Source organism: Lycorma delicatula, chromosome 3 (assembly GCF_047948215.1).
Source record: "Lycorma delicatula isolate Av1 chromosome 3, ASM4794821v1, whole genome shotgun sequence".
In the NCBI taxonomy this organism is placed as follows: Eukaryota; Metazoa; Arthropoda; class Insecta; order Hemiptera; family Fulgoridae; genus Lycorma; species Lycorma delicatula.
In genome coordinates, this window is record NC_134457.1 from 37,315,944 (window position 1) to 37,445,389 (window position 129,446).

At 30.4% G+C, this 129,446-nt stretch overlaps 4 protein-coding genes across 11 annotated transcripts; 2 read left to right on the forward strand and 2 right to left on the reverse strand.

Moving 5' to 3' along the window:
- The first annotated feature begins 38,542 nt into the window (after nucleotides 1-38,542).
- On the forward strand, nucleotides 38,543-93,126 carry amx (TM2 domain-containing protein 3 almondex). Of its 4 annotated transcripts, none has more exons than XM_075359664.1 (6): nucleotides 38,543-38,667; nucleotides 73,279-73,364; nucleotides 79,077-79,211; nucleotides 88,236-88,357; nucleotides 88,602-88,745; nucleotides 92,991-93,126. In XM_075359664.1, exons 1-6 carry the CDS (start codon nucleotides 38,565-38,567, stop codon nucleotides 93,124-93,126), a joined length of 726 nt encoding a protein of 241 aa, XP_075215779.1. In that variant the 5' UTR covers nucleotides 38,543-38,564. The 4 variants fall into 4 exon arrangements, with proteins under 4 accessions (XP_075215779.1, XP_075215780.1, XP_075215777.1 ...); XM_075359665.1 differs by having other exon boundaries at nucleotides 79,080-79,211; XM_075359662.1 differs by lacking the exon at nucleotides 38,543-38,667 and adding an exon at nucleotides 66,349-66,472.
- On the reverse strand, nucleotides 43,498-65,989 carry Mesh1 (Metazoan SpoT homolog-1). Of its 2 annotated transcripts, none has more exons than XM_075359666.1 (4): nucleotides 65,855-65,989; nucleotides 57,970-58,122; nucleotides 55,272-55,471; nucleotides 43,498-43,826 (listed from the first exon to the last, which is right to left on the reverse strand). In XM_075359666.1, the coding sequence occupies exons 2-4, from the start codon at nucleotides 58,118-58,120 to the stop codon at nucleotides 43,599-43,601; spliced, it is 579 nt and encodes a 192-aa protein (XP_075215781.1). In that variant the 5' UTR covers nucleotides 58,121-58,122; nucleotides 65,855-65,989; the 3' UTR covers nucleotides 43,498-43,598. The 2 variants fall into 2 exon arrangements, with proteins under 2 accessions (XP_075215781.1, XP_075215782.1); XM_075359667.1 differs by lacking the exon at nucleotides 65,855-65,989 and adding an exon at nucleotides 64,468-64,542.
- On the reverse strand, nucleotides 92,817-110,043 carry LOC142321514 (uncharacterized). Of its 3 annotated transcripts, none has more exons than XM_075359659.1 (4): nucleotides 109,637-110,043; nucleotides 103,725-105,318; nucleotides 94,862-94,982; nucleotides 92,817-93,246 (listed from the first exon to the last, which is right to left on the reverse strand). In XM_075359659.1, exons 2-4 carry the CDS (start codon nucleotides 105,269-105,271, stop codon nucleotides 93,157-93,159), a joined length of 1,758 nt encoding a protein of 585 aa, XP_075215774.1. In that variant the 5' UTR covers nucleotides 105,272-105,318; nucleotides 109,637-110,043; the 3' UTR covers nucleotides 92,817-93,156. The 3 variants fall into 3 exon arrangements, with proteins under 3 accessions (XP_075215774.1, XP_075215775.1, XP_075215776.1); XM_075359660.1 differs by lacking the exon at nucleotides 109,637-110,043 and adding an exon at nucleotides 109,108-109,263; XM_075359661.1 differs by lacking the exon at nucleotides 94,862-94,982.
- Nucleotides 109,356-117,749, forward strand: LOC142321518 (nuclear receptor 2C2-associated protein). 2 transcript variants are annotated; one of them, XM_075359669.1, is made up of 3 exons: nucleotides 109,356-109,513; nucleotides 112,899-112,989; nucleotides 117,342-117,749. In XM_075359669.1, exons 1-3 carry the CDS (start codon nucleotides 109,491-109,493, stop codon nucleotides 117,633-117,635), a joined length of 408 nt encoding a protein of 135 aa, XP_075215784.1. In that variant the 5' UTR covers nucleotides 109,356-109,490; the 3' UTR covers nucleotides 117,636-117,749. The 2 variants fall into 2 exon arrangements, with proteins under 2 accessions (XP_075215784.1, XP_075215785.1); XM_075359670.1 differs by lacking the exon at nucleotides 109,356-109,513 and adding an exon at nucleotides 110,118-110,238.
- The last annotated feature ends 11,697 nt before the right edge of the window (nucleotides 117,750-129,446 follow it).

Genomic DNA, 129,446 nt, shown 5'->3' on the forward strand with positions numbered 1-129,446 from the left:
AAATATTTCAGAAGAATATAAAATAAAACCAACAAAAAAACAATCATTTTGATATATTTTAGTTAAAAATATACATTTCAAACTCCACAAACCATAAACAGCTTTTGTCATAATGCATTTCATTTCATAACACAATACAATAAATATTACATGTCAATTAGTTCTGTTTTATCAATTTATCCAACCATCCCCAAGGTACCTACACTGTATCAATGATCAACTGCCATGATATAAATCCGTAGTTAAAATAAACATAACAATTACTTATATATTTTGTACATTAAAATAGAAAATTATAAGAAAGTTTTATCATATTCACTCTATGTGTTATTATAGTAACTTAAAGAAAAAAATTATCCAAATATACCTGTTCAGTATTATCAAAAGATGTCTAAGTAATTGTAACCAGTTAAAGCAATGTCAATATAAAAACACCATTACATATATATATATATATACTTTTTTTTTAAATGGAACATTAATAAGTCAACAAAAAAAATCTGTATGACACCATAATTATTAAAATCATACTACATACAAAATAATTATATAAATGTGACAGAATAAATTATGAGGCATAAACTAATAGTTAAATCAAATTTAAAGTTTATGATCATAAAAATGTAGTATGTAAAAGAAATAAACAAAAAAGATCTGTAATTTACCATGAATTTATTTAAAAGATGTATTTATTATAGCAAAGTAATAGAAGAATATTAAGTATGTTGACAATGAATCTTTGCAGATTATCTCCTACTAAAAATATCAATTGTCAGTTTACAGAAAAACTTTGTAAATAAAATAGAAATTTTTATATAAATAGGTAATACGAGTAAGGTGATTAGCAACAGACTGTTCTTGTTAACCCGGACCCAGACACCCAGAAAAAAAGGAAAAACATTAAAGAATCATTTTTAAGTTAGGTTTGAACAGCCACAGAAAAACAAATAAAAACAAACATGGGAAAGAATTACAGCAAAAAAGAAAGTAAAGGAATCAACACTTTTAAATCAACATATTATTTTATAAACAAAAAACAAAGAAACAATTATTTGTTATTATAAAAAGAAATAAGTAATTATAGTAAAAAGAGCAGTAAAGGAATCTTAATAACATTTTAAACCAAATAACATCACTTGATATAAAATATACAACATGATAAAAAAAATGCATAATTAAAGCTGAAGTATTAATAGTATTTTTAAATAAAAGTTAATAACTATTATGTATAGTATAAAATAATGACCAATCGTAAATAAAATTTAAAAAAGACTAAACAACTATACCAGTGTAAAGTGAATAGAAAATGAGCTCATTATGAAAATAAAAATAAAATTTAATGCTATTATAAAAATTATTTTATCTCCTCTTAGCAGGTAGTGGTGCTTGAGTATGATGCATACAGCCTTCTACATTTTCTGGGCTACCACAGACATTTTCATTTGGGTTAAACACAATATTTGATAGGCATGGCATATATGATATTTTCTTTCACCTTCACAGTAAAAGTGGAGATGTCACTAATTCCAAAAAAACTTAAAAAATTTTCCCTTGAAAATTAAACAGACTGTTTCCCTCTTTGGTGGATAAATTACCCGCCAGGATACATTTCATTTCTTACACTCTTACAAGTAACCTATAAGACTTGAAGTAATCCAAACTTTTCTATTGATCTTCAAGACAAATTATTTTTGATACAATGTAATTTAATTAAATTCATAAGTCTTGATATAGAGCTAACCATTTAAATATTATAATTAAATAAATATTTGTAGAATCAAGAAACAATGAGTTAATCCCAAGTTTTTCTAATCCTTTTAAATGTTTTCTCTGAAGTGAAAAGAAACCTATGGAATTTTTTTTTAATTTAGAGCCTTTCTAATCTTTACTTACTCTTCCCCTCCCTAAGAGCTGCTGGACACTTAAATGTATGTTGATGTTACCACTTTTCTACATTAATTTTTTAATGGTTTTTACTAATTGTATTGCAATTTTATATATTGTAATAATTAAATTAAAAACTCACCGATTACCGTTTCCTCCCCAATCTAATTTGATGAAATTGAAGATCCTATTTATGAATAAATTCTAGGATATTAGTCCTCCTTCTGACATTGCTGAAAAAGAAAACTTACCAGTTTAGTTATTATCAAATTATTACAAATAAGACTATAATTTGTATTAGTCTAATTTTTTGTTTAATGATATACAGTTCACTCATAATTCAATCCACAAATAAAATCTATCTTTATGCTTTTCGTTATGAAGAAATTTGTTGTGCTTTTAATATAATAATTTGCCTGGGAAATAAGCCTCATAAGCAGACAGATATCACTCTATTAAGGGGCTATTAAGAAAATAGCTATTGCCTCAGCCTAAGAGATTAAATCCAGAATTTTATCAGACAAAACTCAAAGATGTAACCAATATTCGTGGAATCTATTTGAGGAATAAGGGATTCCAATTGACTCAAAAAGTCTAGTTTACAGTAATAATGATAATTAATATTTTTGTCTCTGAAGGATTCATAATTCAACAGATAACCTGACATGACACATATCTATTCCAAAAAACGCTGAGCCAATCTTAATAAAAAGTGAACATCACGAGCTAGGGTTACCAAGGAAAATGCGCATTTTAAGTGTTTTTCTGATGCTTTTTACACAAAAATTATTGCACATCAGCATGTAAAACCGACCAAAGATTACCTGATATTTAGCCCTGAAATTGATTCCTTTACTCTGTTCATCACATTGACGTGTTATTTAGTGTCAACGTAAATTTAAAGAAATCAACTTTATATGGTATCACTTACATCTTGCATAACTTATATAGCACAGAAGTCACATATCAGGAATTTATTGTCTTCTCTCACATTCATTCACTTTTCATTCTGTTTAGTGCTGGTAAAGGAGAAATTGACGAAAGACATGATGCCAACTGTGAGATGTGTTTTGTAATTCATTTTTTGTGAGTAAGCATACAGTGAATCTGAATTCTGTAGATGATAATCTCATATTTATACTAATATTATAAATGACATGGTTATGATGCCAGAAAATGAGAGAGAAGCGAGCCAAACAAATATAAATGGTATTATTGAACTGAAAAATGATTTTCGGAAGGGTTTTTGGAACAAAAGAATTTACTAGCAGAATCTGTGAAACTTGGGATTGCAGTGATATCAGAATCTTATAAATTGAACAAGGTTAGGAAAATCAAACGGTGCAGGCAGCTCTTGATGGCTATTATTCTTCTGAATGAAAATGCATAACCTTACGCTATAAGCCATTCAAATGCTTTAGTTGTAGGTTCAAGTTGGGTAATTGGTTCAAGGTGGAAGTTGTTATTGTTACTCCTATAATATGGACTCAGCTTGAATATATTCTCTTTATAAAGATCTGTCTGTTAATCAGTAAATTGAAACTAACAAGGGGTTCATAGATGGATACCCTGTTGGTAGATTTCTTAAATCATTTCTACAAAAGTTGGTATTTGGTGCAACAAGTGGAAAAGGACTTCATATAGAGCTATGGGATGTAATATGTCTTTGAAAATACATTTCCTCCACTTACATCTGGATTTTTTCTGGGACAACTCGGAGACGTAAGTGAACACGATGAATGTTTCCACCAAGACACTTAGGTGATGGAAGGCCACTATAAAGGGAAATGGAACACTAATGTGTTAGCCGATTACTGTTGGACACTAATTCAGGATGTGCCTCAGCCTATTTATAAAAGAAAAGCATCAGCGAAATCATTTTAACACAGGTATGGGCATGCAAAATTATATATTTTAACTATATCTTCCCTTCATTTTTTTGAAGCATCAGCTGTTCTTTGAGATAGCCGTATGTTTGTGTTATATCGAATAATGTTCCGTTCTGTTTTATAAATGCGGTTGAGTTTTGGAAGTTAATTATCATTAAGTTTTATTATTTTTTCTTTTCTTTCCAATTATAATCTTGGAGGATCATTTCGTTCCATCGCTCAGTTGCTAAGGAATGTTCATTGTTTGTTTACTTTTTTGCTTACTTCTTTGTTCACTTTTTATGGTTTTATTTATGCTTATGTACGCTTAGTTCTTGCATGATATGGATCAGCTGCCTTCGGCAGATATGGTAGATGAGGGGTCATCTGATATTGTAGGTTGTCATGTACCGTCCAGGAAACTTGGTCCGTTACCGTCATTGGGTAGGGGCCTGAGGAGGACTGCGCGCGGGAACCTTATTATAGACGACTTGCGAACAATCTGTCAGGTGCGTCGAGGGTTAATGAGAATGTAACCATGGAATCCCAGCCTACTACTAGTCAGTGGAGGACGATACCTGTACCAAGGAGGAAAGCAGTGAATCGTAGTCCTAGCAATGGCGATCTACCACTATCGAACAGGTTTAGTGGCCTTCCACTAGAGGAAACGGAAGTTGTGAACCAACCTGAGCCAATCAAGCCTCCTACGATTGTGATTTATGGAATAAACGACATGCTGAAGTTGTACGAGCTGCTGGAAGCGGCCGTGTGCAAGAGTGATTACAGCATTCAACTGGTTGGAGGTAAGCAGCTGAGAATAATTTGTAAAGACACCGAGGCGTACAAGAAGATTATACATGTTGTTCGAGAGCACCATCTGATAGGTCACAAGGAAGAATCAACGAGCCTTTCGTGTTGTAAACAGAAACCTGCACCACTCTATTCCACTGAAGATGATAAAAGACGAAATCGAAGGCCACGGTCATCGGGTAAAGGACTTGATAAATGTACGCCACAGGATAACTAAGGAGCCCACATCGACTTTTTTCGTGAACCTGGAGCCACAGTAAAACAGTAAGACTATTTTTGAATTGGTGTACATTGCCAATTGCAGAGTGTCATTCGAGACGCCACGGAAGCCTACAGGTTTCGTGCAATGCATGAGGTGTCAGCAATATGGACACAGTAAGAACAATTGTATGAGGCCTTTCCGCTGCGCGAAATGTGGGGAGGGCCATCGGACAGCTGACTGTTCCAGAAAGGGCAGGAGCACTCCTGCAACCTGCGCCTTGTGTCAGCCCGACCATCCGGCAAATTACCGAGGCTGCAGAGTATATCAACAGATATTGGAGAGGAAGCGTAGGCGGAAGGCAAATTGGAACTCGCAACTTTCTCCGAGGATCGAACACGCTAGCCGCAAGGTGGCTAGCCCCGAGTTCGATGATAAGAACTTCCCTTTTTTGAATCATGGGGTGCCGAGGACAGTCAACGCGGAGCCTGAACCTCTCTATAAAACGTATGCTGCGGCAGCTGGGCGTGCTAGTGAGGGTATTGTGGACAAGCTGGACAGGCTTTCAACAAATATAATTTCCTGGTTGAACAGATTAGGAGTCTGATAGCCTTGCTCACCCAGGTGCTCTCCAAAATCTGTTGATGTCCAGATTTCTACGAATCGCTGCATGGAACACTAACGGCCTACTTTCTAGGCGTGAGGAGCTAGGGGTTATGGGAGTTTCCAATTCCCTGGACGTCATTTTGATATCGGAGACGCAATTTACTAACCGGAACTACCTCAGATTTCAAGGTTATTCAGTATATGTGACGAATCACCCAGATAGAAGTCCCTTGGGGGAACCCCGATACTGATTCAGAGTTATCTTCGGCATCATCAACTTCCTGGCTTCTGCACTGACCAGATTCAGGCAACCACGGTTGAAATTACAGACTGGTTGGGGCCTACTAGGCTGTCCGCTGGGTATTGTCCTCCGCGGCATGCTGTAACTGATGATTTTTTCTGATTTCTTTGCGACTCTGGGTCCAAGATTTATTGGCGGAGGAGACAGGAACGCAAAAGACCTATTATGGGGTTCCTGGTTGATTACCAGCAGGGGTACATCGCTGAGGAGGTGTGTTCAAAATCTGCACCTGGACGTGGTATCAGGATTCCAGCGACCTACGGACCTGACAAAGATCCCGGATGTGCTTGACTTTTTTGTTACCTCGGGTATATCATTTGCATACTCTCTGGTGGAAAACAACTATGATTCATCGTTGGACAAGTCGCCCATTCTACTTACATTGAGCACGACGGTACTAAGGAGGAAAGAGAGGCCTATTCTTCAAACGAGACGAACGGATTGGGTTTCTTACCAGGAGTGGATCGAAGAGAAACTGACTGATCCGTTTCCACTCGATACCCCTGGGAATATTGTTAACGTATGTACGTTTTGACGTCGGTCATGCATGAGGGAGCATGGTGGTCTACACCTGATGATTTACACCCAGCCAGAGACAATATCTATCAGAGGGAAGTGACAGAACTAACGGTCTCGAAGCGGCGTCTTCGGCGGAATTGGCAGCGTTTCAGAAGGCCAGAAGGTAAGGCTTCGTTACTGTCTATTTTCATCTTATATCTTAAGACTTCTTCCTTTAGATAAAATAATTCCCCTAAGAAATGTGTTTATTAATTTTAATGTATAGACGGCACAAATTCCTAATCACACACACACACACACACACGCGCGCGCGCAGAGAGAGAGAGAGGGGGGGGGGAGAGAGAGGATGAGAGAGAATAACACTTAAGTTATAGATAACTTCTTTGAAAGAACTATGTCAAATTTCCCCAAAAAATTAAGTACTTAGTTTTTTAGGGAATATTATGAGAAATATAAATAATAAGAAAGCTGTATTTTGCTCATAGAATAGTGAAAAACATTATACACCACATAACTGCACACGAACTCTTCTGTTTCGTTGTTGTTCCATAATCGATGTCCGCTCACTGCTTCTTTCAATAACCCAAACAAACACTAATTTTAGGAAGATCTTGATCTTACGGGCGATGTTTTAAGGTTCCTCAGTAAATTTCGTCCAGCTTATCCTGATTGCTAACGCTATATGAATTCGGCGTTGTCGTGATGAAGAATCACATTTCTGATCGATCGGCTGACGGTGCTTTTGTTTCTGTAGGTGGCTTACAGAAACCCGAGAGCCGGAACTAGTACGTACCATTTATAGTGCAACGGTTGTGGAAAACATGACGTGCAATAGGCCTTCTGGTCCGAAAATATAATCATGAGGAATTTAAGTTAACGAATGCGTTTTCGCCTTTACGACGCAAGGCTCTCCATTCCTATGAAACTATACGAGCCGATTTCGACTCGGGAGTGTAATAATTACCCATATCTCACCATTTGAAATCTTGAAACCTACCTGTCACAGACTTTGTGGAAATCTAGGTGCTTTATGTTAATGGAATGGGCACTTTTATTTCCGACTTGACCTTGAACGCCTATTGCGTTTCATTTTCTAGAGCTGCTTGCTCTTCTTTAAATTTGCTGATTCAGTTGTAGAATTCGATATATGACGTCATATCCCCAAACTACGCAAGAAGGTTAGTAAAAATTTCATAGATTTGAGCCCTCAATCTTGAGATAATTCTCGGTAATAACAATTTGCTCTGACAAGCCGCTGCTGATCAGCAATACGGAAGCTGAGGCTGCTGGAATCTTCAGTCTTTTCTTACATCTCCCTTTGTGCCAGCTCCCTCATGCTCATATACAAGCCTTGAAGACAAAGTTCGTGTTCTATTTGAGGGGGATATATTCGGCTTATATTTGACTCTCGTACATACTGTTTAAAATGATATTTATTTACATAAAGCCTAGTGCAATCGCTAGGCTTTACCTATACAAGCATAGGTATCTTTCATAATAGTTCTTAAGCTATTCAAGTGCGTCATATTTGATCAGTTCTGTAAATTTAAAAAAAATTCCTAGTACTATAGGTATTTGTAGAGTGCGCTAAACGAAAATATAAGCTTAGCTGTGAGAGCTGCTTGTAATATACATTATTCGTAAATGTATTCTACATCAACCACGTATTTTTCATGAGTAATTGTTTATAGTAATAAATAGAACTATTTGAATAAATGGAAATAATTTTTTATGTTCAGTTTTTTATTGTATCTAGTGAATAAGAAATAATTTTACCTATAATTTACTTAGTAATTTTACTATAGATTTATTTCATTTATATATTTTCACATATTTTTTTTTTAATAATAGTAATGAAAAGCACTTATTCTAAAAGTTATCGTTGTAAATGCAATTAATACATTAGTGCAAACTTATTATTTTCTTTGAAAATGTTGTGTTTTTTGTTTTCGTTTCTCGAAACAAAACATAAATTAATATTATTGTGAGGGAACGTCCACTCCTTCCTGCTAATACACACTTGATATCTACGTCATTTGACAGGCAAGCCCCTACGTGTGAATTCCTACTTGTGTGTTAGTGCATTCTATCACGTAAGTGTAACTTTTGTTCGATACTCGCCCGTCTCGCGACCCTGTGTTGGTGTACACTGTGGAAATGTGAATGAAAATGGCATGTGTCATTGACCTATTCTTACCTAATCAGATAGGGTGGTTCCCCACGATGGGGGCCTCGGCCCCCATCGATCTTGTGAACAAGCCGAATTTTTCTTCTGTAACCTAGGTGACCCTCCCCTGGGGAGATACCCTTCCCGGTCCTAACGTACGTTTAAGTTGAGGGGATGCATGCGCTTCTCCTCAACTTCGCCTAACTTGTTTGTGTTGTGTTTTTGGCATAATAACAGGATCGGAGCGGAGGTACCCTCTGTAAAATTTACTTAAAATTCATTCTAGTGACAAAGGCAGTTGTACGTGTATAATCTGTAACTCCTTTTAGAGAAATGAGAATTTATTAACAACGTTTCTCTGGAAACAAAATTAATCTATTTTTATTTGATTTTTTTTATTGTTGAGAAATTATTTAATAATTTTAATAATTCTGCGACTATAAATTCCGTAATTTCTTCCCCTATTCAAATTATTTTGATATTTGACTTCCATCAAAACTTTTAAGCCGTGCAGTCCTATAGTGGAAAAGATCCGTATACTTTAATATTAAATAACAAAATTATACTTCTTATTTCTTTCATTTTATTTTATGTTTTATATTTTTTTTTTTCTCAAAAAATTATCTATATATATATAAATGGATGTTTGTCTGTCTGTATGTCTCTTATGCCTTCCTAAACCGTTCATCCGATAGCTATGAAACTTTGAGGAATGGTTGGACGCATGCCAGGGAAGGTTTCTGAGTTAGTAAAATACGGAGTTTTCCGAAATTTCCCGAGCTTTTCCAAATAACTCCTACAATTACTATGCTTAGATTATGATAAAATGAGATATTTTAAAAAATAATATTGTACTTTAAAAAACTGGAGTTCATATATAGGTGCCAGACTTAGAATTGTAAGATAAAGGTGATTTGATTTTTTTTTTTAAATGATAGGGTACTTAATTTAAATCTGTTATTTTCAAAATTAAAATATAAAATTTTCTATAGTTGTGAACATTACATTCCGACATTTTAATTTTCAACCGATTTCAGTGCAGGTATGCCTCCCAAAAAAACGAGCGATCGGTCGTTCTACGTCTCAAGCACGAGCAACAGAAACAAACGATCAACGAGAAGCGAGATTGGAATCCAATCGAGAACGTAATGTCGAGTCCGTTCATCATCATCTATATATATAAAAATGAATGTTCGTTTGTCCCGTATGCGTTCCTATACCATTCATCCTATTGCGATGAAACTTTGGTAAGTTGTTTTGCACACGCCCGCAAAGGTTTCTGAATTAGTTGGGTTCCGCTAGGTGGCGCAGGAGTCGAAATATTTTGAAAAATTGTATTTATGATCCGATTTGGCTCATAATCCTATACATTAGGTACGTGAAAAGAAATATTTTTGCACAAAATGGACCTGCAAGGTGGCACTGGGGTTGAGATATTTAGAAAAATTGTATTTATGAACCGATTTGACAAATATTCAGAATATATATTTGTTACCTGAAAAGAAAATTTTTTGCAAAAATTAAATCCGCTAGGTGACGCCGTTGTCGAGATATTTACGAAACAAATATACAAACAGACTTTCTTTTTTACACATATAAAAGACAATGTTCGTATGTGTGTCCGCTATAGACCAAAAAACTACTGGACTGATTTATACGCGGGAAAAGGGAGAACGGAAATAAGGGAAATAGGGAAAAGGGTAAATGGGTAATAGGGAAGATGGGATGAAGGGAAAAGTGAAACGTTAAATTTTGTGAAGTTTCGTAATTTCAGTTTTTTAATGTTTTATCAAACTTTCAATTGTGTTAATTTAATCTATACATAAATACGCTTAAATCTAGCAATAGCGAAGCTGTGCGGGTCTGCTAGTACAAAATAAAATAAACAAAAGTCATTCTTCATGGGCTGAATTTTGGAAAATGTTATTTAATTGTATCTAAATCTCTAAAACAATTCCATTAGTTTTTCGGAACAATTCAGAATAGTTTCGGTATTTTTACTTTTAAACAATATGCGTACATGCTTAATTAAGAAAAAATAAATAAATTATATATACACTGTATTATGAGAAGTAGACGCGTATGATGACATCATATCAGACATCTGTTGTTGCCTACTACAGAGCTTAAAATCTTATTCAGTCTAGCTACAATTGTCTGTACTGTTTATTTTCATAAATGCTATATAATACAGAAGAAATTTTTTTCTCATTTTTATTTGCTACATGGCCTCTGCAAAAGTTTTGTGGATGTTCAAATCATCTAGACGATTATTGTTACATCAGAGGTAAATTTACACATAAATCTCAAAGAAAGACTTATTTATAAATCAATAAAAACTGCTTATAAATTTTATTTTGATTGTGCTTTGGGATTAAGATAAAATCTGGGAGACTCATGTTAAATCGTAATCAGTTAAGACTTTATGATTAACTATTAGTTAATTAAATAACATACTAAAACAATGTATTAAATACAAACACATTCACATGTCATAAACACTCTCAGTTGTTTCTGCAACCATCTTGTACTGTTGTTATCAGCCTTGCATTTATTAGTATTATTGCTTTGGTTTTTTGAGTTAGGCGGATTCACAATGAGAATGTAATTGAAATGGGTGTTTTACCTAAATAATTTTTATTCAGAAAGTACATTACGGTTATATGTTTAATTAATTATGTTCAACTATGATAAGTAATATTCTATACTTATACAAAAAAAAGGACTAATCACATTTGAACAGGCTTGAACAAAAAAATTGTACTTTTTTTTTAAAAACAAAATTTATAAAATCTAATCCATTTGACCATTTGTCATGTAAAACATATAATTAAAAATGTTACTAACTGTTCAACTGAATACTGTTACAGCTCATCCGAAGATGAAGGTTTTCATAAGTCAGATTGGTCTTCAGAGTTTTCAAGACGCAATTTATTATGGTGTACCAGTACTTGATGTACCGATGTTTGGTGACCAAGATTTCAATGCTAATAATTTGTTGAATGTTGGTGCTGGATTAAAAGTTGAATTTCAGGATACAAAATATGAAGTTATGTATGAAAACCTAAAGCAACTTCTCACAAATCCAAAGTCTCTTAGGTTGATAACAATACAGTAATTATTATTACAGGCTTTTAGACCTGTCACAGTAATTTCTTAAAACAGGACTGTATCTAATTGTGAGAATGAGGACAGTCAGAGAGAACTATATAAGATGGTTTGTATGTAGGTGTTGGATGAAAGTAGTTAGTATGGCTGTACTCAATTTGCCTTTAAGCCCAATAATGGATATTTTATAGATGCCAAATAAGAAACAATGTCCATGGATAGATCAGTAGGAAAAGCTGATTCCCCCCACAAAAGTAGATAAATGCTAAGAATATGTAGCTCAAAGTTTGGTTTCTACAGTTTTACTCCACCTCATATCCAATGGGCTTTTCACTAAATACAAACAGAAAGAAAAGAATTAAGAATTCAGAAAAGATGATGAATATGAAAAAACAACTGAACAGGCAATTGTAAAAGAAAAGTAAATCTTCAACAACAAAAAAAAAAAATTGTTAAAATTGACTGATGAGATTGTTCTCATCAGAAATAAGTTAGAAAAGATTACAAATGCATGGATTTATTGCTAAAAAAGAAATTCAACTTGAAAATAAACTTAGACAAAGGTTATGAACTGTGGCATAACAAAGGTTATGAAAATTAAATAATTAGATCAAGCAACATAATATATCAGAAGATGTAGAATTTATCTAATATCTTTGTCTTTTTAATCATTAAAAACATTTTTCTTAAGTAATTTTTTCTTATCTATTTATTCATTCAATAAAGTTGTCGATTCAAAAATGATACCTTACAACTAATATCTATATATATATACATACAATACTATACATACAATATCTATATATATCTATACATACAAATACACAAAAATAATGTATAATTTTTCTTTTACTTTTTTTTAAATTAGTTTAATTTTTGTTTCATGTTGAATTAAATATTTTGTTAATAGAAACTCAGTTAAAGTAACCGTTTTAAAATGCTTATCTTAAAACTTCTTTGGTCACTGATATACTCCAAACCCATCAGTAATTTTTTTTTGTTAAAGAGTTGGAGAAACCCCACGAAAGCAGTGTCGGACTTGCTAACAGGTTCTTCAAGACTATATTAGGTGCGTATTGTATTTCTGCACTCTACCAACTAAACCTCCACCCCTGGCTACTCCCTTCCTCATACAGTTGGTGTGCATTTCATCAGGAAGGGGGTGAAACTCCCACACACACAATCAAACACCACTCTTAGATAAAGAACTTATCAGTATTTGGACTACTTAATTAATTACTGATATTTCATAAAGACATCTGTTGCAGCTATTCATTTTTGTTATTAGTGTGATACAAAATCTCATTTGGGAAAGTAGCATTATGTTACTTTTGTAAACTTATGATACTTTCTTGAGACTTCAAAATGTAGACAATTTGTATTTAGTAGACATTTTAATTGAATACCAGAAAACCCAAATTAACATGAAATATGCCACATTGGTTTTATTTGAATTGCCTTTTACTTCAATTTTTGTACCAATCCTTAAATTTTTGATCATGTAGTGTGTCTTTACTCACTTCTAGAATTTTGTCTTAATATAGTTGTTTATGTTTGCTCTAGTGGAAGTGCAGAATATAATAGATCTTTTCCTTCAAACATTTGATTTTAAACTTTTATATTTTAATTGTAATTCTACCTACATTCTTAACTAGCCTGCAGCATAGTTAAATGACATAAATTTTTATGTTTTATACCATAACTGCATTCTACCTGTAACATATGTGTATATATATATATATATATATATATATATATATATATATTATTTCAAATATAAGATTTTATATATTTATATTTCAATTGCAATTCTGCCTACATTCTTTCCCACCATGCAAGATAGCGCTACAACAAAGTGTCAAACGTCATAGATTTTCTACTTTATACAGTAATTGCTTGCTTCTGTCTGTAATATATATATATATATATATATATATATATATTTTGATTTTCCTGTATTTTTTTTTTATTTTTATTTATCTCTGGACCACCATTAGGTATCGCTTCAGAGGATGAAATTATGACTATGTAGCATATGAAAATGCCATGCCTTACCGGGATTCAAACCCAGGACTTCCGTATGAAAGACCTACATGTGTTACAACTCGCGCCATGAAGGCCGGCAAATGATTTTCCTGTATTACACTGTCTTAAATACACTGTACATCGTGATTGCCTAACAAGATGAGGATATCTGTTAAATAATTAATATTTGAATCACACTGGTTACATAAATAGTGATAAATTTACACATTACCTTATTTACTATAAATAAATTATTGATTTTATTCAGATTAGTAATATTCACTATTTTTGCCTTCTAGAAAGAAAATGTATTGAATTTTAGAAGCAAGGTGGACAATTTTTATTTTTGTATCGCTATTACATACAAAGAAAAAGCTGTGAAATAGAAATTAGCCGATTTTCCTTATAAGAATTTATTTTTTCCTAATTCTGTTTCTTAATCCTTCATTTAAACATATACATTAAATTTTTGCTGCACTCTCAAGATCTTTCATAAATTTTCTTAACAGTATATTTTTTTAATTTTGTGGGCCTAAAATAGGTATTTCATTATTAAATTAAATAAAAAATAAATCTCTGTGTATAAATAATTTAATTTAAAAAATGTAAAACTTAAAAATAACTGAAACGTTCTAAACTAGCAAAATTGAAAATTTCACATAGTACAATATAAATTTTGGTTATATAGTTTTGAATATAATATTCAGTAGAACTATTTACAAAATTATAACGCAAAATTTCAGTTCATATAAAACTATAATGTACCTTTTCATGAGAAAAGTAAACTCTGCAATGAATGTGTAATATTATCTAGGTGAAAAAAACAAACTGCAAAACTTACCAATTGTGATTCTCAGGGAATAGGACCTGAAAACTAAAATGGTATAAAGTCACACTTAAATTGTAAAATCTAAGACCATTTGCTATTTAATAAACCAGTTCTCGTAGATAAGGTAAAATGTAGATGTTTGAAAGTTGGAATATCCCTTTGAAAAGGATAATACATGTTCCTATCAATTAATGTCTATTGTTGATGATAGTTGACTCGGTTTAAAATCAGAAATAGTATCTGATAATGGAATTATTAAATAATAAAATATTATTTGATAAAAATCTTCAACTTATTTTTAAAATCAAAGCTTAATTAATATATGTAATTTCTTGACTAAAGTATATCTGTCATCAGCTTCTTGACATACTATACTTTTGCAAAGAATTGAATATTAACTAATAAATAAATTATTAGTAAACAATTTAAATCACAATTTTATAACAAGCCGCAGTTTTTATAACAATGTTGTCAAATAAGTATTTATAGACATTTGATGTATTTTAAAATATATTTTTTGTTTAATGAGGTTGTTTAGTATATCTATATACTTTATTTATCTGTAATAAAATATCTCGAGTTTTAATTCTTTGATGGTTCAAATTTGCACCGAGATGACCTTTAAGGGTTAATAAGATTAAAAATAAAAATGAAATTTAGAAATCTTGCACAAAGTTCTTACATTTTGACGGTAATCTGAAAAATTATTAATTATTATCAGTATTATAATTGTAATCGTAATTATGAATTCGTTAAATAAAAATTCATAATTAATTAAAATGAAACTTTTAGCGGAAAGAGTGCGTTCAATTTGGCTTTTTTTACAAGCAGAATTCGAAGATGAACTTCAACTATGTGAGAACACGTACAAAGAAAGCGAGTGGGCATATTTTCCCAGATTGTTACTTGTAGCTAGTCAGTCTCAACTGGAGAGGTTCCAGCAGACCTTTCCGTCTCCTCACGCCGTTATTGAAAATGAAAATGAAGAAAGTGCGACCTGATTAAATGGTCTATTTTTTGGCAGACTATGTGGTTACTTACACAATCCCACAATTGAAATACCCCACAATTCCATTATCATTATTAAAGACCAATAATTATCAGGTTCATGTAGTGTCAAGCAGAATAACTAATGAAGCCGAGGCCTAAATATGAATTCACAACAAGGTAGTCCCATTAAAATAAGCAACTCGGTAAAATTGTATTATGTAAGTAGGAAATATTGTAATAAAGAAAAATTAAGAAGAAATAGGTCGAATTTATTGGGCCCAATTATCAAAGTAATTGTTAAAATCCCACACACTTCAACAGCATAGTCCAGTTTTAATTTTTAATGTACGAGTACACTACTATCACTGTTGTTCACTGTGTCTACAAATTTATTTTCTATATTTCTTCGATTATGTACTCGCATCATCTATTTTCAAAATTGTTCAATGGTTGCTGCAAAACAGATTTTATAATCTGTCTGACGGGGGTTTTGCAGCATTGCCTCGAGACTGGCGCGCCTCAAGTGGGGGTTGGTCTTTGTATGGATTTGGGAGGATGGTACCCCTCTAGTTTGTTTTTCAGAGCATTGGGAACCCAGGTGCTCCCCAACCATGCGAATTTATAAATATTCACAAATCATGATATAGTATTACATTGATTTTTATAAGTTATAATGTTGTGTATATTTTAAAACACAATTTATACAGAATGTTTTTGGGACATAAACATGTACATTTTAAATTCACTTGCATTAAATTGATCTTTGTAAATATTTTCATTTTAATTAAAATAGCTTACATAATGCAGATATTTCTGTCTTGTGGGTTTGGTTTCAATACATTTATTATCCCCAATCAATTTTTTTTAATATTACAGAATAAAAAAACACATTAGGGCCTGTAAAGGTTGAACTACAGGTATAATCTATATGAACCTGGCTTTCTCATTATATTTGTTACAGTAATTATTGATAAATGATTAGAAAATTGGTAATTATCAGTAACACTTTTAGTAAAAGCTATTTTAACTAATATCCCTCTATGGTGAAAGGGCTTGACTGCTCAGCGATACAGAATAGCTGGACCGAAGGTGCAACTGTATCGAAGAGGCATCTGTTGAGAGCCAGAGTAAGGAATGATACCTGAAAGAGGGCAGCAGCTCTTTCAGTAGTTGTTACGGGCGAAGGTAAAGAGGACATAAACGTGATCGTCATCACTCAATCTTCAGAGTACTGCGCAGTTGAAAGCAATGGAAAACTACAGCTGCTTTTTTTCCAAAAATGTAAGTCTCTGCAATTTCATAACAAAGATGGAGGTGCCTGCCTTGGTAAAATATTCCCCCGTTCATATCTCTGCTTGGGGACTACTAAGGAAGGGGTCACCAGAAAATTAAAAAAAATAACATTCTACGAGTTAGAACATGGAATGTTAGAAAGCTAAAAAAGGGTAGGTAGGTCACGAAATTTAAAGAGGGAAATGGATAGGTTAAATGTAGATGTAGTAGGAATTAGTGAGGCTCATGAGGTTAATGATGATGACGTAGATATTTATACAAGAAATTGATGAAGCAATTAAACACATAAAAGGTGATGAAAATTTAATAATCGTTGGAGATTGGAATAAAAGCACTGGAAAAAGCAAGGAAGGAAATATTGTGGGTGAATATGGGTTGGGCAAAAGGAATGAAAGAGGGAACCAAGTTTTGTATGAAGTATAATTTAGTAATTGCCAACACACAGTTTAAAAATCAAAATAAAAGAATATATACATGGAAAAAACCAGGTGATACTGCAATGTATCAGATAGAATATATCATGGTTAAGCAATGTTTTAGAAATAAACTCGTCGACTGCAAAACCAACCCTGAAGCAGACACATTGATAGCGATCATAATTTAGTGATAATGAAATATAGATTGGGATATAAAAACTAGAAGAAAAAATTAACAGATGAATCAGTGGAATTTAGAGAAGTTTGAGGAAGAGGAGGTAAAGAACATCTTTGAGGAGGACTTCGCAAGACGGGTTGAGTAAAAAGGTAGAAAATGTATAAGAAGAATGGGGAATGTTAAAAAGGAAATTCTTAAATCAGCAAAAGCAAACTTAGGCGGAACAAAAAGAACTGGTAGAACACCTTGGATGTCAGAGGATATATTGCAGGTGATGGATGAATGTAGAAAATATAAGAATGCTACTGATGAAGAAAGTAAAATGAACTATCGACAATTAAGAAATACTATTAACAGGAAGTACAATCTAGTGAAAGAAGAGTGGATTAAAAAAAGTGTTCAGCTGTAGAAAGAGAAATGATCATTGGTAAAATAGACAGAGCATACAGGAAAGTTAAGGAAAATTTTGTGTTACATGAATTAAAATCTAATGTATTAAACAAAGATGGTACACTGATTTATAATACGAAAGGAAAGGTCAATAAATGGGTGGAATATATAGAAGAGTTATACGGAGGAAATGAATAAGAAAATGGTGTTATAGAGGAAGAAGAGGAAGTTGAGGAGTATGAAGGGAGAGAAACACTACTGAGAGCTGAATTTAATAGAGTATTAAAAGATTTGAATGGATAGACGGGATACCACCAGAATTACTGCGCAGTGCAGGTGAGGAAGCAATAGATAGGTTATACAAACTGGTGTGTAATATTTACGAAAAAGGGGAAATTACATCAGACTTCAATCAGACTTTGTTATCATGATACCAAAGAAAGCAGGGGCAGATAAATGTGAAGAATACAGAACAATTAGTTTAATTAGTCATGCATCAAAAATCTTAACTAGAATTCTATACAGAAGAATTGAGAGGAGAGTGGAAGAAGTGTTAGGAGAAGACCAATTTGGTTTCAGGAAAAGTATAGGGACAAGGGAAGCAATTTTAGGCCTCAGATTAATAGTAGAAGGAAGATTAAAGAAAAACAAACCAACGTACTTGGCGTTTATAGACCTAGAAAAGGCATTCGATAACGTAGACTGGAATAAAATGTTCAGCATTTTAAAAAAATTAGGGTTCAAATACAGAGATAGAAGAACAATTGCTAACATGTACAGGAACCAAACAGCAACAGTAATAATTGAAGAACATAAGAAAGAAGCCATAATATAAAAGGGAGTACAACAAGGATGTTCCCTATCCCCGTTACTTTTTAATCTTTACATAGAACTAGCAGAACAATTTAGATCCGGAGTAACAGTAGAAGGTGAAAAGATAAGGATGCTACAATTTACTGATGATACAGTAATTCTAGCAGACATTAAAAAAAAAATTAGAAGAAACAAGGAATGGCATGGATGAACTCGTATGCAAGAAAATAAACAAGAAAAAACGAAAGTAATGAAATTTAGTAGAAATAAAGTAGTAGGACCGCTGAATATAAAAATAGGAAGAGAAAAGATCATGGAGATAGAAGAAGTTTGTTATTTGTGAAATAGAATTACTAAATATGGACGAAGCAGGAGTAAAATAAAATGCGATCAGAAAAGAAAAGTTTAGAAGCTTTTGAAATGCGGTGCTATAGGAGAATGTTAGAAATTAGATGGGTGGATAAAGTGACAAATGAAAACAAGTTGTGGCAAATTGATGAAGAATTTGGAAAAATATAGTTAAAAGAAGAGACAGACTTTTAGGCCACATATTAAGCATTCTAGAATAGTCGCTTTAATAGTGGAGGGACAGGAAGAAGGGAAAAGTTGTGCAGGCAGGAAACATTTGGAATATTTAAAACAAATTATTAAAGATGCAGGATGTAGGGGGTATACCAAAATGAAACGACTGGCACTAGATAGATAATCTTGGAGAGCTGCATCAAACCAATCAAATGAAGATTGGTTTGATGTAGACAAAAAAAATTTTAATTAAAACAACACGGTCATTAATCTTTCATGCAATTGTCCTGTACTGTTAAGTGCAATGGCAATGTCGAAAACAAATTTGTTTGATGTTCTCACAACAGTATTGAAATGATGAAAGCTCTGTCCCCCCATTTACTTTTAGATGTAGTATGCAATGAGGATAAGATTTAAATATTTGCGCTATATTATATTTTATTTGAGTACCTACTCAAATAGGAAAATGGCAAATAAATAAAGGTGTACAAGGTGAAGATAAATAAATAGACTTAAATAATTACCTGTACATTTTTATAGCATGTTCATTATTATTATTATTAAATATTTTCAAACAAATTTGTGTTGCAATGAAACAAATATTGTTTGATATTCTGATTAAATTATACTATGAATACAAAAAAATTTAAGCATAAACCATGGAAGCAAAATGAACTGTTCTGGCATTTGCCTTACAACCAAGGGAAACCATGGTAAAACCTTGGTCGGAACATCAAAAATATTTTAAAACATTCAGCTTTACAGAAAAAAAAAGCATTACAATCAGAAATAATTATAAGTTCTTCCAATTACACTGCATTCTGAAATGAAATCAGTTAAAGAAAAATGTCATATTTTTTTTAACATATTCTTGTCAGGAAAGAGTTCTACATTAGTTAACATCAAACATTTACAATTGTCATTACACATTCACGATTATAAATATGAATAAGAACAAATCCTTGTTTTGATATACAAGAAATTAAGTTTCATTACCTTAACATATTATTTGTTGGGCAACATGAAAGTTTTTCTTCATAATATTTGTAATAAACACTTTAAATATTTTTTGTTTTTCTTTTGTAAAAGAAATAACAATTAATGTAATTACATAAATAAATTGTATAAAAATTAATAAAAGTTTTTCAGTAATAAAGTATTTCTTAATATAAATTTAACACACAACAGAATCAGAAAGAAAGTAACCAAATAAATATAAAAAAGTATTGTTCCTGCAATAATAATTAACAATATTACTTTCAATGGAGAAAGAAAGATTAATTTTACATAATATAAAACTAAGTATTATAATCTTAATGAAAGATATCTCCACAATATTTCCAAATAAGGATTTATAACATTACAATACATTTAATAATGAAACAAAACATAAATTAAGATATTTTTTCTTTTTACTAGAAACACTGACTTTCTGTATTAATTTTAATAATTATTTACCAATAATTTTATATTTAAATATTTTCCTAATGTTTTTGTATACAATTATGTTAGGTCAAGTAATTTTCAATACATCAACAAAAGTATTCAAAAGAATCAATATTTTCAAATATTAATAATATTACTATATTATGACTCGCTCGAATTTACACAGTATTCTTAAATTAATGCATCTTCTTAAGTTAATTAATTTGTAAATGGTTTTTACATTAAATACCTTGTAAACAGCATTTTAGTTAATCATTACGATCTTTGATATTTACAGACCGATAAAAGTAACAAAAATAATCATAATTTGATGAAGTTTACTACTATGATAGGAAACAACTAAACAGATATTATTCGACGATTTGGCTCCTGAATATCTGAACCAGATGATCATATGATGAGATCTTAAATTATAAGTGCTGTACTCCCTCTGTCATGATGATCCTACATTTGATGAAATCTGCAAAGATATATAAATAGGTATTTAAATACCTGCGTTACAAAAAAAAAAAACCTAATGCATAATGTATCCATCATTTCCCTAAGAAATGGAGCGGTCGTGGAGGTTCATATTCCTGGCCACCAAGGTCACCTCATCTAAAACCTTTTAGATCTTTTTACGTCTGCAGACGGGTGAAAAATATTGTACAAAAAATAAAAATACATTCTCATGAGGAATTAATTGTTCGCATTATGGATGCTGCTGACATACTTAAGGATAACCCTGAAGAACTATAAAGAGCTACAAGAGCAATACAGAAGCAAGCCAAGAAATGTTTTGAAACAGGCGGGTTTTATTTAATATTTTTTATAAACTGGAAGGTAAAATCTACTGTACTGTTTCTAAATAAAATTCTAATTTTTCTAAACTTTTTTCGTTTTATTCGATTTATCTTGCACCATTTTCTTCAGAATTAAATTCTCTACGGGTTTTATTTAAAGGCTTTAGGTGTTTTTTTTTCCCATTTAACAGAGTTATTGTACATCAAACATAAAAACAAGTTTTTTACCTTAATTCATTGATTTTAATCACAGATTACTTAAAAACTACTGCAGATACAGTTTTGGTAGGTATTGTATTCAATTTTTAATGTAAAAATCCATGGCAATCACTAATTCTGCCCCCTAATAACGCCCAAAAAATTTCAGAATGACCTCTTTCACAGAGGTTGCTAAAATCTGACATTAGCCGTTACTCACAAACAAAGCATTTTAGTATGCTTTGTTTAGTAATAAACAAAGTATGTTTATTTGAACTTTTTCCATTAATTTCACGTGTGGAATATGTTACGAAAATCCCGGTAGAACTTTGTTATACACTCGATAACGGATACCGTTATCCGGTTATAAGGTAACTAGATAACGGTAACCAGATACCGCTATCTGGTTACCGTTGATACCGGTATCCAGATAAAGGTAAATCTGGATACCGTATCAACGTTATCCAGATTTGAATACCGTTTTTCTAGTATTCAAATCTGTGTTAAAGTAACTGCCATTACTAGGATTTGAATGTTGGAAAACTCGCGGCTTGGAAATCAGCTGATTTGTGATGACGCGCGTTTGCCACTAGGCCAACACAGTGGGTGTAATATCAATTTTAAAAAAATAATAAAAATAGATGTATTTAAAGTTCTATTACTTTTTAAATTAAATATTTCAAAATATTTAAATTTTATAAACAATAGCGATTCTACTAAAATAATAAACCCCAAATAAATAAATATCTTAGACAAGTTGTCTATACTTTAAAACGTAAAAACTGCTGGTCAGAATACGTGTGTAGGAGCAACCGTTCTTTTTCTACTAGAGCTAAAGATCATAATAATAGTATAAAGAAAGGCTGTTTCAATAAATCCAATTATGCTAATCACATTTTATGAAATGAAAATAATTACACCTAATTATTATAAAAATAATTACAAATAATTTTATTAAAATATTAGATTTTTCCACCGATTATTATGAAACAAGCAATTCCAAAAATTTTATATATATTGTAATAATAATAAATTAATAAAGCAACATATCAGATTTGAAGAAGATTTTCTATTTAAATTAATAATTATCAAGTTGCCTAACTTATTTCCTTTATTGTCAGAACAATGACAACCTGTTCTTAGGTTACTAATAGTTAATAATTTTTTATTTAGGTTTTTAATTTTATTGTTTTAAATTACAAAAATATATCTTTCCTGAGGATTTTCAAATGACCCAAAGCCCTAGGGATATAATATAAATTGTTGGTAAGGTTGATTTTTTTTTAATATTTTAACAAATTAGTTAACCTAACTCGCTGCTTGATAAATAAATGGTTTTTCTGATCGGAAAAAATTATAAAATTTGAAAAAAAATTATAGTTGTATTTCAAGTTAATATTAATTATTTAATCAGACACATGAAATGATATTAATGTAAATACATTAATAATAAAATATTAGTACAAAATAATTAACAGTTAAGAAATTGTTACTGAAAATCATTTTGAACATATATACTTATATCTGTACATGAAGTGCTTGCAGGTAAATCAGATGTTTGTCCGTTTTTAATTCATCAACAGAACAATATATTTTCTGTAAAACTAAATCTTTTTAATTGTAAAATAAGCCGTTTGGTAACTGATTATACAGTGTCCCTTTTCATAAAGTATGCCTCTGTATTGATCTGAAAGCACTTCCTTTATCCTAAAAGGTTACGTTTTTAAAAAGCCCACAAATTGGAGTTTACACATTATATAAAAAAAAATATTTAGGCATAAAAGTAATCGATAATGATTGCAAGCTTTGTGTTTTATAAAGATGCTTCAGAGTAAAACTGTTCACTCCATTTTGGTAAACAAAATATAAGTTTTATCATCCCACAAGAATTTATCAAATAAAAAACCCAGAGGTTATCCTTTGTGGACAACAAAGATACTATCAATATCATTAATGGGATTTTTGGTCACACAATCTGCAATATTATGTCTACCCGAGAAGCGCAATGCTTTATCCATATTTTAAGTTACATTGTTACAGTCCATCCGGTGAAAATGTTTTAAAACTGCAATTGTGAAAGTTTCAATCCATTTTTATTTATTATCCTTAGAAATAGATACAGTTGTGTTGTCTGTGAAAAGAGTAGTTATGAATGGCTCAAGATTTTGAGGCAGATCATTAATAAGCATAAGAAAGCAAAAAGGTTTTCCTGAGGTCCTCCTCATTGTACATCTTGAAGCGAGGACCTAAATTTACAGGTGTGTTCTTGTCAAATGATAAAATTTCTACTACTTGTTCATAATTTGTAAGGTATAACTTGAAAAGTTTCTTTTCAGATACTGTACCACTACTGTTTTATCTGTATAAATAAATAAATGTTTTACAAATATTTCAGAAAATTGAAAATGAAATTTTTTTATCTTAAAGAATTTAAAATATTTTTCAAAAACTGTTTAATGGCTACGTCTTGGTAGACGTGTTTGCTAATGGAAATATAAAAATTAGATTACCTTATCAATATTATAGTGCACTTGCTGTTAAGCTGTCTCATCAGTAGACTGCACAATAATATCTATAAGAATAAACATAGCAATGTAAGTATTAACTTTCTTTTAGTTATCATGCATTTGAGTATGATATTTTAAGTACGTTATAATACACATCTTACTCTGATCAAGTAGCATTTGGATAGGTAATGCAGAACAAACTTTAAGAATCGATTCAGTGTATGAAAAGCTGAATAAAAGTACATTTATTGCCATCAAAAGCCCTATCTATCTATATTATCTGTCCCATTTTTGTTTGTTTTTTTTTTTTAAATCTATTTCTCAGAAAGTTTTGAGGTATCTTGATAATATTTGAAATACTTATTACATTTTCCGATAAACTAGTAATTGTGTGACATAAAGCTTCCACATCACTGTTTTTTTTGTGTTTGTTATCTTTTTGTTCACAAAAGTTATTTGAAGGTAAAATGAAAAATAATAATAATTTGTAAAGTGAACAATTTAAAATACTACTAAGAACAAAGTATTGCTACTTAATTACAGAATGAGAGTTGAGATGCTACTCTTATCCCAAAAAACTTCAAAAAAATTTCCCTTGAAAATTTAGCAGAACGTTTCTCTCTTTGGTAGATACATTAAAACCCTCCAGGATATCTTTCTTCTCTTATTCAAAGATTTGAAGTTAACCTAGAACTTTCTATGTTATCCAAATTAATCGCTTCATTACTAATACTGTTTTGATCTTCAAGACAAATTATTTTTCATATAATGTAATTTAATTACATTCATAAGCTATAATATAGAGCTAAGCCTTTAAATATTATAAACAAAGATTTATAGAATCAAGAAGCGATGAGCTAATCCCAAGTTTTCCTAATCATTTTTTCTCTTAACTTAAAAAAAACCTACGGAATTTTTTTTACTTAGATCCCTTCTAATCTTTTGTTACAATATCTTCCCCTCCCTAAGAGCTGCTGGCCATAGTACATTGATGTTACCACTTCTCTGCATTAAGTTTTTTAATGGTTTTTACTTATTGTATTGCACATTTTATGTATTGTAATAATTAAACTGAAAACTCACAGATTACAGTTTCCTCTCCAATCTAATTTGATGAAAATGAAGATTCTATTCACGATTAAATTCTGGAATAAAAGTGCTCCATCTGACATTGCTGAAAAAGAAAACCAGTTTAGTTAGTATTAAATTATTAAAAATAAATGACAAGCAAAGTTATATTAGTATAATTTTTTGTTTAATGATAAACAGTTCACACATAATTCAATCCACAAATAAATTACAAAATTTATTTTATGCTTTTTGTTATGAAGAAATTTGGTGGATTAAATTATAAGAAGTGAAATTAATACATCAAGACATCTAAATCTAGTATGTTGTGCTTTTAATATAATAATTTGCCTGGGAAATAAGTCTCATAAGCAAACAGATATGAGTCATAACTCAACAGATAGCCTGACATAACACATATCTATTCCCAAAAAAACGCTGAGCCAGTCTTAATAAAGACTCAACATCACAAGTTATGCTTGCTGAGGAAAATTGATATTAATTGTTTTTCTGATGCCTTTGCCTCAAAAATTATTGCATACCGCATGAAGCTGACTAAACTATAGCTGATATTCAGCCCTGAAATTGGTCCTTTTACTCTGTTCATCACATTGAATGGTTGCATCGTGTCATAATAAATGTAAAGAAATCAACTTTATATGGTATAGATAAGATATCACTTATATATCTTGCGTGACTTGTATAACAGAAGTCACAGATCAGGAGTTTATAATGTAATCACTTGTTCAAACACTTCTTCATTCTGTTTAGTGCTCGTAAAGGAGCAATTGATGAAAGACATGTTGATATCGCTCTTTCCAACTTGTAATTCTGTGTTTTGTAATTCATTTTTTGTGAGCAAGCATATAATGAAACTAAAATCTGTAGATGATAATCTCATGATTATACTAATATTATGAGCGACATAACCATGATGCCAGAAAATCATAGAGAAGTGAGCCATACAGATTCAGATCATAATTGAATTGAAAAATGATTGTCACAACATTTTGGGAACAGAAGATTCTACTAGCAGAATAGATGAAGCTTGAGACTGCAGCGATATCAGAGTCTTATTATGAATTGAAGGATGTTAAACAAATCAAACTGTGCAGCCTGCTCTCAATGGCTGTTATTCTTCTGAATGAAAATGCATAACCTTACCCTATCGGCCACTCAAAGACTTTTTAGTTGTTGGTTCAAGTTGGAGATTTTTATTGTTTTGACACTACTTTAATACCTTCTCTTTATTAAGATAAAGATTTGTCTGTTAATTGGTATAATGAACTAACAAGGGGCTCAGAAATGGATGGGTGGTGGATTTCAAAAATCATTTCTACAAAAGTTGGTGTTGTGGTGCAACAAGTACCTGAGAGTGGAAAGCGACTAGACGAAAGTCTAGTGCAGATATGTTTGTAAGATAAGAGTGATCCAAATAACGAAATATTTAGACACTGTTTTTTTTTTTATATTACCAGAATTCATGTCCATGCTATATTTGTCTATACATTGTGGAGGAATTTTCACGATAGCTTTAGATTTTTACTAAAGTAAATCTTGCCAGTTTTTATCCATTTGTCCTAACATTGCATAAGAAGAGCTGCACAATTTTTTGTAATTAAGAATTACATTAAACCTGATCGAAGTTTAGATATTTATTTTAAAACATGATAAAAGATTTATTTTAAACATGCGAGATAAAAGTCCCACAAAACGGCATTGCCATTCTCAAGAAAAAAGGTATTTCATGCCGGGCATAATAAGAAAAGCGAGGGCTGAAGCGACTACCCATTGTCTTCTACCCAGAGTTGGCCAAGCCCACTAAAACACAGGAATTCTCTGTACAAACGACACCTTCACTCTATTCAACACTGGGACTGGTCGTGTATGTAAATTAATATTCTTAATGAAAGTGAAAGTCTTGCATCTGTTGTGCTTTATATGCATCACTGCATTATGATTGTGACAGATTATGTAATTAAACAACTTAAGATACAACTTCTGCTAGGTCCCAGAGAATGAATCGCAAAACGTACCTCACAGTTGGGAACAGTAACATCATGTGTTGCATCGACTACTCTTTTACCAGCATTAAATTGAATGAAATGAATAAACATGTGATTAAAGTACAGATAGCTGATTGGTGACAGCACATTATCCACTTTGCTTCTACTTAATAAAACTGTAATTAATTCTTTTAAACATATTGTCAGATATTGAAAAAACACTAAACAAAAAAATTTGTATCTAACATGTTGCATGACTGTCCTCACTGTAATTTGGGTGCTGATCTCAAATATGCTATTGAAATTGATCAGTGCAAGTGATCAATTGATCAAATCATACAAGTGAAAACATTTGTCAACATATTTTTAAAATTCAGTTCCAGTGATTTAAATGTTTAAAAACTGTATTGAATATATTTCAATTCATCTGTATTTGAATAAACAAAAATTTAGCTGATTTAAACAAATTATAAATGAATACACACAAATAACTTTTTTGAAATATTGTTATCACACTGATTATGCATTTATTGGTAAATAAATGATATGTATCTAAAAATGGGATGTATTACACAAAATTTTATAAGTTTTGAATTCAGCACCCAAATTTGCTGAATATTGTACCATGTACAATTCTAGATATACATATTTTTTTTTATGGTATGCTGCGTTTAAAAAATTCTATTAAGACATTTACGGTACTTACTTTTTGTTCAATCCAGATTTGAAACTATGGTTGATAGTCACTTCAATTAAAATTTTCCGTATCTTCCATAATCATTTTCCACTTTCAATATTACATTTAGAATCGGTAACCATTTTGTTTGTCACAGCTTCCATGAATTTAAAAAAATACTCCCAATACAGCACCTATAACTCAAAATCACTTGGCAGAAAGATTAGTAATGTACATAATATGAACTGTTCATTTTTTTTTTTTTTTTTTTTTTTTTTTTGTTTTGCGTAGGAGGAGGAAAAAGCTGTAACAGCCACCATCTGTGCCCGCAACAGATGGTAGTGTCGGGCTCTCACCGACTAAAAAACCTCCCCCTTTATGACATAGGAACTGGACCTAACAATAAGGCATTAACATGGTTCCCATGCGACACAAAAACATTGAAAAAATCATATCCTATCAATGGGGAAACCTACTGGGACCCTATTAGGGATTGGGATCCTGGACACGACTTAACTAAGTAATAAAAAAATAATATCTATGTTGAACCTGAAAAAACATACATAGCATATACAAAACTTTATATCTACTTTGATAAAATTTATTCTACACTGCTTATGTAACTAATTTTAATGTAAAATTTATGTTGAACCTGAAACAGAAACATACACAAAAGTACACAAAAAATCCCTACAGGAAAGTTCCTATCAGTGGGCCCTACTGGGACTTGGGACCTACCGCGATTTTATCTTAATATTATACTATTAACTTAAAAACTACACAACTTAAATGTAACATGCAAATTTATAATATTAAACAAAAATAACAAAATGTAAAATTTATGTTGAACCTGAAACAGAAACATACACAAAAGTACACAAAAAAATCCCTACAGGAAAGTTCCTATCAGTGGGCCCTACTGGGACTTGGGACCTACCGCGATTTTATCTTAATATTATACTATTAACTTAAAAACTACACAACTTAATTGTAACATGCAAATTTATAATATTAAACAATAATAACAAAATGTAAAATTTATGTTGAACCTGAAACAGAAACATACACAAAAGTACACAAAAAAATCCCTACAGGAAAGTTCCTATCAGTGGGCCCTACTGGGACTTGGGACCTACCGCGATTTTATCTTAATATTATACTATTAACTTAAAAACTACACAACTTAATTGTAACATGCAAATTTATAATATTAAACAATAATAACAAAATGTAAAATTTATGTTGAACCTGAAACAGAAACATACACAAAAGTATACAAAAAAATCCCTACAGGAAAGTTCCTATCAGTGGGTCCTACTGGGACTTGGGACCTACCGCTATTTTATCTGAATATTATACTATCAACTTAAAAACTACACAACTTATTTTTAACATGCAAATTTATAATATTGAGCAATAATAACAAAAGTAAGTACCTTTAGTAGAAAATTATCCTACAGTAAACGGGAGTACTACAATGTAAGGAGGGCCACTTACATGGCAGCTCTCCCTTAGAATATTAAATGAACCGTTGAGTTACCTGAAACAAAAGAAAATAAGACAAATTCAATTAGCGGTTGTGAAATTAGTTTTGTTTCAGTTATTAAATTCAGTTCATTTATGATAGCACTGACCTTTTACTAACAAAAATATTTATTAGGAATGATTAGGTGGTCCATTTTTTCTCCTTAAATATTTAGCCTGAGATAGAAATATTTAATAAGACATTTTTTACAGAAAGAGAATTGCTAGCTAGGTAGGTACATAAGAAAAGCTATACCCTCCTCCAGACAAGATAGATACCAAGAACACGGAATTTTTTACATCCCCCCACATCGTTAGATATCCAGTGAGAAATCATTGAAAAACACCATTTTAATAGATCAAGGTGGAACAAAATAAAGGAAAGAAGTGGAGGTTAGAAAGGAGTAATCCACAGAAGATTGCTAAACAAGGCAACTCGCTCGAAGAATTCTAATTCCCTTTTAAGGCAGCATGGATTACTCTCGTACAAGATCAGAGAGCTTTTACCAAGAATAGAAGCAAAAAAATTATTCTGAATTAAGGTTTACTTATATAGTTGGTAACAGATCTATATCGCATCCAGGAATATGTGTTATATGAACCTATTTGGCCGAGCTAAAATTTTCAGCTAAGAATAATGTTGAATGGTAACAAAAATCAATACAGGATATCGGTTCGATACACCACCTGATCCATTTACTAATTTTTATATTATTTTTTTTTTTAAATCTTACTTAATATTTTTATAGAATGAACTGCTGTTTCATTTATTTTTTTATTATTTTTACAATTTTATATAGGTTTCCACTTGCTTTGATCGCTCTGGTATTTAAAATTCATGAAATATTTATGTACCATCTACTTTGTTAAGTATATTCTACAAGTTTTGACAAAGAGGTGCGAGCATGGTTTCATTAAATTTTCAAACCGCTGTCAGGCAAGAGATTCATCACCAAAGCAAGCAAAACAACAGAATTTCCATGTCAAAAAAGAAAAAACCTGTGAAACCACAGTATATCTTCTATTAAAATAATATGTTAAATGAAGATGTCGCTTTGTTTCATCTATCAAAACCAGTTCTCTATCTGTAAATGTAAATAAAATTCATTTTTATTATAATTAAAAGTTTGGGGGTATAAGTGAAAAGATGACTGTCACGACAATAATTTGATTCTCATTTCATTTATTTTACACACGATGAAATCTCACAAAATCAGTTGCTTTTCATGGCTATTCTTTATATTATAAACAAATAATTGTTGTCTATAAAAAGAATAATTTAGATAAATTATATATTGCATTTCAGTTTCATTAACAATGATGAAAAATCAAATGATGTACTATTAACTGATAAATACTCAAAATATTATTAGAAAGGTTTAAAATATGAATAACAGTCTTCTTGAAATACCACAAGCCAAGAAATGTACATAATAAGCTTATTAAGTTCCATTGCTGTAACTAACAAAATTCATAAAAATTTGTGTGTGTGTGTGTGTGTGTATATATATATATATACTGTGTTTAGGTGTTATATTTCATATAATGTTAAATTTTATATATATAACACCTAAACACAGTAATTGGATTAGTTATACTTACCTTATTTATTTCCAATAACTGATTTTTGCAGTATTTTGCACCTTCAGTTTGCATTAAATTATAACTTATTCTTTTTAATTGATTTGTATTTTTTTTCATTATAAAATTTTCACAACTACATTTATGTTCATAATATCATTTAAAATTTCACAATAGATAACATTATAATTTGTGTTAAAAAAGAGAATTCGTTAAAAAGAAGAAATACGTTTTAATGTAATAAAAATAGAATTTAATTTTTAATTTAAAAAAACAGTCAGTGGAAATTAATATGGCAAGTTTAACTTATCTAATTACTCTGTTTTGGTGGTTTATGTTTCAAATAAAATATTTATGAGAGACAAATTAGGCATTGACCAGATACTGGCATTTCTTGATATGTAATGCTACTAAGTTTTTTCTCTTTATTATACTGATGTTTGCTTTCCTTTATTACATTTATATTGCAATTTGCCACACAAAATTTCTGTCTCACATGACATTTTATGTCAGATCTACTTAAAATTTAAAAAAAGTTAGATATAAAAGCAACTGGAGTATCAAAAGAGAAAGTTACCTATCGATGATGTAAACTGGGGTCTAAACTAATAGCCTGACCCTCTCTTTTTCTGTTTAGCCTCTGGAACCACCAATTCTCAGAGGATGATATCTATGAATGCAAATTAAGTGTAGTTTTGTTCAGTCTCATGTTAACCATTCCTGAAATGTGTGGTTAATTGAAACCCTACCATGAAAGAACACTTGATAACCACAATCTAGTTTCAAATACATTTAAAAGTCTTTACTAGGATATGAACCTTAGAACTCTTAACTTTGAAATCATTTGATTTGCGACGACTAGTTAACCACTAGACTTGCCAGGGAGGTCTAATGCCTTGACCCTGGTACAAGGGAAGAGATAATGGCTGATTGAAGCCACAGAGTGAGTGGCTCAATTACTTGGTCCCTGAAGCTAAACATTGCATAAATGGATGGAGTCTTTTAATAAATACTAGTATTATTGTGAAATATATATGATGTAGTAAAGAATTAGTAGTACCTTAATATTTTACCATTTGGCTACACAGCTTTACATTCATCACCACGGCTAATCCAAGGATCAAATCCATCGAGCAGCTGAAAGAATCGATCGATCTGGTACTCTGTAGATATAGGACACAGGATCAAGTGAAAAGTTGATGAAATGTTGAATATAACCTGGTAATCTGTATTATTTCAAGTCTCATTTTTATTTATAGTTTGTAAATTTTTGTAGTGAGGAAGATAATGTTAATTTCACACTTTGATCTTGATCGCACTTCAGTTTCACACTTTATTTACACCAATCACTTATTTCCCCCACAATTTCAAAAAATGTGAAAGATAAAATAAGTACTCACTAAAAACCAGGATCAGTTCATGCCTTTTTAATATGCAAGGCAGATATATTACATATAAAAATTATTAAATTTTGAAATAATTTGGATTACTGTTATGCTAGATGAATTTTTTCAAATAATCATTCTACTTGGAATTTTACCACAAAAAAATGTTAAATTTTGCAAGTTAATTTTTTTAATAAAAAAAAAGCAAATAAAATGAAATAATTTATTATGGCACCTCTAAAATCAGCTGACCCTGGTTTGAAAAAATTAAACTAACATGCAAGCATGCATCTTCTTTGAAGCAGGTGGCTGAACGATGATTGGAGAAAGCAAAGGGGTACTCAAAATTTAAAATATTTCAAATAAAATAAAAAAATAAAGAATTCTTAAAACTGTAATTAGATATAAATATGTTCTAACCTTCAATTTGATTAACACCTACCAAAAAAATTTAAGAAAAAGCTTATGTAATATAATAAATATAAAAAAAAATATATATATATATATATTATATCCTACGTGAACCAGATTTAAAAGCTACCGTTAATTACGAAATTGCCTCTATATCTTTACTTATTTTTTTAATTTCTTGAACTTATTTAAATGATTAATTTTATCAATGAAATGAATAAAATTAAATAATTTATAAAAAAGGTAATTTTAAAAACCTACTCATTAATATTTCAAATAAAATTTTATAAAGCAATTTAAACTACAAAAGGAATTTTTACGTAATGTTATAAAAAAAAATTGTTAATTGATTTATAAGGAGGATTTCAGCCACTGGTAGTGAAGTGATGAGCTGAAAAGACAAAGAAACAACAAACATAGAATAACTATAAATATTATGAATAAACTATTTCTAACATAAACATATTTATATATCACCCCCCAATATATAGACACATTTATATACACACCCCCCCCAACCGAACGACATCGGGATGATGAAATACGGTCGCGACGCGGTTGACGCGGTACGAATGCTTTATGATGTACCCTGCACTCGCCAGAACTATTCATTGCATACAACATAGATATTTAAAATGTCAATATGTAATCAAGAATAATAAAAAATAATTATGTATCATATTTGATACCTGATAAGCTAAGATGTGAATAATACACCCGGAACTGTGCAAGAGCACATTGAATCTCCTACCCGTTAAGGAAAAAGTTGAAATAATATACCCTGAACTGTCACAGAATATAAGATTTGCTTCATGTAAAGCAAGAATCTAAAATAATACACCCTGAACTGTGCCAAAGTATATCTGCAAATTTGGTATCTGTATAATACTCTAATATGTGTATTTTTACAATTACATAATTTGAAACGTTATTTCTAAATTATTATTTCTATTAGTTTCAATATTAAAAATAGAAGATTATTCAAAGAAATTAATTACTTAGAGAGTTTTTAATCATAATGAATTTACTTGTATTTTCCATATTTCTTCTTTTCCCTTTTGCACTTGTGCAGATGTATGCATTACCATCCAGACCTCTTAATTACCCCTTTTAAGATTCTCTTAAGAGTGCATGTTCACAGCATAATATGACCAATCCCAGTTGGAATTAAAAAAGACAAAAGCATATAATTTATATTATTGAAAAAAAAGGTAAAGTTACTAATGAATAGCAAATGGAATCAAATTGTGATTGATGACAATCAAAGTGAGAAGGGGGTATTAAATAATGGAAATACTAAATGTAATATTGAAGTTACATCTGTAGGATTATAGAAAAAAATTAAATCTTATTATTCAGTAATCCATAAGGAGGTCTTTTTTCATCAACAACATGAAATATAATTACAATTTAATTCTATATGTCAACAGTGGGAGGTGCAAAATGTTTAATAGCAGGTGACAGGTACAGATAGATTAAATCATAAATTCTAATCTCGTATAAGAAAAGAGAATGTGCTAGATTTCAGTTTTATATGGTTTTGGAAAATGGTTTATAAAAAATATACATTTATATAAATGTATATTATTTCAGTGGATAACCACCAGGCAAGATATACTCTAGAAGACTAAAACCAGGGGGTTTAGGTATATTGTTTGCTCATACGAAAGGTTTAATGTAGTTTGGTTTTAGGTTTAACATTCCTGTAAAAATTATCAACGGTACTAGTGATGGGCCTTTTAAATAGAAATAAAATGATTCCTGACGGATATACTGTAATAGTTCCTTGATGGTTCCCTGCAGAAGACCAGTATACTTTCAAATACTGTTTGATGGTGTCAAAAATAGATTTATGTAACATTAGATGGTTAGGGTGAGATAGAAGATATTTTTAAATGAAAGCTAAAAAATCTTATGATGTGTTATATTCATAAATTTGTTTATATGTAGATAATCAAAGGGACATTTTAGAATTAATTTTGTTGTTAAATATGGTTATTTATTTAAGAAATTACTTAGTGTAATTATAAAATAAAAGCAAATCCACAAAGAAAATAAGATGCGAGGCTGTTTTACATAAACAGATCAAATACGATTGAAAAAAGCCAATACTATGAATTAACAAATCACAAAATTCTGCTTATTTAAAAAAAAGTATAGTAAAAATAATAAATTTACAGAAAACTGCAGAAATTGTATAAACAGCTTGTCAAGTGGTTTATGTAATATCCTCTTCCTTAGAATCAATTATAATTTAACCTCTTTGAAGACAGTTCTAATTTAATACTAGAAAATCGATTTATATTACATTTAAATTTAGATATTCAACTCATATACAGCAGAATGAATGATATACATAAAATACCCATTAACTAAACTTAAATTAGTATAATTAATGTTAGTCAATGTTAGTAAAACAATTTTTTACAATAAAACAGTTATATTTCTAAGCTACATAAAAAGAACATGCAATTACAAGCTACATAAAAATGCATGAAATTACTAGCTACATAAGAAGTACATGCTACAAGCTACCTAATTATTTTATGTATTATTAAAATTACTGTATATGAGCCAACAAAACCATGTAAACATAATTGTATATGAAATATACATAGCAAAAACATTTCTCTCTCCAAAGAGGTTAAAGTTAAATATTTAATTAAAAGGTTAGGAAAGTAATGCTTATTAATGTTTTTGAAAAAATCTATTATTTACATTACATTAAAAAACCGAGAATTCACATAAAGAACAAAATTACAACGTACTACTTGTTATTATGAAAATAAATGGAACCTTTACAGTATATGGTCATTTGACTACTTGCTTAAAGGCATGAATATAAACTGGGATTGTATTTTTCTTCCTGTATGAAGTTTTGCTAATGGCTATACATAATTCAATAAATTCTGTAAAATAATTGTAACTGAAAAGCAAAAACAGAGTAAAAAATTTTAAATGATTTCAATGAAGAAATTATTTGAAACAATCGGCTAACTTATTGATATGAATGAAGTGACAAGGGAGGTATAAGAAATCAGTAATTTAACCACCAAAGTACCTAGCCTAACAAAGTTAAGAATTACATAAAAAATATATTAAAGCATAGACTAAAATTCATTTAGAAGAAAAATGAGTAATTAAAACAATTATGCCCTTATAATTTCTTTCCATCTAGTCACCTGTAAAATCAGAGATAAAGAAAAAATTGTCACTTTCTTGAAAATAATTAAAAAATAATGATTAAACTTTTTTGATTGTATTACAGTATTCAGAAATTTGTGTGCCGGTTGTTAATTCGCAAAACGTGGTAATGGATCAAATGGATTAGAACAAGTTTTATTTGGATTTGAATATTCTGTTAGTGAACTGAACAACAATGAAATAAATTTAGACAAAATATCTGAAACAAGATCAGTTGATTACGCAATAAAACAGCTTTACACAGGATTTCTTTTTCAGGTTACAATCAAGAGACCCAGAAATGAATGCAGTTAACTACAACTGACATCCAGGAAAAATTTAGAAATGTAGGAAACAAAAATAAATTTTAAATTATCTTTTATTCACATAAAAGCTAATTTCTTATTATTATAAACTCTTGAGAAATAAATGAAGACTATATCTGCAATAATGGAAAATATTAGTACAAGTGATAATTGGCTTTTATTTGAAGAATTTTCTACAGAATTGCAGAAAAAATAAATTGAATAATGAGATGTGAAAATGTGTGGATGTCCGATAAGATGTGGTTCAATGATTTGGATGAAAGAAGATTCCAATTGTTCTATTGGGGAGATAACACAATTATTACGATCTGAAAAAACTAAAAAAGAATAAGTGTGTTTTAAATATGATACATAACTGCCCTTACTGTTTTCCTAATTCAAAATGCAAACTTTCTTTTAATAGAGTTTCTAAAAAGCATTTCCTGTTTCAGCAATAATAATTAAAGTATTTGATATATAAAACTATAAATAAAATGTTATAGTTCCTGTGATATATTCATTGTACTAAGGTATTTGTACTTATTTTCAGTAGACAAAGGTAGCAAAGCGCAAGAAAAAACATGTCTATTCAATACATATAAATTACATTTACAATACAAATAATTATCTAGATGCAATATAAAAATTAGGCAATTCCTATAAAATTATTGAAAATATTAAGATGTTTTATACTTTTTTCCAGAATAAAATTCATTTTAGTTTATACATAAAATTCATCGGTAATTCATTTTATAAAAATTTTGCCATATTGATGTATCCATTTCAAAAAAAGATTACATCACCCCTCTTTTTTTGAATAAAACAAATTTTGTAAAATGGAAGATTATTATTTATCTAGAATAGATTTTAAATTAAAAAACAAAATCCCATGATCATCATATAAACTGTAGCAACGTGCTTTAAAAATTCTACGTTAAATTTTAATTTTCATTAAACCGTAAATTAAGAAAAAAATATTAATTTAAAACCGATATATTAAAAAAAATAAATCTATGTTGCATACAATAAAATAAATGTTCCTCACTTTAAAGTAATGTCCTAAATTGTGTGGTTTTTCTTTATAGAAGATTGTTCATAGTTTCCACACGGACGACATGCACAGGTAAACGTTTACGACGCAACTAAAGAGATGTCTTACTTCGTAGCTGAAAAACAACTGATTACCGTTCTGCGTTTCTGATTGGTCAATCATATCGGTTGTTTACGCAGAGACCGAGCGACTCCCTCGCTACATATCGTAATCCGTCCAACGTTAAAATAGACAAACAACTTTGTTATAAGAATTGAATTGAAAAACAAGTTAATTACATTTCTGTGTTTCTGATTGGTCAGTGGTGGTATTACAGTTGTTTAATCGTTCTAATGAATCCCTCCTGACGTAATTTTGTAATCTTCTTCATAATAATCGCTTTAAAATATATATTTCAATTTAAAATAAAAATAACTAATTTCAAAATTATTTTTTTACTTTTACCTGTATTAATATATTATTTGACAAAACAAATTACGTCATCAGAATTGCCGATGTAGTCGAAAATTAACAGAATTTTTTTTCAATAGTAATTTACAGAACTGAACTTTTGTTTTTTGCACCGATATTTATTTTTTTCTGTTAAGAAAAAAAAATTGGTAATATTATGTTCTCCAAGACAATAAGGTATTAATTTGTTAATTAATATCAGTGAAAATTGCTAAATATAAAATTAATTTTGTTATAAATTAATTTCCTCCATACATAATATTTTTTATTAAATGGAATATATTAGGTCCGGCCTTTGCTAACACCGAAGGCTCACACAAAAATTCTCCTTATATCTAACTTCAATTAGGCGATGCACTCAAATCATTTTTGGTTGTGTCTTTAAACGCCAAAAATAATATCCTCATGCTAACAAAACAAGTGTTGACTGCAACAACTACAGTTTTGTCCTACAATTCAATTTACTTAGTCGTCTTGATTTACTTAAAAATCAAGAAACACATTTACAAAGTTAGTAAGCCTCTAATAAAAACCTACCCTTCTCTCTGCTCTGATCCGCATTCGGCAGTGAGGTCACTGACTATCATAGACAATGACTCGAGGCATTTACATTTACATTTCTGATGAACTTTGACCTCCAGCCTTTTACTTCTACCTCCATAATCTTTTCTCTTCCTATTTTTGTATTCAGTTTTCCATCTTCATTATTTCTAATCCGACGTCAGATTCACCATCTGTTGTCGAATTACATTCGCGAATGGTGAGGGGAGTGTTTATGTAACACATAAATGCATTTATTTGGGTGTGGTAGTTTTTGCGCGTAAAATGTAACTGTTTTTTCTTTTACAGAATGAATTAGGTTGCGCGCGCAACGCACACGCAGTCATCGCGCACTCTGATTGGTTGACAGAATGGTGGGAATCTTTAAAAAAAAATTTCGCAATTGTCGCCTCCCGATGCAAACGCCACGACGACCAGGGTCATCCTCGAGGTACATCCGCGACGGTCGGTCGATTCTTCAGTCGAACGCTAAACATCTCCGTGCCACTCCGTCAACACAGGCACGCGAACACATGCGCACACGCCGCCTCCTGGTGCACGAACCCCGTCGGGGTCCTGGAGTGGCGGGTGGCACCTCCCGTTGCAAACGCCACGACGACCAGAAACATCCTCGAGGTACGTCTAAATTTTTATTCACAACCACACACACACACATATATATATATATATTTGTAAAACGTCACAAGATGGTCGAAGTATACTAATATATATTTCATTTTTCATGAAAAATCCCGATTCGTTAGTACATGTCTCTTGGTGGTCAGGTATATACTTGTTATATTAATATATATGTATTGAAGTTTTGGAAAAATTTTTTGTACTTTTTAACAGGATCCGAATTTTTGGAAGAAAATCTCAAATATCTCGAAAACGATCGGTCGTAGCGCCCTGAAAAATTTTCTCAACTCCCCTCGACGCAATCCCATCCACTCCCAATGGCTTCCGTCAGATGATAATATTTTAAAGTGCCCCCGGGGCGCCGTTCGGAAATTTTGGAGGGGGTGCGATGGGGTGCCACCGTAATATCTCAGCAACCGCTCGTCCGATTTTTACGATTCAAACGGCGTAAGTATCGGTAGGCCGAGCGCTAACTGTTTAACAAATGTGGTTCACACTTAATCAACCGGATCTTGGTTATCCGGAAATTAATTCGTTTAGCCCTATGTTTTGATTGCACTCACCCGACGTAAAACGTCCGATCCGATCTTTCGCTAAATAACGCCCAAAACCTGTGCGTTAGCGAAGCTGTAAACTATAAACTTATCGAGACTGAAAAGTGGAAAATAAAAAATATTTTAAAACACCACTGTTAAATTAAACGCACTAACATATAAAAAATAATTTTAGAACGGTATCTCAGAATGGATTTGACAAACTTTGACGGTGATATGTAACATTATGTGAAAGTCATAGCTTCAAATTCAAAATTTGATGTTTTTAACATTTTTTTTCTTATGCGTGATGAATGGCCTAAAGAGTGGGGTTCAAACACGCATAAGAAAAAAGTTTCAAAATCATAGCTTATGTTGCATATCACCGTCAAAGCTTGTCAAATCCATTCTGAGATACCGTCCTAAAATTATTTTTTATATTTTAGTGCGTTTTATTTAAGAGTGCTGTTATAAACATTTTTTTTACATATTTTTTATTTATTTATGCGATTGTTTTTGTTCATAAAGTAATGAACTGTAACCAAAAAGTAGGCACTTGAATGTACCGATCACTGCCGGAAAATCCCGATTTGTTAGTATCAATTTCTAGAATTAAGTTTCTTATTTAACTTTCATTATTTCAATATTTATCATTCAAAAAAAATATTTTTACCCAAGTAATCAATTTTGGACACCTAATAATCCAATTTCGAGACGCCACCCACCAAGGCAACCCTTGGAAGGTCTACATGCGGAAGGCGTGCCATGGACATGCCTCTGCAGCTAGTATATTCGCTAAATTGGGGCGACGGAAGAGAAGAAGAAATATAATCACCGAATCCTTCTTAAAAAAAAATGTGTAAATTTATTATACTTCGAAAAAAAGCGTGTGCGCGCTCACGCACACATTTTCAGATCAATATTTCAGTTCCTGTACAAGACTGAAAAAGCACTTGAAATGCAGTTATGTTATATACAGAGTGATATTTAAGTATGGAAACAGCTTTATATTGCATACCTGAAAGGTCTTTGGAGGGAGAAAGAAATGGGGTTCGCCTCAGTTAAAAAAAATCTGCATTATGATGGGTTTTAAATTTTTTTTCGCCATATTGAATCAAACTTAAATTTTTAAACGGCGAGGTTGACGTATGATACATGATTTCGGTTTAAAATTTTACAAGAAAAACAGTGGTGAACGCCGTTTTTCTGTTAACGCCTACGTTATCGAGTTTTAAGCATTCAAATTTTGAATGATGGAAAAATGGTGTTAATAATAAAACGCGATGCACGATCAATTTTATTGCATTTTCCATTCATAATACAGACAACAGCAAAGCTGTAATATTGGTAATAATAAACAATAACTAATAATTAACAATGAAACGAGAAATTATATCAGCTGATATTATTTTCAAAATAAAAATTAACTTCCTCTGCTAATATCAGCTGATATTTATAAAATGAAACAAATCAGCTGGAAATACTTAATTAAAAAATCTGATGTGGACACCGCATGACTTCCTTGTACGCCTATTAAATTATATTACACATTTTTTTTTTTTTAAATGAAAAGTACATCAAATTTTATTTTATTAATAATTTTTTTTTTTTAATTTTTGTTTTTATTGAATTATTATTTGTTGAATATTTTTTTTTTATAATCAGAGGTTAATAATTATTAACAAGATCAACATATTTAAATTGAGAAAAAAAGAAAATTAGGTCTGATTCGAACCTAGGTGCCTTCCCCTTGTAAGATCCAAATATTTCATTTCTGTGCATTTTTTAGTGCTGAATCTGAAAATGACCATTTTTTTCCTTCATATCAGGATTTTTCACAAATCACATATTTCAAAATTTGTAAAAAGTTGAAAAATTGTAAAAATACGATACTATAAAATAGACATAAATCCTTTTTTTTTTATAATAAATTGATAAAATATATTCATGTTACTGGCTTATACTATGCATTCTTATAGCTAAACAATTAGTGGTCGGAAGAAGATGGTGGGGTTTAGGTCGTTGGATTGATGACAAGATGGTGGGAGAGCTTATACGACAAGTTGTGATAAAACTTAACATAAAGCAACAGCTTGGCAGCTATCCACACCACTCATGACCATGCAACTACTATCAGTCCTGTTTCAAACATCGGTGTGTGTAAATAAAGTTTTTTCCATCCTCCATGATCAAATGCATTTTTGTTGGTGGAAAATATATTTCCAGGTCATAAAGCAAACTTTCTGTTTTCAGAATAGCTTCAAGAGGCTACAAAAATGCTGTAGATTATTTTTGTTACATTTGTCGTTAGTTAATGATGGAAAGGCAAAAGAGAAATATAAGTTTCATTTGCTACACATGTGCTGAAGGACTTAGACAGTAGTCAAAGGGTGAACAAGAAGCTATCAGATTTGGAGTTCCAATAGTATGGTGAGAACCATGAAATCACCCAGTGATTGTTACTTTTGTTCGACCGGTGTTTACGGATTCAATTTGAAGAATAAAAAAGAATCCTCTATCCAAAAATGCCACCTGCTTTATGCTCGGTTCCTTATGGCCCAGACATGCCAGTGCCAATTCCACCAGAAGATTCTCTGAAATAGATGGTTCCAGAAGTGATTTAAATAAAGATAACAAAAAGGAGTATGAACCCAGAGATAGTTGTACATCAGAGCTTTATTAACAGTCTGCACTAAACAATTTGGTTTGAAACATAAATATGACCAAAAAAAATTCAGAAGTGCTTGATTCAAGGCTTAAAGAGAAGAACCTGCTAGCAGCAGCACCTCATTTTTCTGATTCAGGTATACATATCCATCAAACATTCTGAACATTTAAAGGAGGGTTATGATAATTTGGAATTAATTCTTGATAAAATTAAATACAACAATTACAAGTGGATTACGTGCAGTGATCTCAAAATAATATCGATGCTCCTAGGACAGCAAGGAGAATACACACAGTCTCCTTGTTTTTGTGAGAATGGGATAGCAGAGATGGAGAAAATCAATGGGTAAGAAAAGATTGGCCAAAAAGAGCTTCATTAGAACCTGGAACCAAAAATGTTCTTCGAAAAGCTCTCATTGATCTGAATAAAGTTCTCCTTCCACCTCTGCAAGTTAGGCTTGATGAAGCACTTTGTCAAAGCCTTACCAAAAGAAGGTAAATGTTTTAAATGCATCTGTGACTAATTTCCAGTCTTATCAACCGCAAAACTAAAAAAAAGTGCTATTACTGGTCCAAATATTACAAAACGTCCCAAAGATGGTAATTTTGAGAAACAAATGGAAGTTGCAGAAAAAGAAACCTGGAGGCCTTTAAAGATGTATTAACCGAGTTTCTGAGCAATAAGAAGGATCGAAACTTCAAATCAATCATTGAGAACATGCTGCAGAAGTATAAAAATTTAGGCTGTTCCACGAGCTTGAAGGTTCACTTCCTAAATTCACATTTGGATTATTTTCCTGAAAATCTGGGTGCCATTAACGAAGAGATGGGGAAGAGATTTCATCAGGACATGAAAAAAATGGAAAGGAAGTATCAAGGAAAATGGACAACTACAATGTTGGAAGACTATTGCTGGATGCTACACTAAAATGAACCCTATAGAGAACATAGAAGGGAAAGCACGAAGTAGAGTATAAGCCATCTAAAGAAACTTTAAAAAATTGGTTGGTTCTTTCTAAAGGTGGTTCCTTCTTCATGTTAATGCACCAGCCACCAGAAAATAGTCTCACTAGGAATTCTTGGCAAAATTCAGGACAAATGTCTGCTTAATAATCCTCCCTATTCTTTATATTTGTCTCTAAGCAAATATTCAAGTTGATATTTACCATTAAAAGATGTCTTTTTAATGATACTGATGATACCAAAGAATGTTTTGAGGTCATATAAAAAGAAGACTCGCAGAAGTCATTTCAGTGACAGTTGGGTAAAGCCACTTGGTATATCAATATACTTGCAATAAAATAAGGTAATAAATATTTAATTGTTCTGTGTCTACGGTATTTTTATCATTATTTTATTTTATTATCAGACTGCATGTGAATTAATTTGTCCTATATTTTCAAGTAGTATAATCCCCATTTTTCAGTATAAATATGGGTTTCTCTGTAAGCAGTTTTATCATTCACAGCAATTACAAAATAAAACTATTTTAAATAGCAAGAAGTTTGTAATTGATTGTATCTAATTGATTGGTATATTGGTATCTGATTATCATTAGACAATGAGCGTATTATTATTTTCAAGTTTGAGGTGATTATATTTTTAAAAAAAATAAAAATACAATAACTAAATAATTAAAATTTAATTATTTTCAATTATAAAACAATACATGTTGAAAAAAGTATAAACAATTTTTAATTTTTCAACAAATGAAGATTAAGCAGTATTTTATGGTTTCAATCCTTTTTCACTGAATATTACATCCAATTTTCTTTCTAATGCATCATTTGTACCTTTCAAACCTTCAATTACTTTCTGTGCCCAAACATAGTAATTAGCTCTCTTTTCTTCTGACCAACCAACAGGAGGTTCATTGGTTAAATCTCGCAAATTGTAGAGTTTATCTGCCAATTTAACCAGTTTAGCTTCATGACTTGAACCGCTTGCATTAACAATCAGTACCCAGAAAAAGAAATACAATAATTATTTTTACTGTTAAGTACAATAACAAAACAAAAATATGTTAAACTGTTACTGAAATACACTGGATAGAATAAAACATCTGAAAACTGTGAACAAAAAATGTTTAATTAAAATTTAAAGCTATACCTAACTCATTTAGCTTAGAAGGTTCAAGTAAATAGGATGTTCATATGATTGTTCAGGAGGTCAATTCACAAGCATCTCCTGTAAATCCTAATGCATACAAAAGAAACTACGTGACATTAATATTCAGTAACCACATGCTATTATATCTTATAAATATTATACATATATTTTAAATTTAAATAAATTAAGAAATGTTAAATGATCAATAAATATTTCTTACCTTGTTCAGTACATGATAATGCCTGAGTATTTTATTTATTAAAATTGCTTATTGTTACATAGTTTCCTTGAGTTTTTTAAGAGTTATGATCAAAAAATTCAATTCAGTTTTCATTATCTAATTGTGAAAAATCCAATCAGATGATGATATTAAGAGATACAATAAGAGGCTCAATTTTGTTTTCTATTATATTATCCAATTCCAAATGATATGGTTCAACAGCATCCATTATGTGTTACAGTTTTTCCATTCCTACTGGCCTGTTTTAACATAAATTTTTAATATCAGATATTTTAATAGTAATATTTTCTGATGCTACGTAACTTTTGATTTGTCCTAAATTAACTCAATTGGGTTGAATTCAGAAAGATAGGAAGGTAATCTCAAAGCACGGTTTTATCATTGGATTTTGCTAACTCGTCAATTTTATACACATTAAAATTACTTTTAATATCCTTTAATCCTTTAAATCCTTTGCAATAATTGGATCTTAAGTTCATCCTCTTGAAAAATCACTTTTTTTGAACTAGCCACATTTTGATATAATTTTTTCCCAAGACACAGCTGGAATTTTCCTTTTTACATGAATTATAAGGGGCATTGTCTAAGACAATAACCGAATTACTTAGAGAAGAGGTAACACATCGCTAAACCATTTCTCAAAAGTTCAGCTCATTACGATCTCCTGTAGATTTAGATTCAAAAATCCAGAGACCACCATTGACATTCCCAGTATCACTCCCAATATGCATAATTATGAGATGCTTACCTCTACCCAATGAAGCCTTATTACCAGTTAATAAGCCACACAGAAAGGATTCTTTTGATAAGTTCACATCTTTATTTTTCCAAACAAAACTTTTCCTGTGGCCTTTGTTAACCCAAGTTTCATCCATACAATATATTCCACACCCTTCTTGCCTCATTTTCTTTATTTCAATGAGGTAATGTCTTCACCATATAATTATATCATCCCTATCAGTTAAAGCACTTTCCCAGCCCTATTTTTTGTATTTAAACTTCATACTTTTTAACAATTTATAAAACAACTTGTAACACTTTGTCTACTGTAAGCAATTTGTTTCGAAGATAAAATTCATATACTTTTTTATGAATCATGTTTTTATTGAATCCACCAACTCTTTCTTCAATTGATCTGCGGGGTTTTGTTTTTTTTAGGAGACTGTAATTTATTAGTAAATTTATACTCCCGAATCACACTGTACACTGAAGCAGCACAACTTCCACTTATGATAGCAGTTTCATTAAGACATCTGAAATCAACACTGTTGGATTACTCTGTAATTCGCTTTAGTACGCATTTAAAATGATGCGTTTTTCTACATGACTTAAGGTCTTTTTTCACAGCCTGTTTTCATAGGGAACAACAATATTTGTATACTTTCATCCGCTAAATCAGTATCAGATATGGTGTCAAAATAATCGTATAACTCAAGTCATACAGAGAAATCTAGAAAAACACTACATTCACATTCTAGTGAAATTTTAAAAATTGCATTATATTAACTTTAAATAACATTGACTAAATAAATAATTAACAGAAACACAATAATGGAACAGGAGAACAAAATAGTAATAAATATGAAAAGATCAAGGATTTTAATAGAACTGAGAAGACATAACATTATATAAATATTTTTTTACAAGACTACTTATATATTATATGAATAATTATATAGTGACTAAATATGAGTAATGATTATATAGAGTTGTGTATAGATATGACCGCATTGTGAATCTGTAATGATGCACATGACGTGACTCAGCAGAATTATGATAGATTCATTCATACAAATGCAATGTTTGTTTATTCTTCACTCTAGAAGCTACAGAATACAGTATAGGCCATTTCAATTGTTAAATAATTAACATTAGATGCTGAGAAAAAAGTATAAATAGTTATTTTTTCTTATTTTTTGTATTCAATTTCAATGATGTATAACAACAACAGCAAGGTTCGATATTTATCAACCTTTTAGAATATTCTTCAAGAATAAAACAATGAAACTGGTACTCAATATTCTAAAAGGTTGATAAATATCAGACCTTGCTGTTGTTGTTATACATAGAGTACCAATTTCATTATTTTATTCTTGAAGAAAACAGTATTCCTGGGCTAGCTAATATCAAAGAAAGTTAGATATTATTGGTAGTCCATGATTAAGTTGAGAGTATTTATTGGATACCACAGTCATTATTTACACACAGATTACTTAGTACTTGTACTTAGGATTAAAATATTTACTCCTATAGTAAAAATAACTTTCTAAATTATAATTGTAAACATTAACTTTTGAGGTTATGTTAAGGTATACATTACATAACATGTTCTATGCTGTTGATATTAACATCATTAGGCTTACAACATTTTTTTGGGTCCAACACAGGACATATTTTTCAAATTACTTTTTAACATTTAGCAGATGTTTAACAGTAGGATACTGAAAGTCTACCCTTTTCTGCAAACCAAATGTTCCCCGTAATTGAAAAAACTCTTTCAACTGGATACTTTTATGCAATCTGTTTCCACAAATTCACAGAAGTTATAAGTTTCGTTACTCTTACTGCATATATGAGAAAATATTTATAAATTTTTATAAAAATAACTTCTATGTCCAGGGATAGAGAATCACATGATGTTTGTATTGAATTGTGAAAAATGTGGGCTGAACAACCAATTCCTAAAATCTGTCTTTCTAAATCACTTTGAACTTTTCTGAACACATTTTCATTTCCCTTTCTCTTCACACCATCAAAATTACTGTTTGTTATCAACAGTATAACAAACTAACTTTTCTTTAAGTTTGTATTTTTTCACACACTGCAAAAGATTTTTTTTTTGTCTTCAGTCATTTGACTGGTTTAACGCAGCTCCCCAAGATTCCCTATCTAGTGCTAGTTGTTTCATTTCATTATACCCTCTACATCCTACATCCCTAACAATTTGTTTTACATATTCCAACATGGCCTGCCTACACAATTTTTTCCTTCTACCTGTCCTTCCAATATTAAAGCAACTATTCCAGGATGCCTTAGTATGTGGCCTATAAGTCTGTTTCTTCTTTTAACTATATTTTTCCAAATGCTTCTATCTTCATCTATTTGCCGCAATACCTCTTCATTTGTCACTTTATCCACCCATCTGATTTTTAACATTCTCCTATAGCACCACATTTCAAAAGCTTCTAATCTTTTCTTCTCAGATACTCCGATCGTCCAAGTTTCACTTCCATATAAAGCGACACTCCAAACATATACTTTCAAAAATCTTTTCCTGACATTTAAATTAATTTTTGATGTAAACAAATTATATTTCTTACTGAAGGCTCGTTTCGCTTGTGCTATTCGGCATTTTATATCGCTCCTGCTTTGTCCATCTTTAGTAATTCTACTTCCCAAATAACAAAATTCTTCTACCTCCATAATCTTTTCTCCTCCTATTTTCACATTCAGTGGTCCATCTTTGTTATTTCTACTACATTTCATTACTTTTGTTTTGTTCTTGTTTATTTTCATGCGATAGTTCTTGTGTAGGACTTCATCTATGCCGTTCATTGTTTCTTCTAAATCCTTTTTACTCTCTGCTAGAATTACTATATCATCAGCAAATCGTAGCATCTTTATCTTTTCACCTTGTACTGTTACTCCGAATCTAAATTGTTCTTTAACATCATTAACTGCTAGTTCCATGTAAAGATTAAAAAGTAACGGAGATAGGGAACATCCTTGTCTGACTCCCTTTCTTATTACGGCTTCTTTCTTATGTTCTTCAATTGTTACTGTTGCTGTTTGGTTCCTGTACATGTTAGCAATTGTTCTTCTATTCTGTATTTGAACCCTAATTTTTTTGAAATGCTGAACATTTTATTCCAGTCTACGTTATCGAATGCCTTTTCTAGGTCTATAAACGCCAAGTATGTTGGTTTGTTTTTCTTTAATCTTCCTTCTACTATTAATCTGAGGCCTAAAATTGCTTCCCTTGTCCCTATACTTTTCCTGAAACCAAATTGGTCTTCTCCTAACACTTCCTCCACTCTCCTCTCAATTCTTCTTATAGAATTCTAGTTAAGATTTTTGATGCATGACTAGTTAAACTAATTGTTCTGTATTTTCACATTTATCTGCCCCTGCTTTCTCTGGTATCATTACTATAACACATTTTTTGAAGTCTGACAAAAATTCCCCTTTTTCATAAATATTACACACCAGTTTGTATAATCTATCAATCGCTTCCTCACCTGCACTGCGCAGTAATTCTACAGGTATTCCGTCTATTCCAGGAGCCTTTCTGCCATTTAAATCTTTTAATGCTCTCTTAAATTCAGATCTCAGTATTGCTTCTCCCATTTCATCCTCCTCAACTTCCTCTTCTTCCTCTATAACACCATTTTCTAATTCATTTCCTCTGTATAACTCTTCAATATATTCCACCCATCTATCGACTTTACCTTTCGTATTATATATTGGTGTACCATCTTTGCAAAAGATACAGAGTCAAAATTTGAGCAGTTTCACCTGATACTTCATCGAAATTTAAAAGTTTATCTTGAATTCCCTCCTCCAGACTGAAATATCTTACAACAATCAGAACAAGTTTTATTTCACTTCTGTTTGAACTATCCATCATTACTGTTACATAATTAATGTTTTCCAAAGAACACAACATATTATCAAATGTAAGTGGTGAAATAACATTAACAGTAATTGTCTCGGTTTTGGTTCTAGCAGATGAAAATTTTGGGTCATATAACTTTTTAACCTGTTTAGATGTGCAGTCTGATGTTTTTGAACCTGATTTTGTGTCAAGCAGAGTGCTATGAAAATGTAGCTTCTTTAGCAGCACACTCCAGATCACTGTTATTGTTATTCTCGTCTTTGGCTTTAAAAATATCTCTTATGTTTGCTGAAGCAGTAGCATTAATAGTACTCCTATGTTTAGCTGTTTTCATGTGGTCTTCAACATCACCCTTTCATTTATGTGCAACAGAAAATTCTCCAGTACTTAGTGTGCAATAAATACATTCATTGTTACTGTCATTATACAATTTCAAAAATTTGTATTCCTGTTGCATATTAATATTGAACACACATTTTCTTTTGTCCATTGCTAAACGATGAGACAAAAAACGAAAAGAGATAAAATGATCAAAAACATGTAGACGAGTTACTTCATACATGAAAACAACATAAACACATTGCCCCTGTTGTGTTGCCAAATGACTAAGTAAAAATTTGTGCCAAGATTGATAGCCATGCCTATGTCAAAATCGACATTAGCGCTTGCTCCAAGGTCGGCTGAGAGATGCATGGCTGTAAGAGAATGTTTAAAAATGTGATGTCAAACATATAAGTGTAAAATTAAAAAAATCCTCGCCAGTCATAAAATTCTCAAACCCCAGATATTTTTGCAATCCCGAACAGTACTAAAAAACCAGGACTGTCCAGGCTAATCCCAGAGGTATGGTAAGCGCATCCATTATGGATTTATTAATATCCACTGAATTAACGTTGAGTGCATATGTTTCTTTAGTTTATCGTCACTTCTAAAGCAATATAGTAACACTTAGTCATTTTGAAGGGTATTTTATGATTATATAGGAGATAAAGTTTTTTGAAGATTTAACACTATCAGTATTGGGCTAAACATTACACATTCACGTTCAAAGAATGTACATGATTTTCTCACAATAACAATCCTCAAAATCTAAACAAAAATTTATAACTTTTAATGATTTTCTTAACAAGAATCATAAATTTATAGACATAAAAGATTTTTTAATTTCCTTATTAAAACTTTTTATTATTTAAACTTGATTTTTAACTTAAAATCATTTCAATCTAAAATAGATCATTTCACTGAAGGTTAAATATTTTTACACCTTTCCCCCCCACTATTGCTCGAATAATTACTGAAATTTAACAACAATAAAAGTAAATATCTTTATTTTAATAAATATTAAATTACATACTTTACAGAATTATTTTGACAAATTAATAGTGTTCAGAAATTGCAAATATCTCAAAAAAGGCATAAAACCTGTGTTTTCCTAGATTTTTCTGAAAACATCAATTATCCATTATTTACTGTTTAAATGAGTCGCTAATAAAATAATGTAAAAGAGAACAGACTTTAATTTGGTACCTTCATGATATGGGTTTTTTAACTACTAGTTTCAAAACTATAATGACTTAAACTCAGATGTCTTCTTTTGTTAGCCAAATCATAGATTGATAGAATTAAAAAGATTTAGGGCTGTTTCATTAACACTGATAAGTTCACACGGACTTAGTGAAATAGACTGTTCTAATGCCATTGTAAAAATACATAAATAGGTAGCTGAAACAACACAATCCAGAATAAAACATACTACAAATACACCCACAACAGAATTAGACAAATAAAAAATGAAAACCATATGCAGTGAAAAGTCATACCTTGTTTAGTATGACAACCACATCATTAAGGTTACAATATTCAAAGAATAGAATTTGATTAAATTTGATAATAACAATACGTTTGCAGAAAGTTCAGTCATACTTAATTTTAAAGAAATCATAAAAAACTGTAAAAAACATCAATGCACAATTAACAATTAAACAATACTAAAGAAGTTTTGTTACTGCAACTTATATACCCAAACTAAAAGAAAGCTGACTATTCATTTAAGTTTTAAAAAATTATTAAGTTTTAAAATTATTGAAAAAGAATACAAATCTTTTAATATAAAAATATTCAAATTATATTATCACTAACACATTTTTCTCTGTATGAATCATGAGACCTTGCTCATGGTGAGAGGGCTTGAGTGCTCAGTAGTACAGAATAGCTGGACTGAAGGTGCAACCAAATCAGAGAGGTATCTGTTGAGAGCCAGACTAAGGAATGATTCCTGAAAGAGGACAGCAGCTCTTTCAGTAGTTGTTTAGGATGTAGTTCAAGAAGACTTAAATTATCATATCAACATTATACAATAGTACTGTGCTGCTGAAAGCAATGGAAAACTATGGTTTTTTTTTCTAAGAAAATGTACCTCTGTATTTTCATGTAACAAAGATGGAGGTGCCTCCCTTGGTAAAATATTCCATAGCTAAACTAGTCTCCTGTTTGGATCTCCAGGAGGAGACTATTGAGGAAGGGGTAAGGAGAAAATTAAAAAATAACATTCTACGAATTGGAGTGTGGAATGTTAGAAGTCTAAAAAAGGTTGGTAGGTTAGAAAATTTAAAGAAGGAAATGGATAGGTTAAATGTAGATGTAGGAATTAGTGAGGTTTGGTGGTAAGAGGAAAACGACTATCGGTCAGGTGATTTTGAGAATAATTAACTCAGTGTCAAATAAAGGGCAGGCAGAAGTAGGTTCTGTAATGAACAAGAAGACAGGGAAGAGAGTAGAGTATTTCAAAAAGCTTAATGATAGAATTATTATAATAAAAATTCAATTAAAACCTAAGCCGACAACGACTGTTAACGTCTATATGCCTATAAGTGGCCATAATGATGATGAGGTACAGTGTGTATATGAAGAAATTAACAAAGCAGTTAAACACATAAAAGGGGGTGAAAATTTAATAATAGTTGGAGAATGGAATGCAAGCATTGGAAAAGGCAAGAAAGGAAATATTGTGAGTGAATACAAGCTGAGTAAAAGAACGAAAGAGGTTTAAAACCTGAAGAAAAGGTGTCAGATGAATCAGTGGGAGTTATAGAAGCTTGAGGAAGAGGAGGTAAAGAAGATTTTTGAGGAGAACATCGCAAGAGGTCTGAGTAAAAAACGATAAGATAGGAAATATAGAAGAAGAATGGGAGAATGTTAAAAAGGAAATTATTAAATCAACAGAAGCATACTTAGGCAGAACAAAGAGAACTGGTAGAAAACCTTGGATATCAGAGGATATATTGCTGATGGATGAACGCAGAAAGTATAAGAATGCTAGTGATGAAGAAGGTAAAAGAACTATTGATGATTAAGAAATACTATAAACAGAAAGTGCAAATTTGCAAGAAGAGTGGATTAAAGAAAAGTGTTCAGAAGTGGAAAGAGAAATGATCATTGGTAAAGTAGACAGAGCATATAGGAAAAGTTAAGGAGAACTTTGTGGTACATAAATTAAAATCTAATAATGTGTTAAATAACGATGGTACAATGATTTATAATATGAAAGAAAAGGTTGATAGGTGAGTGAAATATATTGAAGAGTTATATGGAGGAAATTAATTAGAAACTGGTGTTGTAGAGGAAGAAGAGGAAGTTGAAAAGGGGATACAATACTGAGATCTAAATTTAATAGAGCATTAAAAGATTTGAATAGCAGACTCCTGGGATAAATGGGATACCTGCAGACTTATTGCACAGTGCAGGTGAGGAAGCGATTGATAGATTACACAAACTGGTATGTAATAATTATGAAAAAGGGGGAAGTTCTGTCAGACTTCAAAACGTTATTATATGTTATTGTCATAATACCAAAGAAAGCAGGAGCACATAAATGTGAAGAATACAGAACAATTAGCTTAACTACTAATGCATAAAAAGTCTTAACTAGAATTCTGTACAGAATTGAGAGGAGAGTGGAAGAGGTATAAGGAGAAGAGCAATTTGGTTTCACGAAAAGTATAGAGAAAAGGGAAGAAATTTTAGTGCTGATTAATAGTAGAAGGAAGATAAAAGAAAAACAAACCATCATATATAGTATTTATAGACTTAGAAAAGGCATTTGATAATGTAATGAGTTCAAATATAGAGATAGAAGAACAATTGCTAACATTTACTGGAACCAAACTGCAACAGTAATAATTGAAGAACATAAGTAAGAAGCTGTAATAAAAAAGGGAATAAGACAAGAATGTTCCCTATCCCTGTTACTTTTTAATCTTTACACAAAACTAACAGTTAATAATGCTAAAGAACAATTTACATCGAGAGTAACAGTGCAAGGTGAAAAAATAAAGATGCTACAATTTGCTGATGATACAGTAATTCTAGCTAAGAGTAAAAAAGATTTAGAAGAAACAATGAATATCATGGATGGAATTTCTCGTGAATGAAGGCATAAAACCTGATGAGATTTATTTGTGACTCTTTGCACAGTACGATGATGAGACTCAGTCGCAGTAAAATATTTGAGTGGTGCAAATGTTTTAAAGAAGGCAGAACCCATCAGTGACTGATGGGTTCTGGTCAAAGTGATTCGAAGCCACCAAAGTTATGGCCTCAGTTTTTTGAGATAAAAATGGCGTCATTCACATCAATTTTCTACCCTGTGGAGTCCATATTAACAGTGAACACTACTGCAAAGTTCTTCAAGATGTGCACAATTCTCGGTACTAAAACAGCCTTGTGCGATCACTAAAGGACAATGTACCTTTCTGCAGGGCAATGCACCACACAACATGCACGCTACAAGATCTTGGCTAGCAGTTTTTGCCACATCTACCATACAGTTCAGAACTTGCTTCCAGTGTTTCACCTGTTCAGTCCCTTGAAACTGTACCTGGGAGGCACGCATTTCAACAGCAACAATGAGATGAAGCAGTCAGTTCTACCTTGTTTTCGACGTAATGACAAACCTTTCTACAATGCGGGTATCCAGGCACTAGTGAAATGCTGGGATAAATATAAAAATGTATCAGGGGATTACATCAAGAAATAAAAGTATTTTTTACTATCATAAGTGTGTTCTATATTAATTAAAAATTAATAGTCCAAAACTGATCTGAACACCTCTTGTACTACTCATATCATGGTGTAAGCCCAGTTACAATTTATACTGTCCAATCACAGGACAACAACATCAAATTAAACATAATAGTAAAATAGTTAAAAAATATATTGAAACAAGCTTAAAAGTAACTATATCTTAACTTTGATCTGAGCTAGGGCACTTCAGCGCATCAGTAATTACAGTTGATTGGCAGTAGTACTAACCACCTGACCAATTGATAGGTTAAATAGAAAACGTTTTAGTATATATTTAAAGTAATAGCAATTACCTAAATCAGTAAATTGTTTGACACAACAATAGTCATATCAAAACCTCTACAATTTTTTTTCATTGACTAATAATATATAAAGCTTGAAAAATGCAAATAATGCACTCACCTTCCCACTTCACAAAGTTATCGTATCGGTAACAAAAGAGGCGACAAAATAAAAAATCAAAGAAATATATAAGCAGCCCAACAACATATGGAACAGTATTAATTAGAAATTTCATAAATGAGGATGGGCAGTTTTAACAATAACAATGACACCAACAACCTCAATTTCATGTGGTAAGCATATTTATTCTCTCGCATGTTTTTGATTATTACAAACAATAAATCATACCTGATAATAAAAATGCTTTTCAAGAAATGTAGTTCTACACACTCAGTTTAATCAAGCAAATTACAATACATGCTTCCAACTTTCATAATAAAAAAAAATGTTTATGACTTTACTAATAAAAACATTTAACAAGAAGTCTTATATTAAAAAAAAAAAGCAATAGATAAATAAATGTTAATACTGAATCACATTTAAATGAATTGTTTAATCATTTAATTTATTTTTCATTCATACGTATTTGCATTTCAAGTTAGCACTTAATATCCTGAAATTTTGACAGGTTTGAAGCTTCAAGTCTCTTAGTGATTTGCACTAACTGAAATACTAATCAAATTTCCTTCAATTAATTATAGAATACTTATAGAAACTTCAATAAGTTCTTAAAAGAAATGATGTAAAACTATGAAAAAAGTATTTTGATCTAAGTTTTACAGAAATTGACAAAAATTTTAATTGAATAATAACTACTAAAATAGTTCCTAGAAATTTCTTTATTATTTTTTGTGGAGGGTAAAAAGCACCACTGGGTTTTTAAAAGAAGGGTTCCTAATTTAAATTAAGCTAAGACAAGTTAAAATGTCTCAATGAATGGATGGCTCCTTGGTTAACCCAACAGTAATTATTACCTCACCAATGTTAGCTTAAAAGTGTCCCAACCATGTTTCCACTATTAACAGTGAAATTAAATTTTTCTTAAATTACTTTGATAAGAAAAAGTAATCACCTGTAATTGTTTTCTTTCGTCAGATGGTAAACTTTTATCATCAGTGCACTCAGCAACAATATTTGTAATTCTTGATCCAAAATGTGTTTTTAATTCTTCAAATGTAGTGTTTGTATCTTCTACTGTGTCATGTAACAATGCAGCACATATTACATCTGGATCAGTAATTCCACCTTCTTCTGATAATATATTTGCCACACCTATTAAAATTTTATTTTAATAAGTGTTGATACCAGTATAAAAATGATTATTATCCAGTACTAATGAAATCTAATTACCTCAATAAATAATGAAACAAATGAAATTTAAAATTAATGTACATTCAAATTCATTTATTGATAAAGATATTATATTTGTCAATTTCTCAAACATGGTTACCGCTGATATATTTTAATAAATTATTAAAATCCACCTTACCAGCAAATTAAGTGTGAAATTCTAACTGAAAAGATGGATTTTAATTTTTAATCATTTATTATATTTGTTTTGTTACTGACAAAGAATATGTCATTAAATCTCCTGAACAAGAATATAGACCAATAGTTAATATATTTTGAAAGTAAAACTTAAATCTTTTGGTTCACTTATTCTGTTACTAAGATGCACATTTGTCTCTCTATATACTCAACTTTTTTTAATTATCTTGGACAATTAAAATAGTTACAGATTAGGGTTTTATTACAACATTTATATATCTTCTATTAATTTTTACTTACAAAAGTAAATAAAAATGAAGCACATATATAAATGAAAAGCATGAAACACCAATAAAGAATTAAAAAATTAACAAAAGTAATTAAATAAAACTTGATTACAGGAAAAGAAGTCAATATTTACTGCAAAGTTTCTCTAATCAATGTTGTCATGTCAGCACATAAATCAAAAATTAAGTTACTTTCTTTTAATAGAGGAAACAGGAATCATAAAAACCATAAGATTTTTTATGGTGGAATTCAGTTTGGAGTTTCACAATACCAAACTTTTTTTTTTATTGAAACTTAATGATTTACTAAATCCTTACTGAATCAATATTAATTTCTTTTATTAATATTTCTGATTAATTATATATACATATATATATATATATATATATATATATATATATAATCTTTGTCAGTATTTTATTTGTAATATATATACATAACAAATAAAATACTGACCAAATAAAAAGACCAAATATTTGTATCAGCATCCTAGCCAGTGCATGCGAATCCCATCCTAGTTCAAGCGACAAGCAACAATTGACAAGTGGCATTGGCTGGTGACAAGAACTGGAAACACAAGTCTATTAATTGCTGCAACATGTACCATTGTTAGTCATCAAACTACTGCAGCTGAAGTAAATATCTGCAATAATCTTTCATCAGATTTTTAACAAAATGAAAACAGATTTTAAAGAAAAAGTTTGCTAAATTTTAATTTAAGTCTAATAAAAATGTTACAGCTGCTTCAAATGGTTCTCATTTTAAAATGGGCAGACTGAAGATCCAAGATGATGCTGAGGAAGTGGACATAAGCATAGGATCAAGCCACACATTTTAAGAGAAGAATTTTGTACTGTGTTCAGTGATTGACGATAGAAAAAAGAGCCATGTTAACATGAGTTAAGAACAGCTTGATCATGCTAATGTCAATAAAAACTTTCTGAAAAATATAAAATTAGATATAAGGAATGAGTTTATGGCTATGTTTTCAAAACTAATGGCAAATAAACAATGGAAAAAGGATCATCCTTGCCATAAAAATCCTTCATGAATCACTGAAACATCAAGGTGATAATGATCATTCTTTTTTTATTGTAAAGGCCATTATGAAATTATACCAATTCATCTGACAGTAAGCAAGGAGTTCTATTACAGGATTTAAGATATTAGAGGCCTCTTTGATGTTATATGCAGGAGGAGGCTGAGCTGTGCAAAAACCAGAGTTGAATGTTACACTAAGATAACATGCCAACTCTCACATCACTCCTTATTTGCAACAATTATTTGGGAAAACATGAGACAACTAACCTATTCCATCCCACTTATCTCTCTGTACTTGGACCTATCAGACTTTTCCTTGTTTCCAAAGTAAGTCAACCTTGAAAGGAAATCATTTTCAAATCATTAAGAAAAATATTATGAGGGCTACAAAGTCATCCCAAAAATGGCTTCCAGGAAATATTTCTAAATTAGAAGAAATGTTTTATATATATATATATATATAACATTTAAACTAGTGCACTGCTAGCAGAATGAACTAATTTGTAGGGAGCAAAGGGATAACAAAGCCGTAAGGAAAGAAATAAAATTTTTGAACACGTCATATTTATGAAAACTCCTTCGACCAATTTTTTTAACCGATAATTGCTTGATGAATTTCAATGGTTTAGAGAAAATGGCATATGCTGTAAACTACTTTGGTTTTTCATACTTCATTAAAATCAGATCAGACAATGTCTACTCCCACTTCCCTTAACTACTAAAGGGGGGGAACAACAATGTCACAAAAAAATTAACCTTAAAGTAAAGCTGGCTAAAATTACAGTATAAAGCCAACCTTTCAACTGCTATGAAATATAATATCTGGTCAATGTATTTAGCTCATCATAAAAAGGAGCATACTTCAGCAGTTATCTAATTCTGTATTTCTAAGGAATAAATGGAAGAGTAAAGTATTAATTAATCACTTCTACAAAAAAGGTTTAAGTATTTACCAATTGGATGATTTATATAAGGTGTTTTATCAGCATTCTTTCTTCTCTGATCTTTGTGCTTGACAGCAGCAAAATTTGCACATCTTAAAATTAATAGTGTATCAGCAGCCTGATTTTTAGCTCCAAAATTTGCAGATTTCCCAGTAGCCATTTCTGAAAAACAAAATAAAACAGAAACAATAATTAACAAGCCTTTTATTATTGATTATTTGTAGAAAACAAACGCTATGAGAATATAACGCAATATCATTTGAAAGTTGTCAAACTAAAAAATGATCATTTGTTATTGTACACAGTAAAATCAGATATTGAATATTTAACCTAACTGATCTGGTAAAGGGCTGCTTGTTTACTACATTGCATGTATTTTGTAATATTTTTACATTTGCATGCATTTTATTTTTTAATATCAATGCAAATACAAGGTTGTTAGGAATAGTATGTGTAATAATAAAAAATATAATCTATTTATTAAACCCACAACAAAAAAAGACAAAATTATCTGTAGTAATTGCAGTTGTGATTACTGCCAGTATTAAATTTTACTTTGTTTCTTATTAATAAGAATAAAGAAGGAAAGTAAAACTTAGGAGATAGAAATTAAATTTTTTTAGAATACAGAACACTAAGAAATTAGTTACACAGCAGTTAAGGATCTTCTGTCTTTTGAATAATATAAATATTACTAAAGTAATCATATATATTATATATGTCAAGCATGAATTAAAACCCACAAAGAAATGAGATTTGGGTAGAATGATAAAAAGATTCACTTAATAAGTTTAGAAAATAGCTCTTTTTACAAAATAATTAGTAAAAAATCTTTTGGAATTTAAATCATAGCAATATAAAAGGGTAGATGATCAATCAAATGATTATATGCAAGAAAAATCAGGTGTGGACACCACCTGACTTCCTTGTACACCTATTAAATTACATATAACATTTTTTTAAAATGAAAAGTGCATAAATTTTTATTTCATTAATAACTTCTGATTTTTTTTCTTTTTATTGTAATTTTTTTACAATCAGAGGTTAATAGTTATTAATAGATCAATATATTTAAATTAAAAAAAAGGGAGATGAAGTCTGATTTGAACCGATGTGCTTTCCCCTTGTATCAACCAAATATTTCATTAATTAAAATTTTATTTGGCTATAACTCTGGAACCAATGAAAATAAGTACCACTTATGATATATCGTTCTCAATGAGGGCTTACTACTGCAGTTAAGAAAAAGTCTAAAATCAAAATGTTTTTGATTTTGGGCTTTTCTGGCCACTTTTGGTTCAGTCCATTGCAATTACAATAGGAGATGCATAACTAGATGTTACAATAGTCCTAAATGCAAAATTTCAACATCCTACGACTAATCATTTTTGTTATGCAAGATACATACATACGAGGGTTGTTTGAAAAGTTTTGAGCCTAACATGAAGATGGCAACACTTGCCAACAAAAGTTAGGGAATGTATTTGTGCATGCATTGAAAGGTACTGGCTAAAATTTCATCTATTCTGGATGCTTAGTTGTAGTTTGAAAATCGTTTGAGTAAGTCATTGTCAGTGTTTTTGTAAAAATGGAAAAAATTGAATATCGTGCCACGATTTAATACTTGCAATTGAAAGCCAATACGTCTATGAAAATTTAAACCGAGTTGAACCCTGTTTATGGGGACTCTGTCCCATCATTTGCCACCGTGAATATTAATTTAATATCACTGAATATTAATTATGTTGTATTTTTATTGATAATGTTATATGAGATGTTGATAGTATGGATTGCAAGCATCTGCTACAGCTATTATATTGTTTGTTTTATGTGGCATTGTTATGTTCTTTTTCTTCTATGGCATGAACCATGTTTAGTCACATTAATAAATTATCTCTTATGAATTAAACAACTCTAAACAATATATGCAATTATTAACATGCTATGTTTAGTGCGACACATATAGACTCAAACCTTACATCAGGAAAGGTTTCAGAGTAATCGATAGCTGCCTTTTGCAACTAGTCTTGCTTTATATCGTAGAATATTGTTTTGGCTATCTTTCTTGATCTTATACACCCAACGGTTGCCTAATATATTAGGCAAGTTAATATATTAACTCCTTTGGGTGGAGTTTCTAAACAAAGTTTCCAAACTTTGTTTTTATACATTGAATCCATTCATCTTGCATGGCTTGTCTCCATTTAGATATCTTATCATTTGTGGCATCTTGATAATTCTTTGGTTCCCAGCCTTCAGCTACAAGAATGAAATTTTGTAACCATTTCAGGGGCTTGATGAGTGATGGATCTCTTAGCCTTCTCGTATTCATTTCTTGATTATTTACACTTTCATTATTATTTCCCAATACAAGTGTATGCTGCTGCTGTTCTATTGTTTTGTTGTCATCTTTTTCTTCTTCATCTTATATATTTTTTTTTATATTAAGATAATTAGGGTGACCTTGCTCTACAGCCTCCTCCCCCTTGACCTTTTGAGTTGAAAAATTTAATGGCATCAATTTCCCATATATATATATATATATATATATATATATATATATATATATAGACATAATCTTGCCAAATTTGGTCAAAATTGGTCCAGTATTTTTGGAGAAATAAGGTGATTTAGAAGCCAAAACCGAACATTAACTTCCGGAAAATTTCCATCTGGTTTTTTTATTTTTTGGGTTCCTTACGGACAAAATGTCAAGATCCGGTGAAAACTGCATATGCACAAATTGGACCGATTACAATACTTTCTCTTCTAGAGATATAGCGCTATCTAGACGGGAAAGTAATTACTATATGTAAATATATTTATTATACTTACACGTATTTTATCACTTAAATGAAATAATTTTCCAATTAAAAATTTTTTAAGTTACTTGTAATTAATAAAAATTAATTTTATTTCTCAAAATTTCCTATCAGAAGTGTAACTTCTACCATTTAATCAAGATTCTTGATCATTACCTCATGACATCAGATATTAATGGATGAGCTAAATTCCCGCTTGACCTAATTAAGTTATATAGTGTTGAGTAATTAAAATTTTGAACACCGTTTGTCACGATTAATAATAGTTTTTTTTAAACGCATAATTAAATTATTCAATTTAGCGAATAATTCAGCATTTAAAACCTTTAGAAATAAATAAAAATTGTGACTTTTCATATTTTGTAATCACGTAATAAATTAAACAAATTGGTACTTAATAAGTTAATAAATTAAATGTATAAGAAATCATCATTTTTTAGTTAAGTATATTTTCTATCCTATTTCTAACAATAATAATCATACTGAAAGTAATCAATTGATATCTGACAGTGGGAAATTGGTTGACCACAGTTATCACTGAATCACTAAGTCCTATTAATGCTCTGAATCCTAGAAGAGTAATAATTCTCCTGTTTAATGATTAGATTCTTGTTTTTAATTCTCCCTTAACAATTTCATTTATTGATTTAATTTCCCTAAGTGATTTCTACAGCCGTAAATTTATTTTTTATTGTGCATGTATCTATCTATCTTCCTTCTTCTTATCCACTCCCACTCTCTCTCTCTCTCTCTCTCTCTCTCTCTCTCTCTCTATATATATATATATATATATATATATATATATATATATATATAATATAATATGTATTGAGAACAAAATTAAACCTTTCTAATTAGGATAAAAATTCATAAAAATTTTAATTGTTTTACTTAATATATTTTTCAGTGTTTCAATATTTTTACCTTCCTTTTTAACATAACCAGCTTTATGACAGCTGGTTACTTAAAAAAATATCTATTATAATGAGGTTTATAAAGGAAAACCTATTTGAAAAACATCTCCACTGAAATGTTTTTTTAAAAATTTGAATAAGATATATTATGAGAAGAATTGTAAGAATGCATATATAATTTCTATCCTAAAGTAATGGCAATACATCTACCAGCAGGTTCGCCCTATCAAAAAGAAAAAATGCTGATTCCGATGAGTTCGGTAATAAAGATTACTGAACTCATCGCGGGGTCTAAGATTCCGCGGGGTCAGTAATAAAGGCGAGGATGGAAATAAGACGCATGGGGTGCTGTGATAATGCCGTAAGATGGACCAGCATCCCACATTTGTAGAGGAGGGAGGGGTTTTTGTGGGTAGGTCTGCAAGGGAGTGTCCCACATTACTATGGGGTTCGAGACTGCATGGTGCCTATAAATGGTTTCTCAACCTCCAACGAAAAAAAAAGTTTCACTCTATCAGTTAAACTTGATATAAACAATATAATCATGCAATTTTACGGATACAATACTCAGAGAAAAATAACTATAATAAAATATGTTGATACCATGTTTCTTCAAGATCATTGAAACTTCATTATTTACTAATTCGAGGCCGTTCTCAGTTCTGAAATACTTTATGCCTCCAGGGCTATGTTTTTTTGCCATTTACAAATTCTATGCAACTACTAACTTCATACTTATTGGCCAGAAAATAAACTTTCCTAAAGTGGGAATAATCATCTTTTAGTAATAATACATCTCGCACCTCCCATGGATTTTTCTTGAATTGGATCACACAGGTCAGCATGAATAATCTCACTTATTCTACTGGTAGTACATCAAATTCATGGGAAAGGCAGTTGATGAGCCTTTCCAACGACATATGCATAGCAAAATCTTTCTTCTCTAGCTGCAGTTTTTATATTAAAACAATCAAGGATTGACTTTAAAATTGTACAATTTGATGAACAAGTCATTGATGCCACGTATTTAGTGTATCACCGATATAAGCATTAGCACCAATTTGAGATTTATGATTGTTTACATTTGAATAATTATTCGGTATCAGAACTTTAACTGAATGATAAAAAGCTTGTTTACTCTCTGGCCCATAGCAATGATGCATCCATTCTTTCTAAATTTGCTTCCAAACTTATTTGCCGATTCTTTGAGACTTTTATCTATTGCCACCTCAGTAGATAACAAGCTATATTTTAAATCTGGTACATACAGTACACTCACAAGATGATAAGCGCACCACTTTTCACAATTATACGTAAGAATTTTGTTGATGTCACCTTTTCCATAGCCTTTTATGTACGTACCTTCACCAACTCGTACCCAAATAAATGGCTCTGATGGACGATAATTAATAAACCCGTCTTTTCTATAAGTCATACAATCAGTGGCTCCTAAATCTTGATACCAATCATACGTATATTTACTAACATGTAAAACAGTTGCTAAAGCTTGGCACAATAATCCTGTACCATGTACATTAATCTCATTACTGAAACTAGTATTATTTTTATGCTTTTTATTATCTTTGTTAAACCAGCATTCACGTCCACAATGTCCTGGATTTTTACAAATATGGCAGTTTACAGGATTTCAAGATTTTGTTTTTGTTGATTTAATGAGCCTTCTCTTTCAAATGCTTTTGAGGTTAAGGCAGTATTTTCTAGTTTACTGTCATCATCGACTCTTAGATTCTTCATTATTACCTTGAAATTAAATTCGACAATGTACGATCTACACTACTGGTTGACTCCCATGAGCTATAGAAATGGTTACAGTTTTTCAGTAATGTCAGTAGAATTTTTGAAATAATTTACTTTTCATCTACATTATTTCCTATAACCTACAAACAATGAGCTAAGTCTTGAATTCATGAGGTATGAGTATGAATATTATCTGTAGGATGTTTTACTAAACTATGCTATTTCAATTACAAAACATGTAAATTTGCTTCTTTTTTGTCTTCATATACAGATACTGATTTATCCCCACATTTCTTTAGCAGTTTGACAATTCATTAAATGTACATAATTTGCTCCAAAATTGTAATTATCACTCTTTGTACTTGACTATCAGTTAATTCAAAAACTTTTACCTTTTCAACATATTGTTCCCTTTGTTTGTTTGTTGCTGAATTAGTAAGACCTTCAGACTTATATAGCTGACTACTAGACATGTTAAATGCGTTATGTTTTCAACATAATCACCATCTGAAATTTCCATAAATTCAAATTTTCAGCATCTTGTAATTTTGTAAATCTTAAAAGCTCTCTTTCTGTATCCATAACTGTTACTGGCAGTGATATTAGTCTTAATATTTATTTGCACTAAGGCCCGATATATAAGTAACCTCTTTACACTTAACAATTTTCACAAGCTTTTGAATAAACAGACTTTTTACTCTTTATTTTTTCATAATATTGGTCCCACAACCAGTTAATAATTGTACAGACTGTTTAATGAGTTATTTAATTCATAAGACATAATTTTTTAATGTGACATGAAACGTGGCACATACCATAACAATAAAAAAGAAAATGAGAATAACAATGCCACATAAAACAAACACTAGAATAGTTGCAACAAATGCTTACAACCCAAACTTATAGCTAACTAACATTATTATAAACAGGATAACATAATTAATATTCAATATTCAACAAGCACGCTCCACAGAAAACTGGTAATATAAAAAACTAACAATGATAATTATTACCTGAATAAAATCACAGGCAATTGTATGCCAAATAACGTTCTATAGGGTTAATATAATATATATATTAACTGTTACATAATCATTATCATCAAATGCAAATAAATCATTTAATCAATTTAATTACATTAAAATGAAATACAATATTTACATAATGCATTAGAGATTAAATTCTTCTTGATAACAAAACAAACATTTTTATCAACACTTATAAGTAAATTGTAATAACAGAAACAAATGCATGTATCCAGTAGCATTTTAAAAATTCACTTTTTGTACTTGAGTAATTCAATAGTTATGCTTTGAATTCAAATTCATTTTTTTATTTATTTTTAAATTAAAATTAATTAATATGCCTAAATGATAATATCAAACTTTATAAACATTTTAGATAGTGCATATGCTTTTCTAGTCACGGAAAAAATGAAATGGTCAAATAATATCTGTAAAACATGTATAGAACTGTATATGTAATCAAACTTTTTATTGGTTATAATAACCATTACTTTTTGATAAGCAATAGCAGCAACACAAGATTAATCATAACAGTAATGTGTAAGATTCAAAAGATATTACAAGATTCACTTTCAAAGTTTTTCTTTACTACAGCTTTGTAGTGATCACTGATGCACTGCTAAGAATCTTGTGCTTTATACTGAGCATACATTTCTTTTGCAATGAAGAACACAATCAATAATAGTACTTAATAATTATTTATTATACTGACAATCTAAAAGAAAAAATGATGCAGTTCAATCATTTCTTCCAGTACCACGACATACAACTTATATCAGTTGTTGTTCATCTCTGTTCGCCATCATTCACTGGGTAATGTAACTCTCAGAAAGTATGTAATTAATATTAATAATAAATACTTTCAACTAGGTCAGTAAAAAGATTAAATTGGTTCACTAAGGATATTAAAAAGAAAATAAACCTTGAATAAACTGCAAGCAAACATAAGTTATAAGTAATATTTGCTTTTGTAAAATTTCTTAAACACATTTCCAAAACTTTTAATTACGATCAGTAAATAACCTCAAAAGTTAATTTAACATATGAAAAACTAGAACCTATTACTTTTTTTATAAAACAAAGTTAAATAGCTCATACCTATCCCAAAAAAAAAAAAAAATAGTAATCATCAGGGGTAATGAGTCGGGAAAAACTAATAAGGCCTTGATTTAAAACAGCACTAGCTTCCTACAGCAAATAAATCAATACATTAATATGAAAAAGTCAAGTTTTACAGATTTGATGAAAACTGGAATCTAAAAAATGTAAGCAAAAATTATAGTCAATCTAGCGCTAAATATGGACTGCGGTTATCCATACTGATAATTCGAATAGGATGTTAAGTAAACTGTTAAATTATATACTTGACTCTTACCAGTTGGACATAAATGCTTGTTTCTACAAATTCTCTTTCTAGTTTTGTAGCAGTTCAAATATACGGGCACTTCCACTACAGGTAGCGAACTTCGCGCATACCGGACATTTACAATTGACAGCACTGTTATAATGTAATTATTTTATTTTTATGAAGAATCGAGAAGGAATTACGTAATGAAATACATCGCCGTACGTAGTTGTTCATAGAGATCTTGTTTCATGAAGCCAACGAACATAGGTTTATTAAAACCCCAACTATATATATTTTAAGATAATTTAGAAATTTTTTCCGATTAGTATATTTAATCGTCTTAATACTCTTGTTAATGGTTTAAATCCGAAACCATCCGAATTCGTAACCAAACATGAGAAGTGAATCTAAAACGTATGATTCTTAGAGAATGAAGGTTAGTTTATGAACGAGCATTTGACAGTGAATCTAAAACACCTGATTCAAAGTGAAGAAACAGTTGTTACAGCTGGCTAGTATTTTGTGTAGAAGCGAGTATGGCACGTAAGCTGTGGAAGATAGCTGACATGTTAAATTTCACGAAATTTTATTTTACTTTATTAGTGACCATGTTATCGATTAATCTTGTTAATCCTTCTCAGAATAGTAAGTGAAGAAATCAGAATTATAATAATTATTTTAAGGTAAAATTGTGTGCATGTTTGTTGTGTATATGACCATAACCTATTCATATTATTAGATCCAAAATTCATTTGTTCTCTACACTATATAGAGATAACTAATATTTTAAAAAATGCATTGAAAATATTGATAATGTTACTTGACAAATTTTAGTCGTAACTAGGTACTGTTATTTAGACAAAGATTATTTATGTGTTAAAAAAATTAAGACTAAACTTTTTTTCACGAAACTGCAGAAAATTAAAAAAACAATATGATGATTCTAATTAATTTAGCACAATCATCCAAGAAAAAACACATTTCTTGTTACATAAAAATAACTTGAAATACGAAAATTAAAAAATTGTGATGACTTAAAAATAAAGATTTTAAATACTTTGTCGCCATATTACAATTTCATGAAGTAAAACAGAAAAAAATATTTGTTACCTCTATTTATTTTTTCAGTGCCCGATTAGTTGCTGTTTGTTGAACTATTGTCATCTTTTCTCAAATTTATCAAATATCTTCAATAATATTTTCACACGTACTGTCTGCTTCCCATGCTTTTTTTCTTCTTTAATGTCATGTTGAACGCAATTTGTCCATGCATTTACATTTACTCTTTTACCACCTATCAATAAATTTTTTACATCACTTAACGTAAATGTTGTGTTATTACAACCAATGTAGCCTTTGACTTGTCTCCATATTAATTCTATTGGGTTTAAATTGCAATAGTATGGAAGAAGATGGAACATGACATAATTTTTTTGATTCTGCTTTTTCACCTACTTTTATTTAATTAATTTTACTACTTTTAAAAGTTTTCTGATAGTGATTTTAGGTAAAATCATCCAACTTTTCAGTCGTTTTCACACACTTTTGAGTCTTTTAGAGCTAACATGTTTACCGACAATTTTGTGTGTCTCCATTATATTAAAAGTTTTTTTTTTCACGAAGTTCCATTGCTCTGCTTGTTTTCCAAGCAGTGTCTCTGATTGCAGTTTCAAAGTTACCTTGTTTTAATGTTATTTATGTTTTTGAGTGAAACTTTAAAATCACACCAAAACATGGGTACCAGAACAGAAATTTGTAGCGCAACGAAAAGGTCTATATCATCCTGCCTTAATAACTTCCTAACTATTAGTCTCAGAGATGTAAATTTGAGTCACTTTATAACTTACATGGTCACCTCGCTGATATGGAGTTTGCGTCACTGGCTAGCCGGTTAGTAGGGAGGGGGGCACAGCGCAGATGGTCCAAAACTGGGGCTGTCGCTCTTTTCCAATCAGTGTATCTTACAACTTAGACGTAATAGTGCAGTGATTCGTGTTTAGAGTTTGTTATGGTAGATCGAAGTAATAATAAGTGTATTTTGGACAATATTTATGTGTAAAAAATTAAAGTAAAAAAAGTATAAAAATTTAATATTTCAAAAAAAGCCAGCCGGAAATATAAATTACACATATCATTCAAAAGGGGAAATTATGGGCTTCGCACAGGTACCCCTTGTGGAGTACCCCAATTAAAAAAAAAGAAAAAAGTTAAAAAAAAGGAGATGGTCTGATTCAAACCAGTGTGCCCTTATAATGCAATGCCTAATCCATTAGACAATGACTAACAGTGGTCCCAGAGGTTAAAAAAAAAAATTCATTGATCCAAGTATTTGATTATTTAAAATTTCATTTGATTATAACTGAACCAATGAAAATAAGTACCACTTACCATTGAAAAGCTCTCAATGAGGGCTTATTATTACTGCAGTTAAGAAAAAGCCCAAAACCAAATTTTTTTAGATGTTGGGCTTTTTTGGACACTTTTGGTTCAGTCAATTGCAATCAAAATGGGAGTTGCGTAAGATGTTATAACAGTAATTTATTTTTTTTTTGTCTTCAGTCATTTGACTGGTTTGATGCAGCTCTCCAAGATTCCCTATCTAGTGCTAGTCGTTTCATTTCAGTATACCCTCTACATCCTACATCCCCAACAATTTGTTTTACATACTCCAAACGTGGCCTGCCTACACAATTTTTCCCTTCTACCTGTCCTTCCAATATTAAAGCGACTATTCCAGGATGCCTTAGTATGTGGCCTATAAGTCTGTCTCTTCTTTTAACTATATTTTTCCAAATGCTTCTTTCTTCATCTATTTGCCGCAATACCTCTTCATTTGTCACTTTATCCACCCATCTGATTTTTGACATTATCCTATAGCACCACATTTCAAAAGCTTCTAATCTTTTCTTCTCAGATACTCCGATTGTACAAGTTTCACTTCCATATAAAGCGACACTCCAAACATACACTTTCAAAAATCTTTTCCTGACATTTAAATTAATTTTTGATGTAAACAAATTATATTTCTTACTGAAGGCTCGTTTAGCTTGTGCTATTCGGCATTTTATATCGCTCCTGCTTCGTCCATCTTTAGTAATTTTACTTCCCAAATAACAAAATTCTTCTACCTCCATAATCTTTTCTCCTCCTATTTTCACATTCAGCGGTCCATCTTTGTTATTTCTACTACATTTCATTACTTTTGTTTTGTTCTTGTTTATTTTCATGCGATAGTTCTTGCGTAGGACTTCATCTATGCCGTTCATTGTTTCTTCTAAATTCTTTTTACTCTCGGCTAGAATTACTATATCATCAGCAAATCATAGCATCTTTATCACCTTGTACTGTTACTCCGAATCTAAATTGTTCTTAAACATCATTAACTGCTAGTTCCATGTAAAGATTAAAAAGTAACGGAGATAGGGAACATCCTTGTCTGACTCCCTTTCTTATTAGGGCTTCTTTCTTATGTTCTTCAATTGTTATTGTTGCTGTTTGGTTCCTGTACATGTTAGCAATTGTTCTTCTATCTCTGTATTTGAATCCTAATTTTTTTAAAATGCTGAACATTTTATTCCAGTCTACGTTATCAAAAGCCTTTTCTAGGTCTATAAATGCCAAGTATGTTGGTTTGTTTTTCTTTAATCTTCCTTCTACTATTAATCTGAGGCCTAAAATTGCTTCCCTTGTCCCTATACTTTTCCTGAAACCAAATTGGTCTTCTCCTAACACTTCTTCCACTCTCCTCTCAATTCTTCTTATAGAATTCTAGTTAAGATTTTTGATGCATGACTAGTTAAACTAATTGTTCTGTATTTTTCACATTTATCTGCCCCTGCTTTCTCTGGTATCATTACTATAACACATTTTTTGAAGTCTGATGAAAATTCCCCATTTTCATAAATATTACACACCAGTTTGTATAATCTATCAATCGCTTCCTCACCTGCACTGCGCAGTAATTCTACAGGTATTCCGTCTATTCCAGGAGCCTTTCTGCCATTTAAATCTTTTAATGCTCTCTTAAATTCAGATCTCAGTATTGTTTCTCCCATTTCATCCTCTTCAACTTCCTTTTCTTCCTCTATAACACCATTTTCTAATTCATTTCCTCCGTATAACTCTTCAATATATTCCACCCATCTATCGACTTTACCTTTCGTATTATATATTGGTGTACCATCTTTGTTTAACACATTATTAAATTTTAATTTATGTACCCCAAAATTTTCCTTAACTTTCCTGTATGCTCCGTCTATTTTATTCCGCCTAAGTTTGCTTCTGCTGATTTAAGAATTTCCTTTTTAACATTCTCCCATTCTTCTTCTACATTTTCTACCTTATCTTTTTTACTCAGACCTCTTGCGATGTCCTCCTCAAAAATCTTCTTTACCTCCTCTTCCTCAAGCTTCTCTAAATTCCATCGATTCATCTGACACCTTTTCTTCAGGTTTTTAAACCCCAATCTACATTTCATTATCACCAAATTATGGTCGCTATCAATGTCTGCTCCAGGGTAAGTTTTGCAGTCAACGAGATGGTTTCTAAATCTTTGCTTAACCATGTTATAATCTATCTGATACCTTCCAGTATCGCCTGGCTTTTTCCAAGTGTATATTCTTCTATTATGATTTCTAAATTGGGTGTTGGCAATTACTAAATTATACTTCGTGCAAAATTCTATAAGTCGATCCCCTCTTTCATTCCTTTTGCCCAGCCCGTATTCACCCACTATATTTCCTTCCTTGCCTTTTCCAATGGTTGCATTCCAATCTCCAACTATTATTAAATTTTCATCTCCTTTTACGTGTTTAATTGCTTCATCAATCTCTTCGTATACACACTCTACCTCATCATCATCATGGGCGCTTGTAGGCATATAGACATTAACAATCGTTGTCGGTTTAGGTTTTGATTTTATCCTTATTACAATGATTCTATCGCTATGCGTTTTGAAATACTCTACTCTCCTCCCTATCTTCTTGTTCATCACGAAACCTACTCCTGCCTGCCCATTATTTGACGCTGAGTTAATTACTCTAAAATCACCTGACCAAAAGTCGCCTTCCTCTTCCCACCGAACCTCACTAATTCCTACTATATCCACATTTGTCCTACCCATTTCCCTTTTTAAATTTTCTAGCCTACCAACCTTTTTCAAGCTTCTAACATTCCACGCTCCGACTCGTAGAATGTTATTTTTTAATTTTCTGGTGACCCCTTCCTTAGTAGTCCCCACCCGGAGATCCGAACGGGGGACTATTTTACCTCCGGAATATTTTACCAAGGAAGGCGCCTCCATTATTGCTATGTGAAAATGCAGAGAGCCACATTTTCTTGGAAAAAAAGCAGCTGTAGTTTTCCATTGCTTTCAGCTGCGCAGTACTCAGAGGACTGAGTGATGGAATCATTCCTTAGACTGGCTCTCAACAGATACCTCTCCGATATGGTTGCACCTTCGGTCCAGTTACTCTGTATCCCTGAGCACTCAAGCCCCCTCACCAACGGCAAGGTCTCATGATTCATAGAGGAGGATAACAGTAATAGTAAGAGTTTTAAAAAAAAAAATATTTTAAAAATATTGATAATATCAGCTTCTACAATATAGGGGCTAAATATATAAAATTAAAGTCCAGACAACACGAGAAACCACCTTGGAGCACTTATTTAGTCAAAATGGTATCGCTTTTAACTGGTTTTATTAGTACAGTACACAAGAAACTTTTTTATTTGCCATAAAAATCTACAAAAACACTGTAGGTTGTGCAAATTTGATTTTTTTATCACCAGCCCCATCATAGTTGTTTGAAGTCAAAATTAGAATTTAAAAAAAAAACTTCGTTTTCAAAACTTCATAAAAATTTAGGATTAAGTATATCACCATTAATATTGTGTATGATAAAACTACTAACATACATCTACATATAAACAAATAATTCAAATTGTTATACCATCCCTGCCTCTTGAAAAAATTACCAAAAGTGAAATTTCACTGTTTTTCATGTTCAAATTTATTGGTCATTTTCTCAGAAAGAAAAGAGATAGATAAATAAACCATTGAACCAATCTTTTACCTTGAGAAAATATGATATGTTTTTTGTTTCATCCTTCCTGGACTAATAGTACATAATGTTTTTCCGTAAATCCTTAAAATCACAAAAATAGGTGTGTGCACCATAACAAAAACGGCGGCCACAGGTAAACTGCTTAAATAAATTTAAAAAAATTAGGTTTAAGGTCCTGAAACAAGTGGGTAAATTTTAATTTTTTTTTTTTAATTGGTCAAGCAATCACCCTTGGGTCACTTCAAATGGATTGACCCCAGCATGACCTTTACACTGGAGTTTCCAATGGGATGACTGTGTCTTTGTCTCAGGATCATAGCTGTAGACAAATGTTTCATCTTTAGTTTTTTTTATTCCTTTTATAAAATCAGGATTATTACACATCCCAGCATGTTTCATGTAACTTGCAATTGGTTTTCCTTTTGTTCATAAGTAAGAAGTTTTAGGACAGATTTTTCTGCTATGCACCGCAATCCGGAGATCTGATAAAATTGATTGTACTGTGCCAAATGAAATTCCTACTTCAACTATAAGCTCTCTTTTTGTTACTCGATGATCATTCATCTGTCTTTCAAACTTGCTCAATTTTTTGAGGATTTCCGGTGATGGAAGGTCTGCCAGATTGTTCATTACTCTCATCAGACATCTGGCACTTTTTAATTTGTGTAATACCCATATCTTGATCACCAAAAACTGTTTAAATCTTCCTTATTGTCTCCAGTTGTGTGTCACCAAGTTTCTGACAAAATTTAATTCAGATTCTCTGCTCAACCAATTTAATAATTTTAAACAATGATGAAAACACAACAAGCCCTACTCACATGTTTTACTTTCGTAGCTGCTAAGCAGCGACTGGCTACAATGGCAGCAAAATAGTAAATCATACACAACCAATATAATTCAAAATGACATAACATAATATTCATATGAATATTAATATGAAATGACATATTCATAATAGTTCCTCTCCCACATTACTAAACTTAACTGGTTACCATATTAAAAATTAGGTTGGATATTTTTTGATCATATCTGGTATGACCATACTCTATTTCACTATGAGTATGATGATGCTATTGTCATTACATTTATAATTTTATATTATTGGATAAGAGACAGTCGTCACATATATCAACTGCAAGTCACCATACTCCTGCTATAACATATTATCATATACATTTTAAGTGAATATTTACTATCTCAAGATAGGCATTTATGTAATTAAAAACAGATGATTTCATTGTAGCTAGGAAAAAGTTAATATTGAAATTTCAGTTTTCCTTTCTGTTTGGTATCTGTGTTATTTTTTCTTTAATTAAGATCTATTGATAAGCAGAATTATCTTATGTTGGTATTTATATTTTGACTTATTATGTGTGATTTTAGGTGATGAAAATGAAGATATGGTGATATCAAAACAGAAGTTTAGCAGTGTCGCTACAGAATTTAATTATCCTTCCCAAAATAAAAATGTCAGCACTGAGTCACAAATCAGATAACAGTAGTAAATTTTATTTAAATATTTATTGAATTTTATTAAATGTTATGAAAATTATTATTAATATTTAGGGTGACCTGGATGATGCATAGCTTGGGGTCTGAAAAACACCTTCTGCATTATTGATTATGGTTTGGGCAGCTTGTCATCCATGTTGTTGAGGATGCTCCATCTTCCACTGGATCTCTCTACCTATAGAAAGTATTCTTGTTCTTGTAGAATTTCTTTGCCTTGCTCCACTATTCTCATCAGAGTCATCACTTATCACTATCATTCTCAGCATTTATATGATTTCCAATCTCTGACACTTCTTCACTGTCAGAAACTGCTATATTTTTTTGAACTTTGCTTTGTTCTGTTTGATTTTCCTTTATCATATTGTACTATATAAAGCTATGAAATCAAACAAAATAGACTGAATTGTTTCTAGTTATATTTGTAGTACCGTGCCTGTTAGTGTGCAAGTGACATGTCCAGATGTGACAAAATTCATGTTGAGACTTCCATAATTACTAAAGTCCTGTAAAATTTGTAAACATATTCAGTCACATTATGCTTGTTTTCTTTTTTTTATGAATTATTTGTTTCATTTGAATAGTGTTAAATAGTTGATGTTGATGATGATACTCGTAAATGTCAAACTTCCAAGCAAACATTATACTGTACACATACAACCATATATCTCCAACCCTCCTCATCCGCAATAGGTAAAATTATGTAATATAAAATATGCATCAGGTCTTATTGACCCAAACAGTACATTAGTACAAAACTAAAAAATTGGAAATAATAAAAACAATCGTGTTGCTAAATCCTACAAAATAAAATAAATAAAGTCCTAAAAAATCTAAAGTAAAGTCTTCTGTGGAAAAAAACAAAATTTAGAGTCATATTGACCCAAACAGAACAGCAGGGTTAAGATGTTGGTTGTGGGCTTTTTTTCTTGGAATTCTATTAGAATTCCCTTACAGTTCAAAAACACCATTCCAGCGATTGTGTGACCACTAGTAAACCAGCTTTCCTGTTCAGGGTGGATTTTCTCAACTTTTTTCTTGGAATAAAAAAGAGCCTGAGTCCTGGTATATTTTCTTTAAGAAATTAAAATAAGTCTCTTGGTGTCAATATTTGGTTTTCTATAGGTCACTGAAGACTGGCACGTGCTGCTAATTGTTTTTTAGTACCTCCAATTCTATTACAAGGTGATTTTCCATGGCTAATACCAAAGAAGTTGCATTCATCTGTCATCCCAAAGTCTTCTTCATGGTGTCACAAATTGATAAAATTCTTGCACTTCTTGTATTGAACAGCTGAACCATCACTGAACTAGTGTATATGCTTTATTTCAGTCACTATCTTCAAGTATTTGATCAGTTCAGTCAAAAATACACGAACAGCAATGATATCATGGCGCAAACAGTCACTGATCATGCAAATGCTAAGATTCTGAAGCTCTTTTTTATTATAATAAACCATGAATGGATGCTGTTTTCCCAATGCAATTCCTGTACATCATCTTGCACAACAAACAAATAGTTTCAGCAAAATCCATTGGTTAATGGTATGATTATCATTTAAATTTTCCTTCAGTTGTTTTAAGTGTGAATTTTGATCTTTTGAAACAAAAATGTTGGCTAGTCAGGCTAGAAACCTTTAGGGAAAGTTCTTCAATAAAATTTTCCATAATCACCTGTTGCATCTCCAATGTGTCTGTCTGTATGAATCCACTATTTATATTCTATTAGTTCCTCCAAGTCATATTCTTTAAGCTCCTCTAATAAATAGGACTCCAATCCAGTTTTTCCAGGACACTGTTCACAGTGTTCTAGCATGCAATCCTTAGATTCTAAGCTGCAGACAATTTCCTTACTAATACCTTGTAGTCATCCTTGATGGATATTGCAGCTATCATGAGCTTAACATTTTGATGAATGATAGAAACAAAAACTGTATGTGTGCCAGCAGCACCAACTGTAGTGCACCACTTTGACCTAAGTTCACAAAATGTCCTTTTTTTTTCTGGTGTCATCAAAATACCAACTTCAGATTTGAGCTTCCTGGCCTGCTTCACCATTCACATTGAAACGTGAAATTCATCAGCTATTATCTCAGTACTCCAGCTACTGGGTGCCAATGTCAAAATCTGGCATTGGCATATTTTGACATTGCCAGATTGTCAATTTGGCAATTGCCAAATGAGCTGAAATCAAAAGTTTGGCTTTGAGTTCTTCAATCAGGATATCCAGATCTTTACATCCTTGACACTGCTTACTCTTTAATGTTTGCATTACATCAGTAACACAAACCAGCAGCAGTTGCTGCCATAATAGCAATAGCATAGCATCTGTGCTCTTCTTCAGGTAGCCTTTTGAATCCAGTTTGCTGACATATTTAAGCTTCAAAGAAGAGATTCCAAATAGTGACAGTGAGGCATCCATTCTTCCAGAAGCATCTAGCATTTTCAGATTACTAGATTTTGATTCTGGTTGATCATTCTTTGGCCAAATCTCTTTGAGCCAATCAATTCTTGCCTACATCATGGGCATAACTTTTGACCTGGCTTGAAGTCATAACTTGTTAAAGCTTTTAATCAGTCAGCAGAATCAATAATTAATAGGCTGCAATACTTTTCTGGCTTGTGCAACTGTTTTTCAAATGGATTACAGTAGTCCTTCTGTAGGAATTCAAACTTCATCTGCAAAACAACTTTATGATAGGAACATATGTCAGCATCTTCATTAAAACTAATTCCAGATTGCTTCTGTAAAAGTTCTTTGCCCATTGCTGATAGTTCTTTGACAGGCAACAGAAAAGCTTTTTCGTAATTAAATGTTAAAGACTTGTGGCATTCAGATTCATCAAGCTTGCCAAAATGGAAGGGGCAAAGAACTTTTAATACAATTCAAGTATTTCAAAACAATTATTTAGCTATTTTAAAACAATTCAAAACACAGTTGGAGTTATCAATAAATGTCACAATTGATTATAGAAGTTTTCACTTACAACTATGCTAATTCACTAAATGCTTATATACCCTTCTTCAAAAACAAAGAACATTCTAGAATGTTCTAGAAGAAAAGGTATTTTCCAGAAATTCTAGAAATTTCTATAATGTTCTGTAGAATGGAGTTTTCCAGAACATTTTAGAAAACTATTTTTTTCAGATCACCCTAGAAAGTTCTAACTAATCCAAAACTTTCTGGAACACTGCAAATTTTTTAAAGATATGGTAAATTTTAGAACATTCTTTAAGAAATCTAATAATATTCTGAATGTTTTTCTATCTTCAACTGTTTTAATTAACTAGTAGAAATGTCCACAGATTAAAAATCCGTCAGATGCATTAATTATCTTTGAAATCTTTGAAAAGCTTTCCTACCTATTATAATATAAAGTTAAAAAAACAAAATGCATGGATAATGTTTTTTAAAAGCTGCCCTTTCCACCTGTTATAAAACTACAAAATCTGAGAAGGTATACCTGAGATATAAGTCTTCGAAGATATGCCAAAAATCACAATAAAAACTTTTGACCAGATTTGGTGATGGATTTCTCCTGACATAAGATTCCAATTACTTTTAAACTGCAGGATTCTACACATTCTCTTATTCCCTTTTTCAAGTTACAAAGTCTCATTCCAATTAAAGATTTAGATAAGGAAATATATAGCTCAAACTTTGACTTTGAAAATGTTGTGACAAATTTTTGGTTGAATTTCAGCTGCTATATCTCAAAACCAGGTTACAGAAGAAACTTGTGACTAATATATTCAGATATAGCATTCAGTTAACCAATAGTACTAAAATTTGAATCTGTATCTTTATTATTGCCGTCAAAATTGTTAGTCAAAGATAACAATTTTTACATGTATCCACAAACTATAAGTACCTTTTCTTTTAAGAAGCCACAAAAAAATCAGCCATAACAGATAAAGAGCTACAATTTGGTAAAATGGCATTTCAGACCATGCGGAACCCTAATAAAAAATTCTATGCTATTTAGAGATGTTCAACTGGGGATGATGTTCAAAACTGGACCACTTCACATGGAATGACCCAGCACTGTTTGTCATAACATTTTTACAATAAACATTTCACTCATTGATGAATCTTGGCAGCGTTGTGTTTTAGTTTGCTTGCAAAAAGTGAATCGCACAATGAACTTCATAATTAGGAGGACTGGCAGTAAGTTCTATTTTTATCAGCGGCTGCTTTACCATTTTTTAACAGAATGAATGGCAGATTTGTTAACAAGATTATAGTTGCTAGTGACTGCTCGTATGCACCATATTGCTATGGCATATATCTGGTTTATTTTCAACAACCACTCAGAAATCAATTTTGGAATTGCCCTTTTATGTCAGACATGTAAATCACAGATGCTTGTAACATGCTAGTTTAAAGTAAGGTTAATTACGCAGTGACTGTTTTTAAAATGCCCAAGGAACATTTCTAAGTTAATGACACATACACACACACACACACACACACACATATATATATATATATATATATATATATATATATATATATATATATATGTAAAAATAACTTAGAAAAATCAGTTAATTTTTTGTTATTGTATTTGTCCATATTCCCCTCTGTACTAATTATGTCAAAGACAAAAGTATAAAAAGTTTACCATCAAGAGTACAAAATTCAATAATGCTTCTTACTTTATGCTTGTTCTTATTATATAAAAGCACTTTCTAAGGTTTCCCTCATCACCAGTTAATAAAACATATTCTTTTTTAAAACTCGCACCTTATAAATTTAAAACTTAAAATTGAAAACATATAAAAATATGTATTCATAAAAGTTAAAAAGATTAATTTTTTTTTAATATGTGACTAGCCACACATACAGCACTGTACTAAATTTATAAATAATTTGTGTGGTATCTATCAAATAATATATTCAATAATTGAACAAAATTTATATTGGGAAAGCTAATAGATCATTTAGGACAAGGTTTACAGAACATTTTAGATAAAAACAAGTTAGGTTTCTTCAATCTTGCAGACCACTTAATAATCAATAAACATTCAATCACTGATTCAGATACAAATTTAAATATAATAGTAATTGTAAAAGTATGTGATAATAATAATAATAAAAAATTAAATATTTAAAAAATATTCTATTTACAAGTATAGACAAAACTTTAATTTGATTTGTACAGACATAATTTGATAATAACTTTCTTATCAAACCGCCTTAGATAACAGCACATTTATATAATTTGAATAAAAATTAAAAATATTTTAGTACACTACTATACGTGTGGCTGGCCACTTACAAAAAAAGTTTAAATTTTTATGAATTCATATTTTTATTTGTTTACAATTTTAAGTTTTAAATTTTTAATGTGTGATTTTTAAAAAAGAATATGTTTTATTAACTGATGATAAGGGAAACCCTCGAAAGTGCTTTTATATAATAAGTATAAGTAAGAAGCATTATTGAATTCTGTACTGTTGGTGGTAAACTTTCTATACTTTTGTCATATATGAAATATGATTAAAAACTCATTGTGATATGTTATCAAAATCTATTGTAAAGTATATCTCTTGTTTCTTTTGTATAATTTGCATTAACTTAGTTATTGTTAATTTTATTATTATTCACTGTTATCCATTGGTATTAAATCTACTTAATATAAATTATTATTTTAATTATGTTTCTCTCAGCAGTTGGAAGAACAGTGCCCGACCGATATTGAATGTTCTAAACTTGGTTTTCCGTGCATATCGTGTTCTTACAATAGGTCTTGTGTATATGGTGTAAAGATGCAAACTCATTGTCATTCTTTAGTTGATTGTATTGTAAGTATGATTACTTTTAGTCATAGACGTTGCAGTTAAATTTATTTTTCTTTAAGTATCTTCTTTTAATTGGTTGTGAATGCCACTACTGAAATCTGTGGTTGTGGGATTTCAGTAATACTGCAGACTCAGGAGTGTTTCCTGATATACAGCCAAACTGTAATTTGGTTTACAGCCTATTGTGAGAAAATGTATCTAGTAAAAAAATGTATTATTAAAGGTTATTTTGTCATTCTTAAAAATTAAAGCTTGTTGTAAACAAATAAACTATTTATTTATTTGAATTTTCTTTAGCCTTTAGTTGTTTACAATTGACCATGTAATTTGAGACTTGCAAGTTAATTATTTAAAAAATAACTAAGGTAATTTATATGCAGATTGAGACTGAACTGAAACATACTAGAGAAGAATAGTTCAGTTTCAGAAAATCATGGGTACTAGGGGCCAGTTTAACTGTCAAGAGGTTCCTTAAAAAAAGGCTAGAGATAAAAAGTGTCACAACAACATTTGTAAATCTGGAAAAGGTAGCTGATAGACATAAGAGTTTCAAAAATTTTTGATAAGAGTGTTGAAATGTAGAAAAGAATAGTTCTTTGAAACCTATAAGAATCAAGTATCATTTATTTATTGAAACACTTCAGAAATGTTTCTTACACTTGCACTTACATATTTGCATTTTACAATTGCAAGGTGAAAGATTTTACACACACACACACACACACATATATATATATATATTAGGTGTTCACTTAGAGGAGTGCCACCATTAGAATCTCTGAAACTGTACAAAATTGTTAGCTCTGAAGAGGTAAGCTTTAAACTGGCAAATATTGGCATTTTTCAAAACCTTTCCATTTTTCTAATGCACACTCAACTTTATATTTTTTTTTAGATAGAACTTTTTTCTGTAGTTTTCAACAGAATCCATCATTTTAAGACTTTATTTTTGTGGTTCAGTAAATTTTTTTCCATAAATAATGCACGTACACACACACACACACACACACACACACACACACACACACACACACACAGGGTATTTATAAAAGAACTCCTCAGTTTCAAGTATTATTTAAATAGAATTATATTGAAAGTTTTACTGATATGAGTATATATTCTGAAATTGTAAATTATGAAGTTTTATTGGTGTTTAAAATACACTTCGATATATGCACCATTTGTTGGCCTCCACACATCCATATGATAATTCAGCTCTTCCCACATACTCGCCAGCATATTGGGTGTAATGGATGCTATTACTGCAATAATCCTCCTCCATGGATGGTTGATGTCATGGATTTTCTCCAAATAAACATTGTTTTTCATTTGCAAAAAGCAAAAAAGCAACCTAGTTTGATCATATCTGAGCTTCTTAATAGCTAAGCGATCAGCCTTCCAGTCCACCTGTTTTGAAACTGATTGTTTAATGCAGCACTTTTTTTTCAACATCATTAATCTGTTGAAAAGACATAAAGTTTGACCATCTCACTAGAAAATTGTGTGTATCCCCATTAATTGTGCTTTCTACAAAAATAAACAGGCCCACAATATGGTTATTCAACCACACCAACATTGACTTTGGGAGAGCACGCTGATGTTTCATAATTTCATGTGGTTGCTCTGATTCCCAGATCCTGCAATTATATTAATTTACTGATCCACTAATGTGGAATGCCACCTCATCTGAAAACATGACATTTTTCTTGTAGTCCTCATTTTCATCACTGTTGTTAAGCATTAAATCTGTAAACTCCAATCTTTTCACTTTGTCATTGGGTTTGATTTCAAGTAAAAGTTGTAACTTGTATGCACATACTGTAAGCCTCTTAGGCACCACTTTGTTCCTTGTAGATTTAGATATTCCTAACTCTAAACTGCACCTTGCTAATGACTTTTTTTGGCTATGCGTTCAAGATGCTCGGATCAGTTTCACATTCTATTCAGACATGGATGGCCTGCCTGGTAACTTACCCTTTAAGACAATAATGCATGTTTCCTTAAAATGATTAAACCACTGAAATATTGTTTTATTCATAGGCATGACACAGTCATATTCATGTTGATAATTATGCTGAACTGTTTTAACCGATCTTGTTTCAATAAACCAAATCACGTACTGAGCTTTCTGCTGCAGTATCATCATGACTCAGAATGAGACTGCTAACTGTACACACAGTGAAGGTAACACAGTGGTGCCAACCATGACTAATATTTGTGATGAAAAACTTACTAATATAACAAACATAAATATTAAAACTGGATGCTTTTAATTGATTCCATTACTTCATTAAAATATTTTTAGAACCAAGGAGTTCTTTAATAAACACTCTTATATATAGTTTGAATATTATATATATGTATATATATATATATATATATATATATATATATATATATATATATTATATATAATTAATTGTTTGAATATATTATAAAATAAATATAATATTATATAATTTATTTAATTATATAAATTTAATTAATTAAAATATATTTCAATAATAAAGGTTTATTGCAATTTGTGAAAATATATAATTACTTTGAGTAAATTTAAAAAAAAAAATATTGAAAACTTTTTATTATATAATATAATTTTAGGAAATAGAATTAAACCATCCGCAGAAAACTAAACAAGTTTCATTTTTCAAAAACTGTGTATTGTATATATATAATAAAAGTAACTTAGTGGTAATATTCCTTCATCTATACAAGGTGTGTTCAAATTTCATGGGGTGTATTAGTCAGATTCTCAGGATTTTTTGTTGTTGTATTGGTAAACAAGTCTAAAAAGTATCTGTACATTTATAGCCATATTGGATGTTGTCAGCTATCAAAAGGATAACACATGTTTTGATACAATTGGCAATTTTTTATTTGTATAAATAAAGGATCAGAGAATGGGTATTAAATTTTGCTGTAAGAATAGAATAAACTTTGAAAAGAACAATGTTTAAAAATGTTAAATATTGCTTTTTTTGAGCCTGCTATGACTAAAGCAAGGGTTTACGAGTGGTATAAGCATTTCCAAGAAGGTCGTGAAGACATTAAGGATGACAAGCGCCCCGGACACTCCAGCACATGAACAACTGATTAAAATATGGAAAAAGTGAAAGAAATGATTATGAATGATCGCCAAATTACAATCAGAAAAGTTGCTGATTATGATGGGATATCAGTTGGCTCATCCAATAAATTTTTTCGGATGTTTTGGGTTTGTGTGACAGCAATATTTGTACCAAAATTGTTGAATTTCAAACAAAAACAGCGGCGAATGGAAGTTGCTCTGGATTCGCTAAATGAAGTCATCAACAATGCAGAACTACTGAATCATGTCATAACAGGTGATGAAACATGGGTTTATGGATATGATGTCGAAACTAAGGTTCAGTCGTCCCAGTGGAGGCATTCTGGATCACCAAGAACTACAAGTACAGTCGAGTGTGAAGTTATGCACAATTTTAACAGCATAGTGCATCATGAGTTCTTGCCACAAGTTCAAACGATCAATAAGGAGTATTACCTATAAATTCAACGGTGTTTGCATGAAGCAATATAAAAAAAACGCCCAGATTTGTGGCAAAACAATTCATGACTTTTGCACCATGATAATGCGCCTGCTCATACTTCATTATTTGTTCATCAATTTTTAGCCTAAATCAATGCTGTAATGATACCCCAGCTGCCATATTCATCAGTCATGGTCCCGTGTGACGTTTTTCTATTCCCAAAAATAAAGAAAACCTTAAAGGGCTATCGTTTTACAAGCATACATGAGATTATAAGCAAATTGCTGAAAGAGCTAAACACTATTCCAAAGATCGAGTTCAAGAAGTGTTTTGGGGGAGTGGAAAAAGCGCTAGCGTAAGTGTATAATATCTAATTGTGAATATTTTGAAGGGGATAACATGTAGATGAATAAATACATTTTTTTGCAAAAAACAAAACTTCTCGTTACTTTTTGAACACACCTCGTATATATACAGTGAGAAAGCAGATTGCAATAAAATATTCAATTCATTATAATTTTTTATTGCTAGTTTAAAGGTATCATTCTTCTTATTTAAAATCTTGTCTAACATTTGTCAAATGATTACATTTACATTAAAATCATGTGTTTTTTTTTGCTAAGTCATCTTATTGAATTAGTTCCTCTTACTTATCAATTTAGTGTTCTCCATCTTTTCAACTCGTTACCAATACCAATTGATCATGAGAAACATCAACCAAGCAATGAATTTTTAGCATCTCTATTTTAACAACTGATGTTTGGTGACTGCTTCTGAGAGTGTCTAGCTCCTGAACTGTTGCATTTTTAAGGAATGGTACCTGAGAATAAAGAAATCTTAAATTATTTTTTCTATTGAAAACTGACAAAAGTAGGTGTTTATTTAAAACAAAATCAATATAATAATAAAGCTGGCAATATTGGAAAGATGGAAGTGATTTTAACAAATTTCATATTTTTAATTCTTGGGATGCAGATACCTATTTAAAGATTTTTGTATATCTTACAGTTTCTGAGATTCTAATGGTTGCATATTTAAAGTGAATATATATATATATATATATATATATTTTTTATATATATGTGTGTGTGTATAAGTGTCCTGGAAAATACTTTCTAAACTTGAGAGAATGATTCAGGGGATAAAAATAAACAAAGTTTATAAGTGCAAATAATCTTTCTCACTTTATTTCCTTTCTGTCTGCCATTTTCTGTTTTTTAAATAGAAATTTATGACTAGAAGCAAATTGAGTTATTTGATTAAATGTAGTATATATTTATTAAACATCTATGAAATAAATACATTTGAAAATTTTACCTACAAAAATTTTAAAATGACAGGACTTTTAGATTTTTAATCACAAATATTAATTCATAGAATTATGTTTTTTTATATGAAATTTTGGGCATTTTGGTGCGATCAAAATGACATGTTACGAGAGTTGTCTGAAAAGTTTTGAGCCTAAATTAGAAAGAAGTATTTTTTCTGTCATATAGTTTTATTTTTCAACAAAGTCTCCTTTCAAGTCAATACACTTTATTAAGTGATACTATAACCTCTTTAACCATTCCAAATAGTAGCTGGCAGCTTTCTCTGTAAAATAGGCATTTACGTAGACGATAACCACTTCGTCCAATAAAAATCTCTTTTCTCCAAGTGAAACTTTAAGGTTAGGAAACAAGAAAAAGTTGCTTGGGACTAAAATTGGTGAATGTGGTGAGTGGTCGACCAATTCAAAATGCAGTTCATGAATTTTAGCCATGGCAACCATCAAAATGTGAGCAGGCGCATTGTCTTGTTGGAAAGGCATTTTCTTCTTCTTCAAATGTGGTTATTTTTTTGCAATTTCTGCCTTCAGCTTGTCAAGTATTGATGTGTAATACTGTCCCATTATTGTTTTACCTTTTTGAAGATAATCGATAAACAAAATTCCATTACTATCCCAAGTTGCCATCACCTTCCCAGCTGATTGAACCATCTTCACCTTTTTTAGAGCAGGTTTACCCTTTACAGTCAACTGTTTTGACTGTTGTTCTGTCATCTCAGGAGTGTAGTGGTGTATCCATGTTTTATCTACAGTTATGAATTGACATAAAAAATCTGACTTGTTTTCTTAAACTGCTCCAGCAGAGCCATGGAAATATTCATTCGAATGCACTTTTGATCCAAAGTGAGCAAACGTGGCACCTAACATGCAGATAGCTTACACATTTCCAATTCTTCAGTTAATATGATAAACACATTCTTTCGATATGCCCATAGTCTCTGCTATCTCTCTAACCTTAATTTGTTGGTCGTTCAGTACCATATGGTGAACTTTTTCGATGATATCGGTGGTGGTTGCAGTTTTTGGCCACCCCAAACATTCATCATCAACCAATTTTATGACCATGTTTAAATTCAGCTGCCCATCTTTTCACAGTGACAAATGATGAGACAGTCCCCGTAAACAGCATCCAACTTTGTTTTAATTTGCGTAGGCGTATTGTCTCTCAAATGCAAGTATTTAATCACGGCACGATATTCAGTTTTTTCCATTTTCTCAAAAACACTCGCAATGATTTATTCAAACAACTGAGCATCCAAAGTGGTTGAAATTTTAGTGAGTACCTTTTTAATGCATGCGTGAATACATTCCCTAACTTTGGTTGACAAGTGCTACCATCTTCATGTTGAGGCTCAAAACCTTTCAGTCAATTCATATTTGTTAAAAATCAGTTTACAAACAGCCAAGAGAAATAGATGAAATGGGTCTAAAATACTCTTATGGAGAAATAATATTATCTGAAATTTTTGTGCTTGTTTTCACTTCTTTCACTAAGTAAAATAAAAATTTATAGTAATTACTATATTATTATTGACATTTCAGTGATATGAACCAATATTACCTTGTTAATAATTACATTATGCCCCCAGAAAATTCAATAAAATAAAAGGTGTATTAGAGATCAGCATAAAATAAGAAATTATATTAGTTTCGAAGTTTAGATAATATACAAAATAACCTGCTTACATGAGTAATAATTTGGAGTGACTCACAGCCCAACAAATTAAATTGCATGCTCAAAAAGGCATTTCTTTGATTAATGATATTTTTTGATAGATTACTGCCAATCAAAAATACTCCATTTTCTTCTGTTTCAGGCCGTCGAAATGAACATTAATGCTTTCCTCAACTCTTCCTGTATCTTTGGTTTTCCACAAAAATATGTTCTATTTTTCAAACATCTCCAAAGAAGTGTAGTGATGTGAATTATGTGATCGGGCAGACCAGTTTACCATTCTCTCTTCCAATACAAGACCTCCAAATATATCAATTTGCTCACCTGATTCTCTACTATGAACATATTTTGAATATTTCTTCTTGGTACCCAAACCCATCCTTCTGGAAAACACCATTGATTTTCTATTACACAGTCTCTTGAGCTTGGATTATAGTAGCGTGCAGAAATTATGTTCTGCTCACCCTTCATTAGTGAAAATAGTTGTATTTTCATACATTTGAAAAAAAAAAGAACTCAAGTTAGTAGTGTGTAATATTATTACAGTATGCTACAAATTAATTGATTCCGTTCAACTCACGTCATGTACACTTATCAGCATATTTTCACCACTTGACTTAACACAATAGCTGAACAAAAACTTAATTAACATTAATACAAATTAGGACCAAGAATCAAAGAGTTGTTTTTATTAAAAAAATTATTTGTTTCATTATCCACAATAATTAATAATAATTTTATTACATTTCATTTATTATTATTTTTTTTATTAATTTTATTTTATTAACATTATTATTATTAATAACCTTTATTTCAGTTAGTGAAGGAAGAGAAAACTGGCACAAAATGTTGTGACTGCATTACTCTTTCATTTGCATAATGTAGACTTGCTTTAACAAATCTACCATATCTCGACTGTTTTTCACTGACTTTAATAAATAATGTTTGGCTTTGTTCACATTAAAATGCTTAAGATGTGTAATTTTGTTTACATTAAAATTCTTAACAATAAAGCTAATAAAAATGTAATTTGATACTAATATTTAGTCATTAATAATCTAAGGATCTGAAGGTTTCTATTTTAAAGTTTTAAACCTATTTATTTTATAGAAGATGGTTAAATGTACAACAAATTTCATTAAAATATATTTCAGTTTGTTCATAAGACATACTCTTCGATTGAAAAAACACAAAATTGGGAATGAGAATGAGCAGAAATGAAGCAAGTTTGGACATTTGTACACATAGACTTTATTTTACTAAATCCCTCAAGTTTAGCAAACACTTTCTGGAACACACACACACATATATATTTATATATATGTGTGTGTGTGTTCCAGAAATTTCACATGTGTGTTCTAGTAATCTTGAGAAATTTCACATATATAATAATAAATTAATTAATGAAGTTTTGATTCAAAGATGATATTTTGTACAAGCAAGTGATGAATAACAATTGTTAGGTTGGCTAACTGACTGCCTTCCCTACTCCACAATAATCATAACAACAGTGACATACAAAACAAACATTATTTTTACTTTATTGATGATCAGTTGTTATGAATTTGTTGATTGATTTTAATTATAAATATTTTTTATACTTTATACTATAATTTTAATATTAATTTATATGAAGATTATCCTCGTGAAGATGGCTGAATAGCCAAAAAAATTAGAGGAAATATACCAATTGATTGGTAAGGTGATTTCAGTATTATATTTGAAGTGTATATATATATATATATAGAAAAAGAATAATCATTTCCTTATAACCTGTGGGCCAATTGAATTGAAAAAAGATCAAAAAGACAGGATTACTCAAAATAATTAATGTACAAGAAACTTGATAATCTAAAATAAAAAGAATGTAATGCAAGTTTGTTAGTGTCTTTCAGACTGGTGTTTTATATTAATAGCTATTGAAAATAATCCTTTCGGTGAACAATTTCAGATATTGCTTCATTAATTTACAAGTGAAAAGGTGCAATAAGAAGTATCAGCATTATTGCACCTTTGTAATCTATTTGTTAAGATTTGTAACAATAATTTGTGTTCATGTGTTGATACATTGCCTGCATTTTACTAACTTGATATCTGTCACTTTGTATGACTTCTATTTTCTTCAGAAAATGATGCTTTTTAAAAAGTATGATTTTCAAAGATTTTTTTTTCTTTTTTGGGTTTTTTTGGTACTTAATTTTGTATTTTATATTTTGTTTTCATAAATTTATCTGCAAATATATATTTTTTTGTTTCTTATTATAAAATTATATATATATATATATATATATATATATATATATATATATATATATATATAATATGTTTTTAGTTTTAGTTACAATCTGTATGTTTCTTTTTCTGAAGCATAAAAATGCATATATTATATTATCTAATGCTGCATGGATATATGGACTAAATGATCTGTTTGTCATTATTAGATAAATCAGTTTGATGTATTAAAATAAGTTTTTAGACTTTGTTTTAAAACTTTTGTACTTGTTTTATTTATACAGGGTGAAAAGGAGTTTACAAAAGAATTAATTTGTAGATATTGTTACCAGACTGATCACTGGGAACATAGTTGTGTTCAGAAAGGAAATTGTAATTCTGTAGCTTCACCAAGATTTCATTACCGGTAATGTTATATATCTTCCATACTTTTCTTGTAATAACACTAGTTATAATTAAAATTTGTTTAATTAATCATTCTGTTCTATTTCTTTTATACCAAAAATTATTGCCAAAAAAGATTTGTTTGAATAAGTGATTATGAGTAAAAATAATCTTGAGTACAACATAATATTTTCAATTATACACTTAATAGTGATAAAAAACACAGCAGTATTATTTATTATTAATATATTTTTTGTTTCTTATAGTGCCAATTGTACTGTGAAAAATGAAATTCTTTGCTTGGGTAGACGCACTTTTTTTAAAAATTTACTATGCAATTGGACTGGTGGTTACAGATGGTCTACAGCACTCGCACTTAGTGTAACACTTGGTGGATTTGGAGCTGATAGGTAAACTACTAATATAATTTTTGATAATATTATTGTTTTTGGGTTCTATAAAAGTTTTAAATTTTTCTATTATTTTGAAAATTATGAACTCTTTTAAAAAAACACAATCTAATTTGCAAATATACATTGTATATATGAAAAAATATATAAAAATTCAAAATTATAAACTGGGGGTTTGTATAAGCTTCTAATTACAAACACAGGTCAGGTGCTATGAAAGGTTTTCCTTAAATAAGTTGTTAATTTCTTAATTTTGGTTAAGGATTCACATTTGTAAATAATAATTGGGAAAATTTTATTGTTGTAATTGTAATATAACTTTAGAAGTTTCAAAAAGGGGTCCTACAGTTGTGTTTGATGCCAGTCAATAAACCTTTTTATAAAGTTTTGTAAAAACGTTTTTTAGACTTTGTGTATGAAAAAGTTAATTTAAAAAAAAAAACATAATAAAACTATAAAGAATGAGTAAATTATGTAAATTAAGTCAATAAAAAAATAATGAAGATAGTTAAGAAAATTAAAATTTTCAATCAAGTTTTTTTATTAATTATATAAAGACTTAAACTTAGAATATAAGCTAATATTTCACTTTTTTTATTTAACTGATGTTTCTTTATACTATGTAAAATACATTATAGTAATTTATATAGACTTTCACACCAGAGAAAACTCAGCATCGTGTCTCTTTATAGTTTATTTTGAAAGTCATACTATTTTCAATAGTAGAATTATTAAAAAACGTAAACATTTTGTTTTTATTTATTCTTAAGCTGAATATCCATAGACAATTTTGTGCTGTGTGATGTCAATAAAAATTGAATAAAAATAGTTATAAAATAATATCTTAATGATGTGAACAGAAACAGAACATTATTTTAGCACTCTGATTTAAATGACACCAGTTAAATTGGGGGTTATGAAAACTGAATTGGTTTAAATAAGTTACTACAATCAAATTTTACACAATTTTTTAGTTATAAAGACTACTTAATCACTTTTTTATGTTTAATACCAAACTTAGCCAGTCTATATGACTTCTAAATAGACAATGCTTTCTTAACAGAAGTGATTCTCTATGACTGAAATTATGTTGCTTTTACAAAAAAAAAATGTGTTTGCTGCTTTTTCAGTATCTATTTGTTTACTACAGTAGTTATTGATTTTAATTAGTAATGTACGATCTTGATTTGGTAGTGAGGTATCTAGTAAATAATTCTGATGATGTACAACAGATGTAATAATTACTTTTATTTTGATTTATTATACTTCACTAAAACCTGTCCAACATATTTTAAATTAACTTGGAAAAATAACTAATGATAGTTGTTAATATTATTTAATGGAGTTTAATTTGATTTTAATGCATTGAAGAATTATTGATTGATGAAACTGTATAAATATTGGGGTTGAAGAAAATGTTTCTTTAAATTTTCCCAGTAGATGGCTTAAGGATTGCATAATTCTGATAATATTAATAATTTGGCAACATTTTGTATGCTTGTCAAATGCAATGTATTACTGGTTTTTTTTTTAGGAAGGTTAATAAAGAAAAAAAATAAAAGGTTATGAAAAAAATAAGAAATTTGATACATTTTGAAATTTTATTATTAAAAAAAAAAATGTGACAGGCTGCTAAAAACATTTGTGATGTTTACAGACATGATGCAGTATCAGTATGTTTGACATAAAACTGGTACAAGTATTTTAAATGTAGTGTCAGTTTTGATGCCAATGATGCACCTCGGTCAGGTTGTCGACTAATTAATAAAATACGCACGAAGTATAGTCAAAATTTCAGAGATTTGAGCCCTCATTCTTGAGGTAATTCTCAGTAATAGCATTTTGCTCCGACAAGACGCTGCTGATCACAAGACGGAAACTGAGGCTGCTGGAATCTTCGGCCTCAACTTACATTTCCCTTTGCACCAGCTCCCTGATACTCATATACGAGCCTTGAAGACAAGATTTGTGTTGAACTTGGGAGGGGATATATTCGTTTTATATTTGACTCTCAAAAATACTGTTTAAAATGATCTTTGTTATTTATACAAAGCCTAGTGCAATATTACTAGGCTAGTTGCACTAACTAACAAATATTGCTAGTTGTATGTAAAGATTAGGGATAGGGAACATCGTTGTCAGACTCCCTTTTTTATTACGGCTTCTTTCTTATGTTCTTCAATTATTACTGCCGCTATTTGCTTCCTATAAATGATACCAATTGTTCTTCTATTCCTGTACTTGAACCCTAATTTTTTAAAAATGCTGAACATTTTATTCCAGTCTATGTTATCGAATGCCTTTTCTAAGTCTATAAATGCCAAGTTTAATGGTTTGTTTTTCTTTAATCTTCCTTCTACTCTTAATCTGGGCGCTAAAATTTCTTTCCTTGTCCCTATATATAGGAAGCAAATAGTGACAGTAATAATTGAAGAACGTAAGAAAGAAGTCGTAATAAAAAAGGGAGTTCGACAACGATGTTCCCTATCCCTAATCTTTACAGACATCTAGCAGTTAATTATGTTGAACAATTTAGATCCGGAGTAACAGTACAAGGCGAAAAGATAAAGATGCTACGATTCGCTGATGATATAGTAATACTAGCTGTGAGTAAAAAAGATTTAGAAAAAACAATGAACGGCTTGGATGAAGCACATTTAATGAAGGGCAAGAAGCTGTAGAAAATGAGTCGCAATAGGCGTTCAAGATCAAGTGTGATATATGAGAATATCAATTGAACCTTGTTGAAGATGATCAGAATTCTACGGTTGATGAGACCACTTCGGAAATAAAAGTGCCCATCCATTAACATAAAGCACCTAGAGTTCAGCAAAGTCTGTGAGAGATAGGTTTTAAGATTTGAAATGGTGAGACATGGGTTCTTTATTACATTCCGACTCGAAATCGGCTCATATAGTTTCATAAAAATGGAGAGCCTTGAATCGTAAAGGTGAAAACACATCCGTTAACTTAAATTCTTCATTTTTTGGACCAGAAAGGCAACTACACGTCGTTTTTTCCACAACCGTTGCACTGTAAATGGTACTTATTAGTTCCTGCTCTCGGAAAAAGTGAAAGCCACCTATGGAAACAAGACACAGTCAGCCGATCGATCAGAGGTGTGATTCTAGTTCATGACTACATCAGGCTTCATATAGTCATTAGCAATCGGAATAAGCTGGATGAAATTTACTGAGGATCCTTAAAACATCACCCGTACGATCCAGATCCTCTTGAGATTAGTGTTTGTTTGGGTTATTGAAAGAGGCACGGAGAGGAAACCAATACCATAACAACGTAATAGAAGAGTTAGTGCGCAATTTTATTGTGCATAATACGTTTTCTGAACAAAATACAGTTTTCTTATTCATTATTTATATTTTTCATAATATTCCCTCAAAAACTGAGTATTGTTTTAGAAAATTTTACATAGTTCTTTCAACGATAAGTTATTTAAAGCTTAAGTGTTATTCTGAGCAATTGTTATTCACTCTGTCTCACTCCATCCCACTTTCTCTCATCTCGGTCTCTCTCTCTCGCTGTGTGTACGGGTTAAAGTGTGTATTAATTTCCTTTAATACATTTGGAATTCGTGCTCTGTATAAATTTAAATTAATAAACACATCACTTAGGGGGATTATTTTTTGTTTTAGGGATCAATTTTTTTTTAGAATACCAATAACATTTTGTTTTGTTATTTAAGGATTATATTTAATGTAGAGATATAGGTTTAGAGGTAAGTATGTTAAGTCAGAATTCATGTACTGAACTGCATGCAAAACCTGGTTGTTAACAAATTATTAAAAGATTGCTGAAAATTCTGCTGTATGTTTTTTTCACTGCAAAACATTTATATTACTGGAAATAAATAAATAAATATTATTCAACTTATTTTTTATTATAAATAAAAAACAATTAAGCACATTATCAAAGCATTTATTTATTTTTTGTATTATTAACCATTTTAAATAACTTCATTTGACTGATATTTTATTAATCAAACTATTCTATCTTACATCACACTAGAAAGAATTAATCCATGAATGGTAACTTTTTTAACTTCATAATAGTTATTTAGGTCACATTAGTAATCTTATGTCATTCATCATATTCTAGTTTATGTTCATTTAAAAGTTGATGAAACTTTTGACCAAAATCATTGTTTTAATAAATGCTAGTTTATGTTCTTCAATGGTTATTTCTGTTTTGATGATAATTCTCAGTCTTATGTTTTTTTTTTTTTAGATTTTACCTCGGTCACTGGCAAGAAGGTATTGGCAAACTGTTCAGTTTTGGTGGTCTAGGTGTATGGACGTTAATAGATGTTGTGCTGATAGCAATACATTATTTGGGACCTGCAGATGGGTCACTTTATACTTGAATTACACTTATTTTAAATAATCAAAAAGAACTAAATATAATCTTCTTTTAATCTTTGGATGTTATCTTCAATTGTCACAAACAAATGCTCATTTTCCTTATTGATAATATCTTCTGTTATCTGTAAATAAAACAAAAATTGTATTATTCTTAAAGTGCTTATCAGTTTTACCATTTGCAATAACTTTTTTTTCTAATTAACATACTTTTGTTCAGTTATTAATTTATTAATAATATTATATCCTACACAGTGATATACCGGCCCTCTGATGTAATTAGCGTTGCTAGCTACTGAGTTCATGGGTTCAGTTCCTAACCTGAATAGAAACTGAAAAGGATATACCATCTACACTAGGGTTATCTACTGGTTAAGAGAATCATTTCTCAATTTAGATGTTTGTGAGAATGTGACAAGAATGATATGTGAGAATGTGACAAGAATGATATTCTTGTCAAAACCATATAAAACCTAAATTCTGAGTCAATTACTCACTAATAAACCTTATTACTCACTATTTTTATTATATATAAAACTGAACATTAATATTTTTATTAGATATTTAAATAAAAAATAATGACTACTGTGGAATTTTTTTTATCTAAAGTCAAACTTTTATCTCCTGTATTTCATTCCCCACTATTGTTGGTCATTTACTTTCAACTGCCATTACAGTGGCTATTGATAATCATGCCAGACTGAAGTACTTTAAGATGTCAATCAGAGAATATAATATGTTGTTGAATTTTTTTTTAGATTGTAAATAATATTGTATAGTATTTTAATATATCAATCAGAGAATATAATGTGTTGTTGAATTTTTTTTTAGATTGTAAATAATATTGTATAGTACTTTAATATATCAATCAGAGAATATAATCTGTTGTTAATTTTTTTTTTAGATTATAAATAGTATTTTATTATGTATGATTTCTGTATCATTACATATTTATTATAATTGAGTGATCTAACGAGAACTAAAAATAGTCCTCAAAAGTTAAAAAAATTGTATAAATATGGAATAAAATCAAAGAATTAAAATTAATAATTTGCAATACACTGTTTTTAGAATACTACTCTTATTTTCTATATGTATTATTATTGTTTTAATATACTAAATTTTGTTTAGTTATTTATAATAAACATTTCAGTAATAAAATCAAGGCAAAAAAAGTTCTGTTAAATTATAGAAAGTTAATTTGTTCCATGTTATTGGTAGAACTTGTTGCATTTCAACAGTAATTCCTTTTTCTACATTATTTTCAGTTTTTCTTTTATTCGTTTAGTAAACAAATACATTGGATTATATCAAGAGACCCAGAAGACAGTGTTTATGGCTAAAGACACTTAATTTCATTTTGTCTAATATTAAGTAACTTGTAAGTTATTTTGTAATTATAAATGTTTCTAGTCTTATTTTTAATGTTTTGTATTTTTAAATAAATATCTTTTTTAAAAAAAAATCTTGTAAAATTTTTTTACATTCATTTCCATTATAGTTCAGTGTATTAATATTTTTCAAACACCATGCAACATCCAAACTTTTTTACCTAACAATAGAAGAATGACTGTTATTAGTCAATTCTAAAATGATTACTACATTTTAGAGTTGTAACAGAGAATTTTTTTTATTTAACGAAAGAGTAACCTATGACATTTTTATACAATAAGTTACTTTAAAATTTTTTTTTTTTCCAGAGAAACCCAGTTTTATTTCATTTTTGTGTATTATACTCACAGTAATTACTTTATATCCCAGTGTTTTTAGTAGTCTGAATTTTAATTTCATATAACCATTTGGTATTAATGTATTGTATAAACATACTTTGCTGTACAACACTTCGATTGCAATCTTATATCTGTAACAGTACACATTTGAACCTAAGATTTAACGTAAAAATATATTAAATATTTTACTCATACTGTTCCATAATAAAAAAAAAAATATATCTATGATGAAGTATTAATTGTAAAGTTTATCTATGAGAGAGTTTATTGGCTATTACAGAATATAAAAAAGAACTAAATTTTTTATATTGCAAATGAGTGAATACTAAACCGATCATGATTGTATTATATGTAAGAGGCGGCCTTTATTTCTACAGGATTTTAATAGATATCTTAACCTTCCACAGATGTTATGCTTATATGGATGGATAGTGCAAAGTTTTACCTACATAACAAGGGTTATATAAATTTAAATAAATGATGTTCATTAAAAGCAACATCAATATTCAGTACTGTGTATCCAAATGTTTATATAGATCAGTAAATTCATATTCTAATCTATATATAAATCAATCTAACCTTTTTTTTATTCAGTATTATTGTCATCTTAGTAACAACAATTATTTTGCTTTTGTAAGGTTAGATAAAGTTTTGTGTTGTGTTAGTTTTTTAAAAGTTTTTTCTCTTCATACAGTTACTTTGCAGTAACTGTAGTTTATAAATTTGTGACATTAAAAAAGCGCTAGAATCGTGCAATAGTACTGCAAGTAAGATATAATTCCATTATAAGCTTGTGGATGTGATATATAATTTAGATTAATAGTAATTCTACAAAATTAACTCACTTTTTTATTTATATATATATAATATGTATGTGTGTGTAAATATTAAAAAAATTTCATAAATTATATATTTATTAATTTTTTTTTCATCTTTTATGGTCACATAGGATCACTTTAGTCACTCCATTATCAAAGCCTCTTAGAAGGAACTGTTAGGGCCTTGTGGACCTTCCAGTACATTTTCATAAGTTCCAATATCTATGCCTTTTTTGCTATTGAAAATGTTCATGTTGTGAGTTTCTTTCATGAGTGTGAAGCGAGTGTTGTCCTTGATTATTTTTATTTAATTTTATCCTCTCTTTTGGTGTAAGGCCAATTTCCTTCAGACCCTATTTATTATACATATATTTGTTTTCTTTGAAATTCAAATAATTCACTAATATTTTGACCATTGTGTTAAACTTAAGTTAACCTTAACATTTAATTCCAATAATAGATTTTCGTGGATCCTGCTCCTTCAGTTTGTATTGAATTCTACAATTACATTGTAACGTTTTTATAATTTGTGAACTGGTTTCAACTGTTATTTTGTACTGTCCAGTTAGTGTTATTTTACAGTCCAGTAATGGACAGCAAAATTTACTTACGTTCATAATAAACCTCAAAATTTATAAAACAACAATTTTGACAAATTCACAAATCATAAAAACAGTATGTTTTAATGTAATTGTAGAATTTAATACCAACTGAAGATGAGGGATCCACAAAAATCAATTATTGGAATTAATGTGGTAAGTTTAGCTTATCTAATTATTGTGATCTGGTTATTTATATTTCATTAATTTTTTTTTTTTAGGGCGAAAAACGGTTGGACGTTATCATCGCCCGGAAAATAAATAAATAAAAGTAATTAAAGTTGTTACATAAAATTAAAACTTAAAACTACTATCACAGGAAACAAAATCCAGAATGGGTGTAAAAGGCCCATTCTCGGATAACAAAAACACTAACATGTAACTTAAAACTACGTTAAAAACTATCATATTAAAAATAAATAAAACTTAAAATTAAAAAAGGAAATAAAACTTAAAACTATTATATTTAAAGTCTTACAACTAATATCACAAAAATCTTACAACTAATATCACAGACGAATTTAAAAAACATAAAAAAAAAAAAAAAAAATATGAATATATATATATATATATATATAAAAAAAAAAATTCTGATAGGGAGTGTAAAAGGCTCGCTACTTGGATAACAAAAACAATACATAGGACTAGAGTAATTAAATTTTTTGTATTAACCCTGTACTACGCAAAAACAGAAACATCCGGTTTAAAACCTCCTTATCATTACACAAGATACCAAGGATGTTTCTGGGTAGTTTAAATTTACGACGCAATGCTGCATAACATATGTAGTCCACGAGTTTGTGGCGCACAGTCATGCGGCAGTTGCATCGTGCGCATAGAGGTGCTTGTCCTCTTGTAAACAGGTACTCGTGTGTCCTATTCGCAGTTGACAGAGAACTACTTCCTCACGCCGGGGTTTTCTGTATGAGGAGTCCCATGGTAACACAGAATCTTTAATCTGACGGAGTTTATTATCAACGGTAGCCGTCCAGTCACCTTGCCACCTTGCTCTTAGTAATTGTTTTACATAGTTAATGAAATCAGAAGTAGCAACTCGGGTGGTGAAAGGAGGCTGGTTACATGCTTCTTTGGCAGCGGAATCTGCATGTTCATTACCTGGAATCCCTACGTGGCTAGGGACCCAGCAAAAACTTAATTCTGTGTTGCGGTTATTCAACTCAGCGATTGCGTTGTAAATTTCAATGACGATAGGATGTTTAGAATAAAAGTTTTTTAAGGCTTGGAGAGCACTACACGAGTCACTGCAAATAAGAATTTTTCTATATTTAGGGTTAATGATGTTTAGAGCCTTATTTATAGTGTACAGTTCAGCGGTAAACACACTCGTAATACCAGGTAGACCAAACATATAAGTTCTTTCATTGACAACAAATGCACATCCAACTGTATCGTTTTGTTTTGATCCAGCAGCGTATATAACCGCATCTGGTTTTATCCTGGAGAGAACACACTGAAACATTTGCTGAAAGACAATAGATGGTGTTGATTGTTTATTGTATGTCGTAAGGTCAAAATTAAAATTTATAAGGTTTATTCTCCATGGAGGATATGAGCAAGGATACATAGGAAAGAATGACGGTGTGTCAACATTTATATGCTGCAGCAGACGCCAGGTACGGACACCCACAGGTGCAGTACGACGTGGATGGTCCTCATACTTTCCTAGATTAGGATTTCTAAAGACTGAGTCAAGAGCCGGGTGATTTGGCTGTCCTCTGAGGCGAGCAAAATAAGATAATAAAAGCTGGTCTCATCTATCCCAAAGTGATGGTTCACCACAGTCTACAAGTAAGCTTGCGACAGGACTTAATCTAAACGCGCCTGTGGCAAGCCAAAGGAAAGCATGATGTATACTATCCAGCATTTTAAGCACGAATTGACGAGCTGAAGAGTAGGCGACACAACTATAATCTAAACGGGAGCTAACAAAGGAATAGTAAAAACGTATCATACATGACCTATCGGCTCCCCAGTTGGTGTTAGTAAGGACTCGCATCATATCTAGTAGTTTGGAACATTTAGTTTTCAATTCTTTTAAATGTTTGATCCAAGTAAGACGGCTATCAAAAAATAAACCTAAAAACTTGACGTAAGTAGAGATAGTAATAGTCTCTCCGTTCAGAAAAATTTGCGGAATAGAAGGGTTTCGTAGCCGAGAAAAAACTACACATGTTTTTTCGGATGAAAATGTGAAACGAGTAATCCTGGACCAATCTTCAAGGTGAGATATAGTGTTCTGCAGTAGTCTCTCTGCTGTAGGTGTTGAACGGCTTGCAATGTAAATAGCAAAGTCATCAGCAAATAGAGAACATGAGACAGGAGCCTGCACACATTTGGTAATATCGTTTATGGCTAAAGAAAATAAAATAAAGGTGGCACTTAATACACTACCTTGGGGCACTCCATTCTCCAAGATGACACTATCTGAGAGCGAATCATCCACACGAACACGAGCCATTCGGTGATTTAAGAATCCCCGGATAAAAGCAAGTATATTGCCCTTGATTCCCCATTCTTTGAGAGTGTTAAGAATACCATGTCGCCAGGCTGTGTCATACGTCTTTTTTATATCGAAGAAGATAGCGACGAGGTGCTGTCGATTTAGGAAAGCGTTTTGTATGGCTGTTTCTAGTGACACTAAATGGTCAATAGAAGATGGTCCTTGTCGAAAACCACACTGTTCTGGAGATAGAAAGTCATGTTTCTCCAAGTACCATGTAAGTCTGCGGTTTACCATTCTCTCCATTATTTTACACAAAACGCTTGTTAATGAAATAGGATGGTAGCTTGAGGGGTTGGTTTGGTCTTTACCAGGTTTTAGTACTGGTATAATAAATGCTTCTGACCAGCCGGGTGGGAAGTCTTGTTCGGAGAATAAACCGTTGAAAATATTCAAAAGTTGTTGTAGTGCCGAATTAGGAAGGTGTGAAAGCATGGAAAGGCGAATGTTGTCCGGTCCAGGGGAAGTGTCCTGTGAGTTTTTAAGTGCATGTAACAATTCTTTAAATACGAATGGAGTGTTTAATTCACCAACCGAATCACCAATGTTTAACGATAATACTTCTATTTGTATCTTGTACCGTTGAAAATCGTTATTATATGATGAGGTGAGAGACACCGAGCGGAAAGATTTTGCTAGCCTATTTGCCACTTCTGAGGGTGATGAAAGGAGTTCTCCTGCATCAATAAGATCGAGAATAGATTGTTTTGGTGATCCGAAAATTGCACGAATTTTCTTCCATACAGTAGACGCGGGAGTAGTGCGTGAGATAGTGCTCACGTATTTCGTCCATGAATTCCTCTTAGCGTCCAAGAATACTCGACGGCACACCGCTCTAGCCCTGCAGTATAAATTTAGATGTTCTGTTGTAGGCCTACGATTAAATTTGCGTAGTGCCTGCCGTCAATTCCTAATAGCATATTTGCAATCATCGTTCCACCATGGAACGAAAGGACGTCTAGGATTACCCGATGTTTGTGGGATATATCTGTTGGCATTCTCAAGTATCATGGACGTAAAAGAAGAATATTGGTCGAGGATGTTCGCTCCATCGTCATACTGAGATTGGAATGCTTTATGGTATCCGTTCCAATCTGCCTTTTCAACAATCCATCCATGCCGGTACGACTTTGGGAGCAGGAACTTTCGTGTGTATCACACTGTTGGATTCACTAACTGCGACAAAAGACGTTTTATTCATCTTTGTCAACTCTGAGATAGTGGCTGTAAGTGAAGCTACTTGATCAGAAAGCATCTGAACAAGTTTTTTAAGTTCATTGCAGGATCCGCACTGCTGATTATTAACGTTTGTAAGAGTTTGTTTCGATGTAGCGGTAGCAAAAGATACATCTGGTTAAACCAGGTTCCTTGAATTATTAACTTTTTGTATTCTCTTCGTGCAGCCGGGAAAGATAGCTTTTGCTCCGTACAGATTTTGAGAATTGCCTTTTCTTCTTCAATCTGAGGAGCGGGCAATCTGAGGAGCGGGCTGTATGTGGACCACTGCAGTTTGCGCATTTTTCACTTTCTTCGCAATTAGTGTCATTGTGACCTTCTTTAGCACATCGAGCACAGATCTCAGATTTTGTACAAGATGTTGTAGTGTGACCAAAACCTTGGCATCTGAAACATTGCCGTGGGTTGGGTATGAATGGTCGTACCCGAACCGAGAGGTAACCCACTTTAATCTTTTCTGGTGGAACAGGGAGATTGAATGTTATAATAAGAGACGGTGTCGGTTCTTCTGTTCCGTTCTGCCGTTTCATAATACGTTTCACTTCAACAACATCTTGGTGTCAAAGCTCGTCAACTATTTCAGTGATATCTATATCTAAAAGGTCTCGACAAAAAATTACACCCCGGCTCGTATTTACGACATCTTTGTTTAATTTAATATATAATAATTATTTAATAAATAATTATATAATAATTATTTAATAAACTTAAAAAAAATCAACATCTCGTTTACAAATAGATGTTCAATAACACAGATTAACAGAATTTGTTTTTTAACACGTGGTACATGAAACCAATTTTTTCTTGTGCTGAAAATGAATCTGAGGTCAGAATTTTTTAATACTCTATGTTTTTGAAGAATTCCAAAATATGAATTTTGAGAATTGTTCTTTTTATTTTTTGTATTACATGACTTTTATATGATTAATTTATAGTTATGTTCTCTGTATATATTTTTAACTCTTTTCCAGTTGTAAAGCATGAAACAATAACTTAAGTCATAACATAAACATTACATATCATGAATTTATACTTCTATTAAAGCATACATGAATAAGATTCATCACATCTGTACAATTCAAAACAATACAAAGTTTGTTGGCTTTGTTAGCCTACTACTTTTAACAGTTTAATCTTTTTCGTCAGAGTGACAATAGTTTTAAGTGAATGAACAGTGAAATATCAATGCCTCATAAGTGTGTAAATGATTTGACAGTTTTTGTTATGTGTATGGTGAGTACACTATAAAGTCACGTAAGAAAAACATTACTCCTTTAGTTAAAAAAACGTTGACCTTTTTTTTAGTAAAATTTTACTTTGTAAAGTCTGTGATCAAGATTAACACATGGGCTTCTCATACAATATGTAGTAACTGTGCAGTTGACTTAAAAGGAAGGTACACGAAAGGCCTTGCCATTTGGTGTCACTATGGTTTGGTGTGAACCCAAACATCACATAATCAATTGTTATTTGTTTAATTAATGTGTCTGGAATTTCAAAGAAGTCCAAACACACTACACAGTATCTTTCATTGTGCCCTGCACTCACATCTTTACCGCACAGTGAATTCATTCTAGTACCAAGTTCTCTGAAAACTTGTTTTGTGAAAATAGTGAAGAAGCAGACATTATAGAAAAAGACAATCATGATTCAGACTTTGAATTACAATTCAGTGAGCCAAATATTATTCACAATGTTAGCTAAATAACTTGTTAAAGATTGAAAACTAACTTGTTAAAGATTGCTCTGAAACCTCCGATACATTCAGACGTTGTGGTTCAGTGCGAGGCTGGATCTGGTTCCGGAACGGAATCCAGATCCGAACAAGTGACCAGTTGGCCCACCTTACAGCGGTGGGGCAGTGAGCTGTGGTACGGTATACGGAGTAGTAGAGCTCTGATACAGCAATTAAAACCCGCCTCACATTTTTGTGAAAATAGTCATGAAGCAGACATTATAGAAAAAGACATTCATGATACAGACTTTGAATTACAATCCAGTGAGCCAAATATTATTCACAATGTTAGCTAAATAACTTGTTAAAGATTGAAACTTATCAAAAAATCAAGCTGAACTTTTAGACTCAATACTGCAAGGTTGGAATTTACTTAAAAAAAAAAAAAAAAAAAAAAATACAAAAATCTTGGGAAATGAAGCCAGTAGAAGGATTTTAATTGCTGAAGAAAATTACTTAGTTTACTGTATAAATATTGAGATTATGTTGCAATTAGGGGGAGTTCATGAACCTGATGAGTAACAACTTTTCATTGATTCCTCAAAGAATAACTTAAAAGCAGTTCTGCTTCACAATAGAAATAAATATCCTTCTGTACCAATCTGTTAGTTATTAATGTGAAAGAAACATATGAAGATGTGAAAATTCAGAGGCAAAGCAGGGTTGGAAACATCTGCGTTTGTCCACCAGGAAAAATTCAAAATCCACCCCTACCCCCTACAATGACTGCTGGTAAACTGATGATAATGGTATTTTGGGACTATAAAGGCCTAATTTACTGTAATACACATTTTATATTATTGTGCCATGCTAGAAAATAAAGTAAATCTGCAATTTGTTTAAACGTACTGGTTCACTCTCAAAAGGCATAATTCTTTATGAAAACATCTCTCATACTCCTCAAAAGACATAGAAAGGTATTCAAGAGTAGGGCTGAGAGGTGTTGCTATATCCACCCTAGAATCCCAATCTTTCACCATCAGATTATCTTTTGTTTGGTCACTTCAAAGAGTTGCACCAACAACAATGAGCAAGTCAAGGACATGTGGTACAAGGGGACATTTTACAAGACACAAAGGTGAAAATTCCTAGCTACTGGAATAATTAAGCTCTTGGAAAGATAGGAAAAATATAAGTAGTCGAGTATTATGTTGAAAAGTAGTATTAGTTTCTCTTTCATTGAATAAATTATCATTTTTCTACAGTTATTTGTCTGTTTAATTATTGAATAACCCTTGTAATATTGTTAGAATTAAAGGTCACACCAACATTGATTTGAGTAAAATGTAATTTATTCAAAAGACAACTCTACTCGCGCTTCAGAACAGTTCCCCTTATACCTATATTGTATACTTCATAGTAATAAATTATTTTTTTATTTCTGTCAGTTATAAGAGACTTGTTTGTCTGACTCATAGGACTATCCAATGTAAGATTATTTTTAAAAACAACCACATTTACTGCATGCATTGCGCATATTTTTAAAGAATGAATCAAGATGCACTTCACACATTGGGATTTTGATATAAATAAAATACCAAGACTATCAATCAGCTATGGAAGTTTTTTTGAAAATGCTAGTGATATAAATCAACAAAAAGTGATTTACTAGGTAAAGCTTTTATTTTTCGTGAAGAATAAAATCATAAGATTATTTACAAAATTCTTAAGCAAGAAAATGCATTAGGTATGGTTGGTATGTCAATAAAAAATATTCACTGTTTATTTCCTGGTAGTTTGGTTGTCCCTGTTTGTGGAGCCAAAAGACATTTTTGATTTCAAATTACCTTAACAAAAAAATTAAATGTGTAAATAAATTTTATATATTATTGGAATCCAGCTTAGTCAGAAAATTCAATTTAACATATAAAATACAAATCATATTTACAAAAACCTTAAATTTAAAATTATTAAAATTAAAAAATAACCTTAAATTTAAAAAATAAAAATGATTTACAATTTACCTTTCTCCATCAACAGTTATACCAGGAATGAATAAATTTGGGATCTGACATTCTAATGTCACATTTTTTATCATACTGTTGTTTGTCATTGCAAGACATTTAACAGCTTGATATGTTCTGTATATAGGATAATGCAACTCAAAAATCCGTTCCATACTTAAATCACGTCCACGGGTTGGCTCAATTAAACTTATTAGCTCATCAATTTTTGTAGCGGGTAATAACTTTTCTATGTATAATATTATCAATAATAAATTCATTCTAGCAGTACCTTTAATGGTATTATTTTTTCCTTTAACTATTATTCTGGAATTAATGACTTTATCCATGAAATCATTCTCACATGGAAATAAAACATTTAACCATAAAATTATCTCTGCTAAACTTGGTTGTTCAATTTGTTCTATGTGATCATTGTTTATAGCATCTTTTATTACTGGAAGTACATCTTTAACAGTGCGTTGTTTCAATGAATCATAACCTAATTCACAAAATGATTTTAGGAGTATGGAAATATCTTTTGCTCTAATATATTCTTTATTTTTATACATAGTTTGTAGTTTTCTTATTGCTGAATCGGCTAAATAATTTATGAGAAATTCATCATTATAAAGTGCATTTGAAAACAATTTCAATAAATAAACATTAGTTGTAAAATTATATTTTTCAATGTCTGCTTCATGTTTGTTTATAATCTTACTGGATAAGTTTTTTAAAAATGAATAGTCATGATATTTAGCCTGGTGTAAAGGTTTTAAAATCGATGTACATAATTTATCATTTGTGAATAACATATCAGTATCTTTATCAATAGCATCAATAATAGCACGTAATACTTTTTTTGATTTTATTTTTGTACCAGTTTTATAAACTGAATTACAAAATATAGCTAATTCTGTACTTGTCAATCCATTAAATATTTTAGTTTGAGTATATAACTTTACTATTACTAAATTCATAATTTCCCTCGCAATTGGATCACCTTTTAATATACTCACATAAAATGCACACTGTATGAAATGCTGCAATGTAATTTCCTTATTTTTTATTATACTTTTAATGTTTTCAACACATGCTAAGTATGACCTTAATCTTATTTTGTTGTGCGTAAAATAAATTAAAGAATCTGTTACCTTAAGAACATCTTTATATTTATCATTGTCATTGACATAGTCGTACATCTGTAATCTTCTTATAAATTCATCATCAACATTTTTTATTACATCTTTATCTTTTATAACATTATATTTACTAATAATTAATAAATAATTCAATAATTCGTCTGTATTTAACAAAGATAAACTGTATTTATTTTTTAGTAATTGTTTTATTTCTGTATTGTTTTTATTCCTAGTTTCATTGATCATCAAACAAGTTTCATATTTTGGACTATTTCTAAAAATCTGAAGAACCCAATAAACAACAGATCTTTCAAATGATTTATTATTATTACATTTAAAAATATAAGCACAAAATATTTTATTTGCAGTTTTAAAATTGTTAGCTAAAATATACTTATTATTCAAGATAAACAGTTTTTCTAACATTATTTTACTGTTTCTACTATAGTTATGTGTTCTATATTTTTTAGTTCCTGAAACAAAAATTTTTATACTATAATATTCTCTGATATCATAACTACATCATATGTAAACAATCTGATCTAAAATACAATATTTAAAAAAAAAATAATACAGCCATAGAATATGGTTCATAATACACTATGAGCCCCCTTCAAAGGCATATTCAGGCCCTTTGCAGACAGTAGGCCATCTTGTTCACAGTCTCTCAGGATATTAGTGTACTTTTAATGAGGGTGGAAGCAATAAATTGCTGATCAATGATTTTGCTAAAATTAATTATGTGTTATAAAACAAACTGCTATTTCACCAGATACTAAAGAACCATCTGAGGTGAAGTCATACTTCCTTAAGCACCAAACTCATCTTCAGAGTTATGTTAATATTTGTTTTTACCCCCTCCCCTTGGCTGGACCCACAATTAAGTATAATGCAGCCCAGGAGAGTGTCCATTACTCTAATGGGTCTTCCTGCCTGCCAACTTAATATCCGGCATGGCAGGTCAGCCCGCCGATTAGATCTTTTATTTGCGCCAGCCTCTAACCCCCAGTGTAGGGATGCCAGACCCGGCTATGCCGACCTTGATATCCCCACATCAGAGACCAGGACTCAGTCTTTTATGTACTTTGGCTGGCCCATGCAGCTGGGGCTGTCCAATTCTGGAACTAATATCCTCTTCTTCATTCCTTAACATCCTTAGCCATTAAGACGCACTTTGCATAGTTGTCAAATGTCTTCCAACAGGCCGCCATAGATATTATATGTGGTAAAAGGGCCACTGGAGTCAGGTCGACGATTTCAGCATGAGTCTGCTGTTCCTCCCATTTTGGGCACTGGAGTAGCATGTGCTCTACTCAGTATCTAAACAGAACATACAAATAGGGAACTTGCGCCTACCTATACAGTGGGGATAAACTCCAAAGCTGCCATGCCCTGTAAGCACCTGTGTTGTGTAGTAAGTGAGGTCACCACATCTCCTGGAGCACCACTGTCTAAAGACTGGAATCACACCCCTTGTCCAGGCAGCCTTGTCGCTGGCCTGCCACCGCTCTTGCCAGACATCAAAAATCATTCCTGCTTAAGGTCGCGGCTATCCCGGCATGCCTTTCAGCTCTCTCCCTCACCAGAAGGTCAATTGGAGGGACACTCGCCAACACACAAGCGGCCTCATAAGATGTTGTACGATACCCAGGAGCATGCGATGATGAAGGCTCCGCAGTCTGAAGAGATTCCTGTTGTATGCCAATTACAGGGTAAATGTATGTGTTGTCTACATTATATGTCTAGATTGTTTTTATTGTTCATGATTTATAGTAACGAGTGCTTCTATGCCGTATGTGACTCTTCCAACCATATCCATGTTTAAAACTTCACCTCATTTGTTTATTATGAGTGTGTACCAAGTTCATCACTGAACTATATTTATAAAAAAAATTAGAGAAATCATTTTCTTAAAATTAATATATTTCAAGGAGAAAAAAAAAGATTAATGGTTTTTTATTTGTTTTGCAGCCACATACTGATAAAGTTATAATTTACACAAATGAAAACAGAAAAAAGATTCTATTACTCATGGGTTGAGGCAGTGTTTATATAAAACATTTACTTTAGAGGAAAAAAAATTTAATTCATAAAATATATTGGCTCTGAATCATGCCAGTGTACAATAAACAGTTGTGTTTCAATTAAATTAAATTTTTTGAGAATATTACATTTAATTTATTAGTATATAACGTAGTGTTTTTCCACTATGTCAACAGGAAATCTTAAATCAAAATTGAAAAAATTATTTCAAATAAAAATTTGAAATATAAATAACGAATATAAATACATTCTATCTTTTGAAAGAATTAAAACATAAGTTCTACAAGATTTCAGTCTTTAAACCAAAAGTATAACTATGATTTAAATAATTAGTTTTTTAACACGAAATAGTTACTGGAAGGCATTGCTGAAATTTCTCAAATATCTGTTGGGCATGATAAAATCTATAAAAATTATATTTAGTATCGATTTGGATTCATATATTTCATTCTGGAAATAATATTTACTGTTTCTATGAGTGATAGACGTTTGGGACCTGTTGGGTGAAATCAGGTAGTCCTGGAATTCTGTTACTAAAATGTAACTCCAGCATGTAAATAGGAAAAAAGGAGCTTTTCTGCTAAATGTCAAGGAACTATCAGGCTAATTTTATGTTATAACATTAATCTACATTAAATAATGTTTTCATTTCAATTTTTGCAACAGTAATTGTTAAAAATACAGATAAGATATGCTGATGATTGAATCTGTCATCAAACTGTACTGTTCTGTCAAAAGTCAGTACTCACTTTGCTTTCTTTATGCGTGCAACTGTGGTTAAAAGACAAACACAATGAAGTCACATTTCTGCAAGATTATGGGATTTTATATAAACACAATTATATGCTCAAGAGTAAACATATTTGCAAAAACATTCACACAATTGTTGTATAAGGTCCAAAAAGGGATGTCATGAATTCGAACAGGTTCATCACTATGAATACATTCCCCATGCATTCAAGAGGAACAAAGAGATAAACAAAACTGTCTTGTTTATGTACTATTTGGCAAAAAACATCATGTCCATCAAATCTTGCAAAGAAGGATTAGAAATCAATCATAATATTATATTGAATTGGTTCATTTATATAAGAGACATGAACCATAACATAAAAATCAGTTACAAGGAAGTTGGTTTAACTGTGGAAATTGATGAGTTTTTCTTCTCAATAGCATCAAATTGGCTATATCACAACAATGGATATTCGTAGGTAATTACAGACAAGAGAATGTTTATTTGTACAAGTCATAAATAGAGTGTGGAAATGTTGCTGCCTGTTATTAGCCAAAGTGTTCACGATAAGTTTGGATGAATAATATACCTACAGGAGTATTTAACATGAGCCCACACAACATATTCACCAGACTGTTAATCTTGAAATAGCTGCTTATATATAGTCAATTGAGAGCACACAAAGACTATATAAACTACAAAATAAATGGAATTGAGAATAGCTAAAGCTGCACCTAGCAGAGTACATTTACAAACAATATAACGATTTTTTTTGCCAGATTCTTCAAGACATATCCAATTACTAATGTCTACAATAAAAGTAAGTAATATTTAATAAAACAATATGTGTGAAAACTTAAATAACATAAAATACATTTACAATAAAATAATGTAATGCCTGACATCTTAGAAATATAACAAATATTACATTCTTGAACTTAAGGAAAGGTCTTAAATAATCTATTTATGCAAGAGGTGGGCATGGAAGTGATATAATACAGAAATGTTTTAAAAAATATAGATACTGCATAATACAAAAATAATCATAATATTACTTATAAATAGAAGTAATTTTTTTTTACAAATAACAACTATTTAAAATAAATGGTTGGATTGATGGTCTCATAATGCCGTCTGTTATTAAAAGTAATTGTTCTTTTATAAATATTTTGGTAAAATTTAAGAAATAGCAATAACTTTTATTTATATCTACTACTGTAGCTTTAATTTTATAATAAAACTGGCAACATGTAATGTAAGTATGACAACACACTTTTTTTTGGATTGGTTTTTGAGATAGACTACAAATATGTTACTTTTTAAGCTACTTCAGCAGTCTGAAAACAGTATTATTTTATAGCAGTCAAATATGTTTACTGAATGTACTCTAAAAAAAAAATGTTTTTTGTTATAAACAATTATAAAATTGATTTAAATTTATAAATTATATAGTTATTTTAACACTAACTCATAAATGATAATTTACTTGAAAATTGTTTGAACTGATGGTTGCAATCAGTCAGCACCGATTATTAAAATAATTGTTCAACATTTAAAACAACTCGGTCTGTCATTAAAAGTTAATAGTTTTGTGTAATAGACGTTTTTATTAACTCTATACTATGCAGAAATTTATTTTGGTAAAATAATGTAGCCAACATATCCATAATTTAAAAAAGTAGCAAAATATTTATACTGCCACTTATACTATGAGCGCACCGTGTAGAACGTCAACGAATAAAAACTGGAATTCGGCGTTCAAATCGGTCGTGTGATTTTTAGGTTAAGTTTACGAGTGAGTTACTAATATTGCAAATAGATATATTTACGGAATTTCATATAGATATAGTGTTATGTTTATATATAGAAATGACGAAAAAATTTAAGTGCAAGTAAGTATCTAATGAAAATTATAAAAATAAGATTTTTAAAAGACGAAAATTCTTACTCTTTAATAGAAACAATTACTAAATGTTTGCATTTAAAATTATTTACAACTTAAAGTTATCTATTACCTTATAATCATCTAGAATCAGTTAACTAATAACATGATTACTGTTTTTCGATATTGAGCTGCAGTGCTCCAATTATTAGTAGCGTACACAACCGCATCACTGATGTCCAAAATTAACCTCAATTATTGTAGAATTTTTGTAAAATAATTTTCGTACGATTATTAACTCTGTTTCTTAGATAAATCCAGAATATTTATTAAAAACTATCATTCCGGACATTTCCACTGTAGGACTGCACGGCTTAAAACTTTTACCAATAATGAAAAACGAGTTACAGTAGTAATATAATTTAAATAAAGGTTATAATTTGTATAATTAACGTTATTTAGATGAGGTTAGCGAGAATAGATTATATTTATATACGTTTCAGTCAGTGACGGAATCATCATAATCTAACCAAACATAACCTACGCTTCTCTCCCTAATCAGCATTATCTTGGTTTTGTTAATTCAGTAATTACTGCTTATAGTCTCATTTTTTAAAAAATGAACTCGTTTAAATCAAGGGATAAACAGTAATTAATATTCTACATATTACAACACATAAGGGTGTGTTCTATACTCTTGTAGAAAAAGCTGCCAAAGTACTGGACTTTCTCCGGGTATTAGTAATTTACAATTAGAGCCAAATAAACTAAATATACATATTTTTTGTAGAGATTAGGAATAAATTTTAAGTAAACATATTCTACAAATATTCTACTTAGGTTAAGCTTAAAAAATTAATTTAAATAAAGTTTTCTCAAAATTTAACCCCTAAAATGTGAAAAAAATTTCAGAAAAAGCTTTTCTACATTTTAGGTTCTGGATCTGTAGTTTTAAAGAATTATTGGCATTTTCTTGATATATATATATATATATATATATATATATATATATGAAGAATAAACCCAAAATTTTTTTTAAGTTTACAAAAAACAAATTTCAGTTTTAAGAAGGGGGTTAATTTTTAAAAATGTATGTATATATATACACAACCTAGGTAAAAAATTTACTTTAATAAACTTTTTTTTTCTAAAATCACCAGAAGAAAATCAAAATTGTTTTTTACTGTATCCCCTCCTAAAAAATCAGATGTAAACACTGCATGACTTTCTAGTATGTGTATTAAATTACTTATACACATTTTTCTAAAATGAAGAGTACATAAAATTTTATTTCATAAATAACTTAATTATTTCATTTTTTTATTTTATTTATTGAATTATTATTTATTGTAAATAAATTTTTACAATCAGAGATTAATAATTATTAGTAAATCAATATATTTAAAGAAAAAAAAAGTAGATGAACTCGGATTTGAACCGATGTGCCTTTCCCTTGTAAGATCCAAATACTTCATTAATTAAATTTTTGTTCGGCTGGAACCAGTGAAAATAAGTACCTTATGAATACTTATGATATATCATTCAAAAGCTCTCAATGAGGGCTTATTACTGCAATTAAGAAAAAGTCCAAAATCCAGGTTTTGGGCTTTTTTGGTTTAGTTGATTGTAATCAACAGGGGAGTGCACAACTAGATGTTACAAGTTTTAAATCCAAAATTTTAGCATCATATGGTTAATAGTTTTTGAGTTATGCAAGATACATACATACTTACAGACATCACACAAAAACTATTCAAAATGTATTCAGGAATGGACAAAATGTATATTTCCCTTGAAATCTGAAAACCGAGATTTTTTGCAAACACACTACTCCCTTTACTATGTATAAGGAACTAAAAAAAGGTTAATACAATCATTGCACCATATATAGAAATATTTGAGCCAAATTTGAAGAAAATCAGTTGATCATACCCGAGATGAAAATCCAAAAGCAGTGCAACACATACATAAGTATTTTTGGATTAGATGATGTAGTCGGACTTAAAAACATAAAGATTTGCAAAAAAAACTTGGTAAACCTTTTTTTTTGAAATAATCACCATACTTTTCCCTTTAATGTAGTTATTCTATATTCTATTATAATTGCTAATTTAGTAATATATAATATACTTATAATGTACTTATACTTATGAATGTAACTTGTTTTGTTTTTACCTAAGCTGTAAGCTGTAAAATTATGTAGTAGTTAAATTACAGAAAGTAACCACTGCTATGTAACTTGTCAGACATGTGATTTCTTTATTTACTTCCTTTCTTAAATTCTAAACCACTCATCACGTTTAATATATGACATTTTGCTTCTAGTAGAACCTTTTAAAATTTTCTCCAGGTATGAAAGAGCAAACAGAGAACCAGTTTTAAGCTTTTTTAATGAAAATACTAGCCTGTATTCAAAGGTTTGCGGCATGCTTGAAAGTTCCAAAATAATCAATAAATCTTTTAAGAAGACTCCTTAAGGTGATTGTAATGTTAAGGATAAAATATCCTGCAGAACTTTCTAGAGAAACATTGAAATATATGACCACCATATGAAATAAATCTGTTGTAGTGTCAAAATATTAAAATGATAGAATACAAAGATTTTTAATGTAAGATCAAATATTGAATATATACTCAAGATCAAGTATTGAATACATATATGTTAATGAAAAGTAACTTATTTGCAACACAGAGAATGAATACAATGATTTTATGCAATAGAAAGTTGTAAGTTGTTAATTATACTTAGATATAATCTGTTATCCTTCTGATAGTCTTATATCAAGAACATTATAAATCTAAATACTAAGATATTTTATATTATCATTTCATTTTTTAAGTATTTATTGCAACAAATATTAGCTGAAAAACACAACTCTTATGTTTAAAATATATATCAGAACCTACTGTCACCCAGCTAAAATAAAAATGAATATATTGTACTTAATTATTTAAAACAATATTTGATTGTAAACTATAAATTTTTATTTATATAAATATTATTGCCTATACTTCTTAGTGTAGCTGCATTGTTTTTTTGTTGAAGTTACATGATACTATAAATTCCTGTATGTCTGGGTATTATCTGTATAATGTATTATGTATCAATCAGAATAAAAAGTTTTTTTATTAATTTGTTTTTTCATAAATTTATTTGTACTGTTTTTTTTTATTGCTGTATCACCTCTAAAACAAGCACAACCAAAAGTAATTAAAATTAGTAAGTAATTAAAAACAAGCATAAGTCAAAGTTTATTAAAATAAATTAAACTTAATGCAGATCTTAACTAAATTATTTATATTATTGATATATATAATAACAATGTGTTTTAAAATGGGTGTATTTTTATGTATAAATTGATTATGAAAATTCAAAATGTATTTTCATATTTCAGGGTTAGCTCAGTGTTAAATAGAAACATTAAAGAGTATGGTAAAAATTACATGTTTGATGACAGTGATGAGACATGTTGGAATTCAGATCAGGTAGAGTATATATATTTTTACTTTATTAGTTTAATTTGAAAATTTGTTAATAAAATATTAGTTATACTGGATGTCTGAGAATTATCTGAACAACTTTGATTTTGAGTAAACATTTGTTTATTAAGATACAAAAACAGGTTGTATAAATTTAGAAACATTAAAACTGAAAGTTTTTTTTAATCTGTAATCAAAGACATTCAATGTGTGCCCCATTTGGAATTCAAAAAATATCCAACTGATAATCAGTTTCATGCCATGTTCATTGTAACATATCCACACTTGTTGGATGTGGAATGCATCCAACACGTAGATGCATTCCACATCTTGTTGGAATGCATTAACAATCCTCTACTTAAGGTCATCAATATTCATTATACAAGTTTTGTATCCTTGATGAAACCCCATAGGAAAAAATCACATGGAGTTATATCCGGTGATTGAGGTGGTCAAGTAAGCAGTCAGTCATGTACATTCCAGCAATTTGGGAAATGTTGAGGGATTCATATACTAATAAACTCCAATATGGCAGCACTCCATCTAACAGGAATATGATTTTGGTTATAACTCTTGAATTTGATGGTAAACAAACCTTTCTAACAAGTCCTGATAGATATTTGCATTAACTGCTGTTTCCAGAAAGAAAAAATGTCCAAAAAAGGGCAGCAACAAATATCAATTTTTGGGCTATCTCTAATATTGTATAGTGTAACTTGTAGGTTCTCTTATTTCCACATTCAAACATTCTGAATGTTCATTTTTTCAGACATATGAAATGTAGCCTCGTCTGAGAACATAACTTTTTTAAGGTAACAATCATCATTTTCAATTATTTCCACAGCAAATTCTTTTCTACCAGTGTAATCTTGTGGTGTACTGTACTGCAATATTTGTAATTTATAAGGATACAGTTTCAATCATTTCTTCAAAACATGGTGAATGGTAGATCGCGGAAGATTTGACTTCCATGGCCCACTCTACTTGACTTACCAGGGTTGCAAACAAAAGACTGACAAATGATCTCCATTTTATCATCTGATTTTCTAGGCCCGCCTGTACCCTTCTTTTGTTCCAACACTGCCAGTTCCTTTAAATTTATCATACCATCAACAAATACTTATCATACTAGAACTTATCCATTGCGTTGAACTTATTTATCTGATTTTGTTTCAATAAACTTCACACATTGTGCTTTTATCTGTGTTTTTATGACAACTGATATACTCTGTTACATATACAATCACAATGATATCTGGTATTTACTGATAGAAACTTTATATATTACATATTAAAGAGAACCCAACTTAATAGGACTATTACTTTAATAGGAAATTAATAAGACTATTACTTTTTTTCTATTAAGACCTCAAAGTTTTTAACATAATTCTCGGACACCTGGTATAGTAGTGCTCTGCATTGGCTTCTAAACAAGGATTCTGTAATTTAAGAATCTTGGCTCATTCATATTTTTTTCACACTGGTAAAAGTAATGAATTGACATTCTTAATTGACTGACTATTTCAACTTGACCCTTACATTTTATCTGTTTTTAATATTTATGGCCAAATGTGTTTTAATATGTAGCAATTTTATAGTAAAATTCTTTGTTATTAGGCAGAATGACATATATCAAACAATATTTTATAAAATTTCCTGTTTCAAAATGGTGGCTACTATCTTTCCTAGAAAAAGGTTGGTAGGGCAGATACTCAAATATAAAAATTTGAAGTGGACAACACACGACTTCCTTGTATGCCTATTAAACTACATTTACAGACTTTTTTAAAATGAAAAGTACATAAAATTTTATTTCATTAAAAACTTCTGATATTTTTTTGAATATGAATTTTTTTTAGTCTGATTTGAACTGATGTGTCTTCCCCCATAAGATCCTAATATTTCATTAATTAAAATTTTATTTGGCTATAACTCTGGAACCAATGAAAATAAGTACAACTTATGATTTAGCATTCAAACGCTCTCAATGAGGGGTTATTACTGCAGTTAAGAAAAAGTCCAAAACCCCCAAAAAATTTGAATTTTGGGATTTTTTTTGGTTCAGTTGATTGCAATCAAAAGGGGAGGTGCACAACTAGATGTTACAACAGTCCTAAATCCAAAATTTCAACATCTATCATATATCTATTCATATAACAAAATATAAGATTTTGATATCTTTAATATATTTCTAAATTTACAACACTGTCTGAGTATTTAAAGAACTGTGGCTATGTTTTCAGACCTTCTGAAATATTCTCAAATTCAAAAAAATATATTCCTTGAAGAATAAAATTCCTTAATCTTTAAAATATTTAATCATATCATACTGTTATCATCTCTTTACAACAGCTCTTCAGTACTTCTTAATTTATTTGTGGTAAGAAAGAAGTAGACTTGACGCACAACAGAGTGAATTGCTTGTTTTCGTAAATAAAAATTTGCTTTAGTTCAGACATTTACAATACCAAACAGTTTTAAGAAAAATTATTATAAAGTAATTTCAGGAATAAAATAAAATGTTGTTTTTTTATTCATGTATTACATTTAATTTTACAACGCTTGTATTTTTATTTTTACTGTATACTTCATTTGATTTTAAACAGTTTATTTAATAAATTAATATTTATTAGCTGTATTATAATAAGGATGAGCACAAGCAAGTGGGAGCAAGTATCTGTGTCTTGTTCTTCACCTTGCCCTCCCTGTCGATCGGCCAAATTCTTTCTTGCTTCTCCTGTTGTGTTGAAAGTAACTTTGTAAATGATTTGCAGTTTTACTTCACCCTTTGTACTTCAAAAATATATCCCTCTCATAATACTCAATACACATTCAATAAAGATTTTTTTTCTTTTTGTAGTTAATTAAAGTACTGTTTGTAAAAAATAACATAATTATTTGGCTTTACATATGTAACATTATTTTCGTGATAAATTTGTTATTTTATTCAGCCGTACATAAGGGGCATGCATCATAGTGATCTAAATCCAAGATGGAAGTTTTCACTGATTTAAATGTTTTTAAACTAATTTTCGATTAAATTGTTATTCTTTGCTTTTACTGATATTATAAATACTCATAGTATTTTATTATTGTAGTGGAATAAAAGAATTGTTTGGTAATAAAATAATTACTATTTTATATTAACTGACAATATTTAAATTTTTTTGCCATTAACTTGCTTTTAATTTAATGGTATTATTAATTAATATAAAATCAAGAATAAATAAAAACTATAAAGTGTATGAGTGTATGTTTATTCAAATGCCCTAAATAAATAACTTTTAATGCAATATATTGATTAAAAACTTAAGCATTATAAGCACTGATTATAATGCTATGAAACCAAAGAGGAATACATCAAAGGTTGTGGAGAGATATGAGAGCTAGAAATTGACTTGCCTGTAGTCGTCTGAAAAAAATATTTTAAACTGTAGTCTAAACAATGAATTTCTAAAGAAATAAACAAACTAAAAATTAATACTTTAAATATTATCAGCACTTACGCGTATGGTTATTTGTCCTAAGGCAGATTCTTTGCACAATGTTCTCCATTTTCCTCTATTGCCAGCCAAATTTTTATGATGCTGGTAGTTCCACTTTTCTTTAGGTATATATATATATATATATATATATATTTTTTCTTGCCTCTCTTTTTTACAACTTCTACTGAGCATGCTAGTGCTGTTTTAATCAATTCTTCTCTCATGATATATCCCAGCCAGTTAGCATTCTTGTTCTGATTAAGCTTTATATCTTGTTCGATCTTCTCATTACCTCATTTTTCTCTTTGTCTGTTTAATCGTTTCCTTATATCTCCTCCATGTTTACATTTCTATTCCTTCATTCTTTCTTTTTGTAATTTTATTAGTGTTGATATTTTATATCCATATAGAAGTACACTCCAAACAATATCACTTCAATATGCATACTTTCATCTGCCTTTGAATTTTACCAAATCAGAGCCTGAAAAGAAAACTAATAGCAACACATGCATGTTAAAATTTTGCACCAAGATCTCCTGGCACTCTATAACTGATCACAACATTATTTATAAACTCATAGATTTTACACAATGCAACTTGTTCTGTATTTTATCAGAAATTTTTGCTGGTATATAGTCACACGAACTAATTCTTCATCTTCAGCTGAAATGACTTTGTTTTTACCAGTTTGTTTCCATTTTAGCTTATTTAAAAATAATAATGAAAAATTATCCACCAAAGAATTATCCACTTAAAAATTACTCATAATTTGTTATTTTTTTAAAAGGAAATAATAACTTGCTTATTTTTTGTTTACTTACTCCCCTTATAAAGTGTACAAATCATTCTGATGAGATTTGTTGTTATGTGCAGGGTTCTCCGCAATGGATAGAAATTCAATCTGAAGAAAGTGATTTGACAGAGATATTTTCATTTGATATACAGTTTCAAGGTGGATTTGTTGGTAAAGACTGTTATTTGGAAGTTGTTTCACCACGGAGTGATGATAATTTGATTTTAAAACAACCTTTCTATCCTGAAGACAATAATAAATACCAGCATTTCAAATTAGATAATAGTGTTAAAGGAAAAATATTTCGTTTTGTTTTTGTCAATAGTACTGATTTTTTTGGTAGAATCGTTATTTATAAATTAAAATTAAATTAACTTTTTTTTTATATTTGTATTATTTATAAAAGAAAACTGTTGTTAGTGTACATTCTGATTAAAGGAAGCAGACACTATCAAAGGATGTATAAAATAAACTATTCTGCTTTTAAATAACAATTGTTTTATTAAGATCTATTAATAATAATATGAAATTTTTATAAAATTTGTAAATTAAAATTTTATAAAAACTTGTTAAAGAAATTTAACATGTTAATGAAAGGAAACCTAAAATACTATTTTCTTTTTCCAATATTGTTCACTTTGCAGCAGTTTTCTCAGAAACTATTAGACATAGAGCTTTGAAACCTTTTTTATTCAGTTTCTCAGAACAAAAAAACATTAAAGACCACTAAATTTGATTGTCCCTTAATTTAGGTCCTGAGATCTTCAGTATGGCTTCATTTTATGCTTAGAGCAGAAATCAGAAATAAATATTTTGCTAGATATAACTAAATTAAACAGTGACTAGACCTATATTTGTAGTTACTGTTTTGTTTATATTAATTCTCAAATCAACTCCTGAAGCATTGTGCAATTTTATATATATATATATATATATATATATATAGTTTTCATACAGGCTGTTAAAATTACTTTAGTTGCAGATGAGAGAACTATACTGTTGCATCACTAGGGTGGGATGAAATAACACTACAGGAAATTGGTTGAAAACTGAGTATTGTCTTATACTGAGTAACAGTTCAATACCCTCCCAACTTTACCAGCTGTATAAATATGAAACTGGAAAATACATGTGTATTGTATGAAAATGATAAAAAATATTTTCCATTGCTAGCTACACATTTTTCCCATCTCTCTAACAATTTATGAATGCCACGCCAAAAAAACTGTTTCTCTTTTGAGGCAAACCAGTTGTCAAGCTATTTTCGCACATTTTCATTTTCAAGAAGTGAAGTGCTGCTAAGCAAGTGTGTGTCCCATTGATGCAAATAAATAGTAGTCGCATGGAGCCAATTCTGGTGAGTAAGCCGCATGCGAAAGCATTTCCCAACTGAATGCCTCAATTGTTTCCTGGACTGGTTTTGCTGTGTATGATGGTGCATTATCATGAAGCAAAATCACTTTGTGTTGACTTTTTTGATATTCTGGTCGTTTTTCATGCAGTGCTTGATTCAAAGTAGTGTTTAGTATTAACGGTTTCGCCAGGTTTTAGCTCATAATAAATCACACCCTTCCGATCCCACCTAACACAGAACATTGTCTTCTTTCCATAGCAATTTGGCCTTGCAGTCAATGTCAATGGTTCGCCTGGAGTTATCCATGATCTTTTACGTTCAGGATTCTTGAAATATATCTACTTTTCATCACCTGTCACAATTCGACGGAGAAATGACTTTCTTTTGCATCTGGCGAGCAGCAATTCGCAAGTGGTATTTTGGTTTTCTTACTGCCTTTCATTCAGTTCATGTGGAACCCATTTTCCCATGGCTTTCAAACTTACAGAGACGGCTTCTTGTGTTACATTTAATTGATCTGAGAGTCGTTGCGTTTGAGCATCATCCTCATCCAACAATGCTTGTAGTTCGTTATCTACAAACTTTTTCGGTGGTCTTCTATGTTTGTTTCTCACGTCAAAATCGCCACTTTTGAATTTTTTAAACCACTCAAAGCACTGTGATTTACCAAGAGCATGCTCACTGTAAGCTTCAACAAGTATTCAATGCAATTCTACAGCAGTTTTCTTTACATGGTAACAGAAAATCAATGCTGTCCACAAATCATAGTTTGTAGGTACAAAACTGAACATGTTCAACGCTATTAAAACTATGCTGTTGTATGAAACTTGTATTGTTGTGAGCTGAAATTCTTTGTCAGCTATCAAAGAAAGAAAATGGTGCCAATGATGTAGTTTGACAGTAACTACACTGACAGTTAGGGCCATCTATGGGCAAATTTCGGTTTCATATTTACACACCTGGTATATACTCCTATATACCAGGTATAAGAGCAACATGTACCCAGAGGTAAGCAAAACAAAGTAGTGCTCATTAATGAACTTTCTATACATGCATATGACAGATTTGTACTCCTAACAGATGTGGTGTAAACACCAATCAGTAATGCCATTTCCCAACATAATTATTATTGCTGTAAATTTTATATATTTTGAGATAAGGTGATGAAACATTTTCTAGTGAGCACTACCCACAGTTTGTGTTTATAAGCTGTGTTATATAACATTATAACAATATGTAACTTTAACTAAATACATAGCATTATATAACATTAGTTACATAATATAATATATAACTAATTTTACAACTGCAATAATTAATGCAGAAATCTGGATAAATTTTCCACAAATACATTAGAAAATTTCACTATGAATTTCAGTAAAATAATCCATTGGTGGCAGTTCTTGAGTTTTATGTGAATATCCTGTACAACTTACAAAACAAACATAATGGTAAGTAAACATGTTTGGGTTTAATTACAAATTAACAAGTTCAGTTATTATTTTTTTTTTTTAATTAACGTATATGGACAACTTTTTACCATGTATTAGTTATCTCCTAAAATTTATCTAGAAAATATAAATCACATTAGCAGTATTATAGTTTTTGTGGACAAATCATAAACACTATCAATTTTTTTGGGCTAGCAACAAATAGCTGTATATGATGTGATGTGTCCAATAGGTAGCTATTTGGTGTGATGTGTTAAGATAATGCTAAACAGTCCAATTACTGCTGGCTCGGAGTACATGGACCTGGTTTTCTTATCTTCAAGCTTATTATTGTAGTTTCAAGTTTCTGGCCTTTTAGAGTGTTATATTAATTTTATTTATAATGTTATAATTACTTAGAATTCCGTTGTCTAGATATACTCTTTCTTATATGTGTGACCTTTTTTACTGTATGCTACTTTATTTTTTTCACAAATATACATTTACCTTGGAAAGCATAAACGATACATAAATAAAGCATAATAATTTGTGCAGTAGAAAATTTATGTTGGTCATGTGTAACAAATATATATGAATAAATGAGAAATACTTTTTTAAAAATTATATAGATTTGAAAATATTCTGAAATTATGTTCCTTCTAAGGCAAATTAATGTGCATTAACAGAATTTATTATTCTAATCCAACCCCAACAAAGATTTTAATCTTCAAATGCCAAAACTGATAAACATTAAACACTGACAATACATTCATCTTAGTGTATCGGATTCCTTTTAACTTTCACCCACCCAACACTGAATATCCAAGATTGATTGGTTCAGAATAATCAGCTTATCCTACTTTCCAAGCAATCAGAATATCACATCTTAACCATTCATAATTATGAATATATTTGAATAATCAGAAAAAAGTAAGTATATTTACTACAATTCTCAGCATTGAAAGGAAGAGATCAATTAGAATGCACAAAATTCGAACTAATTGCAATACTTCATCTTATAACCAGTACCAAGAATGAATAATTTTGGCCAATCGGAGTACATCAAATTTTGAATAATCATAGTACTTAACTTGTTTGACCAATTGCAGTTCTGAACAGAGTTAACTCCACATACTAACCAATCACAAAGCTAAGTTTTTTCAGTTGTAACCATGTGTACATATACATTCAGAAATGAAGTTTTGATTATTAACAATGATAAATAATAGTTTTTCATTAAGATATACAAACAATTTTCTATTATACTTAAGTTTAAAATTTTGGTTACTACTAAAGCTATTTAAAATATGTAATACTCTTTTATGTTTAAAACATAATATTTACAATCCAACTGGTAAGTTTTTCCGCTGCTGTTACCATAATAAAAAAATCAATGCCAAGGAACATATTCTGTTTCCATTGTTTCTAGTAAAGACTTCAATATTATCATAAATTAATAAGGTTTTAACGTCCAGCCTGTTGAATTCCCATACTTCTATGGATTTTTTCATCCACAGAAAGAAAATCCAAGGAAGACAATCTATTTTCTTCTAATACCTAGAGAATACAAAAAAAAAATTGAAGGAAACTCGTATTTTATGTAAAAACAAATCTGTTTTTACTTATAATATATGAGCAGATTTTTAACATCCCACTGCTATTATTATGCCTATATGCTACCAATCTTTTCATATAATGCATTACCAAAGAGAAATGATTTGCAAGTTATGCTTCTTATAAATGCTCTTTCAGGAAAGTAGAGAAACATTGTATTTTAGATTATAGCAATTGAATACAATAGACCAAATGAATACAATCTCTAATAATCAGCTAGTATGAATTTTCCCACAAGCTGTCATCACATTCTTAGAATGCAATGCTGAGGGAGGCAGTCAATTTGCTGTTTTTCTTGGAATTAACAAAAAAACTGAAGAAAATTTATGATTATAGCAATTTGTTTTTATGCATTTTATTTCAAATGAAAAACAGTTTTAACTTCAGAGTATTATGGATTACTGTACATGCCCCTTCCTTTTTGTAAAAAGCAGTTTTGTCAATTTAAAATCTAGCAAGGTGCAATACAGTACAGTTCTTTTGAATTTATAATCTGCACCATATACTACTTTTTATGCATGTGTAAAATGTTAATTATTTAAGATATCTACATTCTATCATGGAACTGCAAGCCAAGTTTTAATGACTAAAACCAGATCAGTTTATTATGACAGATTCATGTGATTCTCATTTTAAAACTCTGTTATAGATTCATTCCTGTTCTTTTCCTTCCAACCAACCAGTTTTTGATAAGACAATCTTACATTATTCAAAATCTTATTATAACTCATTACGGACATATTTGTATACAAATCCAATAATAAAGCAGATCTGCAGCGAGTTATTATCAAGTACAGTTACTTTCTTATTATTTAGATTAATTTTTCGATTTAAATATTGAAGTATGGATTGTTCCTATGTCACAAGCTGCAACACAGTCGCTTTTTACATTTGTGAAAAATTTTAATTTTTTATTATATCAGGATTTTCAGTCAACTTTTGGAAAAATTTAAATGAATTCTACATCATATTTAGTTTGCTCTCTACAGCATTGTTTTTATATTGACTACCTTTAAATGGAGTCAATCTACACTGTTGTTTATCAACACTGTCACAACTATTCATTTTGGATAGTAAAGATTATGGTCTCGATGAAATGTGTAAACAAATGAAAATGTAATTAATTATCTTTTTAATTTGTAGATAATTTCTTAACCAAGACTATAACCGAAACTCCAATGAATATTATTATTTACATTAAACAGTATGTCTTAAAAAGTAACACACTTTTTGGTAGATGCCCTTTGTTGAGACACAGCTCCTGATGGTTCACTCGGCTCCGTATGGCTCATACACTCCTGGCAGTTTACTTGGCTAGTACGGCTCACACAGCTCCTGGTGGTTCATTTGGCTCCACCCATGCTATAAAAACTGGTTCTACACTAGAATAAACCAGTCTCTGCTCATCCTTTGAAGACTCATTGTGTTTGTTACAAATGTATGATTAATTTAATAATGATATGTGAATTACGAAATCAAGATTATATTAAACATAATTTATATGATAACTGAAGGAAGGCTTTTTATTTATGTAAATGAACCAGCAAATAATTAAATAATTAATCCTAACCGAGGTACTTCACCAAGGCGACAATTATTTCAACATATTTGGTACTCCAGACCAGGTGTCATCAGAAAATTTGAAGAATCATAATTTGCTCTTCTGGAATCATGGATATAATCTAAAATTTTTCAAGAATCTTCATATACAACAAACTTCATACGACCAGGGATTGCAACAATTATACTTACAACATTATTTATCATAATATCTTTTAATTTATTTTATGTATAATGTACATTGTTTAATTATTGTTATATCATTTAATTTATTTCACATTTAATTTACATTATCAATAATTTACACTAATTTAAGTTATTACTATTATTATTATGGAAAAGGAACAATCAAATGAAGAGGGTCAGTAAAGGCCTCTATAACTAAAATTGCCACATTTACTGACAAGTTTGATCCTTCACAAGGTAATAGTCATGCCTTGAAAATTAAGTTAAGGAATCTTCTTGATTTATAAGGCAAATATGACAACATTCAATCAAAACTTGAAATGGATTTTGACGAAAATGTTTTATCATTGGATTGTGAACAAGTCGAGGAAGACTTGTGTACTACAGAATGCAAGTTACAACAGTTAATAAATAATGTTAATAATGATAAAAAATAATCTAAAAAAGAGATTAATTTAAACAAACACAACTACAGAGTGAGCAACATAAAACCAAACCCATAACATAATCGCTGCAGAATTGGTAGTTATGTTGGAATAAAATTTTATGAATTATTGATTTAGTTCATAACAATGTCAATCAAGGAATTTTACAATAAGAATAAATTAGATCATTCAAATAACGATGATAATCATAACTATCTGTCACAACAAGGTGGCAATATTCATAATAATAGTAATAATAATCTTTATTCCACAAAATAAACGGATTACAAATGAAAATAAAATTATTTACCGTTATAAATTCTTAATACATAAGCCTAGTAGACTTACAACCAAACAACATAAAATAGAAGTAAAATAATAAAAGTAAACAATTATTACATAATCTGGTGGAACTAGGTACCCCCCTATAGTAATAACTAACTGTATTGGAGGTTATAATCTAATTATTTTCAGTAAGTAAAATAATAAAGTAATCATTTACTGAATAACAGCCAAATGTGAATTTCCAAGTTGGATTTTAAAATTAATTACACGATCTTGCAATACTAAAATTTCAGCTTGTGACAAGAATACAGTGATACAATTGAAAATTAAATTAATAATAAATAAAATTGAAAGAAAAATAATGATAACAAAAATAAAGATAATAAAAATATGAAATTTTTAGTTATCGATTCCACCCAGAATTGCAGGCCATTCAATTAAAAAAACACTCTACATCTTCATTTGCAACAGCCAGTCATTAATTGATAGTGAAAACCTTTTGCAGTCTTCATGGATTTAGATTATCAAAATAGATTGTGTAAGTTATCTCAAGACAAGATTCCTCAATCAAAGCATAAACATATATAGTATTTGAAAAGCGAAGACTCTTTTATAACCCCTAAAAAAACAATGATTTGCCTTTACAAAAAACCTAAAGATGCCAACGAAAACCTTCAATTCACAACAAAGGAAATCACATGTACCAAAAATGAATCTTAACATTAATATAAATTTAAATGTTACCTTATTCATAAGGACAACAGAATCCTGATTATCAAAATAATATTAAAAATACAAATGATAATACGTAATTCTTATCAAGATTTAGGCCACAATCAAAACATTCAAATGAAGAACAAAGCTACATCACATCGGTTATAGTAGTGACGTACTATCACTAACAAATGAATTCTTATCAATCTGTCCAATTATGATTTGTTATGGAAGCAGAGCTCTAAGACCTGCATAAATTATCCTTGTTACCAATCGTAAGTGATTGATTAAATAATATTTTTTTATTGATGTAATTGTTTTCATTCTATGTTATTGTAATTTCATTTGATTTATATTCTTATGATATGATTGTTAACTTACTCATAGATATTGTGTAACATTTATAATTTAATTTACGTATTTGTATTTCACATTTATACTGTACATTATATTCATGTATATAATTTATTTATAATTCCTAATTATGTTATTATCTGTAATATATTGGCAGTAATTTCATTTAAGTTGTTAAAAAAAAAATATGATTTTTGGAAGGCAATTATGTTGAGGCACAGTTTCTAATGGTTTACTAGGCTCCATATGGCTCACATCTTTAAAGTATTGTTCACCACCAAGTTTTTCATTCATATAAGTATGTAAGTATATAAGTATATAAGTGCCTTCTCACAAATAATAGGCTCTGATATAGATTTACCCTTGTCTTTTTGTTGCACAGACCATGCGCATACTACACAAATCTAACCTATCATTTTCAGTTCTTTTCATTTCCAGTATGGTAAGTTCACTCTTGTGAACACGTTTGTAATCATTGATTTACCAAATTAAATTCGGAGGCCAAAACATTAGCTGTTTCTCCTTTATTCAAATGATTTATTCAACTTTATTCAACTAATTATAAATGCCGATAATTTTAAGAAACATTTTTCAATTCAAAAAGAAATATGGGACAACTAGAGAGCTCTTCCATAAAAAAAAATGTTATTGTCCAGAAATGAAAAAGCTTGCTTCTGGGTTAGAAGTTAATAAAGAACATGTTACAATTATGGCTTGCACAAATGCTTATTTTCTCACAGATTAAAACCATTATAGGAAAATCCAAGAAAATGAGATATTTCAAATATGTTAATATGAATAATTTGTCAGTTATTTGCATCAAACAAATGGTTGGATGACATTGAAAATGTTACTAAAAAGTTTATAATGTATTTGATCCTTCAGTGAAAAAAAAGAAAACCTGAAAATAAACTTAGTGGTCCTTTATTGCTGCTGTTAGACAATGCTCCTGCACACCCTTCAGCTGATTCATTGCCTCAGCATGAGGATATTGATGTAATGTTGATCCCACTGAACATAACAAGTATACCAATGGATCAGAGTGTTATAGAAATATTCAAACTGCTATATCAAAAATCTTTTTTCTGGTACAAATTACTTAATGAAAAGAGAAAGAATCTAAGCAATTAATAAAAAAATTTAATTAGAAGGAAAATGCATATATGATTGCAGATGCCTTGTACAGCATAAAAACTTACTCTAAAATGAGTGTTGGGAAAAGTTTTAAATCAAATAAAATCTGATATTGAACATAAAGAAACAGATATTGAAATTGAAATCGGTTCATCTGAGAATTGTAATAAAGAAGTTAATGAATGATTAAAGGTGGACAAACCTGATCCTAGTTTTCAGTTACTAACCGACAACAAGATTGTTTCGTTTTTGTTACTAATGACGACGAGATGACACAACTCTTGATGAAGAGAGTGAAAATGCTACAAATATAAAACCACCATCAGAAAAGGCTTTAAAACATTTTAAAGTGGGCCGAAAAAGAAGGCAAGGTAGATTGTCTACCTTGCCTTCCCTTGTCTACTTTATGAAAACTAAGGCATCACTGTTAACAGTAGAAGTTTTGGAGTTTGTGAAAGAACATTTGACTCACTTGCCCAGAAAATCACTCAGAACGTTATCTTCACAGGCTGGGCTTTCACTGTTTACAGCTTTCAGGGCAACTAAAAAATTACAATTGCATCAATATTGCATCGGTGTCATTCAAGGACTGAAAGAAGTACACATGGAAAACGTTTACAGTATTGTCAGTTTCATTATGTCATTCATGACAACAGTATTGAAATTTTGGATTGCTTATTTCAGCAACGAAGCACAGTTTCACTTGAATGGCTACATTAACAGCCACAGCTGCCAAATATAAACCGCTGAAAATCCTTACTAAGTTTCATGAATGACCGTTACGCACACATAAAATTGTTGTATAGTGTGCGAACTCCAGGCGCTGTTTAATGGGATCTTTATTTTTTAAGAAATCTGTAGATGGTGCAGTTTATTGCAGCTTAATTAAACAATTTAAAACTTAAAAATAAAAATCAACTTAAATAAAAATCTATTATCCAAAATATCAATTATCTGAAAGTGCCTTGGTCCCAAGAGGTTTGGATAATCGATGCTCTACTGTAGTTTCAATTTTCAAGCATACATGTGATATTAATTGCTATGATGAAGCATGGTTTTGTCTAAAAACAAAAGAACAACTGAATTGGAACATTACAAAGCAAATTTACACAAGCTTTAAGAATGCATATACATAATGAAAATATTGATTGCTTGGTTTACTTTGCAGAAGAAAATTATTAAACAAATATTTTTTTAATACAGTGTTCAAAAAGATGCTGTGCAATATGCTTTAGAATTATGTGATGTATTCTGTTCTTTCAGCATTAGATTGGTTGCCCTGTAGGTTCGTTGGGCATTGCATAGTAATAAACGAAGACGTTAGTTGTTGAGTTCTGATTGAACGTGCTTATTTTCATTCATTGGTATCAAACAGTTGCAAGAAAAATAATGGTTCTTTTAGTAGAGGAATGCTTTTTTCTCGTGTAACACGTCTTTCGTGAAGGCGACAAGTATACTGCCTTAGTAAAATAAAAGTTATCTGAAAAGTTTCCAAATCTCCTGTTCCTCAGTGCAATGCAGTTCGAACTCTTATCAAAAAATTTCAGGCAACAAGCTCTGTTAAAAATGCTGATTGAAGTGAAAGAAACCTTAACTAAAAAGAAAACTGCTTGATATTTCGGATGCTAAGACTGAAAGTCCATCAAAGTCAATGCTGTAAGAAAAAACTGTAACTTTTCCCCTACAAAATAATGTGTGTTCAAGAACTGAAACTTACAGATCATGCCAAAAGACTAAATTATTGTTTGTGGTTTAAACATTTTATTGACCACAATTCTATAGGTATCCTTGACATTATGTTTTTTTATAGATGAAGTGTGATTCCATCTGGGAGGGTATATTAATTCACACAAAATGCATGACGAGTCGACAACTAATACCCATGAATTACATGAACAATCTTTACACGAAGTGAAAATTGGAGTCTGGGTCAATGAGTAGAATATGTATTGCGAGTCCAATCTTTTTTGAAAATACAGTTAATAGTAATCATTATTGTGCTGTTTTAAACAAACTTCATTAGTCAGATGACAGAAGTGGAAATCAATTGTGGTTGGTTCCAACAAGATGGCACCACAGTGCACACAGCTAACAAGTTAATGATTTTTTAATGAAATGTCTGGTGAAAAAATCATTTCAAGGGGTTTGTGGCCTGGATGATCCCCCGGCCTGACTACCCGAGATTACTTTCTATGAAGGATAGCAAAATAAGCAGCGTGTCACAACAAACCATGCACAATTGACAAACTAAAAACTGCAAAAACGGCATATGTACGAGACATTTAGCTGGTTAACATTTAGTATGTTGAAAACAAATTGAAACAGTGTGCAGTGTTGTATTGATGTTGGAGGAGGTCATTTTCAACACCTTTTACAAACTGTTCCAGTTACTGTAATATCTGTTTCTAAAAAAATAAAGAAATAAATATACAAAGTAATAATTACAAAAATTTCATCATTACATTTCTATAATTTCAGTGCACAGCTACTTACTGAAGACCCTGTAATAGATCATCTATTATTAATAAACATATTAACATAAACGTTGTAACTAAATTTATTATTCTGTTAGAGCATAAAGATAGGTATTGTTATCTGTTAACAATGTACTACAGCTCACACCACAGCCAAAAGCATGATTTTTTTCAAAAGTATTTCAGTACCACAAATCTTCTGGATCACACATCATTTGGTTTTTCTGGAGGTGTTTAAAAAAATATTGTTTACAATGATAATCACCACACCACTAAGAAACTGAAGTTCAGCATAAAAAATGAAACTAAAAAAAATTACAGCAACTATATTATGAAAGGTACTCACAATGTGATTTAAGAGTAAATCTTGCATGGAGAAGAAGGTGATGTACATTTTCAATAATATAATTTAAAAAAAGTAAAATAAAATATATTAAAATAAGTAAATATTTTATTAATATTATTTACTGTTTATTTACTATTTTTGGCTTGCTTGGCTTTTTAGGCCACCAATAATAAAATTTATACATGTTATTTCTTATAAATAGAATACAAATTATATACTAGGTGAACATTTGAAAAGTTACCACATTTATTATTCAACAGCTATCAGTCACACTATATTTCTGTTGGGGGAACTTTCTAAAAATTATTT

Excerpts from the sequence above, each read along its gene's own strand:
- Mesh1 (XM_075359666.1), bottom strand. The coding sequence starts at position 58,120 with ATGGCTACTGGGAAATCTGCAAATTTTGGAGCTAAAAATCAGGCTGCT. Across the intron at positions 55,472-57,969 it reads TTATATAAATCATCCAATTG|GTGTGGCAAATATATTATCA; the intron begins GTAAATACTTAA and ends AAATTTTAATAG. Across the intron at positions 43,827-55,271 it reads ACGAAAGAAAACAATTACAG|ATTGTTAATGCAAGCGGTTC; the intron begins GTGATTACTTTT and ends TTCTGGGTACTG.
- LOC142321518 (XM_075359669.1), top strand. The coding sequence starts at position 109,491 with ATGACGAAAAAATTTAAGTGCAA. Across the intron at positions 109,514-112,898 it reads ACGAAAAAATTTAAGTGCAA|GGTTAGCTCAGTGTTAAATA; the intron begins GTAAGTATCTAA and ends TTCATATTTCAG. Across the intron at positions 112,990-117,341 it reads CATGTTGGAATTCAGATCAG|GGTTCTCCGCAATGGATAGA; the intron begins GTAGAGTATATA and ends TGTTATGTGCAG.
- amx (XM_075359662.1), top strand. The coding sequence starts at position 66,364 with ATGGCACGTAAGCTGTGGAAGATAGCTGACATGTTAAATTTCACGAAA. Across the intron at positions 66,473-73,278 it reads TGTTAATCCTTCTCAGAATA|GTGATGAAAATGAAGATATG; the intron begins GTAAGTGAAGAA and ends GTGTGATTTTAG. Across the intron at positions 88,746-92,990 it reads GGTGGATTTGGAGCTGATAG|ATTTTACCTCGGTCACTGGC; the intron begins GTAAACTACTAA and ends TTTTTTTTTTAG.
- LOC142321514 (XM_075359659.1), bottom strand. The coding sequence starts at position 105,271 with ATGTTAGAAAAACTGTTTATCTTGAATAATAAGTATATTTTAGCTAAC. Across the intron at positions 94,983-103,724 it reads ATAACTGTTGATGGAGAAAG|ATATAAGATTGCAATCGAAG; the intron begins GTAAATTGTAAA and ends GTACTGTTACAG. Across the intron at positions 93,247-94,861 it reads TGGGATATAAAGTAATTACT|ATAACAGAAGATATTATCAA; the intron begins GTGAGTATAATA and ends TTTTATTTACAG.